General features: G+C 61.7%; 3 protein-coding genes across 12 annotated transcripts; 2 read left to right on the top strand and 1 right to left on the bottom strand.

Moving 5' to 3' along the window:
• Positions 1-22037: 22037 nt before the first annotated feature.
• On the bottom strand, positions 22038-34354 carry TACC3 (transforming acidic coiled-coil containing protein 3). 4 transcript variants are annotated; one of them, XM_060655567.3, is made up of 16 exons: positions 34242-34354; positions 32193-32355; positions 31893-32035; positions 30243-31172; positions 29175-29250; positions 28921-29074; positions 27220-27272; positions 26870-26973; positions 26468-26555; positions 26141-26257; positions 25430-25506; positions 25309-25352; positions 24612-24772; positions 22820-22926; positions 22564-22684; positions 22038-22252 (listed from the first exon to the last, which is right to left on the bottom strand). In XM_060655567.3, the coding sequence occupies exons 1-16, from the start codon at positions 34253-34255 to the stop codon at positions 22187-22189; spliced, it is 2418 nt and encodes an 805-aa protein (XP_060511550.3). In that variant the 5' UTR covers positions 34256-34354; the 3' UTR covers positions 22038-22186. The 4 variants fall into 4 exon arrangements, with proteins under 4 accessions (XP_060511550.3, XP_060511551.3, XP_060511552.2 ...); XM_060655568.3 differs by having other exon boundaries at positions 28921-29026; XM_060655569.3 differs by lacking the exon at positions 30243-31172 and having other exon boundaries at positions 34242-34350.
• On the top strand, positions 32354-39103 carry TMEM129 (transmembrane protein 129, E3 ubiquitin ligase). Of its 3 annotated transcripts, none has more exons than XM_060655572.3 (4): positions 32354-32459; positions 37168-37642; positions 38305-38464; positions 38595-39103. In XM_060655572.3, exons 1-4 carry the CDS (start codon positions 32441-32443, stop codon positions 38841-38843), a joined length of 903 nt encoding a protein of 300 aa, XP_060511555.1. In that variant the 5' UTR covers positions 32354-32440; the 3' UTR covers positions 38844-39103. The 3 variants fall into 3 exon arrangements, with proteins under 3 accessions (XP_060511555.1, XP_060511554.1, XP_078302511.1); XM_060655571.3 differs by lacking the exon at positions 32354-32459 and adding an exon at positions 34765-35205; XM_078446385.2 differs by lacking the exons at positions 32354-32459; positions 38595-39103 and adding an exon at positions 34765-35205 and having other exon boundaries at positions 38235-38457.
• Positions 39104-41344: 2241 nt separating this feature from the next.
• On the top strand, positions 41345-83284 carry SLBP (stem-loop histone mRNA binding protein). 5 transcript variants are annotated; one of them, XM_060655573.3, is made up of 8 exons: positions 41347-41527; positions 41664-41780; positions 45889-45993; positions 48678-48737; positions 49030-49167; positions 49807-49956; positions 51480-51561; positions 83000-83284. In XM_060655573.3, the coding sequence occupies exons 1-8, from the start codon at positions 41469-41471 to the stop codon at positions 83267-83269; spliced, it is 981 nt and encodes a 326-aa protein (XP_060511556.3). In that variant the 5' UTR covers positions 41347-41468; the 3' UTR covers positions 83270-83284. The 5 variants fall into 5 exon arrangements, with proteins under 5 accessions (XP_060511557.3, XP_060511556.3, XP_060511560.1 ...); XM_060655577.3 differs by lacking the exon at positions 83000-83284 and adding an exon at positions 52941-54537 and having other exon boundaries at positions 41355-41527; XM_060655575.3 differs by lacking the exon at positions 83000-83284 and adding an exon at positions 54544-55499 and having other exon boundaries at positions 41356-41527.
• Positions 83285-123781: the final 40497 nt, after the last annotated feature.

Genomic DNA, 123781 nt, shown 5'->3' with positions numbered 1-123781 from the left:
TCACACTCACCCACACTCCCTCCCTCACGCTCGCCCCCGCACTCCCTCCCTCACGCTCGCCCACACACTCCCTCCCTCACGCTCGCCCACACACTCCCTCCCTCACGCTCGCCCACACTCCCTCCCTCACGCTCGCCCACACACTCCCTCCCTCACGCTCGCCCACGCACTCCCTCCCTCACGCTCGCCCACGCACTCCCTCCCTCACGCTCGCCCACGCACTCCCTCCCTCACGCTCGCCCACGCACTCCCTCCCTCACGCTCGCCCACGCACTCCCTCCCTCACGCTCGCCCACGCACTCCCTCCCTCACGCTCGCCCACGCACTCCCTCCCTCACGCTCGCCCACGCACTCCCTCCCTCACGCTCGCCCACGCACTCCCTCCCTCACGCTCGCCCACGCACTCCCTCCCTCACGCTCGCCCACGCACTCCCTCCCTCACGCTCGCCCACGCACTCCCTCCCTCACGCTCGCCCACGCACTCCCTCCCTCACGCTCGCCCACGCACTCCCTCCCTCACGCTCGCCCACGCACTCCCTCCCTCACGCTCGCCCACGCACTCCCTCCCTCACGCTCGCCCACGCACTCCCTCACACTCGCCCACACTCCCTCCCTCACACTCGCCCACGCACTCCCTCCCTCACACTCGCCCACGCACTCCCTCCCTCACACTCGCCCACACTCCCTCCCTCACACTCGGCCACACTCCCTCCCTCACACTCGCCCACGCACTCCCTCCCTCACACTCGCCCACGCACTCCCTCCCTCACACTCGCCCACGCACTCCCTCCCTCACACTCGCCCACACTCCCTCCCTCACACTCGCCCACACTCCCTCCCTCACACTCGCCCACACTCCCTCCCTCACACTCGCCCACACACTCCCTCCCTCACGCTCGCCCACACACTCCCTCCCTCACGCTCGCCCACACACTCCCTCACACTCGCCCACACTCCCTCCCTCACACTCGCCCACACACTCCCTCCCTCACGCTCGCCCACGCACTCCCTCCCTCACGCTCGCCCACGCACTCCCTCACGCTCGCCCACGCACTCCCTCCCTCACGCTCGCCCACGCACTCCCTCCCTCACGCTCGCCCACGCACTCCCTCCCTCACGCTCGCCCACGCACTCCCTCCCTCACGCTCGCCCACGCACTCCCTCCCTCACGCTCGCCCACGCACTCCCTCCCTCACGCTCGCCCACGCACTCCCTCCCTCACGCTCGCCCACGCACTCCCTCCCTCACGCTCGCCCACGCACTCCCTCCCTCACGCTCGCCCACGCACTCCCTCCCTCACGCTCGCCCACGCACTCCCTCCCTCACGCTCGCCCACGCACTCCCTCACGCTCGCCCACGCACTCCCTCACGCTCGCCCACGCACTCCCTCCCTCACGCTCGCCCACGCACTCCCTCCCTCACGCTCGCCCACGCACTCCCTCCCTCACGCTCGCCCACACACTCCCTCCCTCACGCTCGCCCACACACTCCCTCCCTCACGCTCGCCCACGCACTCATTCACACTCGCCCACACACTCCCTCCCTCACACTCGCCCACACACTCCCTCCCTCACACTCGCCCACACTCCCTCCCTCACACTCGCCCGCACTCCCTCCCTCACACTCGCCCACGCACTCCCTCCCTCACACTCGCCCACGCACTCCCTCCCTCACACTCGCCCACACACTCCCTCACACTCGCCCACGCACTCCCTCCCTCACACTCGCCCGCACTCCCTCCCTCACACTCGCCCACACACTCCCTCCCTCACACTCGCCCACACACTCCCTCCCTCACACTCGCCCACGCACTCCCTCCCTCACGCTCGCCCACGCACTCCCTCCCTCACACTGGCCACACTCCCTCCCTCACACTCGCCCACGCACTCCCTCCCTCACACTCGCCCACGCACTCCCTCCCTCACACTCGCCCACACACTCCCTCACACTCGCCCACGCACTCCCTCCCTCACACTCGCCCACACTCCCTCCCTCACACTCGCCCACACACTCCCTCCCTCACACTCGCCCACACACTCCCTCCCTCACACTGGCCACACTCCGTCCCTCACACTCGCCCACACACTCCCTCCCTCACACTCGCCCACGCACTCCCTCCCTCACACTGGCCACACTCCCTCCCTCAACTCACCCACACACTCCCTCCCTCACACTGGCCACACTCCCTCCCTCACACTCGCCCACACACTCCCTCCCTCACACTGGCCACACTCCCTCCCTCACACTCGCCCACACACTCCCTCCCTCACACTCGCCCACACACTCCCTCCCTCACACTGGCCACACTCCCTCCCTCACACTCGCCCACACACTCCCTCGCTCACACTCGCCCACGCACTCCCTCCCTCACACTGGCCACACTCCCTCCCTCACACTCGCCCACACACTCCCTCCCTCACACTCGCCCACACACTCCCTCCCTCACACTGGCCACACTCCCTCCCTCACACTCGCCCACACACTCCTTCCCTCACACTCGCCCACACACTCCTTCCCTCACACTCGCCCACACACTCCCTCCCTCACACTCGCCCACACACTCCCTCCCTCACACTGGCCACACTCCCTCCCTCACACTCGCCCACACACTCCCTCCCTCACACTCGCCCACGCACTCCCTCCCTCACACTGGCCACACTCCCTCCCTCACACTCGCCCACACACTCCTTCCCTCACACTCGCCCACACACTCCCTCCCTCACACTGGCCACACTCCCTCCCTCAACTCACCCACACACTCCCTCCCTCACACTGGCCATACTCCCTCCCTCACACTCGCCCACACACTCCCTCCCTCACACTCGCCCACGCACTCCCTCCCTCACACTGGCCACACTCCCTCCCTCACACTCGCCCACACACTCCCTCCCTCACACTCGCCCACACACTCCCTCCCTCACACTCGCCCACACTCCCTCCCTCACTCGCCCACGCACTCCCTCCCTCACACTCGCCCACACACTCCCTCCCTCACACTCGCCCACGCACTCCCTCCCTCACGCTCGCCCACGCACTCCCTCACACTCGCCCACACTCCCTCCCTCACACTCGCCCACACACTCCCTCCCTCACACTCGCCCGCACTCCCTCCCTCACACTCGCCCACGCACTCCCTCCCTCACACTCGCCCACACACTCCCTCACACTCGCCCACACTCCCTCCCTCACACTCGCCCACACACTCCCTCCCTCACACTCGCCCACACTCCCTCCCTCACACTCACCCACACACTCCCTCCCTCACACTCGCCCACACTCCCTCCCTCACACTCGCCCACACACTCCCTCCCTCACACTCGCCCACACTCCCTCCCTCACACTCGCCCACACACTCCCTCCCTCACACTCGCCCACACACTCCCTCCCTCACACTCGCCCACACACTCCCTCTCTCACACTGGCCACACTCCCTCCCTCACACTCGCCCACACACTCCCTCCCTCACACTCGCCCACGCACTCCCTCCCTCACACTCGCCCACGCACTCCCTCCCTCACACTGGCCGCACTCCCTCCCTCACACTCGCCCACGCACTCCCTCCCTCACACTCGCCCACGCACTCCCTCCCTCACACTCGCCCACGCACTCCCTCCCTCACACTCGCCCACACTCCCTCCCTCACACTCGCCGACACTCCCTCCCTCACACTGGCCACACTCCCTCCCTTACACTCGCCCACGCTCCCTCCCTTACACTCGCCCACGCTCCCTCCCTCACGCTCGCCCACACACTCCCTCCCTCACGCTCGCCCACACACTCCCTCCCTCACGCTCGCCCACACACTCCCTCCCTCACGCTCGCCCACGCACTCCCTCCCTCACGCTCGCCCACGCACTCCCTCCCTCACGCTCGCCCACACTCCCTCCCTCACGCTCGCCCACACACTCCCTCCCTCACGCTCGCCCACACACTCCCTCCCTCACGCTCGCCCACACACTCCCTCCCTCACGCTCGCCCACACTCCCTCCCTCACGCTCGCCCACGCACTCCCTCCCTCACGCTCGCCCACGCACTCCCTCCCTCACGCTCGCCCACGCACTCCCTCCCTCACGCTCGCCCACGCACTCCCTCCCTCACGCTCGCCCACACACTCCCTCACACTCGCCCACACTCCCTCCCTCACACTCGCCCACGCACTCCCTCCCTCACACTCGCCCACGCACTCCCTCCCTCACACTCGCCCACACTCCCTCCCTCACACTCGGCCACACTCCCTCCCTCACACTCGCCCACGCACTCCCTCCCTCACACTCGCCCACGCACTCCCTCCCTCACACTCGCCCACGCACTCCCTCCCTCACACTCGCCCACGCACTCCCTCCCTCACACTCGCCCACACTCCCTCCCTCACACTCGCCCACACACTCCCTCCCTCACACTCGCCCACACACTCCCTCCCTCACGCTCGCCCACACACTCCCTCCCTCACGCTCGCCCACACACTCCCTCCCTCACGCTCGCCCACACACTCCCTCCCTCACGCTCGCCCACACACTCCCTCCCTCACGCTCGCCCACACACTCCCTCACGCTCGCCCACACTCCCTCCCTCACGCTCGCCCACGCACTCCCTCCCTCACGCTCGCCCACGCACTCCCTCCCTCACGCTCGCCCACGCACTCCCTCACGCTCGCCCACACTCCCTCCCTCACGCTCGCCCACGCACTCCCTCCCTCACGCTCGCCCGCACTCCCTCCCTCACGCTCGCCCACGCACTCCCTCCCTCACGCTCGCCCACGCACTCCCTCCCTCACGCTCGCCCACGCACTCCCTCCCTCACGCTCGCCCACGCACTCCCTCCCTCACGCTCGCCCACGCACTCCCTCCCTCACGCTCGCCCACACTCCCTCCCTCACGCTCGCCCACACACTCCCTCCCTCACGCTCGCCCACACTCCCTCCCTCACACTCGCCGCACTCCCTCCCTCACACTCGCCCACGCACTCCCTCCCTCACACTCGCCCACGCACTCCCTCCCTCACACTCGCCCACGCACTCCCTCCCTCACACTCGCCCACGCACTCCCTCCCTCACACTCGCCCACGCACTCCCTCCCTCACACTCACCCACACTCCCTCCCTCACACTGGCCCCCACACTCCCTCCATCACACTCGCCCACACACTCCCTCCCTCACGCTCGCCCACACACTCCCTCCCTCACGCTCGCCCACACTCCCTCCCTCACGCTCGCCCACACACTCCCTCCCTCACGCTCGCCCACACTCCCTCCCTCACGCTCGCCCACGCACTCCCTCCCTCACGCTCGCCCACGCACTCCCTCCCTCACGCTCGCCCACGCACTCCCTCCCTCACGCTCGCCCACGCACTCCCTCCCTCACGCTCGCCCACGCACTCCCTCCCTCACGCTCGCCCACACACTCCCTCACGCTCGCCCACACTCCCTCCCTCACGCTCGCCCACGCACTCCCTCCCTCACGCTCGCCCACGCACTCCCTCCCTCACACTCGCCCACACTCCCTCCCTCACACTCGCCCACACTCCCTCCCTCACACTCGCCCACGCACTCCCTCCCTCACACTCGCCCACGCACTCCCTCCCTCACACTCGCCCACGCACTCCCTCCCTCACACTCGCCCACGCACTCCCTCCCTCACACTCGCCCACACTCCCTCCCTCACACTCGCCCACACTCCCTCCCTCACACTCGCCCACACTCCCTCCCTCACACTCGCCCACACACTCCCTCCCTCACGCTCGCCCACACACTCCCTCCCTCACGCTCGCCCACACACTCCCTCCCTCACGCTCGCCCACACACTCCCTCCCTCACGCTCGCCCACACACTCCCTCCCTCACGCTCGCCCACACTCCCTCCCTCACACTCGCCCACACACTCCCTCCCTCACGCTCGCCCACGCACTCCCTCCCTCACGCTCGCCCACGCACTCCCTCACGCTCGCCCACACTCCCTCCCTCACACTCGCCCACGCACTCCCTCCCTCACGCTCGCCCACGCACTCCCTCCCTCACGCTCGCCCACGCACTCCCTCCCTCACGCTCGCCCACGCACTCCCTCCCTCACGCTCGCCCACGCACTCCCTCCCTCACGCTCGCCCACGCACTCCCTCCCTCACGCTCGCCCACGCACTCCCTCCCTCACGCTCGCCCACGCACTCCCTCCCTCACGCTCGCCCACGCACTCCCTCCCTCACGCTCGCCCACGCACTCCCTCCCTCACGCTCGCCCACGCACTCCCTCCCTCACGCTCGCCCACGCACTCCCTCCCTCACGCTCGCCCGCACTCCCTCCCTCACGCTCGCCCACGCACTCCCTCCCTCACGCTCGCCCACGCACTCCCTCCCTCACGCTCGCCCACGCACTCCCTCCCTCACGCTCGCCCACACACTCCCTCCCTCACGCTCGCCCACACTCCCTCCCTCACGCTCGCCCACGCACTCCCTCACGCTCGCCCACGCACTCCCTCACGCTCGCCCACACACTCCCTCCCTCACACTCGCCCACACTCCCTCCCTCACACTCGCCCGCACTCCCTCCCTCACACTCGCCCACGCACTCCCTCCCTCACACTCGCCCACGCACTCCCTCCCTCACACTCGCCCACGCACTCCCTCCCTCACACTCGCCCACGCACTCCCTCCCTCACACTCGCCCACACTCCCTCCCTCACACTCGCCCCCACACTCCCTCCCTCACGCTCGCCCCCACACTCCCTCCCTCACGCTCGCCCCCACACTCCCTCCCTCACGCTCGCCCACACACTCCCTCCCTCACGCTCGCCCACACACTCCCTCACACTCGCCCACACTCCCTCCCTCACACTGGCCCCCACACTCCCTCCCTCACGCTCGCCCCCACACTCCCTCCCTCACGCTCGCCCACACACTCCCTCCCTCACGCTCGCCCACACACTCCCTCCCTCACGCTCGCCCACACACTCCCTCCCTCACGCTCGCCCACACTCCCTCCCTCACGCTCGCCCACACACTCCCTCCCTCACGCTCGCCCACACTCCCTCCCTCACGCTCGCCCACACTCCCTCCCTCACACTCGCCCACGCACTCCCTCCCTCACACTCGCCCACGCACTCCCTCCCTCACACTCGCCCACGCACTCCCTCCCTCACACTCGCCCACGCACTCCCTCCCTCACACTCGCCCACGCACTCCCTCCCTCACACTCGCCCACGCACTCCCTCCCTCACACTCGCCCGCACTCCCTCCCTCACACTGGCCCCCACACTCCCTCCCTCACGCTCGCCCCCACACTCCCTCCCTCACGCTCGCCCACACACTCCCTCCCTCACGCTCGCCCACACTCCCTCCCTCACGCTCGCCCACACACTCCCTCCCTCACGCTCGCCCACACACTCCCTCCCTCACGCTCGCCCACGCACTCCCTCCCTCACGCTCGCCCACGCACTCCCTCCCTCACGCTCGCCCACGCACTCCCTCCCTCACGCTCGCCCACGCACTCCCTCCCTCACGCTCGCCCACGCACTCCCTCCCTCACGCTCGCCCACGCACTCCCTCCCTCACGCTCGCCCACGCACTCCCTCCCTCACGCTCGCCCACGCACTCCCTCCCTCACGCTCGCCCACGCACTCCCTCCCTCACGCTCGCCCACGCACTCCCTCCCTCACGCTCGCCCACGCACTCCCTCCCTCACGCTCGCCCACGCACTCCCTCACGCTCGCCCACACTCCCTCCCTCACGCTCGCCCACACACTCCCTCCCTCACGCTCGCCCACGCACTCCCTCCCTCACGCTCGCCCACACTCCCTCCCTCACACTCGCCCACACTCCCTCCCTCACACTCGCCCACGCACTCCCTCCCTCACACTCGCCCACGCACTCCCTCCCTCACACTCGCCCACGCACTCCCTCCCTCACACTCGCCCACGCACTCCCTCCCTCACGCTCGCCCGCACTCCCTCCCTCACGCTCGCCCGCACTCCCTCCCTCACGCTCGCCCACACACTCCCTCCCTCACGCTCGCCCACACACTCCCTCCCTCACGCTCGCCCACACACTCCCTCCCTCACGCTCGCCCACACACTCCCTCCCTCACGCTCGCCCACACACTCCCTCCCTCACGCTCGCCCACACACTCCCTCCCTCACGCTCGCCCACACTCCCTCCCTCACGCTCGCCCACACTCCCTCCCTCACGCTCGCCCACGCACTCCCTCCCTCACGCTCGCCCACGCACTCCCTCCCTCACGCTCGCCCACGCACTCCCTCCCTCACGCTCGCCCACGCACTCCCTCCCTCACGCTCGCCCACGCACTCCCTCCCTCACGCTCGCCCACGCACTCCCTCCCTCACGCTCGCCCACGCACTCCCTCCCTCACGCTCGCCCACGCACTCCCTCCCTCACGCTCGCCCACGCACTCCCTCCCTCACGCTCGCCCACGCACTCCCTCCCTCACGCTCGCCCACGCACTCCCTCCCTCACGCTCGCCCACGCACTCCCTCCCTCACGCTCGCCCACGCACTCCCTCACGCTCGCCCACGCACTCCCTCCCTCACGCTCGCCCACGCACTCCCTCCCTCACGCTCGCCCACGCACTCCCTCCCTCACGCTCGCCCACGCACTCCCTCCCTCACGCTCGCCCACGCACTCCCTCCCTCACGCTCGCCCACGCACTCCCTCCCTCACGCTCGCCCACGCACTCATTCACACTCGCCCACACACTCCCTCCCTCACACTCGCCCACACACTCCCTCCCTCACACTCGCCCACACTCCCTCCCTCACACTCGCCCACGGCACTCCCTCCCACACTCGCCCACGGCACCCTCCCTCCCTCCACACTCGCCCGCACTCCCTCCCTCACACTCGCCCACACACTCCCTCCCTCACACTCGCCCACACACTCCCTCCCTCACGCTCGCCCACGCACTCCCTCCCTCACGCTCGCCCACGCACTCCCTCGCTCACACTGGCCGCACTCCCTCCCTCACACTCGCCCACGCACTCCCTCCCTCACACTCGCCCACGCACTCCCTCCCTCACACTCGCCCACGCACTCCCTCACACTCGCCCACGCACTCCCTCCCTCACACTCGCCCACACTCCCTCCCTCACACTCGCCCACACACTCCCTCCCTCACACTCGCCCACACACTCCCTCCCTCACACTGGCCACACTCCGTCCCTCACACTCGCCCACACACTCCCTCCCTCACACTCGCCCACGCACTCCCTCCCTCACACTGGCCACACTCCCTCCCTCAACTCACCCACACACTCCCTCCCTCACACTGGCCACACTCCCTCCCTCACACTCGCCCACACACTCCCTCCCTCACACTGGCCACACTCCCTCCCTCACACTCGCCCACACACTCCCCTCCCCACACTCGCCCACACACTCCCTCCCTCACAACTGGCCACACTCCCTCCCTCACACTCGCCCACACACTCCCTCGCTCACACTCGCCCACGCACTCCTCCCTCACACTGGCCACACTCCTCCTCACACTCGCCCACACACTCCCTCCCTCACACTCGCCCAACACTCCCTCCCTCACACTGGCCACACTCCCTCCCTCACACTCGCCCACACACTCCTTCCCCTCACACTCGCCCACACACTCCCTTCCCTCACACTCGCCCACACACTCCTCCCTCACACTCGCCCACACACTCCCTCCCCTCACACTGGCCACACTCCCTCCCTCACACTCGCCCACACACTCCCTCCCTCACACTCGCACCACACACTCGCCCACGACACTCCCTCCCTCACACTGGCCACACTCCCTCCCTCACACTCGCCCACACACTCCTTCCCTCACACTCGCCCACACACTCCCTCCCTCACACTGGCCACACTCCCTCCCTCACACTCACCCACACACCCCTCCCTCCCCAACATCCCTCCACTCCCCCCTCACACTGCATCAAACTCACCCACACACTCCCTCCCTCACACTGCCATACTCCCTCCCTCACACTCGCCCACACACTCCCTCCCTCACACTCGCCCACGCACTCCCTCCCTCACACTGGCCACACTCCCTCCCTCACACTCGCCCACACACTCCCTCCCTCACACTCGCCCACGCACTCCCCTCCCTCACACTCGCCCACACTCCCTCCTCACTCGCCCACGCACTCCCTCCCTCACACTCGCCCACACACTCCCCTCCCTCACACTCGCCCACGCACTCCCTCCCTCACGCTCGCCCACGCACTCCCTCACACTCGCCCACACTCCCTCCCTCACACTCGCCCACGCACTCCCTCCCTCACGCTCGCCCGCACTCCCTCCCTCACACTCGCCCACGCACTCCCTCCCTCACACTCGCCCACACACTCCCTCACACTCGCCCGCACTCCCTCCCTCACACTCGCCCACGCACTCCCTCCCTCACACTCGCCCACACACTCCCTCACACTCGCCCACACTCCCTCCCTCACACTCGCCCACACACTCCCTCCCTCACACTCGCCCACACTCCCTCCCTCACACTCACCCACACACTCCCTCCCTCACACTCGCCCACACTCCCCTCCCTCACACTCGCCCCACACACCTCCCTCCCTCACACTCGCCCACACTCCCTCCCTCACACTCGCCCACACACTCCCTCCCTCACACTCGCCCACACACTCCTCCCTCACACTCGCCCACACACTCCCTCTCTCACACTGGCCACACTCCCTCCTCACACTCGCCCACACACTCCCTCCCTCACACTCGCCCACGCACTCCCTCCCTCACACTCGCCCACGCCTCCTCCCTCACACTGGCCACACTCCCTCCCTCACACTCGCCCACGCACTCCCTCCCTCACACTCGCCCACGCACTCCCTCCCTCACACTCGCCCACACTCCCTCCCTCACACTCGCCCACACACTCCCTCCCTCACACTCGCCCACCTCCCTCCCTCACACTCGCCCACACACTCCCTCCCTCACACTCGCCCCCACACTCCCTCCCTCACACTCGCCCACACACTCCCTCTCTCACACTGGCCACACTCCCTCCCTCACACTCGCCCACACACTCCCTCCCTCACACTCGCCCACGCACTCCCTCCCTCACACTCGCCCACGCACTCCCTCCCTCACACTGGCCACACTCCCTCCCTCACACTCGCCCACGCACTCCCTCCCTCCCTCACACTCGCCCACGCACTCCCTCCCTCACACTCGCCGACGCACTCCCTCCCTCACACTCGCCCACACTCCCTCCCTCACACTCGCCGACACTCCCTCCCTCACACTGGCCACGCTCCCTCCCTTACACTCGCCCACGCTCCCTCCCTTACGCTCGCCCACGCTCCCTCCCTCACGCTCGCCCACACACTCCCTCCCTCACGCTCGCCCACACACTCCCTCCCTCACGCTCGCCCACACACTCCCTCCCTCACGCTCGCCCACGCACTCCCTCCCTCACGCTCGCCCACACTCCCTCCCTCACGCTCGCCCACACACTCCCTCCTCACGCTCGCCCACACACTCCCTCCCTCACGCTCGCCCACACTCCCTCCCTCACGCTCGCCCACACTCCCTCCCTCACGCTCGCCCACGCACTCCCTCCCTCACGCTCGCCCACGCACTCCCTCCCTCACGCTCGCCCACGCACTCCCTCCCTCACGCTCGCCCACGCACTCCCTCACACTCGCCCACACTCCCTCCCTCACACTCGCCCACACTCCCCTCCCTCACACTCGCCCACGCACTCCCTCCCTCACACTCGCCCACGCACTCCCTCCCTCACACTCGCCCACACTCCCCTCCCTCACACTCGCCCACGCACTCCCTCCCTCACACTCGCCCACGCACTCCCTCCCTCACACTCGCCCACGCACTCCCTCCCTCACACTCGCCCACGCACTCCCTCCCTCACACTCGCCCACACTCCCTCCCTCACACTCGCCCACACTCCTCCCTCACACTCGCCCACACACTCCCTCCCTCACACTCGCCCACACACTCCCCTCCCTCACGCTCGCCCACACACTCCCTCCCTCACGCTCGCCCACACACTCCCTCCCTCACGCTCGCCCACACACTCCCTCCCTCACGCTCGCCCACACACTCCCTCACACTCGCCCACACTCCCTCCCTCACGCTCGCCCACACACTCCCTCCCTCACGCTCGCCCACGCACTCCCTCCCTCACGCTCGCCCACGCACTCCCTCACGCTCGCCCACGCACTCCCTCCCTCACGCTCGCCCACGCACTCCCTCCCTCACGCTCGCCCACGCACTCCCTCCCTCACGCTCGCCCACGCACTCCCTCCTCACGCTCGCCCGCACTCCCTCCCTCACGCTCGCCCACGCACTCCCTCCTCACGCTCGCCCACGCACTCCCTCCCTCACGCTCGCCCACGCACTCCCTCCCTCACGCTCGCCCACGCACTCCTCCCTCACGCTCGCCCACGCACTCCCTCCCTCACGCTCGCCCACGCACTCCCTCCCTCACGCTCGCCCACGCACTCCCTCCCTCACGCTCGCCCACACTCCCTCCCTCACGCTCGCCCACGCACTCCCTCCCTCACGCTCGCCCACGCACTCCCTCCCTCACGCTCGCCCACACACTCCCTCCCCTCACGCTCGCCCACACACTCCCTCCCTCACGCTCGCCCACACTCCCTCCCTCACGCTCGCCCACGCACTCCCTCACGCTCGCCCACACACTCCCTCCCTCACACTCGCCCACACTCCCTCCCTCACACTCGCCACGCACTCCCTCCCTCACACTCGCCCCGCACTCCCTCCCTCACACTCGCCCACGCACTCCCTCCCTCACACTCGCCCACGCACTCCCTCCCTCACACTCGCCCACGCACTCCCTCCCTCACACTCGCCCGCACTCCCTCCCTCACACTCGCCCACACCACTCCCTCCCTCACGCTCGCCCACGCACTCCCTCCCTCACGCTCGCCCACGCACTCCCTCCCTCACGCTCGCCCACGCACTCCCTCCCTCACACTCGCCCACACACTCCCTCCCTCACACTCGCCCACACACTCCCTCCCTCACACTCGCCCACGCACTCCCTCCCTCACACTCGCCCACACTCCCTCCCTCACACTGGCCCCCACACTCCCTCCCTCACGCTCGCCCACACACTCCCTCCTCACGCTCGCCCACACACTCCCTCCCTCACGCTCGCCTACACACTCCCTCCCTCAAGCTCGCCCACACACTCCCTCACACTCGCCCACACTCCCTCCCTCACACTCGCCCACACTCCCTCCCTCACACTGGCCCCCACACTCCCTCCATCACACTCGCCCACACACTCCCTCCCTCACGCTCGCCCACACACTCCCTCCCTCACGCTCGCCCACACACTCCCTCCCTCACGCTCGCCCACACACTCCCTCACTCACGCTCGCCCACACACTCCCTCCCTCACGCTCGCCCACACACTCCCTCCCTCACGCTCGCCCACACACTCCCTCCCTCACGCTCGCCCACACTCCCTCCCTCACGCTCGCCACACACTCCCTCCCTCACACTCGCCCACACTCCCTCCCTCACACTGGCCACACTCCCTCCCTCACACTCGCCCACGCACTCCCTCCCTCACACTCGCCCACGCACTCCCTCCCTCACACTCGCCCACGCACTCCCTCCCTCACACTCGCCCACGCACTCCCTCCCTCACACTCACCCACACTCCCTCCCTCACACTGGCCCCCACACTCCCTCCATCACACTCGCCCACACACTCCCTCCCTCACGCTCGCCCACACACTCCCTCCCTCACGCTCGCCCACACTCCCTCCCTCACGCTCGCCCACACACTCCTCCCTCACGCTCGCCCACACACTCCCTCCCTCACGCTCGCCCACACACTCCCTCCCTCACGCTCGCCCACACTCCCTCCCTCACGCTCGCCCACGCACTCCCTCCCTCACGCTCGCCCACGCACTCCCTCCCTCACGCTCGCCCACGCACTCCCTCCCTCACGCTCGCCCACGCACTCCCTCCCTCACGCTCGCCCACGCACTCCCTCCCTCACGCTCGCCCACACACTCCCTCCCTCACGCTCGCCCACACACTCCCTCACGCTCGCCCACACACTCCCTCACGCTCGCCCACACTCCCTCCCTCACACTCGCCCACGCACTCCCTCCCTCACACTCGCCCACGCACTCCCTCCCTCACACTCGCCCACACTCCCTCCCTCACACTCGGCCACACTCCCTCCCTCACACTCGCCCACGCACTCCCTCCCTCACACTCGCCCACGCACTCCCTCCCTCACACTCGCCCACGCACTCCCTCCCTCACACTCGCCCACACTCCTCCCTCACACTCGCCCACACTCCCTCCCTCACACTCGCCCACACACTCCCTCCCTCACACTCGCCCACACACTCCCTCCCTCACACTCGCCCACACACTCCCTCCCTCACGCTCGCCCACACACTCCCTCCCTCACGCTCGCCCACACACTCCCTCACGCTCGCCCACACTCCCTCCCTCACGCTCGCCCACGCACTCCCTCCCTCACGCTCGCCCACGCACTCCCTCCCTCACGCTCGCCCATGCACTCCCTCACGCTCGCCCACACTCCCTCCCTCACGCTCGCCCACGCACTCCCTCCCTCACGCTCGCCCACGCACTCCCTCCCTCACGCTCGCCCACGCACTCCCTCCCTCACGCTCGCCCACGCACTCCCTCACGCTCGCCCACGCACTCCCTCCCTCACGCTCGCCCACGCACTCCCTCCCTCACGCTCGCCCACGCACTCCCTCCCTCACGCTCGCCCACACTCCCTCCCTCACGCTCGCCCACGCACTCCCTCCCTCACGCTCGCCCACGCACTCCCTCCCTCACGCTCGCCCACACACTCCCTCCCTCACGCTCGCCCACACACTCCCTCCCTCACGCTCGCCCACACTCCCTCCCTCACGCTCGCCCACGCACTCCCTCACACTCGCCCACACACTCCCTCCCTCACACTCGCCCGCACTCCCTCCCTCACACTCGCCCACGCACTCCCTCCCTCACACTCGCCCACGCACTCCCTCCCTCACACTCGCCCACGCACTCCCTCCCTCACACTCGCCCACGCACTCCCTCCCTCACACTCGCCCACACACTCCTCACACTCGCCCACGCACTCCCTCCCTCACACTCGCCCACACTCCCTCCCTCACACTCGCCCACACACTCCCTCCCTCACACTCGCCCACGCACTCCCTCCCTCACACTCGGCCCACACACTCCCTCCCTCACGCTCGCCCACGCACTCCCTCGCTCACACTGGCCACACTCCCTCCCTCACACTCGCCCACGCACTCCCTCCCTCACACTCGCCCACGCACTCCCTCCCTCACACTCGCCCACGCACTCCCTCACACTCGCCCACGCACTCCCTCCTCACACTCGCCCACACTCCTCCCTCACACTCGCCCACACACTCCCTCCCTCACACTCGCCCACACACTCCCTCCCTCACACTGGCCACACTCCGTCCCTCACACTCGCCCACACACTCCCTCCCTCACACTCGCCCACGCACTCCCTCCCTCACACTGGCCACACTCCCTCCCTCAACTCACCCACACACTCCCTCCCTCACACTGGCCACACTCCCTCCCTCACACTCGCCCACACACTCCCTCCCTCACACCGGCCACACTCCCTCCCTCACACTCGCCCACACACTCCCTCCCTCACACTCGCCCACACACTCCCTCCCTCACACTGGCCACACTCCCTCCCTCACACTCGCCCACACACTCCCTCGCTCACACTCGCCCACGCACTCCCTCCCTCACACTGGCCACACTCCCTCCCTCACACTCGCCCACACACTCCCTCCCTCACACTCGCCCACACACTCCCTCCCTCACACTGGCCACACTCCCTCCCTCACACTCGCCCACACACTCCTTCCCTCACACTCGCCCACACACTCCTTCCCTCACACTCGCCCACACACTCCCTCCCTCACACTCGCCCACGCACTCCCTCCCTCACACTGGCCACACTCCCTCCCTCACACTCGCCCACACACTCCTTCCCTCACACTCGCCCACACACTCCCTCCCTCACACTGGCCACACTCCCTCCCTCAACTCACCCACACACTCCCTCCCTCACACTGGCCATACTCCCTCCCTCACACTCGCCCACACACTCCCTCCCTCACACTCGCCCACGCACTCCCTCCCTCACACTGGCCACACTCCCTCCCTCACACTCGCCCACACACTCCCTCCCTCACACTCGCCCACACACTCCCTCCCTCACACTCGCCCACACTCCCTCCCTCACTCGCCCACGCACTCCCTCCCTCACACTCGCCCACACACTCCCTCCCTCACACTCGCCCACACACTCCCTCCCTCACGCTCGCCCACGCACTCCCTCACACTCGCCCACACTCCCTCCCTCACACTCGCCCACACACTCCCTCCCTCACACTCGCCCACACTCCCTCCCTCACACTCGCCCACGCACTCCCTCCCTCACACTCGCCCACACACTCCCTCACACTCGCCCACACTCCCTCCCTCACACTCGCCCACACACTCCCTCCCTCACACTCGCCCACACTCCCTCCCTCACACTCACCCACACACTCCCTCCCTCACACTCGCCCACACTCCCTCCCTCACACTCGCCCACACACTCCCTCCCTCACACTCGCCCACACTCCCTCCCTCACACTCGCCCACACACTCCCTCCCTCACACTCACCCACACACTCCCTCCCTCACACTCGCCCACACACTCCCTCTCTCACACTGGCCACACTCCCTCCCTCACACTCGCCCACACACTCCCTCCCTCACACTCGCCCACGCACTCCCTCCCTCACACTCGCCCACGCACTCCCTCCCTCACACTGGCCACACTCCCTCCCTCACACTCGCCCACGCACTCCCTCCCTCACACTCGCCCACGCACTCCCTCGCTCACACTCGCCCACGCACTCCCTCGCTCACACTCGCCCACACTCCCTCCCTCACACTCACCCACGCACTCCCTCCCTCACACTGGCCACACTCCCTCCCTTACACTCGCCCACGCTCCCTCCCTCACACTCGCCCACACTCCCTCCCTCACACTCGCCCACACACTCCCTCCCTCACACTCGCCCACACTCGCCCACACACTCCCTCACTCATCCACACACATACCCACACACTCCCTCCCACACACTCCCTCCCACCCACACACCCCTCACACTCACCCACACTCCCTGTCTCACCCACACACCCCTTGCCCACTCCCTCAACACTCCCCCCACACGCTCACACTCACCACCACACTCACCCACTCCCTCACACTCACCCACACATTCGCCCACACCCCAACACTCACCCTCACCCACACACTTGCTCACACACCCCTGACACACTCCCTCACACCTCACACACTCACCCACATACCCCCCCACACCCCCATCACCCCCACACTCCCTCACACTCACATTCACTCACCTGCACACATGCTCCCTCACATACCGTCTCCCACACTGACCCTCTTACACACTCACTCACACAGCCCCTCCCTCATTCACACTCCCGTTGCCCCAGGCCTGTGCCCCGGGGGCAGGGCGTCCCCACCTCACCCCTGTGCTAGAGCGAGGGGGGCTGGGGGGGCCTCTTAGCGCCCCTCTGTCTACCCTTGTTCACTCTACAGACGCCTGCGAACCGTCTGGCTTGGGGCCCGGGGCCAGGCGGGGGACAGGGGTGTCCCTCTGGGGAGTCCGGCCCGCTCCCAAAGTAGCGCTGAGGTGGCGGGGCCGTGAGCCCCCGGGCCAGGGTGGTGGTTCAAGGGGCCGCCGTGCAAGGCCCACCCTCCCCCCACCCGGAACTGGGGGTGGAGGTGGGGGGTGGAGGGAAGGGGCTGGGCCCCCGCGGGTGACAGGCTCCGCCCCCAGGGACCTCTCTGGGCGGCCCTCGCCCGGCACCCCTGCGGCGGCTGGAGTTGCGGGGGCCTAGCCAGGTGGCGCACGGGGGTCCACAGGACAGAGGGGGGACAGGGGACAGGCGGCCCCTGACAGCTGGGCGGGCGGCCCGGGCAGGTGGCCGCCGGATGCCCCCCGCCCCCTGCCTGGAGGTGGGGCCGGACCGCTCGGACCGGGTCGCTGCCGAGGCTGGAGGAGGCTCGGGCCGGCCCAATGGCTCCCCCTGCAGGCCGCCTGGCCCCGCGGCGCTCTCGCAGCCTTCACGGGCCCCGGGCAGAGAGCGTGAGGGCCCCGTCGTGAGCCGGGGACCGGGCGGCGCAGGGGTCCCGGGAATGGGGCCCTGCAGACGCTGGGGCCAGGGTGCGTGGGGCCGTCCGCACACGTGCAGCCCCCTCCTGGCATGCTCTCCACCGCGCGGACGGTGCCCCCCGCGTCTTAAGCACACCCCAGCAGGGTCCCCCAAAGACGGCCTCGGTGAGTCAGGACCCCCCCTCCCTGGTCCCATGCAGCCCCCTCGGCCCCGCTCCCGGTTCCTAAGTGGTGTGGTGGCTTGCTGGCCCCCGCCCGCCCGGACCTCCCAACAGGACACAAGTGACGCGAGCCCAGGCCCCCCCCACCCCTCGCCCCCGGGCGGCCCGAGGGGCCGGTGAGGGGGCTCGGAGCCTGGGTTTGCACGCCCGTCACACAGGCGCACGTGGCACGTGACCTGGTCTTTCCCAGAGGGCAGGGTGGCACAGGTGGGCGGCCAGCTCAAAGAAGGACCTTTGGGGCCCCCGCTCGGCCACGTGGAAGTCCTCATTCCCTTCGAGGGGCCAAGGAGAGTTTGGGGCTCAGCCTGGGCGGGGGGTGGGGGGGGGGGGTGGGGGGGGCAGCCGTGAGGGGAGGCGGCGCTCGACTCCAGGGGGCAGCGGGGACAGTGCCGCCCTTCTCCCCCTCCCCCTCCCCCATGGGAACCGAGCCACGTGGCGGCCCCTGGCCAGGGCGCCCACATCTGCCTGGCCCGACGGACCCTCCCGGAGGGGTGTGGACGCGGCAGCTGCGGGGTCACAGGCGGGGCGGTGGGCGGGCCTCGGGCTGGGCAGCCGGTCGGCCGGCCGGTCGGTCGGAGTCTCGCTCGCTCGCTCGCTCTCTTGGGCCGCCCTCAGTAGAGCCCACGGGCTGCGGCTTACACGACGGACACTTTGTTCTCGCGGTCCTGGAGGCTGGAGCCAAGAAGGTGGCCTGCAGACGGCTGCCTTCTCGCCGCGTCCTCACACGGAGGACAGAGACACCTGTCCCCTCTCTCCCTCTTCCGTGAGGACACTGGCGCCACCCCGGGGCCCCACCCTCATGACCTCATCTAACCTCATCCGCCCCAGAGGCCCCCCTCCTCCACATAGGGGCTTGGGGGTCGCAAACAGTTCAAAGGAGTGGGATTCTAGTGCAGGCTGGGGGGTCCGGGCCACCACAGCAGGGGCTCTCACCTCCGTGCCCCGGGAAGCCGGGGCGGCCCTGCCCCCGGGAGGCGGCCCCGGGGGTGCCCGGTCCACGAGACCTCTGTGGCTGCCGCCGCTGCCTTGCTGACACGACTTCCCTCCTGCTCGGCACCGGGGACTTGGAGGCAGCGCCCCAGGACGGCTCCCCATCTGCCCACGTCCCCGTCCCGGCAGGAGGCCCCCCGGGGCGCCGTGGGTATCACGCGCGGGGAACACAGGGGTGCGGAAGCTCAGCCCCGCCGCTGCGTGCCTGGGCCGGCCGCGTTTCCCCGGGCGAGCCCGGTGCCAGGCCTGCCTGGCCTCGCAGCCCAGAGCGAACTCCGGCTCCAGCATAAACACCCATTCAGCCGCACAAGGCCCCTTTGTCCCGAAGAGAGCTTCCTGGCCCAGGATGCTGCCTGGCGGCCCGTGTCCTCAGCACGGCCAGCTGCCCCAAGTGGCCTTCTCTGGGCAGACTCCCGGCCCGGCTCAGAGAGGCCCCGGCGGGGGTCAGGGTCCCCGTGGTGGCGCGCAGGGCGGCCAGAGAGGCCGGGCAGGCTGCGCCGGCCGAGGCCCTGCCACCACAGACCCCTTCGAGCGGCCCTGAGCCTGCAGAGAGCGACGGGAGCCTCGCGGCCACGTGGCCACCCTGCCCCCTCAGCCGCACGCGCCCGTGGGTGGGTGATGACACTGAGGAGAAGCAGCTGGTGAGCCTAAAGGCGCTCGCCCCCTGCCATCCCTGTCCCCCGCAGAAGAGTGGCGTCTGCCGCCCGTGCCCCGCCTGGCCTCTTCCCTGCCAACGGCCCTTGGTCCCCGTGGCTCTCAGTAGGCTCTTGAAACTCCTCCTGGGAGGGAGAGAAGAGTGGAGTCCTTGTGCAGGGGAGGGGTGGGATGGGGCAGGATCTCGTGCAGGGGCAGGTGGAGGGGGTGGACAGGGTTAGGGCTGACGGGGGTGGGGGACTGTACGCCGAGAGCAGAAGCCTGGGTCCTTCGGGGGAAGGGGCCGGTATGACAAGGGGGGCCCAGAGAGCGGCTTCGGGGCTCAGGCGGGCCCCTGATCCTCGCCCACACCTCCTGCAACACCCACGTCTGCTCTTAAGGAGACGCCTTCCAGGGGCCGAGCCCCCCTAAACTGAGCACTGGGCAGGGCCAGCGAGAGGCTCCCAGACGGACCTGGTCAGGGCCAGAGAAGGTGGCTTTGAGGCAGGCGGTGACGGCCACGGGCAGCCTCCTGCCGGCCAGAGCCCGGAGCAGGTTCTGGAGCACAGGAGACTGCGGAAGGAACCCCCGGCGGCCACAGCCAGGTGAGAGCCCTGGAGCCTGGGGCAGAGTGGCCCCTCGGTCCCTGCCCCCAGCCCGGCCTTCGTCCCAGAGCCGGGCACTTTCCTGCACACGCTCTGAGAAGAAACGGGTCCTCCACGTAAGGAGTCCTGGCCCCTCAGTCACCTCCTACCCCAGGCCTCGGGCCCTGGCCCGGGCAGCAACCTCTGGTGGTGGCCGGCAGGTCACTGCCGCCCGCCCTCAGGTCCGTTCCGGGGAGGGTCCTCGCCAGCCTGAGTCACAGCTGGGTGCGGGGCACAGAGACGCTCAGAGGCCTTCCGGCCGGGCAGGCCTCGGGCTGGGTCTCTGTGTCGGGACGCCCGCTCGCTGTTCACGAGAGAAAATGCCCCTTCGTGGGCAGTTCCTCCAGGCCTGGGCATGAGCGTCTCCTTGCCCGTGTCCGGCTGCGGGTCTCCTCGCCTGGGCCCTGTGCCCGCTTGAGGACGGGGCGTTCTGGGCCTGGCAGCACCGGCGCCAGCTGGGACCAGGTCACGACTGTGGGTCCTCAGCCTGCCCAGACCTACCAAGTCAGGCGCCAAGGAGGCGTTGTGCCGCCGGCTGGTTGTGGGGATCGTGGTGTTAGGGACACGGCTCCGGGGCACTCAAGTCACGAATCAGCGGCCCTGGAGACCGGTGTCCGGCCAGTTCTCCGCCCGTCGACGTCCAGGGACCGGGGTCCCCTGATGCCCCTGCAGGCCCGGCTGCCGCCCGGTTCAGAAAGGCTCCTGGGGGCTGCTTTGAGCCCCGCTCTGTGTCCCACCCCGAGAACCCCCCTCTCGGGCCCATCCCCTTGCCATGTGGTCAGCGAGCAGGTAGGGGAAGGATGCAGGGAAGGTCCGTGCTCAGGCCAATGTCCGAGGGTTCAGAGGGCCCTCCCCTGGGACAGCCTGGGGGCCGGAGGGGTGAGGGACTCGGACACCGTGGCTTCGCCAGTTACAAAGGTCTGCTCTGGGGGCGGGGGGGTGGGGGGGGTGTCCAGGAGGCGGCGCTCGCAGAACCGGCCTGGGGGGGGCGCCATGGGCTCCAGCCCAGGAAACCTGCCTTCTAGCAGATGTCTGTCAACTGCACTAGAGTGCCCGTGACCCCTGGCCAGAGTTCCATCCGCAGGGACGGCGGTCTCGCAAGGGACACAGGCTGACCGTCACCCAGGCTGTTGACAGTTTGCTTTTCCACACGAGAACCTTCGTCGTTTGGGTTCTGACCTGCGGTCGCGAGGTGGACACTCAGTCCCCCGTGGGGACCATGGGAACCGAGGGGCCACGTGGAGGAGAAGGCAGGGTCGCGGGGGCAGCAGTGCGGGGTGGGGTCAGCCTCCAGCCGAAGCCAGGAACCTGCAACGTCATCAAAACCAGAGCAACTCCAACACTTGAACCGAAGGGAAACTTTATTAGTCTTCTTGTTAAAGCAATCTAATTGAAAAACGAGCTGAAGTTAAGAAAAAGAAAAGAACACGACACCTTCCACAGACAGACAGACAGACAAACGGGGCAGGGGTGCTGGGAAGGGGCCTCCTGGTCAGATCTTCTCCATCTTGGAGATGAGGTCATCACAGATTCGGGTCAGTTCCTCGTTTTCCTTAGTCTGAAGGAGAAAAACAAACAGGGGTTTGACTTTTTTAATATAGAGATTTTAGCGTCCACATCTACCGTAGAGCTTGAGCTCGAGGCCCAAGATCAAGAGTCACGCGCTCCACTGCCACTGCCCAAGCCGGCCGGCCGGCCCAGACCCCTGGCTTCTACACGATTCCCGGGAGTAGACCACGGGGCCTAGAACTAGAAGGCCCGGTGCTAGAAGGGACTGGCGACCAGCCCCTGCTACGGGGCAGGTCCCCAAGCCGGGAGGGTCCCCCTCCCTTCATGTCCCACCCGGGGGCCGGGGCCCCACGTGCTCGCCTTCTGCTCAACCGTCTTCTCCAGTGACTGGACGCGCGTCTGCTCCTTCCTCAGGCTGGCCTGGAAGGCCAAGGCCTCCGCCTGGGCCTTGCTGCGCACCTGGGCGATCTCCTCGTTGGCGCTGGAGACGCAGAGGGCGGGGCTGAGACGGTCAAGGACCGGGGTCCGGGGGAGCCGGAGGGTCTCCCTCCCCAGGCTGGCCGGACTTTTCTCCACCCCTTCCCAGCCCCGCTGGGCCCCTCGCGCCACCACTCACCGCTGGAGTTTCTCCTCCGCGTGGGCCTTCAGGGCCTGGTACCGCCGGGCCTCCTTTTCAATTCTCGCTATGTAATCCTCCACACATCTCTTCAGCGACTCTTCGTTCTTGAAAGAACGAGCAGACGTGAACCGCTAACTCTGTTGGAGCCCGTCAGGCCCGGCTTTTGGGGGATCCCGGGTCAGGCGTGGACGCGCCCACGACCAAGGGGCTCTGGGGTGTTAACACAACAGCTCTGACAAGGCAGGCTGCGTGGACGCAGCAGCGGGCCTCCCCTCCCGGCTTCCGTGGCCGCCCGCAGCCCCCCTACCCACCCCCCTCAGCCTGCCCGGCACGCAGAGCCCACGGGTAGGGCCCCGTCTCTCCGCTGACCACGGGCGGACACCAGGACACGTGGACAGGGCCGTCTACCTAAGGGCCACGTGGGGACAGCCGTGCGGCCAGTCTTCCGCCTGGTTTCGGGCGACGACAGAACCCACAGATGAGGAGCAGGGGTGTGGCCAGGGGGAAGGCTAGAGGCTGAGGCCCCATGCCCCCGGGGTCCCACGCCGTCCCCTGGCCCCATGTTTAAGAACAGCGCTGGCTCCTAAACCGTCTCCCGGTTGTAGAAGGTTCTCTGCCGGCTCCCTCCACGCAAGGAGTATGGCCCGACGGCTCTCGGGTCCCCCCCTGCGTCAGGCCGCCTTCCCCCCCCGCCGCCGGCCCCCCGCCCTGGGGGCTGCAGTCAGGCCCCCACACCCCCTGTGCTGGGGCTTCACGGCAGCCGGGCTCGGCCGTGTCCCCCGAGTCATGCTCCGCCTTAGTCCTGGGCCCGAACCTCCACCCGGTCCTTTCCTGAGGGCTCTGCTGCAAGGACACTCGTCACTACGGGGATCAGGCGCCGTCGGCCTGTGGCAGTGCCTACCTGAGGGCAGTGTGGGGGTGGACGGGCCTGGAGGGGAGGAGGCAGCCGGGGGGGTGGGGGTGGGGGTCCTCCAGCCAACGACAGACCGGCCCGGGCGGCTTCCCCCACCACAGCTGAGAGGTGCAGGCACACCCCACCCGGGTCCCTCACCTGCCACCTTGTGGGTCTGTTTCTATGGACTGTGACCCTGGCTCAGGTGTTTCCAGTTTCCTGTGCTAACTAGTCAGCCATCTTTCAAGGAGTTTCAAGCTTTAGGGACTTTCTTCCGCACAGCAGGAACACCACCAGCTGCCCCAGAGTCATGGTGAGACAGCGCGAGCTCGGCCTGGTCCCCGTCCTCCAGGGCCCTTCAAGTCCCCACTCCTCACGGCAACAGGCCCTACCTTTCAGCTCTCTGTGTGGCTGGCTCCCTCCTGCCTGGCAGGTGGCACCTTCCAGGCCCCGTCCGGCCCTCCTCAGGGGCCTCAGGCTACCGCTCCCACCCCCGGCACAGGCCGGTCCCAGCATCTCGCAGTCACCGGGCCGTCCCTCTACCACGCGTGAGACTCCCTCTGCCCTCCTGCAGGCCCACCGTGCCCAACGGGCCAGGCCCTCCTCCAGAAGGCAGCCGCCTACTCCTTGGGGCCCGCGGGGCTCTGCCTCCAGTCTGGGCCCCTCGGCGCCCCTGCTCACGTGCCTGCACGTCCCTAGGCACCCGGTGGACTCCCCACACCTGGGCCCACCGGCGAGGAAAGACATAGCCCGGCGCCCAGCTGAGTTATCTTCGTGGAGAGACTGCAGCTTCCTGGACAAGGTCAGGACACAGGACGGGCCTGGTCGGGGGCTGACCACAGCCCCCCAGGGACCCTCTGGGGGAGGACGGGCACATGCCTGCTCGCCGCCACCTACCGTGCGGTACCCCTCGATCACCTCCTTCTGTTTCTCAAACCGCTTGAACAGGTCAGAGAAAGACTTTTCCATGGAGCTCAGGTCTGCAGTCAGCTGCTCTTTCTCCTTTAGAATCTTCTGGATCTCAGCTTTTGCGAGTTCCTTCTGTTTCTGAGCCTCCTCTTGAGAAAAGAGGAAGGGGCACTGGGGATCAGAGGAGCACAGGCGAGGGCAAGCAGGGGTGGAGGGGTGGAGGGGTGGAGGGGTGGAGAGGCGGGCGACCCCACCCATGGTCCTGCTAGTGACTGGGCGACGGGGCCCCTCTCTGGGGTGACCTTGCAGAGCAGGGCCTGGGGGGGGCACAAGTGCCCGGGAACAGCCGTTGCCTCCACAGCAGCCGTGGGTCAGGCGACAGGAACCTAGGGCCCCACGGAGCCTGCAGCCACCGGTCTGTCCCCACTGTCCGTACTGCCGGGGAGTGGGGGGCTCCACGGGGCTCAAGACTCTGCCCCGGGTGAAGACTGGTGCCCCCTCCGAGCCCCGCCTGACACACAGCCCCCTGGGGGTGCAGGGGCAGACCGCAGAGACAGCGCCCAGGGCGGCGTGCTGCCCTGATGCCTGCAGGGGCCCCAGGTACCCGCCCAGGGTCTGGCCCGTTTTGGGGCTGACCAGCACCAGGCCCCTGGCACCGCCGGGGCTGCAAGGTGCCAGCACTCACCCATCGCCTGGTACACGATCCCCTCGAACCCGTCCATTATCTTTCTGCGGGGAGAACAGACGTGCCTGTGGCGGCCCGCGGCGGGTACCCCGAGCTGCGCGGAGCCGGCCACGGGCCTTACCCCATTTCCAGGTTTTTCGCATGGAGCGTCTCACACCTGCTCCTGAGCAGCACGTTCTCCTGTCGTGTGGCTTCCACCTGCACAGACCACACGGCAGGTGGTGAGGGGTGAGGGGTGAGGGGTGAGGGGGGATGGGCGGTGGAGAGCCCTGCAGGGGCGAGGCCAGCTGGTACCCAGAGAGAGCACAAGTCCCCTGGAGGCATCGTCTGTCAGAGACGGGCGGGTCCCCCTTGGTGGGCAGGCATGTAGCAGGGGTCCCCGCAGCCCCCGGGAAGCATGCCTGTTTGTGGGGGATGCCTCCCGCTATAGGCGAGACTGAGAGAGCAGCCAGCAGAAGGGACGGGGCCAGCTCTGAGCAGGGCCAGGGGGCCAGGGGGCCAGGGGGCCAGGGGGCCAGGGGACTGGACAGGACGCTGCTGCTGGCAGAGGATGTCCCCATCTGGGCCCCTCCCAGCAGAGGCCTGGCTAAATACTGCCCAGGGGATGGTGGGGGCAGCGAGGGGACTCGGGGGCTCAAGGTCCAGCGGTCCTGCTTTACGACCCCCGGGGTGGCTCAAAGCAGTGCCATCGGAGGACACCCGAGACCCTCCGTGTGCAAACAGGTGCTCCGTGAGATGCCGGGTGGGAACACGGGAGCCCCAGCAAGCCGACACCCACGACCCTCCCTGCAGCCGCACGAGGGGAGCCGGCCGCCCCACGCCTCATCCTCACCGCGGCGTCCATGTCCTTCTGGCTATACTGTGGCACCTCCACGATGGAGCCCACGATGGGGCCCGTGGGCAGCAGGGGACCCCCAGGCCTGAAGATGCACGGAGGGGCGTCCGGCACCTGCGGGGGTGGGGAGAGGGGACACAGCAGCTGGGCCACATGCTCTGACACGCACCTCCAGCTCTACCCTGCCATCGGGGGAGAGGCCCGCAGAGGCCGGGGGCCTCTGGTGCCGCACGGCGACCAAGGGGCCCTCACCGCGCCCCCCCCCCCCCCCCCCCCCCAGCATGAAGTCAGGCCCTTGACAAGACGCATTCGTGCGTCACTTACGGCAGCGCCCGGGGCTCCTAGGAAGTCGAGGTCTAGCAGCTTCGCCGCGGGCAGGCTTCCCGAGGACGGCGCAGCCACGTCCTGTGTGCTGAGACCCCACGAGGGAAGGTAATCGCACCCGTTTCCCCCAAAGCCCAGAGAAGAACCGTCCTCGGGTTGGTGGGTCGCACGGCCTGTTGCAAGTGCTCGGGCTCGGCCTCTTGACGGGCACGGGGACGCGGGCATTGCACAGACACGGGACGGAGAGGGCACCCGAGCGCCCACGGAGCCTCAGGAGCGAGGCCGCCCGGCCGTCCCGCCCGCACCTGGCGGCTCCCGAGGCCGAGCCACGGTGTCCCCACTTGGTCCGGAGACCTCCCCTGCTGCACGGAGCCCACGGCCACGGTGGGGGGCGGGGGCTACCTGCTGGCGTCCGGGGCCGCGGGCACCGGTCTCTGAGGGCTGTCCTTCAGGAGCGGGTCAAACTTGAGGTACAGGGACTGTTTCCTCAGGGCTGACTCCTTAAACTGAAGGGACGGGCACGTCAGCGGGGTCGCGCAGAGGTCCCCAACAGGGGGACCACAGCACACCAGGAGCCGCCACCCCCCGGGCGGCGTTCACGTCCACGCCGGGGCCCGAGACGGGGCCCCGAGGGGCCGTCCCCACGCCGGCCCCGCATCCCGGGAAGGTGCGGAGGCCGCCGGTGCCCGAGCACAGGGACCCGCGTGACCTCGGGGGCGCGACAGCGGCACGGGGCGGCGCCGGGGACTCACCGAGGACCTCCCGAACTGCTCCAGGTAGTCCACGTCGGCCCCCGTGCCTAGAACTGAGAGGCGGCGTGTCGGCGCGGCGGGCCGGCCCGGGCCGGGATCCTCCCCCCCCACCCCCGCGGCCGGGAGCGACCACCCTTCACGTCGAAGCGGGGTTCCCGGCCTCTCACGACGCTCGGGGCCACGTCACGCCGTGGGGCTGTCCCGTGCGCCGCAGGGAGCAGAGCGGCAGCTCTCGGGGCGGGACCACCCGGGGTTCCCCGGGGACCGGAGCGCCCAGGCCGGGAACTGCTCTCCTGGAGTTCCTGACGACATCCCCCCGTCCTTACCAGGCCTCAGGGCGCCTCACACCACACGGATCGACCCACGTGCATCGAAAAGCCAAACAGAACAACGCGAAAGCCTTAGGAAGCCGGTGGGCAAATCCTCACAGTGCTGGATTTGACCATGGTTTCCTAGACCTCAGGCCCAAAGCACCAGCAACGAAGGAAAAAACAGGTAAATCGGACTTCCAGGTCAACGTTTGTGCTTCAAAGGAGCGAGAAAGGAAAGACAACCCCCAGAGAGAACGTTCTCCAGGCCCTAGATCTCACAGGAAACCCTCAGCGGGGACAGGTTTGAAACCCTGACCGGGTAACAAAGAGGAACACTCCAGGAAGACAATGGAGTACCCAGCAGGCCTTCCACAAAACCTGTGGGGGGACGTGAAGAGATGCCGGTCCCCAGGGAGGCGCCGAGGTGGCGCCTCACCGCCGCCAGGACGGTGGGAATCGAAGTCCGAGACGCGCGGGCGCTGACGGGGACCCCCAAACACCGCGGCTGTACGGTCGCCAAGTGGCGCCGCCCCTCCGGGAAGCCACCCGGCGGTGGCCCCGGCCCTTTCACACACCGCGACCCCGGACCCGGACCCCTTCCAGGTGTACGCCCAGGAGAGGCGGGAAGCTGACGTCCACGCGAATCCGTGTACACGGATGTTCGCGGCAGCCTTCTACCAGCCGTCCAGAGCAAACGGCCCACGCGTCCACCGGCCGTTGAGTGCTTTGCAAGCGTGGTCCGTCCACACAGTGGAACGATCTCGGCCGTGACAAGGGCGCGCTGACACCCACTACGACGTGGACGAACCTTGAGAACGTCACGTTCGGTGAAAGGAACCAGACACGAGACCCCGCGTCACGGGACTCCAGGGTCCCTGTGGGGACGCGGGCCTGCCCCAGCCGAGCCTGTCCGCGGTTTCGGGACCCCCGTACGGTGAGGACCCTCGATCATCCTGCCACAGACGAGCCCTACGTGCCACTGCCAGTCTTCCCTCTGCCCGGACGTTAAGCAACCGAAATGGAGACCCCGGCAGGTTGTGTCACGTCTACTAGGGCAACTCGATCCCACCCGTGTTGAAGCTTCAGAGCTTCCGGTCCGTCAGCCTGGGTGCTCTGTCCTAACAGCAACTCTGCAACCCTGTGAATCTGCACAGAACCTCCTGCGTGACTCCCGCCTACTCCCCTGAGCCTCCGACCTCCGTTCCTAAAAGTCCTTTCGGTTTGCGGCTGTGCCCCGAGAACGGCCACCTTCTGCTCAACCCGAAGCCCCTGCGTGGATCACTTAAAGCCCAGGAAGAGAGCTGCCGGGAAGCCGCCGCCAGGCACAGGCACGGACGGAACGGCAGGCCTCCAGCAGGGACAGACCGGTGACTGGGGACAACGTACGTACCCTCAGCGGGGTCTCGGAAGTGCTCCTCATCCAGGTCCGAGGGGGGCTCTGGCCCGTGCGGAGGAGGGGGTGGCGCTGACGCACTGGCACGGCCCGCGGCTCCCTCCTGGAAGGAGGATGGCTCCGTGGGGGCACCCTGGGGCAGCCGAAGGTCCTGCATGGGACCCCTCCGTCACCCAGTCTTGTCTGGGCACTGTGTCCCACCCGGCCCCCGTATGAACGTGAGGACAGCACACACGTGCACGCGGCCCTACCTCGCCCCCTGCACCTGGGGTCCCTGCCGCGGTCTGCATCATGGGTATGTCATCTGCTGAGGCCGAAGGCACCTGCCTGAAGAGATGGGGTCAGCCGGGCCTGCACCCCTGTGCCCCCACCAGCCAGGTGCAGGGGTGAGGCCTGCAGCCCGGCCCACCTCAACTGCACGAGAACCACAAACCTCAAAGGACACCCGGGCCAGGAGCTCCGGGGCTGTTTCAACTCAAAAAGCAAACCCCAAGCCTTCATTTTTCACTAGGAAACTGGCAAAACACACTGGAGGGAGGGGAAGTGAGTGCTGGGGCCGGGAGGCCCTCCCGGTGTGGTTCCAGTACCGGGCAGATAGGGTGCACGTGCCAGAGGGGCAGTCCCCGGATGCCCACCAAGGCCGTGTGTACCAGTGTGGGGGCCGGGCACCAGCTAAGCTTCTCTCGGGGACCCAGCACTTGGTGGCCACTCAGCAGCCATCTCCAGAGAGTGCGAGAGAGCATGAAACACCACCCCAAGCGTGGATGGCCACTCCACCGGCTTTGGAAGTAGACAGAACTTGCTAGAAACCTTTCTAGGTTTCCAGGTTCATTACAGATAGTGCTCTTAAGAAAGCACAAAGACTTGGGGGGAGAAAAAAGTGCCTGGTTGGCTTTGTCAGTTGAACATCTGACTCTTGACTTCCATTGGGCTCTGCCCTGAGTGTGATGCCTACTTAAGAGTTTCTCCCTGCCCCTCTCCTCCTCTGCTTGTGCACACGCTCTAAAATTAAAAAAAAAAAATTGAAAAAACAAAATTGAAGAAACAAAAAAAATAGCACAAGAGTTGCCCACACCCCCGTGGAGTGGACGGAACGGGGCACCGCTGTGCACTCCCCTCTGTGATCTTTCACCAGCCATCTAAGGTGGCCGCGAGCCCCCTCCTCAGTCTCAGGACCCACGACCGGCAGCTGCCTTGTGCAGCCTATGTATGCTCCGAGGCCCCTCCTCGGGGGCACGTGTAAGTGGCATCTCTGGCCTGGGGTCCTCTGGTGTGCTGAGTGACCAGCCACCCCACCGCCACCACCACCAAGTACTCACTGGCTCAGGGGGCAGTGCCCTGTGGCCTCCGGGCCGGCCTGCGGCTGCTTGGTCACAGTCCCTGCGGGCCTGCTCTGGGGGCACTCTGGGGATAGGGTCTCTCCTCCACTTTCAAATGGGTTAAAGTTCGGGTCATCCAGCTTGCTCCAATCCAGGTCGTAAGACCCCCGGGGGAGGGGAACGGGCCCCTCACCTGCCTCCTCGGGTGCCTTTTCCTGCCTCGGCTCTGGTATCCTAGAGGGAGGTTTAAGGCTGGGTCCCTTCCCCGCTTTCCCTCTGCTGACGGCATTGGCAGACAAATCAAATTCTAGCCCTGTGGGCCCGCGCCTCCAAGAGGCAGCCTGCTGGCCGTCGGCTTCTTCCTTCTGAGGACTTGGGGATGTGACCCCTCCAGCGTTCAGGGGGCTGTCCAGGATGGTGTTCCCAGGACCAGAAGTGTCTTCAGGGCCAGCGGGGGCCTCGCCAGGCAGGTCTTCGGGGGGCCCTTCTCCACCTGCTCCTTTGAGGACAGTAGCAGGGGGCAAAGTAGCCCCGGCTGAGGAAGCAGGGACCTGGCTGGAGCTTTCTCTGGCAGCCCCACGGGGACCTTCCGTTCTGTCCTGGAGAGCCATCTGGGAAGGGTCTTCTAGGATTTCTGAGGTGGATATACCTTTCTCGAAGAAACAAGAACAAGCATTTTCCTCCAAGGCTTGCTCAGGGCTCCTAGACGTTTGTCCTAGAGATGCCACTTGATTTTCAAGACTTTCTGGCATCTGGGGAGAGCTTGAGGGACCCAGGCTGGCCAGGGGAGCAGAGGTGGGTCCACTGGAAAACGGCCCATCTTCAGAGGCTGGTCTCACATCCCCTGGAGGCAGGTTGGCATTGCCCATCAATGGTTTCTGGACAATTCCATTGGTCATTTTGGTGTCAACTTCCTTGGTGAACTGTTGGCTTTTTAGAAACAAACTTAGTTAACGCTAAGGAACCTGTTAGCTTTTTCACTAGACTTTAGTAACAAAACATGAGCTAAAGACAGAAAAAAAGAATGTTTAGTCGATCTTCTTCCTGGGATTAACTTTCTCAAGCGTTTCCTCATAAGTCAACACTGCTGGGCCAACTAGGTCACGTGGGTTTCCGAGAGACGTAGACAAACGAATAGTCACAGTTAAGGTTTTCTGTACTAGCCTATCTTCCCTGTTCAGCCGGGACCACTAGCTACATAGTCAGGGACAGGGCACAGGTGGATCAAGGTTTTTCACTGCAGAGAAAGGCAAGATCGAGAACTCTGCCCGCAGACACAGCAGGCTTTGACACCGAGAGTGTCCAAGCTGACGTGCAAGGAGAGAGGTGACCAGGGGGGTGTGAAACCAGGAAGAAGCCAGAGTGTCCTTCCTTAAAGATGCGATCAGACCTTTCATGAAAGGTCTGAAACGCCCAGGCCGATTTGCTGGCGAAGGCATAGGAAGGGAGCAGACACGAAACTTAACCTTATTCTAAGCGTTTCATTGTCTGCTTTTCTACTAACAAATGACTCCCGACGCGAGCGCGCTGGGCACCGCACTGCACACCATTAGAGAGGAAACCAGGAGGAACTCGACCAGACAGAATTTTCCTGCCGCGTCTGCTGGAGTGCTTGCGAACGGCAGCACACCAAGCAGCACCGACACTTACTTCTCTTTCTGGGCCCAGTTTTGGTGAGAATTTTCCAGCCCAACAGTGTCCTCCAGAGCAAAAGGAGCCTCGGGCTTGCTGCTCGTGCCAGGACTCAAGATGCGGTGCGTCTGTGGGTCTCGCAGAGGAGTCTGAAAAGTCACCTGTTGGGGAAGGAGGAGACCCGTTCAACAGCTGGCGTCTTCACCACTCTGCTGGCAGTGCCCCCCCCCGCCCACCCTGACGTCCCCAGGAGAACGAGTCCCAGGGTGACCTAACATGTGACACACGGTAGATGTGACACAGGCAAAACGTGCTTACTTTCATAGCTTTGACTACGCTCTTGGGTGGCACATTTTCTTTCTGGGACAGACGAAGCACAGATAATCTTCCGGTAGGTTCTGGTGGCGAAAACAGGAACTCACAGTTTTCTGCACTTTTGTCACCAGTGACGTTTTCATCGTTGCAGATCTGCAGACTCATCCTGGAAAAGCAAACAGTGCGTGTCAGCGTGAGGGCTGTGTAGTCCGGATGAACAGACACGACGACGAGCTAGCCCTGCAAGGCAGATGTCCCCTTCCTGCACAGGTGGGTCACATCTCAGGCAGCACATCTTCTGCCAGGCAGTCCTTGTACTGCATCAGGGGACCTGCCGCCTCCCAAGACAAAGAGCTAGAAGGGCCTTCGGCCTGCAGCGCAAAGAGGAAGAATCGGGTTTTCAAAACAACTTGGGTTTTGTGGGTAAAAGTCAGAAGACGGGTGTGCTGGCCTCTCAGAAACCTGGGTCTCCCCTCAGGCCTCTGCTGAAGGCACCGAGGCCGCAGCACAGCTGGAGCAGGCTGCCAAGCTAGCAGAAAACAGGAAAGCAGAGGGGTGCTGTGACTTCTCTTCCACCACAGGCTGGGAATTGGGGGTACACCAGGGCCAAGGCCCAGAGGAAGAGCGGGACGAGGCAGCGACCAGCAAGGTGAGGAATTACTTGGTAGGGGTTGAGGAGCTTCTACATTGAGACTTGGGAGTCTAGAGACACGCACCAGGGACCTCCACTGAGGCCCAGGGGGCTCTAGAACAGTCCCCCTCCGCCCTCCCAGGGTCCTCATGATGGTTACCAGCATCACACTCCCAACCCAGGAGTCACAGGAGGACCTAGCCAAGGGAACATCACAGGTGTTTTGCTGGAGGCTGCAGCTGGAAGAGCAAGGCCAGGGTGGCTGGAACAGAGGGGGCAAAGGGGGCCTGGAAAGAGGCAAGGTCAGGGCAACAAGATGCCCTGGAAGATGTGGGGATGGGGCCGTGTGTGTGGAGGTTGGGGAATGGGCAGGAGGGAAGCGAGGGGTCAGAAGCTCCTGCAGACGGTCAGGGGTGGAATGACAGGCTCTGGCTTGGCCGGCAGGCCCACGAGGCACTGGGGAGAGGGAGAGAAACAGGAGGCAAGGACCACTCAGGTTTTTGGGGAACAACTGGGGAAAGCGAGAAGGGGGCAGGATGGCTGTGGGGTGGATGAGGGAAGGGTCTAGAGGACACCTTTCTGGCATTCTCTCCCCTGAGGAAGCTGGCGAGACCTTGGCGGGGTCTGTCGGGTTTGGCTTCCGCTGACGATGGCGGCCGGGAGCAGAGGCGGCCAGCCCAGACGGCCTTGTGAGCTGAAGTGTGGGGCAGGAAACGGGGGCGGAGCTGCGTTGAGCAGGTGGGGAGAATCGGCAACACCGGGAGGGCTGGAGCCTAGGTTTCTGCGGCAGGTGCAGCTGGAGTCAGCCGTGGCTCCCAGGTGGGGTGTGGAGAAAGCAGCATGAAGCTGCCCCGCAGAGCCGGGAAGGGCCGGAGATTAGGAGCCCAGTCTCGGACACCACGCAGCGAGCCGGTGGTGTAAGGGTGGGAGGTGCACATTTGCAAGGCACGCCTACCGGTGGTATTTGAGGCTGGACGAGGTCAGGGGGTGATGGGAGGGGAGGCCAGCGGCCCAGGCCGCGAAGGACCCTGACGCATGGACCTCCCAGAGGGAGACGAAGGAGAAGGGAGGCGCCAGTAGGCAGGAGCCCACCAGGCGTCGGGAAGCGGGGAAGAAGTCAGCCAGCTCCACTCCCGGGCTGTGACCGGAGACCGACAGGACACGCGGGCTGCTAGGGGCCCCGGCAGGAAGGTGCCCCTGCAACGGCGGCCGTAAAAGCCGGCGGGCTGGGCTCAAGGGTGAAGGGGTGCCGTGTGGACAGGGGACACGGGAGCCTCCGGAGAAGCCGGAGAGGGAGGAGGTCCTGTCAAGGGCGGGCGTAGCCCTGCTGTCGCGGAGTCGGGAGCCGGGGCGCGGGACCGGGGGAAGAGGCGGGGATGGAGCCCCAAGCCCAGGACCCCGCCGCCGCCGCCGCCGCCTACCTGCCGGCGGCCATACAAAGCCGAAGGAGCGGGAGGCGCCGCCGAGTCCGGAACACCGTCCGCCCGCCGCCGATTCAAATACCGACGGTTGGCGCCCGCGGCCAATCAGCGCGCGGCCGGGGGCGGGACGCACGGGGCGCCGGCGGCTCCACTTCCGGGGGCGGGGCACGCTGGGCGCCGGAAGCCGCCGGAATCGCGGCTCGTCTAGCTTGCGGAGGGGAAGGGAAGGGCTGCTGGCGGGCGGGGAGGTGACCTGGGCTCGCCGTCGCCCGGGGATCTCGGGTTCGGCTACGGACGCGATTGGGTTCCGCGGAGAGGCCAGGGCATGACAGCCATTGGCCCAAGCCGCAGTTTCCCCAGTTGTAAAATGGGGCTAGCTGAAACACCGCCCCCAAGGCGGGTCGTGGGATAGAGCCAAACCCTCGCGAGGACTGTCGCGGACTCGCGACTTCGGGCTGTGCTGTGCAGGGCGCTGCAACTCCACTTCCCAGAGTGCCCCGCGGTAGACCTGGTGGCGGGACTCCATTCCCCAGGGGGCCCCGCGTCGACGTGACGTCTTCTAGAGCGTCCCACGCCAATCTGTGGGTGGGGACCCATGGTCCAGAATGCCCCGCGGGCGGGGACACCATCTCCCAGAGCGCCCCGCGCCGGCCGGCGCCCACCTGCCGGCGCCCATCGGCTCGGAGCTGTCGGGTCTGTTTCCCGTCGGGTGCTGCGGGCCTCTCTCCCTGCCGGCTTCTTGGCGGCCGCGACAGCGCGATGGACAGCCCGGAGGTCACCTTCACGCTGGCCTACCTGGTGTTCGCCGTGTGCTTCGTGTTCACGCCCACTGAGTTCCACTCAGCCGGGCTCACGGTGCAGAACCTGCTGTCGGGCTGGCTGGGCAGCGAGGACGCCGCCTTTGTATCCTACCACTTGCGCCGCACGTCCGCCACGCTGCTGTGCCACTCGCTGCTGCCGCTCGGTGAGCAGGCCGGACCCTCCCCCAGAGAGTCCCCGGGGCGGGGCGCCGACCCGTGTCCCCCTTGGTGGACAGAAGTGGCCCCTCGGGCTCGCGGCCGAGTTCCGGGATCCCAGAGGTGGCTGGGCCGCGGGATTACCTCCGTGTGGAGAAGAGTCGGGGGAGAGTGAGCGGATCCCCGGTCGCCCCGAGCTGGGGAGAAACGACTGACCCCGAGAGCCGAGGCTGTGGGCCGGCCGCCCCGTGCGCTCTGAGCCGGGCCTCTCGCGTCCGCTGCTCCCAGGAGTGGAGAGGAAGGTGCTGGCGGCAGCTGGTCGCTTGCAGGTGGCGGAAGTGTAGGCTTAGAATACTAGCGGGGAGCCTAGTGATGCTTCGCCCAGCCAGGGCAGGTCGTGAGCTATTACGTGAGGCGGTGAGATTCCAACGGAAGGTGGAAGTGAGAAGGAGGCAGAGATGGGTAACCCCATGGGGGTGTCACAGGTGCAAAGGGCTGGGGCAAGACGCTTACACGTTGCCCAGGGGTTGGGCTGGGCGGTGATCCAGGGGCTATCGGGCCTCTCCGAGGCTTGTTTGCCAACTGGGCGGACACGGGAATTGGCTGGAAAGCCGGTTGCTGCCTGTGTGGGGGGGAGTTCTCTGGAGGATACAGAGCAGAAGCAGGTCTGGAAGGGCTGGTGGCTGGCTGGTAGGGGGCCCTGTCTATGGCTCTGTGGACTCGGGAGTTTCTAGCTGCCGACAGGGCGCAGCAGCCTGGGCTAGGTGTGGAGAGCCACCTGGAAGGGGCTGGGCTGAGGCCAGGCGTGAACAGGAGGGCTGCCTGCCTGATGGGGAAGGTGAGCAGAGGGGAGCCCATGGCAGGATGGAGACTGGGTCTTCGTGGTGAGCTGGTGGTCTCCATGACCAGCTTGGTCTCTCCACCTGTCAGGGTAACCGTATGGCTTTCCCAGCCTGAGACCCCAGTACCCCTTAGTACCCCTTAGTGCCCCTCAGATGAGGAAAGTGCAGTTCAGAACTTGGGCTCCTGGGAGGGTCGTGGGTTGGATTTCTGCCCCAGGAACTAAGGACCCCCCCAGTTTTCTGGAGTCCCTTTATCTACACCTTTCCTATAACCTGTGAGGAGCTGAGCCGTCACCATGCTGCAGACGGACAGAAACCAGAACTTGGGGAGCTGAGTGACTCATGCAAGTGGAGGAGATGATGCAGCCTGACTTGTGGCCAGTCCTGGAGTCTGTCTTTTAGGAACTTGTTTTGAAAAGCTTTGAAACATTATTGTGTATTACCTGCTGCTACCTAGTAAGTTACCTTAAATGTAGCAACCTGAGCAACAGCAAACAGGTTACCATTATTTCTGGAACCTTAAGCGTGCCTTCACTATTTACTTTGTTTTGACATGCACATTGGCCCGGATCTGGCCTGCAGGGGCCCTGGAGCGTCCCCACGACTTTGTGCTGTGCGCCATTATTCTTTGCTTACTGTTTGGCACAGGACATCTGTGCTCCGGGATGGGCCACGCTCTGATTTGCCTCCTCAGAAGGGGTGGGGTTGAGAGGCCAAGGTCCCACCCCTGGGAGGGCCAGTGTGCAGCTCTGCCTTGGGGGGACACAAAATTCTCGTATTCGTTTTGGCATTTTTAGTTTTTCCTATTTCAGTAATTGTCTACTACTTATGTAAAACTGAAGATGTAAATTAAAAATGTTTTTTCCTCGTTTATTTTCCCGTTGTCATGGGCAAGGGTTGAACTGGGCCAGCCGTGGAGGCAGGTGAGGCTCGCCTGCCCTGGGGTACCATGGCCTGGCTGTGGGAGCCGACAGGGCAGAGGGCCAGGCCCGGGGCTGGGGATGAGGGGAAGCACCCCTCCCCCCTGGAGGTACAGGGACAGCACTGTGGCCCTTGGTGGGCACTATGAGGGGAGAACAATGGCTTGGCAGTCCCGATTTCTACTGAGACCCTCCCCATCCTTCGTAGGGTACTACGTGGGCATGTGCTTTGCAGCTTCAGAAAAGCAACTCTACTCCCCCAGCCAGGCCCCGGACACCTGGCGGCTCTTCCTCCTGCTGGCAGTGACCCTGCCCACCGTTGCCTGCACCCTGATCTACTACTGGTCCTGGGATCGGTGGGCCTGCCACCCACTGGCCCGCACCCTGGCCCTCTATGCCCTCCCGCAGTCAGGCTGGTGGGCCGTCGCCTCCTCCGTCAACACCGAGTTCCGGCGGATCGACAAGTTTGCCACAGGGGCACCTGGTGCTCGCGTGATTGTGACGGACACGTGGGTGATGAAGGTGACCACATACCGTGTGCACGTGGCTCAGCAGCAGGATGTGCACCTGACCGTGACAGAATCGCAGCAGCACGAGCTCTCACCAGACTCCAACCTGCCTGTGCAGCTCCTTACCATCCACGTGGCCAGCACCAGCCCTGCTGTGCAGGCCTTCGACATCCGGTAGGTGTGCCTGTGGCTGGGGTGAAAGTGAGGCTGGTGCAGCCAGAGGCGGCCGGTGCCCGGGTTCCAGTCTGGCGCCTCTCTGGGAGGCCATGACGGATAGAGCGGGCTCTTCTGGCCACCGCTCCAGCGGGACCCTCCCTCCAGGCGCCTCGCCCCCTCGCGCTCCTGGGTGTTCTCTGCTGCTTTTTCCATGTACTCTGAGCCGCCTTCCACAGCTCTTTTCGGGGCAGCACACTGGGGACATTTGGGGGTGGCTGCCTTGGCTCTGGGGCCCAAGCTGGGGTCTTCCCATCCCATTCAGGCTGCAGCCCTCTGCAGTCTGCTGTCCCTCTCCCGGGACCCACTTTGGGCCTGACCCCGTTGAAGGTCAGGTGTTCTGTGTTTCGGCTGCAACCCTCCCCTCGGTCCCTCTTTGCCGTTGGCTGCATCCCTTTGGGGCAGGTGGGTGGTGCTGGTTTTGTGTGCTCTGGCTTCAGGGCTGTCTTTGCTGGCTGGTCTTCATCAGGCAGCTGGGCTGTGTCTGAGCCCCCTGGCGTTCTGGGAGGTCGTGGGTGCCGTCACCCTAGAGGCGCCTTGGCATCCTCATTAGGGACGAAGCCCCACCCTGCAGAAGGGCCTTGGTCCGACGGCCCCAGCCCAGCAGTCCCCACCTTGTGCAGGCTGAACTCCACGGAGTATGGCGAGCTGTGTGAGAAACTCCGCGCACCCATCCGCAGTGCGGCCAACGTGGTCATCCGTCAGAGCCTGGGCGACCTGTTCCTGGAGACATTTGCTTCTCTGGTGGAGGTCAATCCGACCTACTCGGTTCCCAGCAGCCAGGTGAGGGCCGGGTGGGGTGGGTGGATTCCCACAGGCCAGGCTCCCTCGGGGGCGGGGGGTCGGGGGGGTGGGGGTGGCCCCACAAGGCCGCGCGGCCACACTGCTGGTGACCCTCTGGGCCCGCCCACAGGAGCTGGAGGCCTGCATTGGTTGCATGCAGACGCGTGCCAGCGTGAAGCTGGTGAAGACCTGCCAGGAGGCGGACGAGGGCGAGTGCCAGCAGTGTTACTGTCGCCCCATGTGGTGTCTCACCTGCATGGGCAAGTGGTTCGCCAGCCGCCAGGACCCGCAGCGCCCTGACACCTGGCTCGCTAGCCGCGTGCCCTGCCCCACCTGCCGTGCTCGCTTCTGCATCCTGGATGTGTGTGCCGTGCGCTGAGCCGGCCGGCTGGGCGAGGGAGTGGCCTTGGGGACCCCACAGCCACCGTGAGGAGCAGCCAGGCCTGCAGGCCCGTTTGTGTTGTCAGCCAAGGGTTCTTTTTCCGGCATGACGTAGGAGGAGGGGAGGTTTTCTGCTGCAGCTCTGGCAGTGACCGTGGGATGGGGCTTCTGTGCCTCTGCTTCCTTTGCTTTCTGTTTCACCAGGTAGGACAGGTGCTAGACACAGAATCCGGTGCGGTGTGGGGCCTGCTTCTGGAGCATTCTTTTTTTAATTTTTTTTTTTTATTTTTGGGACAGAGAGAGACAGAGCATGAACAGGGGAGGGGCAGAGAGAGAGGGAGACACAGAATCGGAAAGAGGCTCCAGGCTCCGAGCTGTCAGCCCAGAGCCTGACGCGGGGCTCGAACTCACGGACCGTGAGATCGTGACCTGGCTGAAGTCGGACGCTTAACCGACTGCGCCACCCAGGCGCCCCTGCTTCTGGAGCATTCTGAGGCCACCTGAGCTATCTTCTGGGAGACCGGGAGTCCGCCCCTGTGGCTCTACCCTGAACCACTTGCCTTAATTTTATGCAGCACACTTGCCTCTTAGTTACGTACCGGACCCAGGTTTATCTAAACTGGTTGCAGTCTGTCCTCCAGGCTCCCATCTCCAAGCTGGCTGCTGGCCTTGTGGTGTTGTGTCTCCTCCGCACCCCACCAGGCTGCTCTGATGATCTGGGGGAGAGTCTGACGGTGCAGAGAGAGGCCTGGGGTGCAAGTCCAGGGCGGGAGCACTGTCTGGGGCTTCCTGGTGGCTGTTCCTGGATGGGGTGGCCCCTACCTGCTCCCTGCCTGGGGGAGATCCTGGGCTTCCTGTTAGAGGCTGGGTGAGGGGCTGGCTTCTCTCAACTCCCGCTCTTTAGTTGCATGCTTGTGGGGTTGCCTATCTCTTGGAGAGGCATGCACCTCCCTGCCTACTGCTGCCCCCATGAGTCCAGGGAAAGGCTAAGCTTCAGACTCCTGGTTAGAGGGGGCACTGAGCTGAAGACACACACAGCGACGTCCTACGTCCAGGCAACAAGCTTGTTGGGACACAGCACAGGGCTGGCCAGTAGGGTCCTCCTGTGTCAGAAAGGGATGTGTGCCTCTTCCCAATTTCTGGTGGCACAGTTGAGAGGGCAGTCCCGGGCCCAGCTCTGACAGATGTGGTTGCCGGAGGGGGTCCTCGCTTGGAGCCCTCACATTCGTAGTCCTAAGCCCCCTAAGCCTGGCTGTTTTAAGCAGGGGTGATGGACCCAGCCGTTGGACTTGCCCAAGGCCACACCGGAACCCCAGGGATTTGGCAGTGGAGGTGGCTCAGTTTTGTGGACCCCCAGGGTACTCTGCAAATGAAGGCCAGCCATCAGAGGGGAGGACAAGCCTAGCCTCAGCCCAGTTTCCGGTGCTGCCAAAGGAGGGCTAGGTCAGGTTATTTTTATTACAAAAGAAAGTTACTTAGTTTTATAAAGATAAACGTATTGTAGCTAAGCGATATGGTATTTAATAAAATGATAGTCTGAAAACATACCGACTTAAATGGAATATTTTGTTTTTCTTGATGTTCGAACTGGTAACGGGGAGAAGCCAGCTGAGAAGGAGCAGCACTGTGCCCACTTCAACGTACCCATTTTTGCTTAAAATGAGAAGGGAGGCAGGCGCTGTAGGAACCTTACCCTCCGTTTTAACCGTTGCAGGCCAGGGTCTCAAGAAGTCCGTTTCCAGGGCTCCCAAGGGGGTGGGCCCAGCAGTTCTGGGCCTGCGGTTCTGGGGAGGGGGTTGTGGCCAGGGCCCTTGGGGTCAGCATGCAGGCACTCTAGATGTAGGGGCCCCCGTGGGAACACTGTGGTGGCCCAAGGGCGTGGGTCCTGGGTGAGGCCTCCAAGCGCAGGGGTCGGGGGTCATGGAGGGCCCGTGGAGCACGGACGGGGGGGAGGGGGAGGGTCGGAGAGCCGGCGGCGGCGCTGAAAGCGGCGGAAGTAAACTGCGCCGCGGGGAGGACTGACGGAGACCAGCGGCGCCGGGCCGGTGCGGCGGCCGTGGGCCGAGACCGCAGCGTCAGCGCAGCCTCCCTTTCCGGGTTCCCGTTTCCCGCCAGCGCAGAGACCGCCCCCGCGGGGCCGACCAATCAGAGACCCGCCGCCTGCCCGCACCCCCTCCCCCCAGGAGCGCCCGCGTCGCGCGCGCGCCCCAATCTCCCGCCAAGACCCCCTTCCCCCGCCCGCGGAGGCGCGGCCGCCCCAATGCTAGGAGGGGGGCGACTTTTCTTCGGGCCTCTCCTCGTCCACTCGGACGGCGTCGGTCCGCCGCCTCCCCGAAGGCAACGTCGGGGCTGCGGGCCGGCGGCGCCCCGCCCAGGGTCGGGCAGCCCGCGGAGCGGGTTCTGCCGTCTGGACTCCCCCGCCCGCCCGGGCCCGATGGTCTCGCCCGACGCGGCGCGCGCGGGAGCTCGGAGGGGCGGGGCCGCCGGCGCATAAAGGCGGTTGGGGGCGGGGCGCGCGCGCAGAGCTTGTCAGCGCCGGCGCGGGAACGGTCGCGGCTGCCGGCTCCCGACCCCCGCCCGAGGACGCAGCCCGGCGCCACAGCACCCCGCCGCTGCGCTCGATATGGCCTGCCGGCCGCGAAGCCCCTCCGGCTGCGGGAGCCGCCGCGACGGCGACGCCAGGTGAGGCGGGCCGCGCGTCCCGGGGCGTTCCGGGCGGGCCGGGGCGGGGGGCGGCGGGCGGCGGGCGGGCGGCGGGGGGGCTCGAGGCCGCTCCCCCCCCCCCTCCCCCCCCACCGACGCGGCCTCTCGTCCGCAGCCCGCCGGCCCCCGCGAGGTGGAGCCTCGGACGGAAGCGCAGAGCCGACGGGAGGCGCAGGAAGCCCGAGGACGCCGAGGGCCCCGCGAAGCCGCCGGGCGACTGCAGACCCGACAGGTGGGCCCGGGCCCCAGCGGGCTGCTTGAGGCTCCTGGGGTCCCCGTCCTGATTGGTTAAGGCGCCTGGGGGGACTCTGTCCTGACTGCCTAAGGTGCCCGGGGTCCCCCCGTCCCGACTGGTTAAGGCTCCTGGGTTCCCCGTCCTGGCTGCTTATGGCCCCTCGGGGTTACCGCCCTGATCGGCTCGTGGCGTCTGTGCCTCGCATTAGCTGATTATTTAAGGGGCTTGTGGTTTTGGACTCTGATCAATTAGGGTGCCCGGGGGGGTCCCAGCTGTTTGAGTGGCCGCGCTGCCAAGTCCTACGACACTTGGGTAGCCACGGCGAGTGAGGGTCACTGCACCTGGCTAGTCACGTCACCTCTGGCGTAGCGCCTGACTAGTTCTAGTGAAGGCAGCTGTTTCCCCAAACGTTTGGTTGAGGTGCCCGTATTTTCATTATCTGAGTGTGAAGCACCCTGTGTCACGTGACTGAGGTAGGTGACGTTCCCACAGGACCTCCGGTGATAAGTGTCAACAAAAACGGGTCTCAGCCTCAGCCGGCGAGCCTTCCTGTGTTTCAGGGACACTGGGAAGCTTTTAGCACGTTTCAGTGCAGCTGGTTAGGTGGGGTCTCAGAAGACTCAGCTTAGCGAAGTTGGGCGTCGCACCGCAGTGAAAACGGCGTAGGTGCCAGGCCGCAGACCGAGATTTGAGTTCCAGATCCTTCTTGCTTTTTAAGTTTTACTTATTTGGAAAGTTTTTTTTTCTTTTAGTGTTTATTTATTTTTGAGACAGAGACAGAGCATGAATGGGGGAGGGGCAGAGAGAGGGAGACACAGAATCCGAAGCAGGCTTCAGGCTCTGAACTGTCAGCACAGAACCCGAGGCGGGGCTAGAACTCACGGACCGTGAGATCATGACCTGAGCTAAAGTCGGCCGCTCAACCGACTGAGCCACCCAGGCGCCCCAAGTTTTATTTATTTTTGAGAGAGAGAGAGAGAGAGTGCGTACATGTGAGTGCAGGTGGGGGAGGGGCAGAGACAGGGGAGGGGGACAGAGGATCTCTGCACTGACAGCAGAGAGCTCAACTCGGGGCTTGAACTCAAGACCTGCGAGATCATGACCTGAACCAGAGTCTGCACCTCTAGATTCCTCCTCCTCCTCCTCCTCCTCCTCCTCCTCTTTTTCTCGGGCACGTTTTTTATTCTCTGGAACATCAAATTCCTCCCTTCCTTCCTAGACCCTTCTTTTCATTCTGATGACTCCAGGTATTTTCTCTCTGAATGAGCCTTTGCTACAGCGTTCACGTGAGTTGTTTCTAGAGCGCGTTGTGTGCTGGGGAGGTTAGGACACCTCGGAAACCACGCTTTCATTTTCCTTGTGCTTGTACTCTGATGCGGGTGGCTCAGCTGGTCAGGGTATTTCAGAGGGACGGGGTGTGGGTGGAGACAGGGCAGGGATGAGGGCTAGGGTGCTCTTGAGAGGCCACAGGGAAGGAAGGCTTTTGTTGGGTTACCTCTGTGTGGTGACGGGACAAACCGGCCCACAAGGATTCGTGTGCCAAGGCCCCCCCCCCCCCCCAGGTGAGGATGCGTTTGGCCTGTTTGAAGCCTGAATGGAGGGGGACAAGGTGGGCGAGCTGTTAGGTTGAGGTGGAAGGGGATGGTGAAAAATAAAGATGGGGAGAAATATGTGGTTGACATTCTACTTTTTAAAATCAAAATTTATTAAAAAAATTTTTTTTGATGTTCGTTTTTGAGAGAGAGAGAGACCATGTAAGCAGGGGAGGAGCAGAGAGAGAGGGAGGGAGACATGGAATCCAAAGCAGGCTCCAGGCTCGGAGCTGTCAGCACAGAGCCCGACGTGGGGCTCGAACTCGTGAACTGTGAGATCATGACCTGAGCTGATGTCGGACACTTAACCGACTGAGCCACCCAGGCGCCCCTCACGTTTGACTCTTTAAGGCAGGATTCCTGATGTTTGCTGGTGGGTTGGGTGCAGAGAGGGGTCTAGGATGACTCCAACGTTAGCTGTGAACACCTTTGTTTCTTGTGGAACCATGTGCTGAGGTGAGGAGGTTGTGGGTAGAGCAGAGCTGGCATGGGGGGGAGTCCATAGTCAGGCCGAAGCTTCTCCCGTGAGCAAGAGAAGGTGTCGGGAAGGTATTGAGACCTGAGGGTGTGGATGGGGAGGCCACGCACGTTTTGCATAAGTGTGAGTTCTATGCCTTTTAGAGACTTAGGACTAGAAGAGATACTTGGGAAGTGGTCTTGAGTGTGGGAGAGGCCCTGGACAGGGCCGGAGTGGATGTGAACAGAAGCTGTCAGACATCATTGAGGTCAGGGTCTGAGTCCTCCAGTGGTCTCCCATTTAGCTGAGGACGAAATGTTAAATCCTTGCGTTGCCTTAAAAGTCTTTGGTGTCCCTGTGGGTTCCCCTGTAGCTCATTAGCCACGTGGGCCTCCTTATTCATCTAACATGGCAGAAATGCCCTTGTGTCTGCCGTTGGCAGTGCTTTTCTCCCCAGTCCGCCATGGTGAGGAGTGGGGAGTGCATACAGGTGCCTGCAGTAGATCTGTCGCGGGATGTGAGAAGTTCCTGTGGAGGGAGGTTAGCTTATTGTGTAAAATAGGCTTTGTTTTCTGTTCCAGCACCTTCCCAAAAAACGTTTTCGTTCTGAGATAGGATAGGTTGGTGACTATGATGTACTTAATCTGAAAAATAGGCTTGGGGTGCCTGGGTGGCTGAGTCGGTTAAGCATCCGACTTCGGCTCAGGTCATGATCTTGCCATTCGTGGGTTCGAGCCCCGCGTCGGGCTCTATGCTGACAGCTGGGAGCCTGGAGCCTGCTTTGGAGTCTATGTCTCCTTCTCTGCGCCTCCCCCACTTGTGTTCTGTCTCTCTATCTCAAAAATAAATAAACGTCAAAAAAAATAAAAATAAAAAGAGGCTTCAGTTCTGCAAGAGGCATTTTCTTTTCTACAAAAATATGTGATGTAGCAAAAGGTCATTTGTAAGCACCCTTTAAAAGTTCAGGAAACTGCCGTGGTAGAGACCTGAACCCCTTGATAGACTAGTGAGAAGTCCATGTCCAGCTCTGGACAATCCCCCCATTTGATTCTTCTCTGTGTCTGGGATACGGTTACTGAGTCACATTAACTTTTGGTTCATTAATTTGACTTCAGACACTGCCACCCATTTTTAGATTCTGGAAATTTTCTTTTAGAAATCTAATTTTAGTTTTTCTAGGTGAGGAAACCGTAAGAGAATAAACGATAATTGCGCAAAGAGATTATTCGTTACCGCAGTTGCGCTTCCAAAGCACGCCGTTTGGTTTGCAGCTCAGGTACTGAAGGCTGCTTAGAGCTGCAGCTGCAGTTCGTGTCCAGCTTGGCTTCGCCCGTGGTGGCCAGTAGAAAAAAATCAGTTTATGTCTAATCTACAGATAATGGACATACCAGCAATTCTGACTGCCAGATTTCAAATTCCCTAATTTGACCAAAGATTTAACTTGGCCGAAGGTTTCCTTGATCTCCAGATAGAACTGAACCCCTAGTTTACGCTTAACCCAACTCTAGGGGGGGGCACTGTTATCAGTGCGTTAAGTTCTTGTAGCGGGGACTCAGTTGTAAATTCTTACCCTCTTGTTTTAATTATGTGGTATATTCCGAATCATTACGCGCATCTGAAACTAACTAGTATGTGCTGTTTATTAAGTACCTTTCACGTGCTGGGCACTTTGCTTAGTATGAAGTATTACCTAAGGGTTTTTTAAAATGCTGAAAAGTAGCTTCTCGTTTTACAAATAAAGGAAATTGTATTAGGTGCCGTTCTCAGGGCTGAACATGCCTTGTTGACTTTGCCTTCCCCCCAGTGGACTTTTTCCTCCTGATTTAGCCAACACTGGCACATGGTAGGTGCCCAGAAGTTCGATAAATGAAGCCCAGAGAGGCTTTCAGTAAATTGCCTAAACTCAGTGATCTAGTAAGTTATGGAGCAGAGATTGGCCCAGAGCCCTTTCCCTTGGCACCCTCCAAACAGCATGTGAACATTTCCTGACGTACTGTTTGAAAGGAGACGGAAAGTGTGTGCCATGGTTCACATGTACGTTTTTATCTTATTGCAGTTTTACCACTCCCGAGGGCCCCAAACCCCGTTCTAGATGTTCAGACTGGGCAAGTGCAGTCGAAGAGGATGAGATGAGAACCAGAGTTAACAAGGAAATTGCAAGGTATACGTTGCAGACCGTTTGGAATGTTATTTATTGTGCTTTCAGTTATGTGTTAAATCTGAGATGTGTCTTAAAATGATGATTTTTAAGAGTTTGGTCCCCATACCACAATGTTAGCAGTACCTGGGAACTTCTTAGGAATGCACATTCTCAGGCCCCACCCCAGGCCTGCTGAATGGCAAACTCTGGGTGGGGTCCGGCCATGTCTTGAAGAAGCCCTCCAGATGAGGCTGCTCGCCAAAGTTTGAGGACCCCTGCCTTAGCGGCCATCCTTCCACCGTGATGTGCCCTGACCCACCACGTTGTGCTCTGCCACCCCAGCAAAGTGTGTTGTCTGACACCTGGCTCAGATACCGGCTTGGAAGTGGGAGAGCGCGGTGAGGGGTCCCCAACTGGGGGTCTCTAAACCCCTTGCAGTTGTACCCAAAATTCTTGTGTGTGTCCCAAGTTCTCACAAAGACCAAGCCACTTCCTGTACTCATATGCACTCTTAAACACCGTTTATCTCTCTTGATTACAAATTCTGTCCCCCCCCCCCCCCATATATGCCATCCACCCCAGCTGAATGAATTTTGAGTTAAAATACTGTGGCTCATAATTAGCTGGAGAATGTTAAACTGAGTCCATTGGTTCTTAATTCTTATGAAATGTGTCCTCTCTGCAGAGAAGCAGGGCCACATTGCCTGTTGCACGTCTGCAACAGAGAGGGAAACACAGAATCTGCAGCTTGATGGTATTTCTAGCTGCCTCCTTAAGAAAGGCACAGGCAGTGTGGGAGCTGGTTATGACCACACATGTTGTGTGTGTGTTGGGGGGGCAATATACCTCTTGGAAAGGTGAGCCAGAAGTTAACAGGTATGGCTCCAGTGTTTTGTTTCAGAAAAAAAAAAAAAAAAAATTTAACGTTTATTTATTTTAGACAGAGAGACAGAGATAGAGCATGAGTGGGGGAGGGGCAGAGAGAGAGGGAGACACAGAATCCGAAGCAGGCTCCAGGCTCCGAGCTGTCAGCCCAGAGCCTGACTTGGGACTCGAACCCATGAACTGAGCCAAAGTCGGACGCTTAATGGATTGAGCCATCCAGGTGCCCCTGCAGTGTTTTGAATTAGTTGTTTTATTGACGTAGATCTCGATTTTCCCAACTGTAGAGCTGGGATGTTTGATTTGGTCTGTGTAGTTTCTGTGCGATGCTCCTGAGGTTTATAACAGCTGTCATGGCCTCACCTGTGTGTCCTGACCCCCCTTCTCCCCTTGCCAGGGACTGTCCGCGGCTCTTGTGCTATGTGTGGAGATCCTGGTCTGTCTGGACACTCCTTTGGTGGCTCCTTCTCCTCAGTTGTCTCACAGGCCTGCCTCTGAAAGTTGTTCTGCTTTGCAGAACAGGCCTGCTCAGTTTTGGGACACTCTGTTCCTGGATCACACCTTTCCTGATGGAAGGCTGCTGCTTTAGTAAGGCCTGGGTGGTCTGAGTTGCCGATGGTGGTGGCCCGCTGTACGTTTTACCAGAATTTAACTCACTGTGCTCTCAAGAGGGTAACACATACCACACACCAGCTCTCTGAAAATTGGAAAGTGAGTTTTAGTCCTACCTGAAGCCAGTCTTTTTCAACTAGAGTCACAGAGAGTGAAGCCCTGGGGAAAGTGATCCGAGGGCCTCCTCTCTGTGTTGTCACAGGCTGGCATAGAATTGATGTTTCCTGGGTTCACAGGAAGTCAACTCATTCATTACTGCCAGTGCCCAAACTGCTGGATGCCTCAGCAAACTTGGGGGTGGGGATTTTGGAAGGAGATGCAGTGATGACCTACTTCAGACAAATGAGCTTCTGGTTTGAGGTGGTTCGTGGTTTCAGTGGCAGATTGTGTACAGTCCTTGGGCCGACATACCTGGGCAGAGCTGGGGTTTGGTAGTTGTTGTGATGATAGAAGTCAAATGCCTGGTGAAGCTTGCAGGGGACACAACGGGGGTGGTGGTGCCATTCTCCTTCCAGGTATAGGAGGAGGTTCGCGGGACTCAGGCACACGCGTCTTGTTAGTAACTAACTAGTTGTGGTATTAGAAGTTAACTTTTTATTTCAACTTTTGTTTATTTTCTTTGAAACTGGGCTTTTACGACTTAACCTGAAACTGTTAGGGACTTTATTTGGTTCAGAGAACCTCTGCCTTATTATATGTGGTGGTGCCCAAGGGCATTGAGGCAGCTGCTCATAGAGCCTGGTTGCCCTAAGCACTTGGTGTGATCTTGGTGTATAACTTATCTTCTTATGAGAGAAGATGACTGAGGCAGATTGAAAATAAGCCACCCAGGGGCTCCTGGGGGGCTCAGTCGGTTGAGCGTCCGACTTCAGCTCAGGTCACCATCTCGCGGTCCGTGAGTTCGAGCCCCGTGTCGGGCTCGTCGGGCTCTGTGCTGACAGCTTGGAGCCTGGAACCTGCTTCGGATTCTGTGTCTCCCCCTCTCTCTGCCCCTCCCCCATTCATGCTCTGTCTCTGTCTCAAAAATAAATAAAACTTCAAAAAAAAAAAAAAAATAAGCCACCCAACTGTGCTGTTACCTGTACTCGTTAATCCGGACTACACTGCTCGGGAAGAAGACCTTATTCTTGGGGGCTGTTTCAGTTCTAAAAGCATTGTATTCAGTTAATTCAGTTATGCCTTAAAATCAGTGATGTTTATTTTGCTTTCAGATATAAAAGAAAACTCCTCATAAATGACTTTGGGAGAGAGAGAAAGTCCTCGTCGGGAAGGTAAATGCCACGTAAAGGTTTCTTTTTTAATTTGATGGGCCTGCGGTCTGTTAGTAGAAACAACTGTGCATGAGGTGCTGGTTGTCTCAGCGGCATGTACTGGGTTAGTCCTTTCCTCACTGCGTTGGAAGCCGTACCGATTGTGTAGTAAATTCCCACACACACAAAGATTTCTAGACTGTTTAAGATTAACATGGTTTGGAATCCAGAGGACAGATGTTCTTTCATGGTTGTGTTTCGCCGTTTTCTTACGTAGCGATCTTAAGGTGTGTTCTGTTCCTTGCCTCTTCAGTTCTGATTCGAAGGAGTCGGGGTCCGCAGCACCCGCTGACTTAGAGACCGATGAAAGCGTGCTCATGAGAAGGCAGAAACAGATCAACTACGGAAAGAATACCATCGCCTATGACCGCTACATTAAAGAAGTCCCAAGGTAGTCCTGTCTCACCGGCACATCCTGAGGGAGCACGGGGCTTTGCAGCCTGGATGGTTACTTCAGGGGTGAATCTGAGTCTGGGCGTAGCTCACGTCTGCTGAGGACCATTGAACAACTGAGGCACTTACATGAGTGAAGAGGCACGGATGGGATCCCCGGGGACTTGAAGATAAGAAAATACACCGTATAGTTCAGGGTGTTGGCAGACATTTCAGGTCTTACTTCACGTCAGACTTCTAGTGGTCTTATAAACGTAAAGCTATTAACATGCACGATGGGGGAGAAAGTAAAGTTCGGGTTGCAGGTTGTGGAGATGTTACTGGGGGAAAACATGAGCGTTGCCTCGTTTTGTCCAAGCAGCACGCCCTTCCTACCCTGCTCCCTCACACGCAGGTTGCAAAGCTTAGAGCGTCGATTTCTCAGTGGGACTAGGCTTCAGATGTACTTTTTTGGAGCACACGTCGCAGAAGAATAGTAGAATCGAAGGGGCGGTGCTGTTGTATACGTTAGTTTTGCTCATTTTATAGGGTCTCCGTTGATCTGTATTTTTTTGGTAACTCTGAACTCATAGTTGGGCTAATGTTGAAGCTGATGTGGGCAGAGTGTGTGTCGGAATAACCGCCCTGTTTCCTGCAGACACCTTCGCCAACCTGGCATCCATCCCAAGACCCCCAACAAGTTCAAGAAGTATAGTCGGCGATCGTGGGACCAGCAGATCAAACTCTGGAAGGTGGCGCTGCATTTTTGGGATCCTCCACCTGAAGAAGGATGTGATCTGCAAGAAATGTGTGTCTTTATTGCACTCTTGGCCTCTGTTTCTGCGACGTGTGCGGTGATCGCCTGTGTGGCACGCTGGCCTCGTACTAAGTGCCCCTGGAAGTTTTCTGAGAGCAGAGTAGCCCGCTGCCCCGGCCTCGTGTCTGTTTTCCCCATGCACACGTGTGTGCCGTTGCGTGGCTGCACAGGTGGTGGAGGGAAGAGTATGCTTCCTGGATTTACTTTTTGTAGCTAGAGAAAGTAGAGCTTGGTGATAAACCTAGTAATATGTGGGCTGTGGTCTATTAAGTTTTAAACTCAACGTTCTGAAAGGTATTTGAGTAACTTATGTTGAACTATGAAAATAAAAGGTCTCTTTTAGTCCAGGAAACCTTTTATCTTTTTCCTGTTGATTTTCTTTCTTTCTTTTTTTCTTTTTAAATAGTCTGCATGTCTTTTTTTTTTTTTAAATGTTTATTTCTGAGACAGAGAGACAGAGCACGAGTGGGGAAGGGGCAGAGACAGAGACACACACAGAATCCGAAGCAGGCTCCAGGCTCTGAGCTGTCAGTACAGAGCCTGATGTGGGGCTCGAACTCAAAAACCGTCACCTGAGCCGAAGTCTGTCGCTCAACCGACTGAGCCCTGCCCCAGGTGCCCTGTCCCTGTGGATTTTTAAACTGGAGCCTAGTTGGAGAGGCCTGAGGCCTGGGGTTTTGCCCTAGGGTTGTGTCTAGGGTTAGGGTTGGCTGTTGGACAGGGAGCTGGAGAGAATGGTCTTGTACTTGTGCCCTCTTGGAGCACCTCTTCTCAGCTCCCTCCTGATCTGAGCCTCTCCCTTCCTCAGAAACAGATTCGTTCATTTAGCAAACACTAGAGTTTTTGCTTTGTGCTGGGGAAATTAATAAACTCGTGTCTGAGATGATTTTTTAAGGTTTTGTTTGTTTAAGTGCTCTCTGGACTCCACGTGGGGCTCAAACTCAGAAGTCTTCCGCTGCTCCGGCTGAGCCAGCCAGGAGTCCCCGAGATAATTTCTAACATGGCTTTACAGAGTTAGTCTCACAGATGTCATCCTGTCATACAATTTTTCCCACTGTGTCGCTGTTGTTCTGTGCTCTTTATGAGTGGAAAATTGGAAACATTAGTGATGGTCAGCTGTATGGTTTGTTCTGGTGTGCACCCGCCCCCACTGCCTCCCCACATTGGGCGTATTATTGCTGCTTCTGCCTGGTAGGATGCCCTTGGGGGTGTAAACAGTTGCACCGTAGTTGAGAGCGGGCAGGTTGTGTGCTCTGAGCCAGGTGGATGTCTCCGCTTGCAGTAACTGTAGCCAGCTCTCCCTGTGCTGGTTGACTGGGCAGTACTGGGGCAGGGAGGGTTCATTGAAAACCGTCTCGATGCTTTCAGGAGCAGAGGAGACACGAGTGACCATTGTCAGAGGGCAGCATGGTGTTGATTGTGCTTGTGTTTAGTGAGCAGCCTTGGAGCACCTTCCTGCATCATGTGTCTCCTGGCTTTGGTGACTGACTTACCTGTTTGATTTCACTTCGCAGACATCCTGTGGACCTCGGGGAAATGGAGACTGAATCCGCAGAAAGCAGCTCTGAATCCCAGACAAGCTCTCAGGATAACTTTGTAAGTACCTTTTCTTGGTTTCCAGTTAATTGTTGACAATGTGTGCCACTTTGTAAACTGACATTGAGGCCAGAGTTTGATTTTGCTGCTTATGAGTAAGGGGCTCCTTATCCCTTTCTCCTGTTGTCATTAGAGTATCAGATTGAGTGGAGTCCCTCTGTATTGGCCTTAATCTAAGTTTTTGGTTTGATCCACCTAGTTAGTCCTACCATTTTCATTTTACTTATTCAATTAATTAATTAATTAGAAGTTTATTGCTTCTCGGCCTTTTGGCTAAGTGTAAAGTTTATTTTGAGAGAGAGCACACGCATGTATGGAGAAGCGGCAGAGAGAGAGGGAGACAGAATCCCAAGCAGGCTCCGTGCTGTCATCACAGAGCCCGACACAGGGCTCGATCCCAGGAACTGTGAGATCATGACTTAAACCAAAGCCAAGAGTTGTGTGTTCAACCGACAGAGCCACTCAGGTGCCCCCACCATTTTCAGTTTAAAAGTAAAAAGCCTTGGCCACCCGGGTGGCTTCATTCTCGGTTAAGTGGTTAAGCATCCGGCTCTTGATTTCGGTTCGGGTCATGATCTCACAGTTCCTGGGATCGAGTGCCGCCTTGGGCTCTGTGCTGACAGTGCTGTGCCTGCTTGGGATTCTCTGTCTCTTTCTCTCTCAAAATGAAAATAAGCTTTAAGAAGAAAAATGTAAGGCTTTTTTCCCTTTGGTTCCAGTGCTTACGTAGGTCTCGTCACAGGCATTAATTTTAAGCTGTATACAGTTTGTGCTGGTGATTTGTTAGTACAAGAACCGTTTGCTAATTGTTATAAAATAAAGGTGTGTTTTGGGCCTAGGGTTTCCCCCATATTTGCCAATTTTTAAAAACGATGTGTTTTTGGAGAAAAAAACTACAAAGATTAAAAGCAATATATAAAATTATCTCAGCTGTCAGTTGGGTAGTATTGATTGGGTAGCTGTTGGTTGGGAACATGTTCTTCCAGACTTTTCTGCGTGTGTACAAGCAGATATATACACGAGCAGTTATGCTTTACGTGAGGTCATCCTGTGTGAGGTCGTCCTGCACTGTGTTTGAACAGTTCAGAAGCCTATAAAATAAACGTGCATAGTTGCCTTTTTTCCCTTCATCTGTGTCACCTCCTTGGTAAGCCCAGCATAGGTCCATCCCGTCTTGTGGACCCTCTGTTGACCCACTCTTTGTGACCGTGAGGTGAGCAATAAGACAAATGTCAAACAATAGAAGACTAGCAAAGTTATGTTTCTGTCATAAGGTTTTTGAAGACTAATGATGCGGGAAATTGTTGAGATAAGTAAAAACAGGTTTTTTAATGGTAGAATGATCCCAGTTTTATGGATATTTATTCACACGTATGCAGGACTAAAAAGGAACCCATGAAAATGTCAGCTGGTGGTATCCTTAGTTTGGATGAAGAGGAACCCTTGTCCCAGCTCAAGAAACAGATTCTGAACATGCCACCTGCCAAATCAGAAGTTAGAGGGAGATGGCTCAGGCCCAGGGGACAAGGGGAGGGGGGGCCAGACCACAAAGATCAGAGGCAGGGGTCCTCCTGGTGGGAGGTCCTGGGGGGTCCAGGAGGAGGTGGTTCAGAGATGGCTGGGTTTGCTAAAGGAAGAGAAGCCTGGCTGAGTACCTTATTTCATGCTGTGAACACCCAGAACTGTGTGTATCCCTTACCCGCTCTACCAAGTCTGGACACAGCCACGGTGTCACTGTGCTCAGGAAATTCCATGTTGACAGAACACTGTCTCATCAGCATCCACAGTTGGGTTTTCTGGTTGCCCTGATGATGTCCTTATTGTAAGTTGTTTTTGTTTTTTTTAAATCCACAGTTGAATCAAGGGCTACTTGTCTGAATTGCCATTTCTTACATGTTCTTTAACTTAGAATAGTCTTCCTGCCTTTTCCCCCATGACCTTGGCTTTTTGGGGCGATTCAGGCTAGTTTTTATAATGCGGAATTCCTCATTGGGGAGTTCTGTTTCTTTAAGAACTAGATTCAGATCGAACCCTTTAGGCAAGAATATGACCATGGTGGGGGGTGTACCCAGGCTCCCCCCAAAATAACTTTTTTTTGTTTTAACTTTCATTTATAACTTTGGTTTAAGTTGGATGAAACATTGGACTTCAGTGGGTTTAAATGCCCTAAACTGTAAACTCTAAGGTTTGATTGTATGAGCTTGTAATTAAACTTTTTTAACGAAAAAAGCAACGCCTGTTTATTGAAGCAGTTCAGAAATGCATTACACACCATTACCAAATCCTGCCTTGAGAGCCACTGTTTGCATTTTGTCTAGCTTTTCAGCATCTGTTCTGTGCTTGTAAAAGATGCACGTGGGTGTTCATATCTGGACTTTTTGTTTTACACAGTGCCTCGCGTATGGTACGTAACGGTCCCTTTGGCAGCGCAGTTATTAGAGTGAGCAAAGGCAAAGAGCTTGACGTGCGTTTTCTCTCACTTGATTCCCAAATGTGGGTGTAGGAAGTGGCCCCCGTGTTGGGGGTGAGGTGGGCTGGAGAAGGAGCAGCCAGGACAGATCCTCCTTGGCCGGTGAGCACGTGCCCTGCGGTTTGGTGCGATTCGGCGTCACAAGGCACGGTGCGTGGGTGATGGTAGGCTGAGTCCACTCTGCGGCCCCCTAGGGGTCAAAGGGCCGGGGCTCGGACGCCTTAAAGGTGTCAGCTTTTAGTCAGCCTCTGGTGGGGGTTGCTTAGCGGGTAGGGATTTGACAAATCCACCTCCAAGAAAGTGTGCTGTTGCCCATGAATTTGAAGTAGGTGATGGTTTGAATTCTCTCTCCCAAGCATCCTAGCGCGCATGGACTTTCGGCCTCCGGGGCCGTGGGCTCAGGAGGAGGCAGGCACCCCCTGCCTTGGGGCGCACAGCTTTGGGTTTGGGGCCAGCGGCAGCGAGTCCCACGTGTCTTGGGGGCTAGCCGTGACCGTGCTCCTGTTTTCTAGGATGTGTACTCTGGCACACCCACTAAAGTCAGGCACGTGGACTGCGGAGTGGAGGACGAATTTGACTTGGAAGCTTGTTTAACGGAGCCCTTGAAAGATTTCTCAGCCATGAGCTAACTGGTGCCACCTAGAGGCCACTGGGAGCGAGAGTTGCCTCTGCCCGGCAGGTTGGGGACCGGCCAAGCATGTGTCCTGCATTTGTAACCGGATGGCTTCTGTTCATAGTTCATTATCACGTTAGCTCATGGTGAACTGTTATTCTTGCCTTATTTTCTTAAGAAGCGTTAATTTTATGTATAGCGAGTGTATTTTGCATGTTTTAAATTGTAAATGGAACTAAATCCAAGGAAAATTGAACTTGAAAACTTAATTGCTTAATCTCTGCCATTCTCCAAGTTAACCTGACAAACATACTTTTAACTGGTTCTCCACCAGTAAGTTAGACACCCGGTCTCCACTCGTCAGGTGGCTGGTTTGGGTTTAACCACACGCTCACAGGACCAGTCTCATGGCGGCTCTCTTTTCCGGTAGCTGACTGAGTGTTCTCATAATTGGATAACTTGAATATCGTTACGGAAACTTAAATTTTGGGTCTTTTGTCAGTATGTCAAGGTGTGTTTTTTTGCCTCATCCACAGCACTGAATAGTCAAAGTTAGTAAATTGAGCCGTTAAGTTAATGGATTTTATGTAAGTTATACAGTCTTAATTTGGTACTTGTAAATAGCACTAGGGAGGCCTTCCACCCGTAACACTCCAAGAGTAAGGCTGCCAGCAGAGGGGCTTAGAATGGATGTTTTTTTACAATCAGTTAATTCACCATGTAAAGTTGCTGTAAATGATAATGTGTACAGATTTTCTGTTCAAATACTCAACTGTAAACTTCTTGTTAAGACTGTTATGTTTCTATTGCTTTTGTATGGAACGATATTGCAAAAATAAAAAGAAAAGAACCTTCTTTAGCTGATTTATTGCCAGCTCGGCGCCTGCTGAGGTAATTCCCACGTTTGGAGGATCTAAGTATCTCCTTGTCACGTGACGCTGGGGGGCGGCACATGGGGGTGAAGGAAGCCTGACCCAGGATCAGGAAACTACCCGGTGAGGACGGGACCTCATGGGTTTGGAGCTCTTGGGGCATCTCTGTCAGGCTGGAACCATCCAGACCTGACGCGGCAGGGCCCGGCCGCGTTTGGCGTGTGACCGGTGGATGTGCAGAGAAGCTGGGGGACGGACCCAGGTTGGACGCTTACGGGGCATCTGGGGTGTCGCGGCCTTTCCCTCTTTCCGAGACAGACCCAGGCTGCACGTTCTACCCTGGAGCGGAGCGGGCCATGGACCTGGGTTTCGAGGGGTGCCCCCCCACCCCACCGCACGTACTTGGTACCCGTACACTTGAAACCCTGGAAACTCTGTCTACGGACCTTGCTGTTCGGCCACGGCCACGTGCCCTAAGGATGGCCCCTCAGAAGTGATGCTGAACTTGCCTCAGGCCAAGGGAGGGTTTTGGCAACTTTGTTCACGGTCTTTCAAAAGGGCAGGAGGCCCTCTTCGTGCCCTTTGTTGAACGCGTGCCGTGTGTCAGTCCTGGTAGACACTGGAGATGTGCAGGAGACGGGGTGCTCCACAGTCCGTGCTCACGCTCCCGTGGGGACAGAAGATAGCCAATACGGAGTCGGGTTAAGGGGTGAGTGGAGACGGGCAGGGGGCAGGGGGACGCCCGGGAGGCGGGAGGTTGCCATTTTTTTCAGGCTGGGTGAGAGATGCCCGACAAGGTGGCGTGTGAACAGATGTGCTCTCCGGGAAGAACGTCCACCCCAGGAGGCAGCAGACGCAAAGGCCCTGAGGTAGGAGTTTGGTGTACAGACCGTTAGCAAAATCCTCACGTGTGGGACAGAGTTTGTAGCTGGTCAGGAGCTGGCGGGACTTTGGGGAGGAAAGTTCTGGGGGCCGCCTCGGGCTGTGGGGAGACCCAGTGGGGGTGGGTGGGAACACGTGAGAATGTTAGGAACCGGAGCCGAGTGGGTCCTGGCCATGTGGCGGCAGTTCAGCGTGGGGGTGGAAGATGACGGACCGGCTGGTCCGGACAGGATTTCGAGGCGGTGCCGAGGGCACCTCTGCGTCCTGCCACCGAGGCTGGAAGGCAGGGGTGGAGCGGGAAGCCGGTGACGGGGCTCGCGTGCACGGGAGCGGCACCCCTTGGCCGCCTCGCCCTCCGCCTTCCCGGTGGCACGCGGGGCTGACGTTCAGAAGTGGCTTTCGAGCAGACGTCGGCGCGGGGCGGCCGGGAAGGTCGGGTCTGTGACAAAGCCGTGGGCGTGCGGCGTGAGACCGCCGAACGGTAGGACCGAGGCGCTCCGGAGCTGTCCCTCTGCAGACCCCCGAGACCCGGGGGGCTTGTTTTGGGGAGGCCTGCGCTTGTGGCTCTTGTGTGAGGAATCGTACCCCAAGAGGTTTCCCCGGGGACCCGGAGAGCTTTTGGGAGAATTGGGTTGTTAGAAAGCCGTGAGTTTGGACTGAGAGGCACGGGCAGCAGGAAACGGAAAGGGGCCTTTGGAGCCTCCCGAGTCACCTGGCAGGAAGCGGGCGGAGGAAGGCTCACGGCTGCAAAGAACACACGCTGCCTTCTGTGGAAAAGCGAGAATTCACAGGGTGGACCCGGCAGCCCAGACGCAGAGCCGGGACGCGCGGAGACCCCCTGACGGAGCGGGAGCCGCATGGCCGGTGGCGCCCGTGTCTCCACCCGCTCCGGACGGGTCCAGCCCGGCCCGCTGCTGTGCGGTGTGTGTGGTGGGGGCTGGGGACGGACGGCAGATCCGACGTCTCTCTAGCTCGGAGGCCCTCAGACTGAGAGCCCCTCTCGGGGAGGAGATTCGGGCCTTTGTTTGGGCTGGCGTGGGAGGAGGCGACTTGGAGGCCTTGAGGGGACTGTCCCTAACCTGTGGCCAGAGGGTGGACGGAAGTGGCCTTAAACGAGGGCGAGGAGGCCGGTTGGCTGGAGCCGGGGTGTGGCACACGTATACTTGGGCGTTACTCTTGAGTGAGGGGGGCAGCAGGGGACGTGCCCTCTGATTTAGGTTCTAGAAGAATCATTTTGACTGCTAGCTTTTGCTTTGCATTTGAATTCTTGGAGTGCCCTTAAGCGGCAGGGAAGTCACCTTTCAGGCTTTAGTTCTTGCCTTTTAATGCCGTTAACATAATCTAGTATTTTCTGTACGAGGTTACAAATAACCACCGGCTAGAATTGAGTCGTCTTTATTCTTGACTCTTGTACATCGAACCTAGAAGTGTCAGAACTAAATTAAGTTTGTCTGCCATGATTAATTCCAGGCTGATGGCTATCTCGTTCCCATTGGTGACTCATTTCCCTATCTCCCCACGCAGAGATGGGGTCCGCTTATCAGGGCTGTCATCCTCTGTCCCCAACTTACTTTTTTCCTGCATTGTGAACCATTCTTGTTTCTTGCTGGTCTATCTGGATCCTTTCCCTTTGGTAGGAAGGCCTCGCCGGAGCCCCTCGGGTGAGTCCGCAGTCTGCCTGAACCAAAAGCCTGCGCTTCTGGCTTTCTGGACCCATGCGGGTGGATCCTCTGGTCAATGGAGTGGTTACAGGGTCTTTTTATTCCAGGTTAGCAAATCTGAAAAGTCTGCCAGGCAAAGTCCTGTCACAGTACTTGGCAAACTGAAAATGCCTTGGCAAGTTAATAGTTGAGCTGCCCTCTTTGAACCTGGATTGGCTGGGTGGGAGGAAGTGCGCCTTTTTAAAAAAGTTGTTTTAATGTTTATGTTTGAGAGAGAGAGAGTGTGGGTGGGGGAGGGTCAGGGAGAGGGAGACACAGACTCTGAAGAGGGCTCCGGGCTCTGAGCTGTCGGCACAGATCCCGACACGGGGCTCGAACCCACGAACCGCTAGATCGTGACCCGAGTTGAGAGCAAGAGTTGGGTGCTTCACCGACTGGAGCCACCCAGGCGCCCCACCTTTTTGATCCTGAAGCCTGCAGATTTTATTCAAGGGTGGTTTTTGTACGTGTGCCTGCATGCATGTGTATGTGGTTTCGTGCTGCGTTGTGGCCGTCTTGTTTGCTTTCTAACGTGTAGGCCTCGCTTGGACCTCCGCCACCTCCTAAAACTCCCATTTCAAAGACGCGTACGAAATTTTCCGGGAAAATAATCCCCTCAGTGTAGTACAGGGAGCCAGCTCCCCAGATAGCGGCACCAAGGGCTTTGGTGGCTGGAGCTGCAACAGAGGCACCGACTGTGTACGTGTCCTCAGCTCTCCGCCTGGCCTGGCCCGTTGGGGGCCGTTCGGTGTGTGCAGTGGGGGCGGGGCGCACACCTGCCGCCCAGTCCCAGCTCTGGCTTTTCCAGCTGTGGGGCGGGGCCTTCATGCCCCCATCTATAGACCTGGGGTGACAGCGCCTACCTCGTAGGATGTCTCTAAGGATTAGAGGAGCCGGCGGGTGCCGCATGTTTAAGAACCTGCTGTGGTTGCCGAGGGACCCGTTCAGCGCGTGCCCGTAGCCCCGCACGTTGGCTCATTCCTTCACTACCAGTCAGAGCGAGGATGGTCATCAGGCAGGCACTCAGGAAGAGGGATGTCGATTACAGAGACGTGCTAGCCCTTTCTTGGAGGCTGAGAGGTGGTCGGATGTGCCCAGGGAGGGGTCCTGGAGCTACTCCCTCAAGAATGCCAGGCCACGTGAGCAGCGAGTGGCATTTCGCCCGGTGGCCCTGAATGTGATTTTGAGAGTGGTTTTCAGCGTGCTGGCCATCAGTGCACTTGCCGTGCTCCGTAGGGAAAAGGCAGAATTTGAGTCTCCTGAGGAACTTCCTCCCCCTCCTTGGGCAGAACTGCCAGGGTGGGGGCCTGCCGTCGACGCAGGCAGGCCCCTTGCTGCACAGCGGATTTCCCCGGGACTTGGTGGATCACAAGAACAGTATCTCAGTTTCTGTGGCTTAGTTGATCCTCTCGTCCGGTCTCTTGCGGGACTGCAGTCAAGATGTTGGCTCGGGCTGGGGTCTCTTCTGAAGGCTTGACCGGGGAGGGATCTGTTCCAGCCTCACTCTCGTGGCCGTCGGTCAGAGATTGCCCTCTGTTCCTCGGCATGCGGGCTTCTCCACGTGGCAGCTTGCTTAGAGCAGGGCGAGCGAGCAGGTTGCAGCCCAGATGGGAGTCACAGGCTTGTATCGCCTTCTTTTGGAAGTGACAGCCTGTCACTTAGTTTGATTAAGAAGCAAGTCACTGGCCAGCGGGCACTCTGGGAGAGGGGATCGCACGAGAGTGGGTCGTTGGAGCCGTTTTAGAAGTCTGCGCATCTCAGGGGGGCTTGCCGGGCAGGTGGACAGCCACGAGCCACAACCTAGATCTCACATTTGTGCAAAGGTTCACTTAAAATGAGCCACAGACCTCCGTGTAAAGTATATAACTTGTAGGAGGTCATTGGGACCTGGGGCTGGGCAGAGTTCTTAAGTCTTGACCCTGAAAGCGTGATCCATGAAAGGAAACATTCTTCAGATATATCTCATCAAAACTAAAAGCTTTTGCTCTGTGAAAGACCCGGCTGCAGGATGGAAAGAAAAACTGCAGACACACATCTGGCCACACATCTGCCCAGGGACTTGCGTATGAAGTATATAAACAGTCCACGCAAAAGTGAAAGAAGTCTAATTAGAAAGTGGGTGAAGGGCACCAGGGTGGCTCAGTCGGTTAAGCGTCTGACTTCGGCTCAGGTCATGAGCTCACAGTCCGTGGGTTCGAGCCCCGCGTCGGGCTCTGTGCCGACAGCTCAGAGCCTGGAGCTGCTTCGGATTCTGTGTCTCCCTCTCTCTCTGCCCCTCCCCTGCTCGCACTCTCTCTTTCTCTCCCCTTCTCTCTCTCTCTCAAAAATAAAAGTGGGCTAAAGGGTGTAGAGGGAGGTCTCCCCGAAGGGGCGCACGGGGGAGAGTGTGCTGTGTTCCTGGCGTTTTTCCCAGAAGTGAGAACACACATCACACAAAAACCTGGACACAAGCGTTCACATCCCCAAACTGGAGATGACCCAGATGCCCTTCAGCGGGTGAATGGGCGAACCCGGGAGTGCCACCCGGGCGTGCATGGGTCCCCACAGGGACCGACTGTCCGTGCCGGTGTCCCCGTTGTGAGAGAGTGCTGTAATTTTGCAAGATGCTATCCTAGGGGGACATGACCGTTCACGAAGACCTTCCTGAAACACAGGATTTGAAAGCATGCCACGTTCCTGAATGGCCAGAATGGCCAACCCCAAGACATATGCTTGTAAAATTACTGGACTTGAAAGAAAGAAAGAAAGAAAGAAAAAAAAAAAACAAACCTTTGGACATCTTGGAAAAAAAGCACATTACTTACAAGGGAAAGCATTAGATGATCAGACTTCTTGACAAACATGCTTTATGCCAGGAGAAAATGGAGTAGTAGCATGTTTAAGAGATTTGAAGAAAGAAATATGTCCCAAGGATTTTATATCCAGAAAACTTTCTGGCGTAAAGGGTGCAGAAGGTCACCCACGTGGGAGAAGGCCGAATTCTGAGAACATGCTCCTGGGAGCCCTTCCCGAGGAATGTGCTGGAAGATGGGCTCCGACGGCTAACACGATCAGGGACGTGGTTATCTTGGCGATCAGCGTGCTACCCGTGCGGTCGGCTGGCGCGCCAACACAAGGTGAGGAGCCTCAGCTCAGGTGCAGAGGGTGAACGTGTGGAGGGTCCTTGCTCTGGCAGCCGCTTGACCAGATGGAGCGGGGAAGGCGGACCACACAGAAAAACGTTTCACGTTCGTAGTGATCCTATCGTGGGTGTCGGCGCTCCTCGCACCACTGGGAAGACCCAGGGAGACGTTACAGGGTCTTCCGGCCCCCACGTCTGCTGTGCCCTCCGTGTGGGAGGGGAGACACAGGTACCCGGAGGAGAAGGGCTTCCAGAAGAGCTCTGTGGTGTCCGTGTGCACGGAAAGCGTCAGGAAGTACCGTGGTGTTTGTCGCGGCCAGCTGGGAATGACCCAGATGTCCTCCCGTGGGTTCTGGACACGCTGTGCGTCAAGGCGTCGTGCAGCCTGTGTCCAGCCCATACCTCCCTCCGCTCCGTATCTTATCTGTAACCGGCCACCAGTCTGTTGGGCTTACGTAGCCACATGTCCGTAGTCTGTATCTCCTCCGTATCGTCTTTGTCTCCCCTCCACCTCTTTCTGCCGAAAAGCTCTAGAGACAGTGACCAACCCAGCGCAGTGACCATCCTTTGCCCCCGTACCGTGGTCTTGAAATACCATCGCTCACTCTGAGGGCCTCTTGGAAAAATGGCTGATCCCAGGTGCGGGGCGGGGTGTCCGTGATGAGCCCGGGCCTGCGTCCCGCCGACCGCCCCACGGTTTGAGACTCCAGGAGGGTCACACCCACAGGACTCAGCAGTGACCTGAAGCGATCCCCCAGTGCCCCAAACTGGGACAGTTTGATCTCCAGTGGGGACAAGAGACGCAACGAATTAAAACCCATCGAAATGTTTTAAGTTAAAGAGCTCATAACGATATTTTGGGAAAAGCCAGAAACGGGTCCCTTTTGGAAGACGATGAGGGCCCCGGGGGGGGGGGGGGGGGCGGGGACCACCTGTCTCTGGCCCGACCTAATTGAGCTGTGCCACGGGGTCTGCCCGACTGCTGACCCTCCTGACCGGTCTGGCCCTCCGTTGTGCACGTGTCTGCTGGATGACCTCTCTCGGGGCCCCTTGGAGACTGACACACCCTCAAAACGTGCCCGCCAAGACCAGGATGCAGGGACACTTGCTTTTGCCTCTGTGAATCTTACAGATGACAGTCGTCCCCCTCCTGAGGCACCGGTGGCCCCACCAGATCTCATACGAGGTTAGCTCTCGGGGTGCGTGCGAGCCCTTGGGTCTCACTCCCTGCTCCTCTGTGTGTCCCCTCGCTCTGTACCATCTGGGACTCGGGTCCGGGTTTTCAGGGAGTGACCACAGCTGTACGCGTCGTCCGTCCGATGCCCCGTCAGGAAGTTACCCTGAATGAGACCAGGCGGCACGGAGTGGCCTGCTTCCTTTGTGGTCTTGAAGTGACTTCTCAGTTTGGGGGACGCTCTAGTGGCCCTCCCCCACCTTCTGACGGGGTCGGCGCACGGGTTGGAAAGGGACCTGGAGTGTCAGCACGTGTGACTCGCACAGGCACCGGCGTCACTGGCTGCTCGGACCCTGCGGCGGGTGCCGGCCTGCCGTTCGAGCCGCCCCTGGTTTGAGCGGAGGCCGACCCAGGCCCTGGACCTGGCTGCCAGCAGGCAGGAAGTCACGGGGAAGGAGGTCGTGCCGGCCTTTGCCCAGAGGACACAGCAGCCACGTGCTGACCGTGGGCCTCTCCAGGGACAGGCCCTGTGGTCCCGGTCCGTCGCGGTACAAGAGAAGGGACGGATCGCACCTCTGCGGGCCCGAGACCCCAGGGCGACATCAGGTACAGGCACAGGCAGTGTCTGGGCTGTCACCTCCGGGCCCTCCAACTGTTTGTAAAGGAAGTGAGGATTCTGGAGCCAGGCTGATGGCGACTTGGGGAGGAGGAGGGTGTGCGCCTCTTACACAGCCTTGAGATCGAGTCCGCGCTCCGTGCACTTTGCTTGTTTCAAATGCACGCACGGTTCAGCGGCTCTTAGCACACGCAGGACTGGGGGTGCAGCAGCGCGGCCTGGCCCCTGCCTCGCCTCCGTGTGGCCTGGGTCCCCCGTCCCCGCTGCTCAGGGCGCTGCAGCCCCCGGCTTCCCCCTCGGGTCTGGGCGCCGGCGGCCCCTGCGCAGGCCCACGCTGCTCGCTCACCAGGCGCGCGGTGACCCGTGAAGGCTGTCGGGTGCAAGTAAGGAAAGCCGAGGTGATCGTGCGGGGGGTGCGGGGGCAGGGCTGGCTCACTCACGCCCGGGGAGCAGCCCAAGGAGGCCTCAGACGTCTACGGATTTCAGTGTAGAACAGGTGCTAGGAGGTGGTTTCGGGGAAAGTTCGCATGACCTCTGGGATGGGGAAGGGAGACGCGCCGGGCAGGAGTGAACGTAAAAGGAGTTTCTGAGGACGGCCTTGGGCCGGGCAAGGGCGGTGGGGGGTGGCTTGGGCAGGAGGGGCCACCACCCTGGGCGGAGGGAGTGGGGTGAACCCTGAGCCCCAAGGCGGGGCGACAGGAACGGGCAGGGACCAAGCTGTGGGAACTGGAGCCCAACGGAAGCTGCACAGCTCGGGTCCAAGACCCAGCCCTTCTTCCCAGGGCTCCAATGCACATCTGTCTCTGAGGGTGATACCCCCGCACCTCCTGTTTATGATTCGGTAATCGTAAAGCAAGAGAAACGGAAGCCAAGGAAAAAGAAGAAGAAGCCACATCATTTCTTTACTACGTAAGTATCAAAAATGAGCGGGCGTCCAGCTGTGGGACCTTCTGGAGAAGGCGGAACCACGGGGGCTACGGGGGGAGGGGAGGGGGGAGGAGGGTGAACAGCCGGAGCCCGGGGCAGCTTTAGGGCAGCGAAGCAGCTCCGTGTGGCGCCAGGGTGGTGGGCGCCTGCCATCACGCGCTCGTCCAGACCCACGGGACGTGCACCACCGAGGGTGACCCTGCTGTGGACTCGGGGTGATGGCGACGCCTCGGCTCCAGCAGGCGCACCACCCGGTGGGGATGTGGATCGCGGGGGAGGCTGTGGGGGGGGCAGGGGGCGTGGGACATCCCCGTGCCTCCCTCACGTTGGCTGTGAGCCTAGATCTGCTCTCAAAATACTCTTGAGAAAAAAGATGAATGAATGTTAGACACAAGAGAAAAGCCGGAGTCGATAGGTCAGGGGCACCCACAGCATATAAGCTGTTTTTTCCCGTCGTCCTCATCCGCCAAGAGCATCTCCAGGCTGCTTTCTAAAAAGCCGTGTGAGAGAAACCCGGCCAGTGAGGCGCCCAGGGGAGGGGACCCCAGGGGCACGCGAGGCCCACGTGGCACACCCGCAAGGTCCTCTCACCCATCCAGGTGGCCACCATCTACACCTGAACCGGGCCCTCTGGGCGTTGCCGCGGGGCTCGGGGCGCTTGCCTTGGCCAAGCCGGGGGCCCAGCAGTCAGCCGGGGCGCCCGCTCCAAACTTGCTCTCTTCCTCCCGACAGGGGCAGGGGTCTTTGGGGTGGTACTTTGAAATCGTAAATATCCTGCCCATCCATTGTTTTTAGCGTCTATGTTAGGGTTCTCAAGAGAAAGAGGACCGATAGGACATGGGGAGACACGTACATATATTCCAATATTTGCCCCTTTTTCATACGAGAAGATATATATGTGTTTATGTCAGACAGAATCTGCCCTTCTGTGACTGGCTTATCTCACTGAGCACAGTGTCCCCAGGTTTATCCGTGTCGTGACAGGTCTCAGAACGTCCTTCCTTTTTCAGGCTGACTAATATTCTGATGTATGTATGGATGGGCCACATTTTGTCCGTCCATCCATCCATCCATCGACCCATCAGTGGGCATTTGGGTTCTTTCCACCTTTCGGCTGTTGTGAATAAGGCCAAGAATAGGGTACAAATTTCTCTTCGAGACCCAATTTTAAGTTCTTCTGTGTTTCTGCACCCAGAGGTGGGCTTGCTGGGTCGTGTGCTAATTCTGTTTTTTTGGGTTTGGAAGACCCACCCTGCTGCTCCTTGCAGCTGCCTTTTCTTCTTTTATTTTTTAATACTAGGCAATTTTACTTATTTTAATGCTTGCTCATTTTTTAAGAGACAGAAACAGAGTGTGAGCGGGGGAGGGACAGAGAGAGAGGGAGACACGGAATCCGAAGCGGGCTCCAGGCTCCGAGCTGTCAGCACAGAGCCCGACGTGGGATTCAGACTCACGGTGAGATCATGACCTGAGCTGATGTCGGACGCTTAACCAACTGGGCCACTCAGGTGCCCCTCTAATTTCTTTTAAGTTTATTTATTTTGAGAGAGAGAGAGAGAGAGAGCGCGCAAGCGAGCACTGGAGGGGCAGAGAGACAGGGAGACAGAATTCCAGGCAGGCTCCGCAGGCACGGGGCTCGGACACACGCACCGCGAGATCGCGACCCGAGCTAACGTCAGACACTTAACTGAGCCACCCAGGCTCCCCTAGATTTGTTTTTTTTTTTTTTAAATAGCATTCCTGAACAAGCCTGTGGGAAAATCAAAGGAAACTAATTATAGCGAGCATCTTTAATGAGATGAGCAAAACCACACAGATTGGGTCTGAAGGACACTGACGTTCAAACAGATGAATCTGCTCACCCCCCCCTCCCCCCGCCCCGTGCCTTCCACCACCTGGGTCCACCGGGTGTGACGGTGTGTGCAGGTCACTTGGGAGTCGTCTCGCTGGCGCTGCCCCAGGTGCCTCGGCTCCCCTCACCTCCATACCTGCGCCCGGCTCCCTCCCCACTCGCCCGGGCTTCTCCAGGTGTCTCTGCAGGAGCGCTAGTGTTGACAAGGTGTATCTCGGCCTTTTACTTGGTGCACGCGGTTTGTGCGTGTTCCCGCACGGCTCCTGCAAGCGGGCCGGCTGAGGGTGCGTCCCGTGGCGCTGTGTGAGGCGGGGGTCACCGGCTGGCACTTGCCGGGGACCCTGCGGTGGCGGGTGCGACGTGGAGGACCTCCCCCTTTCTAGGCCCGGCTGGGGCAAAGCCCCCCCATTCGCTCGCCAGCAGCCCGCGTGGGGTGCAGGTGTCTGGACGGTTGTCTGTCCAGCAGTCTCTTACTGCAAGAGGTGAAAACTGTCACGGAAAGCTTCCCCTTGAGCCCTGGGCCCCAAGCTTCACCTGCCTGAGGGCCTTGGCGGAGCTCCTGCCCTGCAGGCTCGCAGACGGGGACCCTTGCTGCTCCTGGGTGTCCCTGTCCCCACGAAGGTCCTCCTGTCACCCAGCCCGTGCGCACTTCCCCGGAGGAGGGCCTTCCCACACTCTCTGCCAGAGCACAGGACGCGTTCTGCAAACTAACGACGCACAAAAGGCCCAGAGTCCAAAGCTCTATGGGCAGCGGGCCGGGAGGGGAGGCCCCAGCGTCTCACACGGAGCAGGTGCAGGCATGGTGCCCCGGCCCCACCCAAGCCCCCTCGCGGTCCGGACGACGGCCCGCTTCCCTGGCCACCCTGGTGTCCGTCGAGGCTGCTGTAGGGCCTGAGGGGGACCCAGACCCAGGCTCTGAGTGGCTGGTTTCCGGGCCTGTCTCGGGCACACATGTTGCAGCCTCTCCGTGAGCCTCAGTTTTCTCATCTGTAAAATGGGAAGAGGGCATGCCCAGGATTGACGTGAGCCTGAGGGGAAAGACTGGACGCAAGGACACTTGACGGGCCACCAGCTTGCATCAGCATGGTAGGCTGCTCCCATGAGCACCTGGTGGGTAGGCCAGGGCATTCCCCGGGTAAGCCTCTCCCTTCTGGAGCTTTGCTCCTGGCTCAAATGAGGAGTCCTTATTAAGGAAGTCGGTATAAAGTGGAGTTGCCAAGTGTTCCCCGCACTTATTGGACGGCAGGACCTCTTTTGTGAACATCTGTGGACAGTACGTGGAATGAATGCCTGAAAATACTGTGCGTCTTCACCCTGGGAGAAGAGAGGGCAAGTCACTTGAAAGGCTACTGGGGCTCACATCCCCGTCTGCACCTCCCGCTGAGTCCCTCACAGACTTGTCTGTTAGAAGTAGGCTGCACAGAGGAAAGTGACCCGACTCCTGCTTCCGGGTGAGTCGTGGCCTTGGCAGTCTGAGCATGCAGTGGAGCCCGGCGAGAGCCGCCGGCAGGCTGGGACATCTCCTCGCCTGGTGAGGCCTCAGTGGCCTGTGTGGGGTCTCCCAGTGAGGGCTGCTGAGTGGTGGGCGAGCTGGCAGCTGAATGCCAGGAAGGCTGAGGGCTGCGCAGAGGGGGCATGGGAGGGGGATTGTGGGAGCCGTCCTGGCGGCGGCTGCAGCGGCAGCGGGGTGCGGGGGCTCAGCTGAAAACGGGGGCTCGGCCCCACTTGGCTCCTCTCGGACCCCGCCTGCAGGGTCCTGGCTTCCTCTTCAAATGGGGCTTTTAATTCCCGTGTCAAAGGTCAAGTGAGAGGCCATCCCCTTAAGCATGGAGAGAATTACGAAACCGTGTCAACCTGCGAGGACATTTATCTTCTTGGAGAAAGTCGACGGCCTAAAAAGTCACTTTAAATGTGGCTGAGGCTGGCTGCCTCCCCTCGGAGTTTCCATCAGTGACAACTCCCCGGTGGGACAGGAGGCAGGCAGCAGGGCCAGCAGGCTAACTCCGCCCACCAAACCTGGAGCGCCCTGGCCTAGCCTGCGGTCCAGATTCCGTCCAGTCTGCAGAACTCTACACGCTGTTGTGTCTCCCCTGGGTGATGCTGTGGCCACAGAGCATGGCACGTGTGTCACAAGAAGCCTGCAGCCCTCCCCCTATCTTGGGGAAGCCAGGCCCCAAGGCCCAGCCCCACGGGGGTGAAGGGAGGGGAGCCCCTCCTCTGGCTTCACCCCAGCAGGGCCACATTATTCAAAGGCCCTTCCTCCATAAAGCAAAACAAAATAAATATCACATTTTATGGCGGCGTTGGTCTAAAGACAAATAGATTAATACTATATATCACAATTTATTTTTTATTTTTTTAAATTTACACCCAAATTAGCATATAGTGCAACAATGATTTCAGGAGTAGATTCCTTAGTGCCCCTTCCCCATTTAGCCCATCCCCCCTCCCACAACCCCTCCAGTAACCCTCAGTTTGTTCTCCATATTTAGGAGTCTCTTCTGTTTTGTCCCCCTCCCTGTTTTTTATTAGTTTTGTTTCCCTTCCCTTATGTTCATCTGTTTTGTCTCTTAAAGTCCTCAGGAGTGAAGTCATATGATTTTTGTCTTTCTCTGACTAATTTCACTAGCATAATACCCTCCAGTTCCATCCACGTAGTTGCAAATGGCAAGATTTCATTCTTTTTGATCATTCTTATGATCTTTTTGATCATTCTTTTTGATCGAGTAATACTCTGTTGTATATATATATATATATACACCACATTTTCTTTATCCATTCATCCATCGATGGACAGTTGGGCTCTTTCCATAATTTGGCTATTGTCGATAGTGCTGCTATAAACGTGGGGGTGCATGTGTCCCTTCAAAACGGCACACCTGTATCCCTTGGATAAATGCCTAGTAGTGCAATTGCTGGGTCGTCGGGTAGTTCTATTTTTAGTTTTTTGAGGACCCTCCATACTGTTTTCCAGAGGGGCTGCACCAGCTTGCATTCCTACCAACAATGCACACAATTTTTTCTTTGACCTAAAGTTTCAGTTTTCTTGGGACTTCCCTTTGCTCCCAGCTCAGCCTACTCATCTGTAACACGGGGACGATCTAATACCGTCCCGTGGCTAATGCCTAGTGGGAGCCTGACAGGTGGCACTGCCATGACACAAAACCTACGGCCCATGGGAACATGCATCCCATCGCGTTGGACTCCCACACGTGGGCACCAAGACCCAGTGGTGACCTCCAGGCTGCCACTCCGTCCCCACAACTTTGTCCCTGGCTGCAGGAGTTTTACGTGAGATCACCAAGCCGGTGAGAGACATTAATGTGGCACAGACTGTCTTGTTCCACTGGAAGCCTTTAGGATTTATCCAAATAAGGGCTGAGAGGGGCAGCCTTTTCGATAAACACACAGGTGCCCTCGGTGACTCGAGGTGGTCGTCAGGGGTCAGGGCGAGCTAAGACTTCTCCAGGCACAGGTGCCCTCAGGTATCTGAGCCCTGCTCTGGCCTGGGTCACTCAGCCACTGGCCCTTGGCCACCCTGGCTGGTGCTGACTGAGTCTCGGAGGGCCGAGAAGGACAGCAGTGAAGACCTGTGGCTTTGCAGGCCTGCCAGTGGAGATGGCCTGGGCACCTGCGTGCCAGCACCTACCCCCATGGCCCTCAGGTGTCGCCGGTGCTGCCCCTGCACCAGCCACACGGGCACTCCTGCTCTTCCAGACGGCCACAGGCTGCATCTTTCCCAGCCTGGCAGCAGCCGGCTTGGCCCCAGAGCCTGTACAGGCCAGGCCCTGCCTCGCCAGGCCCAGAACCTGCCTCGCCAGGCCCAGAACCCGCACCTCCCCTTGCCCAATCCCACGCTGCTGGGAGGTTCACGCTTCCACCTCCTTTGGGGACTTCCTAAATGCTGCTCCCTCTTCTGCCCTGTTGATGCCTTCTACCAGGGGCCTCCTGCATCTGTCTGGCCTCAGGGCCTGCACAGGGCCCGGCCAGTGGAGCCCCCTCCTCAATTCCGCCCCTGCCCCCAGGCCGGGGTGAGCACACCAGTGGCAGGCGGGCAGCTTCCTCTCCTCTCCTCCTCACCAGCCCCAGGTTAAGCTCTGGACCACTTGGTCCCAAAGGCCTCTCCCAGACCTAGTGACTCCTCCTGGCTGAGGAGTGTCCTCCCGCCTGTGCCCTTTCAATGAAACCCACAGAGGCATTGCCTATGCAGAAGGGCAGGAGCTCCTGGCCGCCCCTGAAGCTTGATACAGCGCCTGCTATGGGGGCCTGGGGCAGTCAGGGGCCGCCTCCGACCAGGCAGGGACCCCTTCTGGGAGGGTAGGCGTTTGCTGGCCGCCCAGCCTCACACCCTAGAGACGCCCAGGGGTCCAGACACAGCGGGCCATTGTGCTCAGGCTGGCGGGAGCCCCGCTTCTCTCTGCCGCTCACACGTGGCAAATCTGGACGAGACCCGAGAGGGCCAGCGCCTTGCCCAAGGTCACACCGCGGGTCGCAGGCAGGGCAGGGATGGGTACTCAGGCTGCGGCCTCGGCGGCGTACGGTCCGGGAGTGGGGACCCTAAATGGCCAGATTGACGGCGGGGTCAGACCCTTCCCGCTGGCCCTGATCGAGCGCCCCCTCCTCCGCCGCAGGTCGCCACCGCCGCCAGGCTTCGCGGCCGCGTCCGGCGACCTCACCTCCAGCGCAAGCTGGCGAGCGCGCGGCGGGCGGGGCTCCGATCTGAGGGCGGGGCCAGGGTGGTGTCCTCGCCGGCGGCGGGCGGAGCTGAGGGCGGGGCTCAGAGAGGCCGCTCCCGCCCTCCGCGCAGGTCCGCCCTGACATTGCGTGCAGGCCCCGCCCCCCGGGCGCGCGGCGGAGGCAGCGGCAGCGGCGGCCAATGAGCTGGGCAGGAGGGGCGGGGCGCCGGTCGCGCGGGTGTTCCGTCGGGGCTGAGGCGCTGGGTTCCCTGCGGGAGGAGCGCGGCGGGCGAGGCTCCTACCGGGTGTGCGCGCCCGCCCGCCCGCGTGTGCGCGCCCGCGCGTGAACTTGCGCCCCGCGGTCCCCGCCGCTGTCAGCGCGCAGATCCCGGCCGGCGCGGCCCCGTGCTTTCCCAGATCCGCGTCGGCGTCGAGCGCTTTCGCGGCTGGACTCGAGGCGGGCGGTCTGCGAGAGCGCGGGGCCTCCGGGACTCGCGACCCGGCGTGGGGTCTCCTGCCTCGCGCACGGGCCCTCAGGCCAACCCGGGTCCCCCGCGCCCCTCCCCCACCCCGCCCTCCGGCTGTCAGCGGCCGCGCTGCCTCTTGCGGACCGGACACGCGCGGCTCCGGAGGGTCCTGCGCTCCGGGGCTGGTCGTCTCGTAGCGAGAGGGAGCAGGAAGGTGGACGTGCCAACCCGTGAAGGGAGGGGACCCCGGGGGCCTGGACGGCCACCCGAGCGGATTCCAAAGCCGCCTGCCCTGCGTAGACTGGCCAGGCGTGAGTCCGGAGGCTGCGCGGTGAGAGCAAGGCGCCTGGGCGGGTCACTGTGCTGCCGGGCCCTACCTGTGTCCGCCCGATCACGTCTCCAGCGGGGCTTCGGGAGCTTTTGCATTTTATCATGGGGTGCCTCTGCTTGGTCCCAAAGCCGCCCCCTCGTTACATACTTCTGGATTTTCTTTCTGAAACTCAAACTCGACCCCTCCCTTACGTTTAGAGAGGTCTCTGAGCACCAAGAGCTTTTGAAGATGGGTTAGTTTGGGTTCATTCCACCACGTTAAGATTTGAGCTCATACATTCTGCTTCTTCAGACAGTCAGCTGTCACCTCACGGCCTCTTGAGTGTGTCCCTGATCAAAGCAGGTCCAGGAAGGGAAGTGAAATTGCCCTGAAAGAGAAATAAAAGTAGAAATTGTTTAGAAACAGTGGCTTAAAAGAAAATCGAGGCAGTTTGTGCAGGAATTCTAGACAGTGATTCTTTCAGACAATTCTCCTACTTCCAGTCTTCATATTATTTCCCAGGTCTGGTGCCATCGTCCACCTCCTAAGTCCCCTTTGTGCTGTGAGCAGTGGTGGGGTCAGTTGTGGCGCCCTCCCGTGGCTTGAATGATTCCCCTGGCTTTCCTCGCTGCCCATGAGCTTAGAACTTGGTTCTGAAGTTCTGTCCCTCTGTTGTGCCCTGGGATGGCACTTTGAGGGTCATACTGCTAGGGGGGCAGTGTGTGGTGGGAATGGGAGCCGTCAAAACGATTCTGCCCTTTGGATGGATCATTATATTTTCTTGGCTTGCATTGGATTTGGGCACCATGGAAAAGAGAACAGTTCTCACTGTTACTGGAAACATGTAATGGAGAAAACACCAAAGTTATTGTCATATATTTTTTTAAGTGGATCTATTGGGACCTTTCTTAGTTACACAAGGAGATTGTCATCCTTTTACTGGTAGATAAAGGGACCAGGAGAACACTTAGAGATAGTTTTCACAGGTGCCTTGCAAACATTCTAAAATAACTTTTTTTTTTTTTTTTTTTTTTTTAAGTAGGCTTCATGCCCAGGGCAGAGCCCAATGCAGGGCTTGAACTCATGACCCTGAGATCAAGACCTGAGTTGAGATCAAGAGACGGACACTTAATTGATTGAGCCACACAGGTGCCCCAAAAACAACTTTTTTAAAAAACAGCCAATTGAAAATTTTACATACACCCTTTTGGCTTTTTCTGAAGTGATATTTCCTGAAGGAAAGTTGAGTTTCACAGTCTTTTGAGCATTTGTTTTAAGTGGCCATATTTAAGTGTGTCCCAGGGACCTGGGCATTTTCACATGTGTTATGTCATTTAATTCCTTGTGGCCTCATCAAGCGGGTGATTCTTTACTGTTTTCAGTGCAGAAAAGTAGACCCCGAGAGGTGGAGTCACCTGCTTAGGAGAGCCCAGCGAGTCTGAACATGGTCTTTCTTCCAGCCAACTGGAGCCCTCCTTATGGCCTAGCTGTCAGAATGCAGTTACTTGCTGTGGCTTTTCTTCTTCAACGTGGGACAGTTCCCACCTATTGGTAGACAGGGGATAACGGTAATCTCTATTTTAAGATATGAGTTTTCTTTCCTTTGTTGATTTGCAAAGGTATCACTTCAAAGATGGTTTCGTGCACCTTTAAGTTATGCGTTCGGCTGTCCAGACCCTCTTGTGGGTGTTAATGTTAGCAAGATGTCGCTTCATTAGGTCGGATGACTTTTATCTCTCTTTGCTTTGAAGTCTTTACAAAAAGATTTCAATGGTCTTGCACAGTTTATCAACACCACCAGCTTTGTGGCACCAACACAGAGCTTTAGCCGAGGCTTTTCTAGGAGCCGCTGATATGACATCCAGATGTGTCCGTTCAGGAAGGCGCTCAGCCCCTGGGACGGAGCCGTGCCCCTCTGCTCCACCGATGGCGACAGCTGTGATTTCGCGGTCCGCAGTAACCGCCTGCATGGCTTATCCCCCCGCAGCGTGAGTGTGAGCACACTCCTCTCCCCTTCCTGCCCAGCATCCGTGTGACGCAGGAGTGAGGCTTAGGTCTGGCTCCAAACTTTGGCTCCATTCGCTTTGTTAAGTGTCACCGCTTTACTTATTTTCGCAGCGTTACCAAAGCCTCCAGAGTTGGTGGCTTCAAACAACAGTAATCGTTCATTGTTGCTCATGCTGTCAGGGGCCCAGAATTCCCAGGCAACTTGTCTGGCAGCCTCTGCTCGGGTTGGTCGATGGGGGGCTGGGGCTGGAGCATCCCTTGAGGGCGTCCCCGCTCCCGTGGGTACCTGGGGACCCGCGCTGGGAGCAGCGGCGGCCCCGGGCTCTCTATCTCCCCAGAGTGGTGGCTTTGGGGCGCGTCCTGTAAGAGAGCCTGGCGGTCGTAGCGCCTTTCCCACTTTGGCCTTGGAAGTCGCCTCACCTCTGTCCATGTTCAAGGGGCCATGTTCAAGGTGAACTGCCTCATGTGGGAGCCGGGCGGAAGGCTCTGTGGCTGCATGGGCTCAGACCACACACGGCTGCTTTCCCGCCAGACTGCAAGGTTGCTCGTGTGCTCTCTGAGAGAAAACTCGAGACCTGGGCCTGGATCTGCTGTGTGAGCGATGAGCTCATGAGTCTGCAGGGTGCTCCTTTAGGAATGCATGCCGCCGAACAGTATCGGTGGGCTTGACTGTTGTCTTTTTCTGTGAAAACCCACCCTGGGCACCTGGTGATTTGGGGCTGTAGAATGGGCCCGGCCCTAGCCTTTCATTACTGGGGATGGTTGCTGACCGTGAACTCTGGGGCAGGCTCTGGGCACAACAGACTAGGCAGGTACTTCAGCTGTTCTCTGATTTTGTGCTTTGGAAACCATCCTGGAGGAGCTGGGGTGGGCCGTCCAGAGCCCGGACTTGAGCTCAGGTGTCTGACTTGCAGCCAGTGAGGGGGTCCAGGTGGGGTGCCAGCTAGGCCTCTGCCTGGGACTCAGGAGGCAGAGAGGGGGTTGGTCCGTCCGCCAGGCTCCCGCTGCTGGGGGCCACCTGGAGGGGACTGCGGCCGTGTGAAGCCCTCTGCGGGGAGGCAGTCCCCTCTCCCTCTCCGCGTGAGTGGAGAGCCAAGGTGACAGGCACGGAGGAAGCCTCCACCCTGATCTCAGAGACCAGAACAAGCAGAGAGGACAGGGGAGCTGAGCCGGTGCAGCAGTAGCTGCTGAGGGACGGGGTGTGGGTGTCCCCTGCGCCCAGGTGCCCTGCTCGGGAAGCTGCCACCCACACCTGAGCGGGGCTGGAGGTCCAGAAGGGCTGAAGGGTGGCCCCAGGCCTCTGACCAAACGAAGCGTGTTGGTCGAGTTTCATCGTTCTTTGGGGGGGTTTGGGCAGGGGTTTGCACTGGGCAAAGACTGTAAGGAAAGCGGGGTTATTAACTTTGGGGAACTGAGCTGGGAGTGACGGCCTAGTCAAGGGGTCATGTAGCCATTTGTGGCGGTTCGGACGTGTGGGACCTGGTATAGGGACGTGTTGCCAAGATCTGCAACCTCTTCTTCCTCACCGTCTGGAGAATGTTCTGGAACGTGCAGGGTACCATCGTACACGGGTTATTAGATGTCGACAGAAGTAAGTGCGGCGCTGAGGGGTGAACGCGGCCACGGAGCGGAGCTGGTGGCGCGGACCCTCCGTGGGTGAAAGAAACGGCGGGATTGGTGTTTAGACCGCGCGTTGCCATGGTAAAACATCTGTGGCTTATTAGCAGCTGAACCGTGTCACCTAAGGGTCCAGATGTTGACGCCCTCACTCCAGTGTCTCAGAGTGTGACCTTGCTGGGAAACGGGGCGCCGCACCAAACGTGGGATGAGAAGGAGGAGCGGGTACTGGACGGGGCGGGGCCTTAGAGGAAGGGGTGTGGCCACACACACAGGGTCCTGCCCCCACTGGCCCTGGAGCCGCCAGAAACCCCCCCGGAGGGCCGGGGTCACGGCCTCCCAGCGTCTTCGCAGGGAGCGTGGTCCTGCCCACGCCTCGACCCCCACGCTTGTGGCCTCCGCGCCGCGACATCGAAGCTCTCCGCTGTGCTGAGCCGCCTCCTCCGTGGCCCTCCGATACGACGTCCCCAGGGCACTCGTGTACCTTTGCAAGTGTTGCCTCTGACTCTGTTAATCAACTGAAACGGACACACAGAAATAGAGCCCGCTCGGGTGCCCTTTTCGGAGGTAGCTTCCCAGAGAATGAGAGCGGCCGCAGAAGCCAGCTAAGGAGTCCCAGTGCATGCGGGGGGCTGGCGTCTGCACCCGGGCCGAGTCCGCGGAGAGGGCGCGTCCCACAGCACCTCGCGTGCAGCGCCGGGAGGGAGGAGCCGGGTGTGTAGATGACGCGCCGCGGGCCAGCCTGAGGATCGTGGCCTCTGTCCTCCGGCCACGGAGGGGGTTTCTGGGGCTTGGGGCTCCGGCTTGCTTCCTTTTGGGCTGGTTGGGGGGCGCCAAGTGCCGGGAAGGGACAGCCCGGCCCCCGGAGGTGTGGTGCAGTGGGCGCGGTGGGGGACCCCATTCAGTGGTCTGCTTGCACAGAAGGACCAGCGCCTCTAAGGCGGGTGCTGTGTGGCTGCAGGGGTGAGACAGTTAAGGGAGGACGTGGGGTCACAAAGGACGGCTCCCAGCACGCGGAGCCACAGCGGGTGTCCGAGCTCACGTGTGCTTCCAGAAGTGCCCAGGAGCCCAGACACGCGTCCTGCGTCGGTCCTCGTAGCTCTCGGGCTGGAGCCCCATGCCCGCGGTTCACCCCTGTCTGTCCGTGAGCCGTCTGGTTCTCTCACCGGCACCCGTCGTGTGGGCCCCGAGCCGAGTCTGGGCTTTGCCTCCCTCTTCCTGGCACCTCCCGGTCAGCGTCGGTCTCGGCTTCCTTGTCTGAGCCTCTCTGAGCCCCCGAAACTGGCTGTCCTGCTGCTTGCTTCCTTCTCCACACCTGCCTCCAGCGGTCATTGTTTGTCTCGTGCCTTTCCCGAGGGCAGCACACGTGTCCGCAAGGCCGGGTCGCCGTCCTGAGCTGCACTGTCCCTGGCTTTTCCCGCGGACTGTGACTGCATCACGCGTTATGACCATGACATCCCCTCCTGATGGTTTGATTTCTTTTTCTTTTAATTTTTTTTAATGTCTATTTATTTGTGAGAGAGACAGGGCACAAGTGGGGGAGGGGCAGAGAGAGAGGGAGACACAGAATCCAAAACAAGCTCCAGGCCCCGAGCTGTCAGCACAGAGCCCGACGCGGGGCTCGAAATCACAAACCGCGAGATCATGACCTGAGCGGAAGTTGGACGTTTAACTGACTGAGCCACCCGGGCGCCCTGAGGGTTTTCTTTTTCTTTCTGTGTGGACGTGTGGTGGGCCTGGTGGCCTTTCTGGAAATGGCTGTCCTTTGTCCACCATCGGTCAGCAGGTTTCCCACTCTCACTTCAGCCCCAGGTGGGGAGGCCAAGGCTTACACGGAGGAGCTGGCCTGCCCAAGTCCCTGGGGAGCACTGTGGGGACACCGTGGGGGACTGTGGGGGGCCCGAAGGTCCGTGGGAGTGCCGTGGGGGGGCTGTGGGGTGCCATGAGGGGCAGTGGTGGGGGCTGCAGTTCCGTGGGGGTACTGTGGGGGATGGTGGGGGCCGTGGGGGGACTGTCGGGAGAACACGGGAGGACTGTCGGGCTGTGGGAGGACTGTGGGAGGGCTGTGGGGAGGCTGTGGGAGGACCGTGGGAGGGCCGTGGGGGGACTGCGGGGGATGGTGGGGGCTGTGGGTAGACCGGGGGTGACCATGGGGGCCCCTGGGGGGACTGTGGGGGTGCTGCCGGTCTGTGGGGAGGATTTGCAGCTGCTGAGAGACAAGTACGGATCCCTGATGGTGTGAGTGGCTTGTGTGTTGACGGAGTTTCCTGGTCGTTTCGGGGCTGCTTCCTCATCGTGGGTCTGACCGCGTCTCAGGCTTGGAGAACTCCGGTCACCTGGTCCGCTCGCCTGGGCCAGGTCCCACCAGCTTCACGCAGCCCTGCTGGGGGGCCGAGGCCCCGGGGCGGCCGCCTGTCTCTGCCCAGCCGGACTGCTGACGAGTGTCTTCTTTCTGAGTCACGAGGTAACTTTGTCCCTTGTGGGAAGCAACCGGAGATTTCCTTCTGATTGTATCTCTGTTTGGAAGTCACAGGACATGACCCCTTAGGAAGCTGGGCGTAATCGAGGTTACGTGCTGGTGCAGGTTGAAAGGCAACCAAAGCAGAAAGTCAGAAAAAACTGAGTGGCGCCGCTCCCGGACCCCCGCAAGATGGTTCTGTGTCCCCACGGCATCGGGGGCTTGCCCGGGGGCCTAGCCAGATGGCGGTGGCCCGTGTGCAGCCCCCAGGTTGCGGGCGCGGCACCCCTGGGGCTGGGCTGGGAGAGTCGGCGGAGGCAGAGCGGTAGAGGCTCGCCAGGGGGCCCCTCACACTCCACGGGGCGGATCGCAGCCAGGACACGGAGCTTGGTGGCCCCGAGACAGAGGGTGGGGCCAGCCCGCCTCGCTGGCACCGGCACCTCCCAGGCCCAGCGCCCTCCGGGAACCTGGCCGTGGGCCCGTGCGTGTGGCGCTGTCCACGTCTTCCCGGAAGACGTGGCCCGTGGGCTCCGCGGCCGACCTGAGCGGGGAGCGCGGGCGCGGCCGGTGCTGACCAGGGTGCCGCCACGTCCCCGCAAGGCGTGAGGCTTTGTGTCAGGCCGCGTCCCGTCCCCCCTCAGTGGTCAGGGGCCTCGGCAGGGCAGAGAACCTGCCTTGTGTCCTGCTCCCCTGTCTCTGTCGCTTCTGTGGAGGTCTTGAGTGGAGGACGGGCTGCTGGAAGTCAGGCGGCCGTGGGCACACGTGGCCCTGACGCAGGCCTGGATGCAGTCGGCGCCTTAGGTCCCAGGACGGCGCAGGGCCATCCTCGGCACCGCTGCCAGGCGACACCGCGGCTCCTGTTGGGGCCGGACGAGCAGACGTGCCCGCCGTGCACCGTGGTGCCCTGCGGCTCCAGCGTCTGGGCTCTGGGGTCCAAGAGGTGACGCCACGGTGGTGGGAGCGCCTGCCGCGGGAAAGCCCGGTGCCAGCCTGCCCGGGGAGCGCCACATTGCCAGGCCATGCCCTCCCCGGGGCCGCCCTACCTCGCCCACGGTGCCCCAGCTATTTTCCGCCGGCGGCGGCTTCGTGGCTGGCGGTGAGGGCACCTCGGTCCCCCTTGGTGACCCGTAGGGCCCTGCGCTCCGACCCCGTCACGGCACCCGGCGGAAGCGGGCACGTCCCTGCTCTTGCCCCGCAGCACCCCCTCGTCCACCCCGCAGCTGGGCCGGTGGCCGGGCTCATCCGGGCGAGGGGCAGGTGACAGGACGGCGCTCGCTGGACTTTCTGCAGTGACAGGGGTGAGGCTCGTCTCCGGTGAGGTGTGCTCGCCCCACTGGCACCGCCCGCAGCTTGGGGTGAGATCCGACCGCTCGGGGCAGTTCTGTGGCCTGGGGCGCCCCCGCGGCGAAAGCTGGTGGCTCGGGGAGGTTCTGCCGTGCGATCTGGCAGCCAGCCGCAGGCTGTGCTGTGACGCTGGTTTCCTCTGGCGTGGTGATCTCTGCCCCTCGGCAGGAGGTGGGCAGCCCGGGAGGGCGCTTTGGGCTTCGCTGGGTTGAGGTGGCTGCGTCCCCAGCACTAGCACCTGTGGCCATGCCACCTGCCGGGCCTGGCAGGTGTGAATCGCCCTCAGCCCCTTGTGCGTGTGCGTGCGTGTGCGTGCGTGCGTGTGCGTGCGCCTGAGCACACACCTGCACACACACCTGCTGCGCGGGCAGGTGTGCGTGTGGGGATCCTGGTCCCACGTGTCCCTGTGGTTCTCGCGTCCCCTGCCCTCCTGGGGGTGGGACAGCCGTGGCAACCCATCTGTACAGGGGGCCGGTGTGCAGGACAGGGCGGAATGGGGCTCAGCGGTCGGGTGGGCCGGCCCAGCTACACGCAGAGGGCGGGCTGCAGGGTCGGGCCAGGCGTGGCATGGCGTCGCCGAGGAACGAAGCCCAGGACGCGGGAAGCCTGTGTATCTCTCCGAAACGCTTCCCTTGGTCGGTGCGTCGCCGTGGCCCGCGCCCCGGTCCTAGAGCTCCGCCCGGCCCGCCCCAGGCTTCCGCCAGCCCCTGTGCCTGAAGCGAGGTGCTTTCCCGAGTCCCGCGAGCCACGCTGGCCGACCACGGGGCCCGGGGAGGGGGTAACGGGAACCCCGGTTCGCAGCTGGTCGGTAGGAGGCGCAGGAGGCATCTGAGAAGGGGGAGGTCTCGTGAGGCGGAGCCCTCAGCCTCTGGCATCGGCACTAAGCGCAGCGGGTGTCAGAACTGCCCCCGAGTCTGCAGAGAGCGGGACAGCTGGCCCTGGTCCACGTGGAGGCACTGCTGCTCCCGAGTCCTCACTCTTGGTGAGCGATTGCTTGCACGGGAAACGTGTAGGATTTTCTATTTTCATTGGCAAACCTGTGTTTCAAAGTTGAAATTAAGATGTCGTTACTGGAAGTGAGCAAGTTAGCCACGGTGCTGGCGGAGTCTGGCAACAGGTACCGGTTTTTGTGAACCGTGTTTTCACGGCTTTCGGAAGCTTTTGTGGCCGAGAGAAGATCTTCAGCCGCCTGCGGTGTGATGACAGTCCGCGTCGCGTGGCTCCCTGCCGCGGGATCCGTGCAGACTCCCTGCCGGACTCAGCTGCGGGCCCAGCCCCTGGCGTCCCGTCGGAGGCGGAGGGTGATGGCGGTGGGGGGCGCTCCCCCGTCGCCCGCCGGTGTTCGGGGTGAGGGGGCCGCGCCTCGCCAGGGAGCCCTCCACTGCCGCGGGCCTCCCGGGCTGACCCTCCGTCTTGTCGGGCCTGTTCTCGTCCACACGCGTCAGGGTCACGGACGGAGCGGCTCGTACCCTCTCTTTTATCGTTTCTGCTGTCGCCTTCCCCGAAGTCGGACGGACTGTTTTATAGGAGGTTCGTCTCATCGACTCTGCGTTAACATTTCGCAACTCGGTCGTTCTCCTGTTTTGTTACTTACCTGTAGGTGGAAGGTGATGCACGTGGAAGCCGTGGGCAGAGGTGGTGGCAGTGCCGTGTGGCGATAGCCGGGGGGCCGCTAAGCCTCGGGGGTCACACTCTGCTCCCCATTTCTGAGAGAGTCAGTGCCGGGGTCAGGTGTGGGCCCTGGGGTCAGGGGTCAGTTGTGGGTGCTGGGGTCAGGTGTGGGCACCAGGGTCAGAGGTCAGGTGTGGGCATTGGGGTCAGAGGTCAGGTGTGGGCATTGGTCAGGGGTTAGGTGTGGCCACTGGGGTCAGGTGTGGATGCCAGAGTGAGAGGTCAGGTGTGGGCACTGGGGTCAGGGGTCAGATGTGGGCACTGGGGTCAGGAGTGGATCCTAGGGTCAGAAGTGGGCACCAGGGTCAGGGGTCGGGTGTGGGCACCAGGTGAGGCTCGGGGTGGGACCTGTAGGGCCCGGGTGGCTGAGGCACCGGGAGTGTGGCAGCCCCGGGTGTGAGGTAGGGGAAGGTTGTGGGAGCGGGCACCCATCAGGCCCACCATGGCCTTCTCCTGCGGGGTCAGCACGGATATTTGAGTGGTGACAAGGGCATCCCCACAGGCTGCCCCCCCCGCCCCTCCCCCAGCAGCCCAGCAGGTGCTCTGTGAACGGTGGGATGCGGGGGGTGGGAGGCGCCCCGTGGTCCGACCTCTGGCGAGGTCTGGCTGCCCTCGCTGCCAGGGTCCCTCCAGGGTCCCACCGTGTCTGTTCAATGGAGCTGCTTCTTGAGAGGGGCTGCCAGGAGGGTGTGGTTCGGGACCTTGTGAATCCGAAAGGGTCTTCTGTCTTGTCTCCGTGGCGCTGAATCCGTGGGAACAGCTTCTTTCAGACTCTGGATGCCTTCAGGGCCGAGCGCTGGGCCCCCTGCTTCCTCTCTGGGGTTTCTGGGTGACAGACCGGTGCCGGGGCTCCGGGCTCTGCCGGGGGCTGTGTGGGGGTCTTCCTGGATTATCCGGGGCTGATTGGTGGCGCAGAGGTCCCTGGCGTCCCCGGTGTCCCCCACTCTGAGATTGGGCCCCTGCTGACCCTCGCATTTCCTGTTTCTCTGTTTACCTTCTGTCTTATTTTGGGGGCGGAGCCTTGGGTCTGGGGGTGATTCTTCCTCCTGCACTGCCTTCCCTCCGGACCGCCGGCCTGTCTCTGTGTTCACGTGCGCCTGGGCACCTGGGACATTTGCTGGGACATTTGCACGTCTCCTGGTTTCCCACCAGAGGCTCTGTCTTGCGGCCCTTTGGCCTGAGCTTTTGGGGGGTGAGCTGGGTTTCCCGCCTGCTGGGAGCCCCATGTCTGCATCTCTCCGGGTTTCCTTTGGGGTCGGGCTCCACAGAGAACGCGTCCAGCCCCCTCCTGGCCAGGCTGCGAGCACAGGCAGGGCCCCCGGGCTCAGTGTCCCACTCTTGTGCAAGGCTGGGAGAGGCGCTGGCCCAGACGTGGGGGGTGGGGGGGTCTAGGGATCCAATTGTGTCTCCAGTGAGGCGTCCTTATTACAGCTCCCTCACCCAACACACACAGACACACTCCTGCACACGCGTGTGCCGGCCTGTGCACACGCACACCCTCACCTCCGACCATCTCTGCCCCGACCTGTGGCGGGGACATCATGAACCCCACAGGCCTCGGTGGCCTCGGCTAGGCCGGCCTTCTCCCTTTGCCGTCTGAGGGAGGCACTGGAGTTCGTCACATTGGCCCCACGGCCAAGTGCGCGTGAGTGCTGGGCTCCAGACCCCCGCCCCGCCCCGGGGCTCCTGCTCAGCTCCGGCCTTCTGGGAGGGCTGGGACCCCGTGGACAGGGCCTGCTTTGGTCCAGCACAGACGCCGTGAGCTTCGCACACGTAGCTGGGGCCGTGCTTTGCAGGAGCGCAGATCTGTGTGCTGTGGTTCGGATTATGGCCTGTTGCCTCAGCCGGTGCACCGGGCGTGGGCCAGGCCCTGGATCCTCGCTGAAGGAATTTGGGATGGCTCACAGGGGCGTTTCTGTTTTCCCTGCAGAGTCTCACCAGCTCAGCTGTAGCTGGTGACCTCGGCTTGGGGTGGTGGAGACATGATGTAGTGGGGGGGTGCTCTTGCCGGGCAGGAAGTCGGGGCCTGTCTGTGGGTGCATCCCCACAGATGGCACACTAGTTGAAGGACTTATAACTCAAAATCTGACTTACAACTCCGAGTCTTGACCTTCGGGTTTGGAAAAAAAAATTAATGTTTGTTTATTTATTTACTTATTTATTTTTTAATGTTTATTTTTGAGAGAGAGACAGAGAGAGAAAGAGAGAGACAGAGCGTGAGTGGAGGAGGGGCAGAGAGAGGGGGAGACACAGAATCCGAAGCAGCTGCAGCACAGAGCCCGACACGGGGCTCGAACTCACGAACCGTGAGATCACGACCTGAGCCGAAGCCAGACACTTAACCGACTGAGCCACCCAGGCACCCCTTGAAAAAATATTTTATGTTCGTCTGCTTAGATGCAGGTAATAGGAAACCGAGTGATGGTCCAGAAGCAGGCCTGTCCAGTGATAAGGGTCGCGCATGTCAGTGTGGCCCCAGGCCAGGTCCGAGTTGGCCTCAGACCCTGGTTTCCTCTCTGCCGTCTTCAGCCACATGCCAAGGCCCGCCTCCGGGAGAGGTGGTGGTGACGCCCCTCCTCGGGCCACGTGGCTGATGCCGAGTGTAGATTCACTGCTCTGCTCGTGCTCTTTTGTGTGGCGGCCACCACGTCTCTTTCACAGATGGCGTGTAGATGGGCTCGTGCCCCGGCGACGGAGGACCTCTCCACAGCGGCTCTCCTGCCCCCGTCTCGTCACTGCCCCGGGGACGCTCCTGCTAGCTTGCGTATGTGCTGTGGGGCCAGCGCCGTCCACGCGTGGACCAAGGCAGGGGCGGGAGCCAGCACGGCAGCGGAGGCGAGGGGCCGCCGCCCGTCTGTGGCCCTGTCCCGCCGGCCTGCAGAGACCAGCCGTGGCCTCGAGGTGGGCCACGTGGCTTGCAGAGAGGCGTGAAATCAAGTCCCCCTTGATTTGAATAAAGAAATTACTTCATGAATCCATGTTTTGTGACCAGGATGTGTGGCCAGTTGTATCTTTAAAGGTTTGGATCAATCGTTTCTCAGTGGCTTACTATTAGAACAACCGGAAGAGTGAGGCCGACTGTCTTATAGAGCCACATAATTTCCTTAAAAGGGCTGCTTTCAAGGAGGGACTCTGGGGACGCTGGGTGCCTCAGTCGGTTAAGTGTCCACCTCCTGATTGGCTCAGGGCGTGGTCTCACGGTTTGTGAGTTCGAGCCCCACGTCGGGCTCTGAGCTGACAGCGTGGAGCCAGGAGCCTGCTTCCGATTCTGTGTCTCCCTCTGTCTCTGCCCCTCCCCGCTCATTCTCTCTCTCTGTCTCTCTGTCTCTCTCAAAAATAAATACTGAAAAAAAAATATTGAAAAAAATAAACAAGACAAAACTGAAAAAAACAAAACAAAACAAAAACCAAGAGGGAGTCTGTTCTAAGGGGGAAGTGCTCATGTACTCGGGATCCCCGTGGAACTCTTTCTAAGAAGTCCTCCCGCCAAAGAGGGAGACAGCCTGTTTCGGGCCAGGCGGTCGCTCGGGAAGGTTTGTGGTGCTGGCCCGGCTGGCGTGGGTTCTGGGCCCTGTAGGTGCCCGTGTGCGGGGGGCCTGTAGAAGCCCCGAACCACGTGGTGACACCTGTCCGGGACAGTGTGTCTGTGGCCCCGGAGGGGAGGCTGACCGCCCGGTCACCGAGGTCACGCCTAGCAGGTGGGGCCGGGCGGGGGGCTGCTCCGGCAGAGGGGCGAGCACGTGGCAGGCGACGCACAGGTTCAGGACCAGGAGTTCAGGGTCAGGGCCGGGGCTCAGTATCAAGGGGGACAGGGCGGTGGTCGTGCCACGAGTGGTCAGGAGGTAGAGTGGGGGAGCCAGCACACTCCCTCTGCCCAGCCCTGGATCAGGAGCCCTACGCACGGTTGGGGTGGGCCGGCTGGGTCTTAGACCCTGTGGGACGGCCGAGGACAGGTGCCACCGAGTGGACGGGGCTCAGTTTGCAGTTGAGGGGAGATTGCCCTGGGAGCCTCTGTCTTGAATGGCTTGGGGAAGAATCGACGTCCCCCCCCTCGCCCCCCCCCCCCACCAGGGAGTCGGGTCTCAGCGGGACAGCACCCTGGCTCAGCCACTGGGGGCCTGCAGAGTGGGGCCGGCTTGAGTGTGGTGTGTGACTGGCGCACAGGGGACCACGGATACTTTATGTGAACTTGGACGCCCATTTCCGGGCCAGTGGGATGCTGCCTCCTGCGTAACCCCCTGGAAATGCTTTACGCCTGTATCTTTTCTCGTTTCTTTTCTTTAAACATTTTTTTAACGTTTATTCATCCTTGAGAGAGAGGGGCAAGGACGAGTGGGGGAGGGGCAGAGAGAAAGGGAGACACAATCCGGAGCAGGCTCCAGGCTCCGAGCGGTCAGCACAGAGCCCGACACGGGGCTCGAACTCACAGACCGCGAGATCATGGCCTGAGGTGAAGTCGGACACTTAACCGACTGGGCCACCCAGGCGCCCCAGCCCGTATCTTTAATGTTGCAGACTTTAAAAAATTCCAAACACCTTTGCTCCCTTGATTTTGAAGAAGATGACACCCTAGGGGAGAGGCCGTGTCCTCCCCGTACGACCCATGCGGCCTCATGGGCAACGTTACGCCCGCCGGCCCACGCAGCATGTGCCCAGGCCCCGCCACGTCAGCCCCTGCCCGTGGGCCCCTCGGGAGCCGATGGCCGCTGAGGGTGAGGGCAGGAGCGACAGAGACCCCACGACTGGGACAGCGCGGGGGAGGAGGGCGTCTTCTCTCCCGACTGCTGAGAGCTAGACCTGGGGCACATCCAGAGCCACTGACCCCGGGGCGGGCGGGTTGGGTGTCGGGGGGCCGCCTCCTCGTGTCTTCCCGGCGTGTGGAACGTGACGTGTGATTCGGGTCCAGCCTTTCCTAAAGAAGTATTTTGGAGTTTTATGGCTTTTACAGTTCTGGAGAAAGCGGCTGTACTTTGAATTCTCATCAAGCGGGAGCCCGCGTGCGGACCCCGGTGCGGGTGTGTGTCCTTCGGTAAAAGGCCTGCCGTGAAGGCGCCGGAGGCCCGGCCCCGCTGCTGGGCGCTGTCGTCCGTGGGTGCCGAACGGCCAGCCTGCCGCCTCCAGCGTCCCGCCTGCCCTTCCGAGCGGCCGTCGGCGGTCTCTGCGCTGAGGAGCTTCTGGCCGGGCCGGGAGGACCGTGGTCCTGGCAGCGCCTGCTCTGTGACTTTAGTAAAAGGCCTTGCGTTACACGCGTTTATTTCCTGGTTTAAAGCAGTCAGGCGTCAGGCCCGTGGGTCTGGGGTAGCACAGGACAGAGGGGTGTCTCTTAGTTTTCATTCCTAATTTAATAAGATCAGGGATTCCTACCGAAGTCCCTGAGCTCAGGAACCCTGGGTAAGAGGAAGGAGTTTGTGATAGAGAAAACGTTAACGATCATCGGAGACATTTTCTTGATTTTTGTCCCCCTGAGAAAACGTTCCCAGGTCAGTCATTCGCGGAAGCCACCTTAACTGCCGCGGACTGCACATCGAAGGTGTGTGAAGCTGGGAAGTGTGTTTCCCCGGGTTGGCCTTCCTGAGGCCGAGCGCCAGAGCCCGGAGCAGGACGAGGGTTGGGGGAACTGCTCGCCAGCCCCTTCCCTGCACGATGGGGGGCAGGGCCCCACGGCCAGTCCTTCAGGCCCGCCCTGCGCTGACCTCTGGCCACGTGGGCAGATCGGCAGCACCAGGTCTGACACGTTGATTTGCAGAAGTCTGCAGTGGCCATGATGGCTTCTCTGAGGGTGTCAGAGAACTTTCTCTTCCTAGAATCTAGGCTGTAGTCTGAGGGGCCCTGAGACTTCCAGAGGGGCACCGCTCTGTCCTGGAGCTCACGGGCTGGGCTCCTGCGGGAGCGGCGACCGCGTCCCTGCAGAGGGCAGCATTCAGCGCGTGCCCTGTGGCCCGCGTCAGGCGGGTGTGGAGAGCCTGTCCCGTGAGTGGCTCTCAGCCACTGCGGAGCTTAAAAAGAAATGGCGCCTGGGCCCACGCGGGGTGTCGCCTGCACGGCGGGGCTTTCTGGAGCGTTCCGGGTTTAACCTGAAGAGGAAGAATGAAAGATCCGGGTGCACAGAGCCCTTTGCTCTGCGGTGCGGGGCGCCTTTGGTCAGCAGCAGGCGGGGCCGCAGCGGCGTCTGGGTGGGGCCGAAGCTGCTCCCCTCCCAGAGCTCACGGGCTGAGCGTGGGTCTGGAGTCGGACCATAGCCAGCAGGCCACCTGAAGTGCAAAGGAGCCTTTGGGGTCCTGCTGGTGCCTAAAAGTGTCACCAGCGTCCCCGGAGCCTCCGCCTGGCCACTGATGGGGTGGAGGGGCCCAAAGAGCCTCCGGGATCTGCAGGCAGGCCCTTGGGGGGCACACGATTCGGGTCCTGGGACCCCCGCATTGGATTTCCAGCACATCTGCCAGATTCTACGCTGCGAGGCTGTGCTTTGGGGTGAATTTCTGGAGTTAGGCTCCATGTGCTTACCTGCATAAAGCTGATGGTTCCCGCTCGGCACTCTGCTCTGGGGTTGACCTGTGGATCCCGTGGCGGGGGTGGGGTGGGGGTGGGTGACGCTACCAGATGGCTGGGTGTGGGGCAAGGTCCCTGTGCTGACAGAGCCCGGGTCACGGTGCTGTGGGGCCTACAGGTCACTGATGGCCTCTGGGATGGGGCAGCCTGGGCAGAAACAGGGGTGGGGGGAGATGGGCAGGGGCATTGGGGGACATCCTGGAGGTGGTGTCAGGTGACTGGAGAGCCCTCCCAGGATGACTCCTTGGCCGTAGCTGGATGGGGACCCTGGCCTGGTGGGAAAGAGCAGGAGAGGATCAGAGAGGGCAGGCACTGTGGGTGGGAGCAGGCCCAGCTGGCCTCCCAGACCTGAGGACTCTGGGCAGGTGGCAGGTTGGTGGGGGGCGGGCTCCTCACATCCAGGTGGCCGGGAGAGGGCCTACACCATGTCAGTGGCTGGTTTTGCAGTGGGGGCAGTGGGGAGCGGGTGGGGGCAGTGGGGAGCTGGGGGGGGGGAGGTAGGGAGCTAATGGGGGGCACTAGGGAGCTGGTGGGAGGCAGTGGGGAGCTGGTGGGGGGGCAGTGGGGAGCTGGTGGGGGGTGGTGGGAAGGGCCAGCACAGTGGGGGCCTGTGTCACAGGGGTCAGGCCAGGCCAAGGAAGTCCTGGCTGTGTGGTGGCAGGAGTGTGGACTCCTGTGAACCCTACTGGTAGATGAGGGGCCCAGAGGACACAGCTCCCTCTGAGGACCCCTCACCCCTGTGCCCTGGAGGATCCTTGCCGTCCCTGGTGGTGACCGTCCTGTGTCCTCTCCTGCCGGACGGTGAGCAGGCTTAGGGAGGCGTCCCCAGCTCAGTCCCCTGGGAGCAGCCCCTCGTCTGGGGCTGGAGCACGTCCCACCTGTTCTCATGATCAGACAGCTTGCTCTGCGCCCCCACCGAGCAGAGGGCCTGCTCTCCTGGGTAGGTGGGGGCAAGGGACTGGGCACCGACTGTGAACTTGACCTGCCCCTCCCGACCTTTAGATGGCGCCCTCAGCCCCTCCTGGATATGGAGCAGCCCTGAGGCTGCCCTGGGCCCTGCAGCCTCCCTCTCCCTCCCTCCCCCTCTGCCTTCCCCCGTCCTGTCCCAGCCTGTCCTGGCTGCTCCCTCTGGGGCGGGGTGGCCTCCTCTCTGAGACCTCACCTGCTTCTCTTGGGCTTCCCGTCCCCTCCCCCTCTACTGGAGCTTGCTTCTGGCTGCCTTCTCCACCCATTCCCCACCCCCATTCTGCACATCCTGCCCCCACCCCCCCACTCAGGTGTCCCACACCCCGCTTAGGGGGTGGGATTAAGAGCCCGCCTGTCTCTGTCGGGGTCTCACTTCCACCAGCTGTGGGTGTGGGAGGGCCGGTGGCTGCCTGGGGCCCTTACCCCGCCCTGGGGCCCTGGGCGCAGGGCCTGCACACACAGGGAGGAGCTCCTGCAGTTTTGTTTTTTACTGAAGCCACTTTCTCACCCACGGGCAGGCCTGACGTTGCTGACGGCCTTTCCTGGGGACCCGGGACGGGGCGAGGCGGGAGGCCTGGGAGGAGGCCTGCAGCGCCGCCCAGCCTTTGGGGCCCATCCTCAGCATCTGCCTCAACACTCTGTCCTCGGCAGGGTCCTCTGGGTTGGGGCAGCCCCTACCCGGGCAGCGGTGGCTAGAGGGCTGGACACCGTGGCTCTGGGGAGTGGGCAGGGGTCCGGGTCTCAGGTGACAGGGCTTGGGCTGCGGATCTCCAAAGCTACCTCTTCCACCTGGAGGCTGGGCTGCTCCAGACGGTCCCCTGCCCCCACGCGGGGCTCCTGCTCTCCCCCTAGACCCCGTCCCCTCTCCTGGGCCACCCCCACCCCGGGCCTCCCAGGGCAGGGGGCACTGGTGGGCTCCGGACAGGGAGGGGGCTGAGGCTGGGGGTGGGAATGGGACAGACCCCTCCACTTGCCCTCACAGCCCAGGCTCCCCATAGCCCTATCCTGCCTTCAGCCATCACTCTCCCGGAGACCCCCACAGGGGGGGTTGGCCCCACCCTTGGGCTGCCCCCTCCCTGCTGTGGCCCCAATGTCCCTGCTGAGGGACCTCTGCAGACCAGGTCCAGGGAAGGCAGCCCCTTGGGGATGGGGTGGCCCTAGGACCCCCGCCCACGTCACCAGCCCCCCTCTCTCTGCTGGCCTGGGCCTGGGCCTTCCGTGGCCGCCGTCCCCGCTGACTGTGCGCCTGCCTGCCGTTCCCTCCACCGGGCGGCTGGGGTGGCTCTCAGGGAGGGGGACGCAGACTGGGGCCTCAGCCGCGGTGGGCGATGCCGGGGTCTGCAGGGACAGCCTGCCTTCCTCGCCCCTTGTCCCCGACATGGGTTTTCTCTGGCCTCCTGTGCCTGAGTGCCAGTGCCGAGGCTGAGACCACTGGCCTCCCTCCAGGCTGTAGCCAAATGGTAAAGGGCAGTGGTGGCCTGGGGTGGGGTGTCTGCAGTCTTCGCCCTTCCCCCAGCGTGTCCCCAGCGTGTCCCCCAGCGTGTCCCCCAGCGTGTCCTCTGCCCAGTGGGCCAGTCAAAGGTCTCATCTGCTGTGAGAGCACTGGATTTAGCTCCCGGCCTGTTTGGCCTCTGGGTGTAAGGGGCGTCCCTGGAGGGTCCCGAACCCCACGCTGGCCCCAGTGGCCTCCTGACACCTGCCCTGGCGGGCAGAGGCAGACCCCTCTGTAGAAATATCAGAGACCCAGGTCTCGGGAGCCCACACGCTCGCTCACTTGGCGGATGAATGGTCCCTGGCCGAGGGTGCGGGCGCAGGTCAGGGAGTGGAGTGGGGAGGGGAGGGGAGGGTGCCTGGGGTGTATGTTCGGCCCTGCAGAAGCCCCCAGGCCAGAGCACTCCTGGGTGCTCGAGGGCAGCCGGGAGGCCAGGGGCTGGAGCGCACAGAGCGAGGGGCAGGTGGGACGGGGTCCTCGTAAGCTCTGAATGGAAATAGACTAAAATTTGCAATGAGCGCGAGGGACGCCTACACGTTTAGCTATTTCCAGAAGTTACACGCTACAGCCAAAGCTCACACAATTACAAGCAGAAACTCACAAATCCGACATTCTGCTGTGAGTTGATGCCCCTCTCTCTGGTTAAGTAGACCCAGAAGGAAACCAGACACAAGATGTGATCACCCTGGTCAGTGAGCTCTGGCTGTCAGTGGACGTCTGTGGGATGTACCTCTAACAAGGGGGATTGCATCGATGCCACGCACACACGGCAGCTGCAGGAAATCGACCACTAATAGGCCAGAAGAGAATGTCAATATATTTCAAGGACTTGGTGGCACACAGACCATGTTTTCTTGCCACACCTCAATAACAACGAGAGAGCCAACAAAACCTCATGCGTTCAGGAAATTAAAAATGCACTCTATGTAACTCACAGGCCAAGGAAAAAGCCATAGTTCAAGTTACAAAATACTTTGACGCATGCTCATGAAAATAGCCCATATTGAAACCTGTCGAATATATCTAAAGTTATAAAAAGAAGGGCATTCGTAACCTCCATGATTATGGCAGAAAAAATAAACGTGGAAAATCAGCCAAGCTTCCAGTTTAACCGTGAGGCAGAGGTCAGCAAACGTCCTGGAAAGGGCCGGATTGTAAATATTTCGGATTTTGAGGACCGCAGGTGGTGTCTGTCCTTCCCTCTTCCTCCTCTGATTTCGTCCGCACACTTGTTTGCTGACCCCTGGATTTGGGCAATGAAAGAATGAACACAAAGGGGAAAAAAGGAAGGAGATAATAAGAGCAGCCATGCGTGAGCCGGACAACAGACCTGAGCGAAAGACCCTCTGACCCACCTGATGAGTCTGGGAGCCGCGCGGAGAAGGGGGGGTGGAGGGGGGGAGGGGAGGGGAGGGGGAGGGGGCCAGACCCGAGAAGCGGCGGAGGCCATAGGACAGGGGGGATAGTAGGAACAGCTTGGAAAAAGTGGACAAGTTCCTGGAAAAACATTGCCAAAAACTGACTCAAGAAGAAAGAGAAGCCAGGGCTCATCCTGGAAACCGCGATATAAAACGAAACGGTGACTTCACGTCTTCCCGTAAAGAAAACACCAGCGCCAGCTGACATTTAAGGCAAGTCCTGCAAACTAGACGCGTGTCATCCTGACCTGAGATCCGGACACGGACAGCGAGGCTGCTGAAGGCCGTCCGCTGACCACCGTGGCCAAGGTGGCGCAGAGGCCCCCTGGGGCTGGCCTTCCAGATGGCGTGGAGGGGACTGGGCGGCCAGGGACCGAGCCCGGAGGGTAAGCGGGAGCCTCAGCTGGGCCCGCCTGGGCAGTACGCCCCGAAGCCACCCCCAGGACACAGGGGGTCCTGTTTGTACGAAGACTCAGGGCCCTCCCGCGGCACCCCCAGGTCAAGATCCTGGGCAAGCAGGGTCTGGCTCCTCCAGCCCTCATCCCTGCCCTCCAGGGTCACCAGCCCTGTGTCCCTGCAGCTCCACTCCTCCTGACTTCCGCCCGGCTGTCACCCGATGCCCAGCGCCTTTTCGATTTTCCCGCAGTTATGGATAGAACTTCTTTAGGCCTCGTTGAGTTAATTTCGTTAATTTCTATTGTCTTAGAAAACCGTCCATTTCATCGAGAACATCAGACGTACGCTTGCTACTTTGCGTCTTGGCTGCCCCGTCTCCCTGTGCGCGGCCCTCACGGTGCGGGTCCTGCTCTCCGTTGATCGCACTGGTCAGAGGTTGGTTTATTTAATGTATTTATTTGAGGACTGGCTCCTGGATTTACTGATGAGCCCTTCCATTTTTCTTGTTTCCAATTCATTAATTCGCCTTTATCTTTACCCCTCCTGCTTGTGGATTTACTTTATTGTTCTGTTTTCCCTCCTCGTGTCGAATGTTTAGTCCATTTATTTTCAGTCTCTCTTGCTCAGTAATAAAAGCATTTAAGGTTGTGAATTCCCCGCCGGCCCCTCCCCGAGCCGGCTCGGCGGACGTGCGTCTCTGCTTTCGGCACGGCTGTAAATCGCCTGTCCCGGTGACTTTTATTAACTCCCTGACCCGGGAGTTATTTAGGCAAGCGTCTTCAAATTTCCAAATCATCTGGCTTCTTTTTTAGATCCTTTTATTAATTCTTAGGTTCGTTGCATTGGTTTACATAATGAGGCCCCCAAGCGTTTTTCTCTTTGGAATGCGGTGAGGTATGTGTACACGCGAGCACACGTGGGTCCGTGTGTCCGTGTGTCCGTGTGCGTGTGCATGTACATGCACGTAGCATGTTCTGTGGTCTCTGACCAGGCGAGTGTCACCCAGTCAAGGATGTCCATGAGAGGCCTCAAGGCCCTTGTCCTCACTCCAGTGTCATCCCCGAACCTGGGTCTCCGGGTGAGGGCGGGGCCATCCGGCGCTCCGACAGGCCCGCCTCCTCGCTCACAACAAATACTCGTGATCTCACACCCCTCGTTTAGAGCCCGACGGCCAGGTCTGCTGTTCACAGGGCACAGAGACGTCTCAGGGGCCCCTCGGTGGGTGACTGGGGAGAGGCCGCGGGGCAACTCCAGAGTATTGGTGTTGAGGGGGACGGCTGTCTCTGGCCCAGGCCTGTCCTGTGGCTCAGATCGTACTGCCCCCTGCCCCCCCCCGACCTCGGAGGGCAGCCTGGACAGATGATCTGAGTGCTGGGGTGGGGTGGGGGTGGGGGGGCCCGGGCGGTTCTCAAACAGAAAGTCCAGTTTAATTCCTAGTCTGCTAATTATAAAAAGTTATGAATAGATGTTAATTTTATGTATTTATTTTTTAAGTTTTGACGTTATTTATTTGTTTTTAAATGTTCATTAATTTTTGAGAGAGAGAGTGAGAAGAGCCAGAGCACGAGCGGAGGTGGGGGAGGCAGAGAGAGAGGGAGACGCAGAACCCGAAGCAGGCTCCAGGCTCTGAGCCGTCAGCACAGAGCCCGATGTGGGGCTCGAACTCACGGACGGTGAGATCGTGACCTGAGCCGAAGTCGGACACTTAACCGACTAGCCACCAGGCGCCCCTGATTTTACTATTTTTATTCATCTATTGAGATGATTATATGACATTTCTTTTTTAATCTGCATATGAGTTTTCTAGGGCAGCTGTAGCAACTACCACAGCCCGAGGGGCTCAAACAGCACATTTATTCTCTCAGTCCTGGAGGCTGGGGTCTGAGATCCAGGGTGAGTTCCCTCTGATGCCCCTCTCCGTACTGTGTAGACGGCCGTCCTCTCCCAGTATCCCTACGTCGTCGTCCGTCCGTACATGGCTGTGTCCTAATCTTTTCTTCTAAGGACACCAGTCGGACTGGATTAGGGCCTGCAACAGTGACGTCATTTTACCCTAATAACTGCTTTAAAGACCCTATCGCCAGTTTGTTTATTGTGGTAAAATATGCATAACATAAAATATATCACTGTAACCGCTTTCACGTGGGCAGCTCCGTGGCATTGGGCACATTCGCAACGGTGAACATCCCCAGCCTCCACCTCCAGAACTCTCTCATCTTCCCAGGGGACACTCTGCTCCATGAAACACTAGCTCCCCGTCTCCCCCGCCCCCAGCCTCTGACCCCCACCATCCACTGTCTGTCTCTACGATCTGCGTCCCCCACGGGCCTCCCGTAAGTGGAATCATCCGGTGCTCGTCCCCTCGCGACCGGCTTATTTCACGGAGCACAATGTCCTCCAGGTCCATCCGTGTGGCGGCCGGCGGCAGGACGTCCTTCCCGTTCGAGGCCGAGGAACATTCCGCCGTGTGGATGGACCACGTTTTCTCACCCGCGCGTCTGTCGGCGGACTCCGGGTTCTTGCTCGTCTTAGCTGATGTGAACAGTGCTGCTGTGAACGTGGGGTGCACGCACCTCTTGGAGACCCTGCTCTCAGTTCTTCTGGGTGCACACCCGGGCCAGACGTGGGCTCGCTGGATGGCAGGGGGAGGCGGGCGTGGGCTTGCTGGATGGCAGGGGGAGGCGGGCGCGGGCTTGCTGGATGGCAGGGGGAGGCGGGCGTGGGCTTGCTGGATGGCAGGGGGAGGCGGGCGTGGGCTTGCTGGATGGCAGGGGGAGGCGGGCGTGGGCTTGCTGGATGGCAGGGGGAGGCGGGCGTGGGCTTGCTGGATGGCAGGGGGAGGCGGGTGCGGGCTTACTGGATGGCAGGGGGAGGCGGGGCGTGGGCTTGCTGGAGGGCAGGGGGAGGCGGGCGTGGGCTTGCTGGAGGGCAGGGGGAGGCGGGTGCGGGCTTGCTGGATCACAGGGGACTCTCTGTTTGATTTTGGGGGGACCTGCCACATTGTTTTCCATGGCGGCTGCACCAGTTTACGTCCCCACCGACAGAGCATGGGCTCCCAGTTTCCCCACACCCTCGACAAGGCCCGTGGACCTGCTTTTCTTAGGGCCGTCTTTCCCCGGGGTGTGACGTCGGGTCTGTGGAGTTTTTTGCTGTTGAAACCTGACTTCCCTGCATTATAATAGGAAATTTATTGAGACTTTGTGGCCTCACATCGCCAATTTGTATAGATATCCTACCTGTTCTTGAAAAGGAAATACATTCCAAAAACGTCTGCGGCCTTCTGCATATGTCTGTAAGGTCCACGTTTATTGTACAGATTTTCTCCATCCTTATTGAGTTTTTGGTCGACCTGGTGCACCAAGAACTTAGACTCTGGTGCTGATTTGTCTGTTTTCTCCTCTGGTTTCTAGTTGCACTCACGTTTGGAATCGTTATGTATTTCTGTTGCTTTGAACTTTTGTAATTGCAAACTGGCCCTGTTTGTCTCCGGTGGTCTGTGTTTACCCCATTTGCTTTGGTATAGACGCGGTCTTTCTTCCGGTCACCGTGTTGGCCAGTTTGCATGCTTTTCTCCCTTCCGGTGGATCCGAGGTTCCATTGGGTGTCATTTGTCTGCAGCCTGAACGTTTTTCTTTGACATCTGCCATAGTCAAGTACGGTGTCTCAGCTTCCATTGATCTGAACATACATTCCTCTTGCCTGAATTTTTGCAGGATGGTTTTGCCAGATACAGAATTCCAGTGTGTCTCTTCCTTCCTAAGGTTTAAAGAAACAATTCCATTGCCTTCTGGCTCGTATAGCTGCTGATGAGAAGTCCGAAGTGATTTTGTTGTTTTCCCTGTATGTCACGTGTCTTGTTTTGTTTCGTGTTTCCTGTGTGTTTCCTGGAGGCTTTTCCAAAAATTTCTAAACGTTTTTTAATGTTTGTTTACTCTTGAGAGAGAGAGAGAGAGAGAACAAGTGGGGGAGGGGCAGAGAGACAGGGAGACACAGACTCCGAAGCAGGCTCCAGGCTCTGAGCCGCCAGCACAGATCTTTCTCGTCATGGCTCAGGGTGGTTTTCCGTAGCGCCCTGTCTGCTTCCGTCTGGGACTCTGGCTTTACGTACGTCACACCACTTGGTGGCTCTTGCCGTGGCCCCATCCCTGTCCGCAGACGTGTTTTCTGCAGACCCACAGAGCCAGCGAGGTGCCCACCCTGGTCTGGGGCTGCTCCGAGGCTCTGCCCACCGGAATGGCTTCCCTCACTGGCCCTGTGACAAAGCAGGACGTGAAGTGTGATGCCTCTTGTTGCCGTGGGACCCAGGGCTAAGCAGAAGTGGAAGCCAGCGGGTGTATATTTTACATCCTTTTACGCCGAGTCTCTCTGGAGCCTTCCACGTCAGGTCTTTGGAAGACCAAAGCAGTTTTCTTAACCCGACCTTCAGCTTTTACCTGGAATCTTTCGTGTGTTTTTGTTTATCATTTCTGTCACCCAAAACTGTGCCTTTTGTCCCTTATTTGTGATGCTCTGAATTCTATTTCTGACCCATAAGTGGACACCCCAGACTGTAACAAGCACCCTTACGGGATAAAGCTGAAGCTTGTCCGGTCTACACCCTCCCCCTGGACAGGACCAGAGCCTCGGTCTACACCCTCCCCCTTGGACAGAACCAAAGACTCCGTCTACACCCTCCCCCTTGGACAGAACCAGAACCTCAGATCCCTTGAACCCCATCCGCTCCCCTCTTGCTCGCGCCGTCCTGCTGTTGTGTTCTGGACAGTTTTGTTTTCGACCCCACGAGAGAGACGCTGTTACTCCCGTGGTGCCCAGCCGCTGACCATCTGGTCTCCGCATGCACTTTCCTCTCGGGTGGCCCTTTCTGGGCAAATGCTTCTTCCAGGGTCGTCCTCGGCTCCTGCCACGCGGGCCTCTCCACAGGAGGGGCGAGCCAGCCGGCAAGTCGGGGATGGTGCCCCCACCGCGGGGGCCGTGGTCTGTGGGGCCTGGTCCTGGCGGCGACGTCTGCGCCCGGCCACACTGTTCACCGGACGTGCGCCCCAGTGCGCGGCCGTGCCTGGCGGGAGCCCCGGGAGGTGGGGGTCGTGGGACATCTCAGCGGCCACCTGAAAGGCCGCGGGTACAGAGCCCTCCCTTTCTGCGGTGAGGGGTCCTTTAGTCCGGAGGACCTTCCTCGCTGGCCTCAGTGTGCTGCGTGCTCCCCCAGGGCTGTCTGTCTGTCTGGGATGCGCTCGGGGGACAGGAAGCCACGCCGCCAAGTGACAAGTGACACGCACGACACCGTCCCCAGACCCGCGGGGGTGAGAGCTCATCGTGGCACCTGGGCCGAGCCCGAGGCCCCGGGTCGGACCTGCGCCTGTGTGGCGGGGGCGATGGGGACCCCGGTGGACTGCAGGCCGGGGGCGACCGCGCTGGTCTCTGTCCGTTGTGTTACTGTTATTTTATGGTGTTCTAGTCATTTACTGGAAACATCCTTTTTACTGTTAGTATGTGCGACATTTGTCATTTGGGTGTTAATTTTATATATTATTGCACCTCCGAACCAATCATCCTGTGTCTTAATCTGTTTCTGAGGTGAAATTCACGTGCCATATCGTTCAGTGCACTCACGTGGCTGTGCCGCAGCCACCAGCTCCCTCCGGTTCGAGACGCTGGGTCCCGGGGCCCAAAGGAAAGTCCCTGCCCTTGTCCGTGTCCCTCCCCGACTCCTCCCTCCCCACCCCCCAGCCCGGCGGTTACCAGGCCGCCCTGTTTCTGTGGACTGGCCTGTGCTCCCCACAGGAAGGGACCGACAGAGGGGCTGCTCGGGTGTGGAGCGTGTGGGCCTGGGGGCGTCAGGCCGGGAACGTTGGGCTCCGTCCACTTGGGGCTCCGGGAGCGAGAGGCCGGGCTTCGCCCCGCCTGCTGGGCTCCAGCCGCCACCTTGTGCTCCTCTGTCCCCGCGACCCGCCGAAGCCCAGCGTGGGAGGGGCTTGCCAGCGTCCCAGGCTGTGACCACGTGAGGCCCCCTCACGGGGGGGGGGGGGCTCTGCAGTGAGTAGCCCCCCCCCCAGAAATGCTCACCCGGCGCCCGTGGACGTCCTGGGCCCTCAGGCCGGGGTGTGGGGGAGGCCTGAGCGGCCGGGGTCACGATGGGGACGCCCCCTTGGCCCTCCTCGGCCTGGGGATGCAGTGGGCAGGCACGGGCTGGCACTGTCTGGCGGCGTGGGGGCCCCCAGTTCCGACGGCCTGCTGCCGTCTGCGAGCCCAGAGGCACCGCCCGTCATGTCTGAGCACGGGTGACACTCCAGTGATGGGGAGTCCTGCGCTCCCGGGGTGGCCACACACACCTGTAGGAGCCGGAGGGGGACTCCGAGGGCGGCGGACGGCTCGCCTTCTCTTCCCCGGAACTGGGGCAGCCAGGATGGCCACAGGCCGAGGCAGTGACCGCTGCGCCCCCCGGGGAGGGTGGTGTCCTGCTCTGCCCAGAACTGGCCTGAGATCCCCCTCTCGGCCCCCAGTTGCCCTCCGGCATGGGCTCTAGCCCAGGGTGGGCTCTGCTTCCCCCGGCTGGTCCCTGGAGGCCCTGCTCTCTCCCACCCTGCGGCTGGGTGGGTGGTCCTGCAGGGCCCTGCAGCCCCAGCCGCACCGCCCCTGGCGGCCGCGGGGTGGCAGCAAAGATCGCCCCTGGCAGTGGCTTCTTCGGCAGCCTGCCTGGGGTGGGCAGGGCTGTGGGGGGCCTGGAGCCCGGGGACTGGGGGTGCAGACCCTCTGGGGCCCTCGTCAGTCCCTCCGACCCCGGTGCTCCAGGCCCTCCGGTGGCTCCTTCTACTGCCAGGCCGGGGCTGGTCTGAGGACGGGATTGTGCTGCTGTCCCCAGAAGAGAGTGTTTGGCCTCCTGGGGGACGTGGATGGGGAAGAGACGGCCCCACCCTCGTGAAGCCCAGCCGTCCAAGGGTGTCGTTGAGTGTGCCAGCCCTGGGTGGGGTGGGGCAGGGTGAGCTGCAGCTGTGTGGCCCCATGTGACTCTGTGTGGTCCTAGGTGAGTGTGGGTATGGCCCCAGGCGGCTGTAGGTGTGAGCTCAGGTGGGCTGTGGCCCAAGATGGCTGTGGGTGTGGTCCCAGGTGTCTTTATGTGTGTCCCAAGTGGCTGTGGGTGTGGTCCAGCTGACTTTATATGAGGTCCCAGGTGGCCATGTGTAACTTATGGAGGGGACCTTGAGCCCAGGGAGTTGCGGTGACTTTCCTGAGGCCACAGAGCTCACAGCAGAGCTGGAATCTTCCAGGGGTCACTCCGTGGTTTTGGGGGAGCCATGTGGGTTCTGAGGAAATGGAGTTTTAAGCCCCAGGCCCCCACTGACTTGCTGCATGACCCTGGGGGGGGGGGCCACCCCACTGAACAGAGAGCCTGAGAGGGGCTGCTGCTGGGACCACAGGGGAGGCGTGAGGGGCTTGGGGCCCCTGGAGGGGAGCTCCAGAGGGAGGGTGCTAGTGAGGGCCTTCGCCTGGGCTCCCTCCCCCATTGTACACTGGCCTTGGCTGCAGCTCTTGGCCACTTGGCCTGGTGTGGCCACTGGCTCTTGTCAGAGGTTGGGGAGTACAAGTAGGGTCAGACCCAGGCCCTGTGGGGGGTGGGCTCAGAAGGTGGCGGGCTGGGCACCCTCGGACTCCCTCAGTCTGGGGCCCCTGGTGCCACTGATCCTGAGACTATCGGAGAAGTGACCGTGACGCAGAAGGGTCCTGGGAAGTGTGCCATCCAGAGGCAGTCCATGGCAGATCCCAGCTGTCACTCGAGGGTGTGGCTGGTCAGGGACAGGGCCACCAGCTGATCGGCTGCCTGTGGCTTTGGCAGGGTCGGGCCCGGCCAGACCAGACGCGCCCTTTGGGGCGGAGGGCGGGGGTTGAGTCCCCTCCCTGCTGGACCAGGAAGGGTCCCTCATCCCCCGTGCTCGGCCTGTGGGAAACTGGCTGGTTCCCACAGAAGCCGTGGGGGGGGACTCGGGCCAGGCTGGGGTGGGCACCGGGCGAGGGGGCCACAGCCTCTGCAGACCCGGCAGGGGCCAGAGGCAGCGCCTAGATTGGGGCCTAATGGTTCACGGGCAGATGTGGCCCCCCGCACCCTCCTGGCCCGGCACCAGACACGAAGGCCTCCGTGTGCCCTTCTCTGACCCTCTCTGGACCCCCGCAGGATCTCCCTCAGGCACTGGGCCCGGCAGAAGCAGCGGGCCGTGTCGGGGGAGGAGGGACTGCCTAGAGCCCACCCGGGACCCTGACCCAACCACCGCAGCAGCCCCAGGGTTGACCCCAAATCCCACCTGAGCCTGGACCCAGCCACAACCCCCACCCATCCCAAATCCCAAGCCCACGCAGCTTGCCCCCACCCTAGTGCCTCCCCCTAACCCCACCCCACCCGTCCTACCCTCCGGTTACCTCACTGAGACTCGCTACTGCTGGGGGTCAGGGGTCCGGGACCCTCCTGCCCTCCCCACAGCCTCCCAAAGCCCAAGAGACCCCAAATGGGAGCTGCCCACTCCTGACTATGGCTGCAGCCCTTGGAGGTGGACAGGTGGGCGGGGGGGGGGGATGGGCAGGAGCTGCCCCAAACCCGTTGTCTGTTACCTGTTATCTCAGCCCGGGGCCTCGCTCTGCTCTCTGGGGGCCACCCCATTCCAAGCCCCGGGTGTCCCACCCGCAGCCCTGTGCTGGGGCAGCCTGCCCACCTGGGGGCCTGGGGGAGGGGCCGGCCCCTCCTCCCCAGACAGGGGCACAGAGACCCCATCCCTGCCTCGGGACTCCTTTAGCCTTTGTTGGATGAACGACACCTGTGCCCAGGATGTCGTCCTCGGGTTTCTGTCTAAGTTGCTCCAAGTCCTTGACAGACCCTTCCTGGGGACCCCCCTGGATCCTGTGGCAGGTAGGGCTTTCCTGTTGGGCCCGTGAGCCCAGGAGTTTCTGTTGTGATGCTGCTTCGTGACCGCCAGTCCCAATGCGGGTTGATGGCAAGGGTGTCGCTAATGTCCCATGAAGGGCAGGCCAGGCACAGCTCCTCCCGGGCCAGGGCAGGGGGCAGGCCCACCACGCAGCACATCACATCCCCCCACGTCCTGTTGGTCAGGTCAGGTCTCTGGCCTGAGTCAGGGGGTGGGGACACCCTGGCCAGCCTCCCAGACAACCGTGCAGACTCCTGCAGAGGAAGGGGCTGTAGGAGCCTACACTGGGAGCAGGGCAGGGGGCTCGGACCCCTCGATTGCCCCTGGCCACCTGGGCTCGGCCCTCCACCTGGGGCCCCTCTACCCAGGCTCCGCCAGCACTGACCACACGGGCCAGGCCCGGGTCTGTGCCACCTCTCACGCCGCGGGTGATGTCCTTGAGCGAGGCCTTCGGGAAAGGCTGTGAGAGAACGAGTGGGGAGGGGTGTTTCTGCCCCACCTGACTCCAAGGGCAGTGTCGCTGGGACAGAATTCTAGGCCGGCTTTCTTGGAAAGACCCAGCAGCCTGGCCTGTGCCCTGCAGCGGGGCCGGGCCAGCCTGCCTGCCGTCCTCTCTCCCCTTTGTTCACTGGTAGGATTGTGTTATGCTTCCGAGGGCCTAGAACGTCTCCTAGTGGGTCCGGGGTGGGAATCTGCTGGTGGGTTTTGCCGGGATCTGGTTCCCCCTCCACCCCGCTCCCTGGCAGCTGGCCCAGCGACCCCTGGGTCGCCACATCTGGGGCTCAGAGTGGCTAGTTGTGCCTCGTGAGCTCCGTCTCCCCCTTGAGGAGTTGGGATGCCCGGACCCACTGGCACCCTGCTCTCCCATCTCCTGGGGCTTATGGAGCTTTCCCCCCAATGCCACATGGCCGAAAGGGACACGGAATACCTTGGGCTCCAGCCACCGTTGCCATACTGAGGTGAGCTCTGGGGACCTGCCCTCTCTCTTTGCATGTCGAAGACAATTTACTGACCCTCCCAAGGGATCTCGGGGGGTCCAGCCTCAGAAGTCACTGCGCGAGTCCCGCTGCGGCCCTCCTGCCCCTAACCCGCAGTGCCCTGGTGGTGGGGACCGCCGTCCCCTTTCAGGGACAAGGGGCGAGGCCCAGTGGGGCGGGGAGGCCTCCTGGAGGGGACTTGAACTGGAGCCAGTCCAGCCGGGTCACTCCTCCAACCCCTCCCCAGTCCTGTGGGCGAAGTGGCTTTTTCCTCCTCGGCACGACCAGGGGGACCTCTCCGGAGGCAGCCGGCTCTCCCTGTGGACACCGAAGCCGGACAGTCAGACAGACCGCCAGGCGGGAAGGCCAGCCCTGGGCCCTCGGACATCCTGGGGTCTCTGGGGAGGGGACGCCCTGTCTCCCCGGGCCGGGGGCCGTGCCCATCCAGGCACCGGGCTTCTCGCTGCCCGCCGGAGACGGAGCCCGTCAACGCTGCCCCCTCGACTTTTTTCTCCTCCCCAATTAATTAATTTAAATTGACCATTAAGTCAGCCGAGTTTTTGATTGATATTTTCATTAGCAGCCCTGTCCGACGCCCCAGGAATGTATGGTAATGTCCAATCTGCGGGCGGGCCGCGTTCCTCCTGCCGCACGCTGAGTTATGGCTGGCACCCTCGCGCGTCTCCCAGGGTAATTTGAATTCAGATGAGCTGCCGCAGTGTTCCGGAGCCTGGCGGCCGGCCGCTGACGGATGGCACTCGGGTTATCACAAGGTCACTGGTGCAGCCGCCACCCTCCGCGGGAGGGGCCGGCCAGGCCTCCGACGCTGGGGAAGGTGGGCGGCCGAGTGGACTCCCGAAAATTGCCCGCCCAGGGGCTGACGGAGCGCAGCCGTGCCCGGTAAAACCCGGGCGAGTCAACCTTGGGGCCCGTGTTCCCCGAGGCCAGGGCTGGGCCTCACGAGGAATTAGAAACCCGCCCCCCCCTGGGGTCCACCTACGACAGCCCCTCCACAGCAGGGGCAGGGGCAGGAGCCCCCGGAAAGCGCTGACCAGCGCGGAGCAGCTGCCTGGTGTTCGGGAGACCCCGGTCCCCGGTGGCCCGGCCGGGATTGAGCCCGGGAGCTGACGGTAGCCAAGTGTCCCTCTCCTGGGAAGGGCCACTGTGGGGGCCTGTCCAGCTGCGTGACCACGGTCACCAGGTCACCTGAGCGCTGTGTGCCTTGGTTTCCCCACCTGTGCCACGGGGTAGCACCGCGCGTCCTGTTTGTAGTAAGGGGCGGGGGGGGGCAGAGGTGGCAGCACGGATGCAGCGTGAGGGTCTCCGGACGCTCCCGAGCCCGTACGTGGGACCTCCCCTCTCGGCTCGTGCTGTCCGGCCTCTTCCCGCCACGTGCTGCTCTGGAGGGGAAGGAGCAGCTCCGTCCTGCCCCCGCCCGGGGACCCCGCCTGCTGACCTCAGGCCTGATCCCCGGATGTCTGCAGTGTGGCGGCCGACCCCGAGGGCTGGGACCTGCGCTGGGCCGGAGAGAGAGGCCGAGGCGGATCTCGGTGGGGGGGCCCTGGGGGGCCCCGCGGGGAGGAGGGGCAGGGCTGCTTAGAGGGCAGGGTGGAGGGACGGGGTGGAGGGGGTGGGGGGGCGGGGAGGCCCCAGGGAAAAGGTAGGGGGTCCACCCCCGGAGGGCCCGGCGGGGGGGTGGGGCGCTCAAGGGGCCGGTCCAACCACATCTGTCTCCAGCCCAGGTGTCCAGGCCTGAGCTTCGATCGTCACACGGGCCAGACAGTGTGACCCGAGGGTGGCCTGTGTCCGGACCCCATTGCAGGGGTGCTGAAAACCGTGGGGCCGACAGGCCATCGGCCGCGGGTGCCCCGACAGAGACCGTGCAAGACCTGACGTCTCCCCCAGTCGTTGGGCCCTGCTGCGGTCTCGGTGCCGGAGAGGGTGGGGCCGTGGGTCAGCGAGGGCGAGGGCTGGGGGACCCGCCCAAGCCCCCCCGGGGAGCGGCTGCTGCTGGCTCTGTGGTGGGGACCCTGTGGGGCTCATCCCAGCCCCTGTCCTTGCCCTGTGCTGAGTGGGGAGCAGACGTGCGGCTGCTGGGGTCCTTGCTTGTCAGGATCAAGCCAGATACCCTCCCAGAACCGCATTCCCGAATCTTCCTGGCAGCTGGGTGTGGCCATGTGACTGTTCTGGCCGACGTGAGTGCAAGTGTCGGGTGGAACTTTGGGGGAAGCTCCTTACAAGTGGAAAAGCACCCGTACCCTTTGCATTTCTTCTTTCCCGCTTCCTGAGCAGAGGTGTGATGGCCGGGGCTCTGGCAGCTGTTTGAACCAGGAGGCGAACTCGAGGCAGAAGGCCACGCACGTGCAAGGAGGTGGGGCAGGAAGACAGAGGCGCCTGTGTCTCTGATGACTGTGGGGCCCAGAACGGCCCGGGTGTGGCCACCTCCAACTCTTGTCTCCTTGAGAAATGAACCTGTGTCCTACCGAAGCCACTTTCGTTGGTGGTGTTTTTGGTGGGCTATCGGCCGGCACCGTTCCCAACCGAGGCAGAAACCGAGGAGAAGTGCCCTGTGTGGAAACAGTGTGAGGCTCAGAGTGGACCCGGCTCGGGGCGGGGCCTGTGGGAGGCTCTGTGAAAGGAGGGGTCATTTCATTCCCCGGCCGCGGCCAAGAACACTGGGAACCACCTATCAAGAGAAAATGAAGCGGCGCCTTACGAGGCGTCCCCGGGTTTTTAACATAATGTCGGGAAACGTGGAGACGCAGGACACAATGTGAACACGAGGTGGCTGAGGGAGACCACGGGGTGAGGCCGGCGTGGCTCAGAGGGACTCCCCACGCCAGCTGAGGCCGCCCTCCACGCCCTCCCTGCCCGTGGGAGGTCCCAGCAGGGGAGACGCTGGTGCCTGGTGGGGTGATGGCTGCGGGGGCCCGGGGCAGGCGGGACAGCGCCCCTCCCCAGCTTCGTGATTTGTTTAGTTAGAAGGGGCCGGAGCCCAGGGGTGGCCTCGAGGAGGGCGAGGGGCTCAGGGCCCCCCCCACCGTGCGGCTGCTTCGCGGCTCCCGGGCCATCTGCCGCCGAGGGTCCCCAGTTACCGCCCCCGCTGACCCCAGGGTCTTCCTTCCGGTGCCCCCACCCCAGACCCAGCAGCTCAGGTCGGGGTGTCCGAATGCAGGAACCCGCTTACGTATCGGACCCATTAAGGGTCCACTTCCCAGCTGCCGCAGGGAATCCCTGAGCCCTCGGGGCCCCGCAGCCCGGGGGTGTCTCTGCTTAGCCCAGCGAGGCCGCTGCTGGTCAGGGACCCGGTTCCTTCCATTGTCAAGCCAGGGTCGGCCCACGGCGGGACACGGGGGGCGGGTGGGTTGTGCCCAGCCGGTTCCGGTCTGCCTAGCGGTTCTGGCGCGCTCTCCTGTCCACACCTGACAGCAAGGCCGCTCCGTGCCAGGGGCAAGGGAGGATTTGGTGACCGTTTAGCAGCTGGCCGGCCTACCCCGAAGCCACCAAGCAGCCTTTCCTCCGTCTCACCACCGCCCCAAAAGCCCCCGTCCTCTCCCCACACCCCAGCCCCTCTCCCCACACCCCAGTCCCTCTTCCCACCCCCGCCCTTTCCCCACATCCCTGCCCTCTCCCCACAGCCCCCTGCCCTCTCCCCACACCTCAGCCCCTCTCCCCACACCCCAGCCTTCTCCCCACACCCCAGTCCCTCTTCCCACCCCCCGCCCTCTCCCCACACCCCAGCCCCTCTCCCCACACCCCAGTCCCTCTTCCCACCCCCCGCCCTTTCCCCACATCCCTGCCCTCTCCCCACACCCCAGCCCCTCTCCCCACACCCCAGTCCCTCTTCCCACCCCCGCCCTTTCCCCACATCCCTGCCCTCTCCCCACACCCCAGCCCCTCTCCCCACACCCCAGTCCCTCTTCCCACCCCCGCCCTTTCCCCACATCCCTGCCCTCTCCCCACAGCCCCCTGCCCTCTCCCCACACCTCAGCCCCTCTCCCCACACCCCAGCCTTCTCCCCACACCCCAGTCCCTCTTCCCACCCCCCGCCCTCTCCCCACACCCCAGCCCCTCTCCCCACACCCCAGTCCCTCTTCCCACCCCCCGCCCTTTCCCCACATCCCTGCCCTCTCCCCACAGCCCCCTGCCCTTTCCCCACACCCCAGCCCCTCTCCCCACACCCCAGCCCCTCTCCCCACACCCCAGCCCCTCTCCCCACACCCCAGCCTTCTCCCCACACCCCAGTCCCTCTTCCCACCCCCCGCCCTCTCCCCACACCCCAGTCCCTCTCTTCACACCCCAGCCTTCTCCCCACACCCCAGCCCCTCTCCCCACATCCCAGTCCCTTTTCCCACCCCCCACCCTCCCGCCCTCTCCCCACACCCCCCTGCCCTTTCCCCACACTCCAGCCCCTCTCCCCACACCCCAACCTTCTCCCCATACTCAAGCCTTCTCCCCACACCCCAGCCCCTCTCCCTAAACCCCCACCCCCTGCCCTCTCCCCACACTCCCCCTGCCCTTTCCTCACACCCCAGCCCCTCTCCCCACACCCCAGCCCCTCTCCCCACACCCCAGCCCCTCTCCTCACACCCCAGCCTTCTCCCCACACCCCAGCCCCTCTCCCCACATCCCAGTCCCTTTTCCCACCCCCCGTCCTCTCCCCACACCCCCTGCCCTTTCCCCACACCCCAGCCCCTCTCCCCACACCCCAGACTTCTCTCCATACTCAAGCCTTCTCCCCACACCCCAGCCCCTCTCCCTACACCCCCACCCCCCTGCCCTCTCCCCACACCCCCCCGCCCTTCCCTCACACCCCAGCCCCTCTCCCCACACCCCAGCCCCTCTCCCCACACCCCAGACCCTCTCTCCACATATCCCAGCCCCTCTCCCCACACCCGTCCCCCTGCCCTCTCCCCACACCCCAACACCTCTCCCCACATATCCCAGCCCCTGGATCCCCAGCCAGCAGGGCCTCTCTCCTGGGTCACCTGTCAGGGGCCCCCCTGAAGTGGGCACTGGGGGGCGGGCACGTTCTTTGGTCATGCAGGGTGTGGAGCTGGGGTGGGGCTCAAAAGGTCCGGGGTCTGTGCCCTGGGGCCCAGCCTCGGCCCAGGTGCTCCCTTGCCACCAGCCCAGTCCCCACGTGTACAGGACTCTGTGGGCCTGCGGCCTCCCTCCGCCGTGCACCGGAGCTCTGATGGCCGCAGGGAGCCTGAGTGTGAAGGACAAGTTGAGGACTGCGTCGCCGCGGGCGAAGCTAAGGAGACCACCCGCTGACCTGGTGGGACGAGCCACCTCTAAGCAGTAGCCTGAATGGTGCCGTGAAGGGACGTGCTCCAGATCATTTAGATAAACGTGTAAATGACCCCCAAACTCATGGAGACAGTCTCCCGTGGCTTTTTCCCAGAAGATTGATAGTTTTGGCTTTTAGGTTTGGATCTGTGATTAATTTGGGGTCTGTCGTGGGTTACGTTACACACTCACCTGCTGCCCCGTGCCATTTTTGGAAAAGACCCCCTGTGAAGGAGCCCTGGTGTCCCATCAGAAGTGAATTGGTGGCGTGTGTACGGGGCCTGTCTCTGTTGCCCTGTCTCACCCCCGTCACGTGGCCTCGATGACTGTGGCTTCACAGGAAGACTTGGAATCAGGTAGTGAAAGCCTTCCGGCCTTTTCCTTTCTGCCAGAAATCTTAGGCCATTCTAGTCTTTCTGCAATCCCATTTGACTCAGCAAGTTTTACCAAAAAAGGCTGTTAGTATTTTGATTGGGACTGTGTTAAATCTACATACAGTTTGGGGGAGAGCTTCTGTCCCAGTGCGGTTGAGTTTTCCAACCCCTGGACACGGTTTGTGTCTCTGCTTAGCTGCCTTCTGTGATTTCTCAGGGTCTGTGTGAGGTCTCGCTCATATTTCATTGGACTTCTCTCCATGCATTTTATTTTTGGTGCTCATTTAAACAGATTTTTAAAAATTCATCTTCTAATTGCTAACTACCAGCTTCTAGAAGTAGAATTGAATTCCGTGTATTGACCTTGTTTCTTGTGATGTCGCTAAAGCCATTTGTCAGTTCTAGTAGTTGTGTTGTGGGTTGCTTGCTATGTTAGTTATTTATTGCTGCTTCACAAATCACTCTCAGAAGTTACTCGCTTAGACGATCTCCGTTTCTAAGCGTCAGTGGCCCATGCGTGGCTTCACTGGGGGTCTCTGGCTCAAGGCTGTCCTCACGCTGTTGGCTGGGGCCACGGTCTCATCTGATGGCTCCACCGGGGTGGGTGGGGATCCACCTCCAAACTCACCCCCTGGAGACCCTCCCTACCCCCTGACGTGGCAGCTGTGGCCCCAGGCGAGTGGCCCGAGAGAGAGGGGAGCGAGGTGGGGATCCTTTCATGGCTGAATTCCCCGAGTGACGCCCATCACCCACGTGGTTCTGTCCATCCGACGTGAGTCACAACGTCCAGTGCACACCGAGAAGGGACGTAAGGTGTGAGTGCCAGGCCGTCCCACAGGCTTCCTGCCAGGCCAGGGTTTTCCACATGAACAATAATTTCATCAGTGAATAAGCGATAAGATTTTGAAACAAGATTATGATCTAATCATTCCCATAACGTGTAAAGATATTGAAATACACTCTCAAGTATGAAAGGACTGAGAATAGCCCACCGTGTCCCCTTCCTTTAGAAATTACTTAAAGGTGTCCTCCTGGAAGATGGATCAAAATAAGGATAGCTGACAAAAGGAGAAATGGCGTTCAAGGTCATGTTTTTAATGCACATGTGACCACACATAAGTTTAAAACCCAGGATGCGTGTTCACTTCTAAAATCGCTAATGAGAGGGGCGCTTGGGTGGCTCGGTTGCTTAAGCGTCCGACTCTTGATTTCGGCTCGGGTCATGATCTCACTGTTCGTGAGTTTGAGCCCCACATCAGGGTCCATGCTGACGGTGTGGAGCCTGCCTGGGATTCTGTCTCTCCTTCTCTCTCTCTACCCCTCTCCAGCTTGCTCTCTCTCTCTCTCTCTCTCTCTCAAAATAAAAATAAAAATAAAATAAAATAAAATAAAATTGCTAATGAGAAAAAGGCAAGGAAAATCTAACTCTTAGGCCAAAAGCAGAGGTGGGGAGAACAGGAAGCAGGAAGAACCTGGCTCCTGAGGTACAGAAGTGTGACAAGCACATGTCTCGACAGCGGGCGAGGACGAGTCCGCACGGCACGGCAGCGGGCGTGATGAGTTGAACACCCGTGAAAACGTGACGGCGGTGTCTGTGTCCAGGTCTGTGTGGGACACAGCCTGGGTTGGTGCCCGCCCCCTCGTTCCAGCCTCCTCGTTGGGGCTGGGGTGGCCTCTGCCTCCTGCTGGGGCCCTGACGTGTGTGCCGGAGACAGAATCGCACTCATGGGGTACGAACAAGCGGGTAAACACGGAGGCGAACGGAGAGGGGAGCTGCTCATCCTTTGCCACGCGGCAAGTTAGCCCCAAACTCAGCAGCTCAGAAAGTAAACGTTGATTCTCTCACACTGTCCGGGGTCGCGAATTTGGGAACAGCTTAACTGGGGGCTCTGGCTGGGGTCTCGCGCCGGGTGGCAGGGGAGCTGTCCGCTGGGGCTACGTCATCTGAAGGCCCAGCCGGGGCCGGGGCCCGCAGCCAAGATGCCTGGCTCGTGTGGCTGTTCCTCCACACGTGGTCTCTCTGGGGTGGGGGTGGGGGCGGGGCTCAGCGCCTGCGTCCTGCACCATCACTTGTCCCACCCTCCGCGGGCCACCGTGTCTAGCCCACACTCAAGGGACAGGCGTTCAATGCCTCATGCTGGACGGAGGGGTGTGTGGGCATTTAAGAAGGTCCGCAGGCTGAGTGTAATTAAAGGTAGAAGCTTTAAATTGGAGAAAAAGTAAATTTCTATTGACAAGAGGTAAAATCCACAATGAAGAGATCAGAGGCATAAACGTCTAGGTGATGAACAATATGGCATCAAAGCATTTGATGCTTCCAACAGCACAGGAGCCGTCGCAGGGATACACTTGCGGTGCCCTTGGCCTGAGCAGGTGTATGAGAACCCGTGTGTATGTAGGATCTGAGTAAAATCACTCAGGGCTAATTTAATGTGTGTTCATATGTACCAAGCTTCACGCTGCACATCCAGAACACCTTCATTTTCAGCATTTAAGGAACCTTCATTGAAAAGCAGTATCTGATGGCCCACAAAGAAAATCTCGATGAATTCCTCAAACAGAAGTGACACCATTTATATTCTCCGGCTACAATATAATAACGCTAAGAATCAATAACGAAAGCCAAACCAACTAAACAGCCTCACAGCCGGCTAAAAATTTAATCTCTTTCTTTATTCCTTAAATCACCATTGATTCAAACAGGAAACAAAAGCCCAACCATTAAGGGCAATTCAGAAAATAATGATACCGAGAACATTACACATCAAAACTCACATGCTCTGGCCTTAAATTTGGGTATTAACTTAAACAAATGAGGACGATAACGAACCGCCTTTGAATAACGGAGCCAACTCCTGCAGGTGCCCCCCTCGCCCGGCGACCGGGGCGCGCACCTGTCGGGCGGGGCTCCCACACCCGCGCCGGCCCGTGAGGCCCCACCTGGCACATCTCCCGTTTGTCGTTTCACGCTTCGTTTTGATTCGCTGTGGCTCGTCGTCCTCCGGGAACCATCTCCTCCTTGCTTTTCATAACAGGGCTCCCCGAGCGAGCCTGTGGCCCGCTTCACAGCCACGTGACCAAGTTTGTTCGCGGGCTGTGGCTAGACGGGACCCGTGTGGCTGAGGTTGTCCCTGCCGCCCTGCGGGGTGGGTCGGGGCCTGGGGCCCAGCGCCCGGGGGAGGGTAGGCGGCGGTGACGTCAAGGCCAGCTGGTGTCAGAACAACCGGCCCAGCGTCCCCCGAGCATCTCCACCGCTACCCCCGTTCCCGCTCCTCCCCCCAGGCTGCAGATGTGGTCGGTGCCTCGCTATGCGCGCGGCTCCTGCTCCAGGGCCTGGCACTGTTTCCGTGCGTGCGACTGACACAGATTCACCTGCCCGCGGACGCTCATTGGTGACCCCACGACTAACCCTGCCGGCGCTTTCCCGGTCGTCCGGGGACCGCACACAGCAGCGAGGAATCAGTGTCGGGACAGGCACGTCCGGCCGGAGGCGGCAGGAGGCCACGCCCCGTCTCCTCGCTTGGGCTCACGCTGTAAACACGGGTCCCCTTTTGCTGTCCGTCTAGCGCGACGTCTCCCGCAGTTTTGTGCTTTTTGTTGGTGACTCCACGGCTTGACACGGCCCCCCTCCCCGCCCCCCCGCCCCTGCCGCGTGCTGCTCAAGTCCCCCCAGAGGCCGAGATGTGCCCGCGGAGGAGACCCCGTGTCAGGTGGGCCCCGTCGGGGCGCGAGGTCCGCTGACGCCGGCGTGGGGACTCTGTGCGAACGGATCGACCACGTGTTAGGTAAAGTGTCTTTGGACGGAAGTACGCACCGAACACGGCTCCGTGCTGAGCCGCGGATGGAAACGTGACCCGACGCTCCCAGGGAGCCGACCCTGCGTTTCCCCGGGAGCCGGTGTTCCCGCGTTGACGGAGCCCGGCTGCCGCGGACGCCACCAACGGACTGCACGTTCTGAGCTTACCCGCGGCATTGGGCCACCCTGCCTACCTTCCGCGTGGCCTTCCAGCTGCGACCCAGTGTGGCTCTGTCTCCTGTGCCGTTCTGGGTGCATCTTCTGTCCCCCTCTCATCCCTCCCGCGACGGCAGATACTTGGGCGGCCACCGACCCACACAGGACGAGCCTGCCCGTGGCACCTGGGAGCCCGGCCACGTGGGCCCTGGCACGAGGTCCGCCCACACCCCGGGTCCCCGGTCCCCGGCCCCGGGACCCTGCCAGCGCTGGCATCTGAGCAGTGAGTGTGTCTGATTTTGCATGAATCTGATTCCTGTCGGGGTCGACCTCTTCATGGAGGGGTCAGCCTCCCTCTGCAAATCCCCCCGCTCACTTATTCTGTTCCGTTTTCCAACTTTTTTTTCTTTTTTTTAAATGTCTTTATTTATTTTTGAGACAGAGAGAGACAGAGCATGAGTAGGGGAGGGTCAGAGAGAGAGGGAGACACAGCATCCAAAGCAGGCTCCAGGCCCCGAGCTGTCAGCACAGAGCCCGACGCGGGGCTCGAACTCACGGACCGCGAGATCGTGACCTGAGCCGAAGTCGGCCGCTCAACCGACTGAGCCACCCAGGTGCCCCTCCAACTTTTTCTTACCAGTTTCCAAAACTTGCTGATGTGGCCTCAGCCTACGTGGGGTCCGAGCTAGGAACACGGCTCTGTCGTTCTCCATGCGATGATCCGATCACCCTTCATTCCTCGTGTTTGAGAGATTAAAAAACAAAACACCAGAGATGGCTAGTTAGCACGTACACTCTTTGCATTTTTTGAGATGATCGTGTGGTTTCTGTCCCTTAGGCTCTCGGTGGAGCTGAAGGCACGGACGTGTTTTCTGAGGCGCCTCCTGCTTGGCCACGGGGTCACTTAGAACACAGAAGCATTTCACTTAAAATGCGTGGATCTGTACTTGTGCACACGTGTACCTCTGTGCGCACACACCTGTACGTGTATACACACGTACCCGCATTTTCTCGTCCGGGTTCTGAATCTCTCTTCCGTGCTGTCTGCGTGTGCTTTGCTTTGGCATCAGCGTCATCCCCACCTCGTGAGCCAGGGTGCGGACTTCTCTCGTCTGTTTTCTGAAACGGCTTACAGCAGGCAGGGGAGTCGGAGCGGCTTGAGAAGCCTGGGGCTGGCTGGCTCTGGGGCCTTGCGTGGGGCATGCTGCACTTTTCAAGTCACCCACCTTGATGCATTTTCTGGATGGCGTTTTGAGTACTTGCTCTGGGTTACGTGGAGGGGATGTGGGAGGCCGGCTGGGGCGGGCGGCCGTGGGGAGCCGTGAGAAGCGTGAGAGCAGGAGCGCGGGGAGGATGCCTGCCCCGGGGGCTCAGAGAGAACCGGGCTCGGCCTAGCTGGCTTGGGGTGGAGAATCAGCCTGGGCTGGGTGCACCGGTGGTGGGGGTGCTGAGGCCACTGAGCGCATTTGCCTGAATGTGAGCCCCCACCAGCGGGAGGCCTGGGTGTTGGGCAGGACACTGAGTCTGCAGAGGTGGCTGGCTGGAGAGGCCAAGGACGGAGAAAGACAGATGTGCCCTGCTGGACTGGAGCCCCTCTCTGGCCCCCAAGCCAAGGGGGGGGAGCCCTCTCATCCTCCAGGCTTGCTGCTGGCATCGCCTCCCCCAGGAAGCTTTCCTGGGTGCCCAGCTGGCTTCTCTAGTGACTTGGTGGTTCCTGGTGCCTGGCCGAGCTCTTGCCAGAGGACACGTTGGCTTGAGGGGGGGCATGGGGACCCGGGGGGCACCTGTGCGTACGTCCTGCCCGCGTGGGCAGGGGGGTAGCTGGGTACCTCGATGGGGAGGCTTCTCTCAGCCCCCGGAAGCCCAGGTCCAGTGGGGGTGGAGCCCGCGGCCCCGGAAAGGGACCACGCACGACGTGGGGCTGGCCCTGCTCCTGCCACTGCTCAGACCCTTGGTCCCTGGGGAGGGAGAGCCACTGGCAGGGGCGTGTGCGTGTGCACTGTGTGTTAGTGAATTGGTGTAGCTGGGCAGGTACCCGTACCCTGCCATCTGCCGTGTGTGTGTGCCTGAGTGTGCGTTTGAGGGTGTGAACACACATGTGTGGGCGTGCTGGAGTGACCGAGTGTGTGCCCACATCTGTACAGAATGGCGCTGGCGTGTGTGTGTGAGTGTGTACTTGTGGGTCTACTCCGTGTGTGTGCACAGCGTGTTCATGCACATACTCGCCTGCACAAATGTGTGCACACACACACAGGTCACTGCAGCACACTCACACCCACTAGCATGTGTGTGCTTGGGTCCGTTCCCTTGTGTGCCCGCACGAGGGCTGCGTGTGTGTGCACATGTGGCCCGTGCGTGGCACGTGTGAGCACGTGCGTGTGCCGGTTCACGGGTGTCGGAGGGGCCCCGGCTGTGGGCACAGGTGGACGCGGGCGTGGCCTCACCTGGCCCCCCACGGGCTTCTCTGGAAGGTCCTCGGGCGGGGTCCCACGGGCACGGCCGCTGTCCCCTTCACCATCAGAGGCCCCCACGGGACTTGGTGTAAATACAGCAATCCCAACTTCAGGTAAATACAAGATGCATCAAAAGATTTAAGGCACCTGTTGTGTATTAAAAGAATTATATCTTGTTTATGGTTCGGTGTAAAACGCACAGCTGATTTATGTAGCGGCTGGCCCATCACAGAGGAAATCCTATTTCAATCATAAATGGCAGGGTTTGATTTAAGAATTCATTCTTTAATGGGTCTGCAATGTTCAAATTTAAACCCATTCAATTCATCAGCCAAATATTCAATATGGGGCACAGGGAACTCATTTAGGCAAACAGAGACTTTTAATATAAATTTTCCGGGAGATTTCTCCATCGATTCCGCAGTTTAGTGCAAAATGATTTGTGCGATACATTCTCGGGGATCAATGCTGCCGGTCAATGGCTCCTATAAAACCGGCCCCCCCGCCCGGCGCGGGTCAAGGGACTTTGGCTCTCGGGGCGCTGCCGGCCGGCGGATGCGGCGCTCGGACAGGGTCATCGGCCGCTGTGCTTGTGCTGAGGCCCGCCCGGCGGCAGGGGGCCCGCCGAGAATCTCAGGCTGACCTCGGGGCCGGCCTGTTGTCCGCTGAGCAGACGAGACCCTGGGACTCGGGAGCCGGGCTTCCACGGAGGCCCGGCCCTGCAGCTGACAGGTGCAGCCCGGCCCGGTGGGCGTCCGGCTGTGTCTCGCGGGGCCCAGCCCGGGGCAGAGACTGTCCGGCTGGCAAAGTTGCTTGTCCTCTCTTGAGCCTGCGGTGCCCAGGAGAGGCCCTGTCGGCTGCGCCCTGAGAGCTGGTTAAAGGGCATTTCGGGCCAGGCCAGAGCCGCCCTCCATGGCCGGGGCCTGGGTCCGAGGGCTGGTCTCTGGGACAGATGAAGAGGCAGACGAACTGCAGATATCAAGGCATCAGACTGGGGTCTGTCAGTGGGAGGGTCTCCAGGGGTCCAGGGGCTGGACCCCCGGCCCAGGCTGAGCAAGCAACGCGAGGGCGAGGAAGGAAACGACTGCCTACGTCGTGTGCTGCCTGTGTGCCTGGCCCGCACCGAGTGGGAAGCCCCAGGTGGCCCGGGGCTCTGTCCTGTGCCCTGTTTCCTAGGCAAGGTGGCTGGGGCCTCTAAGACCCACCCGAGGTCATCAGACAGGGATCAAAGCCACGAGGTCTGGTCTAGTGCCTTGCAGCCGGCGTGGGCAGGAGAGGCCGGGCCATTCTCAGCAGCATCATTAGGGGGCAAGGGCAGTGCCCACGGCGACTGGGCATGTGACAACCCTGGTGGAGGCCCCTGCCCCCACATAACTGTCCCGGAGAGGGGCCACGCTGGACCCTCGGGGCCGCAGGAAGGATGGTCCCAGGGCACCAGCGCGTGGGACACGTTACAGGCAGGGGTGCTGGGCTTCCCTGCCCTTACCGCTGGGCACGATGGGGCCAGGTAGATGGCTTGGGGGGCAGCTGAGGGCCGCAACTCTGGGCCAGGCGCACTGGCCCCCAACGTACCAACCCTGGGGCAGGAGGGGCCCTCAGGATGCTTCTCTCTCCCCCATTCCATGACCTGCCCCACTGCATCTGGGCCTCCTCCCCACTCCCCCCTGCCAGCACTCCCTGTGCTCATCCAGGACCCGGCCTCAGCATGGCATTGGATGTATCTTGTTGGTTCATTCATTCATTCGTTCGTTCCATTGTTCATTCATTTGTTCACCCATCCCTCAGCTGTTTGCTTCCTCTGTGCCCTGAGATGAACCCTAACCCTGCCCGACTAGGACCCCCAGTTGAGATCTGGCAGGTGGATTGAGGCGTGGGGGGCTCTGGGGAGCAGCACCGTACGGCTGTGTGCCGGTGGGTGGGGTGTGGTGGCCCTGCAGGGGGGTCCCGGGCAGGGGAGGAGCAAGTCGGATGCAGGGCAGCCTGAGTGCTGCAGTGGGGATCGTGCAGGGAGGTCAGCAGCGACCCTCCGGGGTCACAGGTGAGCTCAGGCTCAGGGGAGCCCCAGGGGGGTGTGGCCAGAGCACCCACCTCAGTGGCCTCAGTGGAAACTCGGGCTTCTGGAGACGCCTGCGTGGGCGCGGTCGGGGCCTTCCCGAGAGCTGAGGGGACGGAGCCTGTGGGGGGAGGGGACAGAGCCCCTGCCAGGCCCTCAGGTGGGGGCTTCCTGTCGCCAAGGCTGGAGGGCCGCCCTTCTCCGAGGTGAAGAGGGCTCTGCCCTGAACTCGAGGCGAGTGTGAGTCTGGGGCCGTGCTGCCCCCACCCTGCCCGGTGGCCCTCGTCTGAGCAAGCCAGCTGCCTCGGCGGCGTCCCTGTGCACGGGGATACGCCAGGAATGAGAAGCAGGGCCCATATTGATTTCATTCCCAAATTATTAATCAACTTCACAGCTCAACAGAAATATTGTATTGTTCAGCTTGGGCAGGTCCAAATGGCTCTCCCTCAGGCGAGGAGCAGGGGGCCGGTGAAGGACAGCGGGTGATAAACGTCCCAGCCTCCGTAGAGGCCGACGGGCGCCCGCGAGGAGCTCAGAGCGCTGGGCCCTGCCCACACTCAGCCCTCCTATCTGACCAGGTGAGTGCCGGGAGGAGGCTGGGCTCGGGGTGCCTCGTGGGTGGCACTGCCAGCTGGGCAGGGGCCCGAGGTTCTGGGGCCCCGGCCCCACCTCTTCTGGCCCCTGGGAAGCGGGAGGGCAGTGGAGAAGGAGGGGCAGCATCCCATCGAGGCTCCGTGAGGCGCCACCCTGCCCGCAGCTCCCTAACGGCCTCCTCCCCCAGCTACACCCCCCTCCCCCCACACCAGGTTCAAGGGCCTCCCTGTGTCCCTGTCCACCTGTCCGGGGGCTATCCCAACTCCCCCTGGCAGACTGGCCACACCCAAGCCTATGGTGCTCAGAGGTTTGGAACCTTTCAAGGAACACTGGGCCTTTACTGAGGACCGACTGTGTGTCGCTCTGAGGCCAGGGCCCTGCTGGGGTATTGGTGGGTTCCGACCTTGCACTCTCCAGTGTCCCCTGACCCTGCCTTCCAGGCACTCTGCGGGGAGGGGGCCGGGACCCCGGATGCCGCAGCACCACACAATTCAGGGTAGGACGGGTCGGGGCACTGGGGATTCTGGGATTTTTTTCTCCGGGTGCAGGGAGGGTGTCAGGGGGGTGCTTGGTGGGACTCAGTCTCCCGTGGCATGGGGAGTGGCGTCGGGCTCACTGAGGTCCTGCTGTGAGCAAACCAGGAGTCGGGAGAACACCAGGAGGCACCGGGAGACCACACTGGAGATTTAGAGGAGGTCAGTTTCAGCGGATGGCACACTGTGGTCACGGTAGAAGTCTCCTTAGTTCTTAGAACTGTTCCCCGAGGCACAGGCAGATGCAACCAGGTGTGTGTGGGGGAGGGCACTGCAGGTAGCCTGGGCCGGGGCCGGGCCCGACAGACCAGGTGCTGGCACTGATCCTGTCCCAGGGCGTGGGGACACGCAGGGACACTACTGCTGTCTAGCTATTAACATTTCCACAATAATGCAGAGCGGAACCAGGAGACCCCACGCCACACCCCGGGGGAGACGGCCCTCCGAAAAGTGGGTCCACGGGCCTTGGCGAGGGTGTGGGGAAACTGGGACCCTGTGCTCTGTCAGTGGGGACGTAAACTGGTGTAGCCGCCATGGAAAACAATGTGGCGGGTCCCCCCAAAATCAGAGAGTCTCCCTGCCATCCAGCAAGCCCACGCCCGCCTCCCCCTGCCATCCAGCAAGCCCACGTCTGGCCCGGGTGTGCACCCAGAAGAACTGAGAGCAGGGTCTCCAAGAGGTGCGTGCACCCCACGTTCACAGCAGAAGCGTTCACATCAGCTAAGACGAGCAAGAACCCGGAGTCCGCCGACAGACGCGCGGGTGAGAAAACGTGGTCCATCCACACGGCGGAATGTTCCTCGGCCTCGAACGGGAAGGACGTCCTGCCGCCGGCCGCCACACGGATGGACCTGGAGGACATTGTGCTCCGTGAAATAAGCCGGTCGCGAGGGGACGAGCACCGGATGATTCCACTTACGGGAGGCCCGTGGGGGACGCAGATCGTAGAGACAGACAGTGGATGGTGGGGGTCAGAGGCTGGGGGCGGGGGAGACGGGGAGCTAGTGTTTCATGGAGCAGAGTGTCCCCTGGGAAGATGAGAGAGTTCTGGAGGTGGAGGCTGGGGATGTTCACCGCTGCGAATGTGCCCAATGCCACGGAGCTGCCCACGTGAAAGCGGTTACAGTGGTGAAATATATATAATATATTAAACACAATTAAGAAATATTGAAATATATTTCAATATATTCAATATATATTTCAATATATATTCAATATATATCAATATATATTCAAAATAAATATTCTGAAATATACCAGAAACCAATGGATCGTATAGTCTAAGTGGGTGAATCGCATGGTGTGTGAATTTCATCTCAACAAAGCTGCGTTTTAGAGCATGAGCGCGTGACCGCGTGTGAACGCGTAGACCCAGCTTCTGTGCCAGCGGCCCGAGCAGGGTGGAGGCCCCCCCCCTCCCTGGGAACCACTGGGCGGACCGAGGAGGCGGGAGGGAACAGGGCACTCGGGTCTCTGGCTGAGGACGCTGGCGGGGGGGCAGTCACTTTGGGAGGAGGCTGGGAGGAGCGGTCTGGGAGGGGGAGCCAGGAGCCCAGGGTGTACCAGATACCCCAATAAAGCTGCTCAAAGAGGAGAAAGCTCTTCTAGTTTGGGGTAAAAAGGGCAGGGGTGGCACAAAACGAAGACTGTTCCTGGCCCCTGAACTCTTGACGGGCGGAAACAAGGTGAGAAACCCTTCAGTAGCTGACACAGGCGGAATTTCAAGAAACAGGAGTGCCCATGAGAGGGCTGACCAGGGTCCGGAGAGCCATGGAGACTCTTCGGAAGGAGCGGGTCCCATGTAAGCTGTGTGTCTGCCAGGTGCCTCCCCCGTCAGGTGCCCACCGTGTGCCCCGCCAGGCGCCCCGCCAGATGCTGGCTGTGGGTAGTGGGGTGAGGCCCTGGGGGTCTGGGGCGAGGGGAGTTTGCATGGTGTGTGGGAACCGTGACCAGAGGGCAAACCGGGTGCTTTGCGACGCGCTATCCTTCTGTGGGTCTTGACCCCCCACCGCCCCGGAGGTGGGCCCACGTTCCTGACCCTGGAAGCAGAGTGACTTCCAAGGTCAGTGAGGGCCAGACTGCTCCCCTGTTTCTCTTGGGACAGCGCTCCTGGGACCCGGCCCCGGTCTGGGGGGAGGTTGGGATTCTGGCTGGCCCTGCCCTGAGGTCCCAGCCGCAGACGTGGGAGAAGACCCTGCAGGTGGTGTGGCCCCAGCCTTCCGGTCAGGCCCAGACTCTGACCCTTTCCGAGGCTCAGAGTCTGGAGAGAGGCCCGCCAGCCCTGCCGGGTCTTGTCCGAGGTCCTGACCGCGGCTCTGCGGGCACCGTAACTTGTGGCGTTGGCCGCTAGCCGTTGGGAGTGGTTAGATTTGCTGCAGTAGGTAATGGAACGCCGAAGAGCGAGTGTAGACCGAGAAGAGGAGGTGCCAGGACGGCACCTGGGGCGTCAGTGTCTACACACGCGGGGAGCAGGAGAGATGGAATGGGGCGCCCTTGCAGCTGAGAGGGAGCCGAGGCCTGTGTGAGGGGCGGAGACTCAGCTGCAGACGTGGGGGGCAGAGGCTGGGGGCCGTGTAGACGGCTCCAATGCTGTCGGGAACAGGTGGGGTGGGGCGTGGTGTCCGGTGGGGATGTGCTGACCTCGGGGTGCTGCTTCTCCCCTGCAGGCTGTCACCGTCCCCCACAACCCGACCTCGCTCCCTCCTCCCACTCTGTCCTCAGCCCTGCAGTGACCGTGTCCCCATCTGTGTGGATTCAGAGCCTCCTGCTCCCAGAAAGCTCATGACAATGCAGGCCCCCACTTCCAGGGGACCCTACCCTACCAGCAACCCCAGGCCCCCCAGGCCCTTTTCCCACTCCAAAAAACCCACCCAGGTGCCCTCTGCATGGAGCCTTGGGGTATAAGCAGAATGAAGCAGCTTGAAGTGGCCCGAGGAGGTGCTCAGGGGTTCTGGATCTCCCCAAGGCCTTCCCGAGGGCTCCTGCCCCCACCCCAATGTCTGGATAGGAAGGGTGCCGTGGCCACTCCGTGGGGTCGTCTGCTGGCCCCGGGCATTGGGGGGGGGGTCCCATGGGGGTCCTGACAGCAGCCGGGGGGTCATTCCTGGGTTCTGCTGGCCCTGGGCATGGGGGTGGGGCTCCCATGGGGGTCCTGACCGCAGCCGGGGGGCATTCCTGGCGGGAGGCAGAGGTGGTGGCACTACTGGATGCCGCTCAGAGCCAGGGCGTGTGCGCTGGATGGTGGGTGGGGCCTCCTGGCCCCGTCGCCCTGCCGCTGAAGTGAGCGTGGAGGCTGGGGTGTCGCTCACTGTCCACACTGCACAGCCAGCAACTTCTGCCCTGGGGGCCTCCCTCCCTAGGAGGCCCAAGTCTGTGACATCTCTCCCTTTTCTCTCTTTTTATTATAGGCAGAGAGTGAGTGCAAGCAGGGGAGGGGCAGAGGGAAAGGGAGAGGATCCCGCACAGGCTCGGTGCAGATCTGGATGTGTCTCGATCCCGTGAACCGGGAGATCGTGACCTGAGCCAGAATCGAGAGTCGGATCCTTAACTGACTGAGCCACCCAGGGGCCCCATCTTCCTTCTCTTTAAATTCGCTTTAATCTTTTCTTCTGAGAGCCCCTCTTGGCCACATTTTGACGTGGCCACAGCGTCTGCCAAGCCCTTTGTGGACATGACCCCCAACCCATAGGGTGCCAGCCGTGTGGGCACTGCTGGTGGACAGCAGGGCAGGTGGGGCGCCTGCCTGGTGGTCTGGATGTCACGGCTCCACGAGCTGGCCCTGACGTGTTGGGCCGGGCCTACTGCAGTGGGGTGGGGGCCCCACCCTCAGGACTCCCAAAGCCAGGCCTGGGACCTGGGTGGGGGGCGGGGGGCGGGGAGCTGCTCTGTACTCAGGAAGCGCAGGGGCGGGCCGGCCGGCCTCGGCAGACCTCACGTGGGGGAGCTCCGAGGGTCTCCGGGGTGAAGGACGGAGAAGGGAGGTGCGCACCCCGTGGGCCCAGACACACGGTCAGTGGCCACGGAAACTGGCGCGGTGGGCGGTGGGCGGCCGCTCACCGAGGTCCAGGCACTTGGGGTCGCGGGGAGCCGGCCGGCCGCGGTCTCTGGTTTATACAGTCCCCGGAGGCGGCCGCGTGCGGAGGGGCTCCATGGTGGAGGCCCGTCCCTGCGGAGGCCCCCGAGTGAGGGCCGCCAGTGGGACCAGGCTGCAGGACAGGCTCCAGGACAGGGCGCGCCCGCACTCGGGCTGTCGCTTCGGCAGACCCCGCAGGAAGGGTGTGGGATGACCTCTGGGCGTCCACGGGCTCTAGGGGACTGGTTCCCTCTACTGAGTCCCCAAGGGACCCCCCCAACGTCGAGTCCCGCATTCAGGCCTAGTTGGGAGTGGTGGCCCCCTCGACAGGGCCATCGGGTTCGGCAGTGGCATGTCAGAGCCAGTCCCCCGAGGGGAGAGGTCTCCTCTTGGGGAATTGGTGTGGGGTGGGGGCAGGGGAGGCGGTGCCAGGGTCAGGTGGGGGCTTCGGGGGCAATGTCAGAGGTCACGTGCAGGTGACACGGGCTGCCCAGAGTAGGGGGTCCTTCTATTGTGGGAGCCGTAGCCCCAAGATCAGGGACCCTTGGGAGGTGGTGGGCCTGCACCAGGAAAGCCGACCGGACTGCTCGGGGGCCAGATCTGGGGCTGATCCGGGGAACCGGGCCTCTCTCTGGGAAGGTGTGGGGCAGGGGAGCCACGGGGTCACCCAGTGCTGTGCTGCGCTCCTGCCGGGGCCCTCCCGGGGCCCGAGAGGCCTCAGGCTCCCGCCTGCCCGAGGGGGGGAGGCCTGGCCGGCCCACGGTCTGGGCACCCAGCACAGCAGTGGCCTCGGCCACTCTGATGATGGGCTTGGTTAGCCCAGCGCTGCCTGCCGCCCACGCGCCCAGGACACCTGACCTCTAGGAGGCCTTTGCTCACCTGCAGAGGGGGCGTCCTCAGCCCTCCGTGGCTGTTGCTGCCCGGAGGGTGCCGTTCCAGCGTGTGACGTAGACCTGTCACGAAGGGGCACCTTGGCCTCGAGCTTACTGCCCTGGGCAGCCCACACACTGTCACCTGTGTCTTAGTCAAGGAAAGTGAAGCCGGAGAGGTTCCTCGCGGTCCCGGGCCCCCTGCTAGTCCCCCAGCGCTGGGCTCCCAGCGGACCTCTGCCCTCAGAGCCCCCGCCTGTAACGGGGAGCCCTGGGAAGGTGGCTGGCGGTGGAACCAGCCGGGAGGATGGGCCGTCTCCTCGGGACCAGGGTGGCACGATGTCCCCTCCCTCCGACCCACCCTTCCCACGCGGGGCCGGCCACGAGCCCTGGGGACGGGGGCCGATGCCCTACACGGGGTCTCCTCCCAGGCTGGCCTTGCTGCCGTCTGGGGGGAGGGCAGAGCTGAGGGCTCTGAGCGACGGCCTGAAATAATTCACTCTCTCCCCCCAGTGTTGAAGTGAGTCAATTTTTTCAAACCACATTTGCTCTCTTATTGTTTATTTTCGGGCAGCAGCAGCAATTTTCGATACCCACCTCAGATATGGCTCGGGTCACCTGTCATTCCAGAAAGGTCAGCGATTCATTTAAAGTTCCATCGCTGCACATAAGCAGGCAAACACAGTTTCATTTGCCGCAGCCTTTGTGCGGGCCAGAGCCCCGGCCTGTCGTCTCCTTCCAGGCCTGGGAACTGACAGCGAGGCCATCGCCCCCTGCGGGCGGGTCGCACCCCCGCCCAGCCCGACACCCTGCGCCGCCCCCCCAACCTGAACAGACTCTCATTTGGAGGCAATTCGGGGAGCCGGAGCCCCAGCTTGGCCCTTCCCGTGCCTGGTCTCTTAAGACGGAATTATCCAATTACGCACCCCGCCCTGGCCCCCCTCCCAGGCAGGCCGGCCCCGTGGGGCTGCAGACTGGCCTTGGACCAGCCCCGGACGCGACGGGGGGCTGAGGGTGGGATCGGGGGCCTGGGGCTCCGAGGGACCGGGGAGCTCCTCCCGCCACGTTTAGCTGAGGCCCAGTGGCAGCGGCGGCCGTAGGGCTGGGCTGAGAGCCCCACAGTGAAGCCTGGGGGGGGCGGGGGGGCGGGGAATGTCTCGGGTCCCAGAGGACAGGCGGCCCCGAGACCAGGTGACCCTTGCTTTGCTGCGCCCAAGTGTGGCAGTGTGGCACTGGGGCGTCTCTGGGGCCTTTGGGGTGCCCACCTGCTGGTGTGGGAGCTTCACGCCCCCTTTCCACCTCCCTCCAGGCCATGGGCCCCCAGGGACAGGGCTGGGTCCTGGAGTCCCTGATGTCCAATGCCCTGCATGGCCTGAGCCTGAGGGATCCGTCCGTCTGTCCTCATAGGCCACCTACTCTGGAGACGGCTTAGGGCAACGCGTGCAGATGCCTAGAGGGCAGGAAGACGCCGCAGCCACGGTGGCCCCGGGGCAAGGGCAGTGGGGTGACACAGCAGGTGGGGCCGGGGGCGGGGCTGGCAGCGAGCGGTGGGGGCGCCAGGCACCTCGGTCCACAGCGCTCGGAGTAGAAGATGCAGCGGTCTGCTCCCCGTGCACACTTGTCCCCGAGGGGTGCCTGGGGCAGAGGGGCACCGGATGGTGTGCACAGGGCGGGGAGCCGCCTGGGACTCAATGCTGGGGTTGGGGCACGAGCGGAGGACACAGGTGTTGAGGGCTATTCCTCTCTTGGCCTATCTGCCCCCCCCCCCCCCCGTGTGGTGCTTTTGGCTCCTTCTGGCCTGGGGGGCTGCTGTGCCCACCTGTGCACATGATGGTCTGCCTCCGTGGGCACCTGGGTGCACATGTAGCTGGTGCAGAGACCCCCTCCCACCCCCCTGGCAGAGGGCAGGCTCCCCCAGCCCCAGGAGAGAGGCTCTCCCAGCATCAGGGGCCGGCCTGCCCCCTCACCTCGGGGGGTCACCCCCACCGTGCCAACCCTTAGCCCCAGGTTAGCAGGTGATCAGTGCAGCCCCAGCCACCACGCCCCGCCATCGACATCGGCCCTGAATGGCAGTGACTGAGCCTGGTCCCCAGAGTGAGGGAGAGTCACTCTCAGCCACCTGGGCTGCCTGGTGCCTGGTGGTCTGTGATCTGTCCCTGGGGGGTCAGCAGCGGGGAAGCCAACCTGAGATGTGAGTTCTGCCAACCCGGTCCTCGGCCTCACCCTCGGACTGCCCCCCGTGACCTGGGCCTCCCAGGACCCACACAGGGAGCCACGAGACTCGCTCTCCTGGGCACCGCCTGCCAGGTGCGCGTGGGGCCAGCCCGGCTGCAGCCTCTTGCTCCTTTAAGCCTGGGGGGACCCTGCCCTTCTGCCCGCCTGCCCGCCTGCCCCAGAGTGGCAGCTTGAGGAAGCCCAGCATGGTACTGGCTGGCGTCCTCCGCGGGAGCGCACACACCCTGGCAGCCCCGGGTCTCATGTGTCCCCGGAGCAGGAGGGCTGCGACGGCGGGTCTTGTGGACGGTGTGGCCTCGTGGGCCCAATGGC

Source organism: Panthera onca, chromosome B1, assembly GCF_046562875.1.
Source record: "Panthera onca isolate mPanOnc1 chromosome B1, mPanOnc1 haplotype 2, whole genome shotgun sequence".
NCBI classification, from domain to species: domain Eukaryota; kingdom Metazoa; phylum Chordata; class Mammalia; order Carnivora; family Felidae; genus Panthera; species Panthera onca.
This window is presented reverse-complemented; position numbering and strand designations above follow the sequence as displayed.

Coding starts and splice junctions, on each gene's coding strand:
- TACC3 (XM_060655567.3), bottom strand. Junction 31,173..31,892: donor AACTGGGCCCAGAAAGAGAA/GTAAGTGTCGGT, acceptor GTTTCTAAAAAG/CCAACAGTTCACCAAGGAAG. Junction 29,251..30,242: donor GGGCACTGCCCCCTGAGCCA/GTGAGTACTTGG, acceptor CCATCTCTTCAG/GCAGGTGCCTTCGGCCTCAG.
- TMEM129 (XM_060655571.3), top strand. CDS start 35,001: ATGGACAGCCCGGAGGTCACCTTCACGCTGGCCTACCTGGTGTTCGCC. Junction 35,206..37,167: donor CCACTCGCTGCTGCCGCTCG/GTGAGCAGGCCG, acceptor CATCCTTCGTAG/GGTACTACGTGGGCATGTGC. Junction 37,643..38,304: donor GTGCAGGCCTTCGACATCCG/GTAGGTGTGCCT, acceptor CACCTTGTGCAG/GCTGAACTCCACGGAGTATG.
- SLBP (XM_060655573.3), top strand. CDS start 41,469: ATGGCCTGCCGGCCGCGAAGCCCCTCCGGCTGCGGGAGCCGCCGCGAC. Junction 45,994..48,677: donor GTTAACAAGGAAATTGCAAG/GTATACGTTGCA, acceptor TTTTGCTTTCAG/ATATAAAAGAAAACTCCTCA. Junction 49,957..51,479: donor GGATGTGATCTGCAAGAAAT/GTGTGTCTTTAT, acceptor TTCACTTCGCAG/ACATCCTGTGGACCTCGGGG.